This window comes from Anomaloglossus baeobatrachus, chromosome 5 (genome assembly GCF_048569485.1).
Source record: "Anomaloglossus baeobatrachus isolate aAnoBae1 chromosome 5, aAnoBae1.hap1, whole genome shotgun sequence".
NCBI lineage: Eukaryota > Metazoa > Chordata > Amphibia > Anura > Aromobatidae > Anomaloglossus > Anomaloglossus baeobatrachus.
In genome coordinates, this window is record NC_134357.1 from 413,156,917 (window position 1) to 413,301,095 (window position 144,179).

A 144,179-nucleotide genomic window follows, 5' to 3' on the forward strand; every position below is an offset into this window, starting at 1 on the left:
CCAGGAGAGGGATATATATCAGGAAGGGTACAGAAACCAGGATGGGGATATATATATAAGAGGGGGCCCACAAAGAGGACATATATACCAGGAGGAGGACCGATGTACCAAGAAATGGACAAATAAACAAGGATGAGGACATATATACTAAGATGGGTTCAGGAGGAGGACATACCTACCAGGAAGGGCCCAGGATGAGGACATATATGCCAGAAAGGGAGGAAGGGGACATATATACCAGGAAGGGGGATATATACCTGGATGGGGACATATATACCAGAAGGACATATATACTAGTAGAGGCCCTAGATGGGGACATGTATATATTTGTATATAAACTTGGCTTTTATTGATACAAAACATATAAGGTTGACAAAAATAAAGGTTGAAAACCTACCCTCTATTGATTTACTGCCACATTATTTTTAAGGTGAGCCTCTACAGCCAGGTATTATGTGTTTTGGGATTATATTATAATATAATATAAATAATTATTTACTGCACACACTGCCTTGTTTATATACAGTACTTACTGTGCATTCTATTATCAGTGCCCTGATACTTCATTTGGGATAAGAACAGGATTGTTATGTCCATCACTATCTCATCCATTCTTTTTTCTTATCAATCATGTTTTTAACAATTTTTTGTCAGCCTCATATGTTTTCTATCAATAAAAGCCATGTTTATACATTAATAGCTCGGTTTGCACATTTTTACTTTGCAGCTTTTTTCCTCTCATGTTACATTTCATTTTTTTTGCATAGTTTTTGTTTGTACCCCTCCCTTTATTTATATTTATTACATTGTGTTGCTCACTACTTCTTTCTTAACAAAGTGTTGCGAGGAGCAGTGTGTGTGTGTATGGGGAGATATTATACAGAAGGGCAGTGTGTGAGAGATATTATTGGGAGAGGCAGTGTAGAGAGTGTATTATGGAGAGGGGCGGTGTAGAGGGTGTATTATGGAGCGGGGCAGTGTAGGAGGTATATTATTAATTTTTTGAGGGAAATAGGGTACTTCATTTTCTGGAACAACTTCAACGGTGCTAACACTTTTGGCCATGACTGTGTGTGTATATATGTTTTTCCAAAAGTGGTGGCGAGACTGTGGAAGGTGTGAGGGGTGGAGGCGGAGTAGAGCCTGGACGGAGTCTCAAGGGGTCCCGAAAATTTTGCCAGTATGGGGCCCTCAAATTCCTAGTGGCAGCCCTGTAACCAGGGACCATGAAAAGGCAGTCCAATATTCATGCACCATGTCATACAGCTGGGAGAGCTGAGCAGATCGATATATAGATTTTTGGGAAATATTTAGAATAATCTTTGTTTTTATAATTTAATCATATGCTCTTCCTAGGATTTTCAGGCCAGGGGGCAGTCCTATCAGTGACTCACACCTTTCTTTCTACAAGTGTACATATAGAGATAGCTGTCACTGACAGGACCGCCCACTGGACAAAAAATCCCAGAAAGAGCAGAGGACTAAATGATAATAAAACACACATTATACTGAATCATTTTTCACAAATCTATATATCAATCTGCTCAGATCTCCTTGCTACAATATAGTGTGTTCAGATTGGACTGCATTTTCATGATAACAGGTTCTCTTTAAGTATTTGCTTGTATTTTCAGGACCCAAAGATTTAGCGTTAAGATTTTTGCTCTTTAATCTTGAAATCTGAAAAAATTGAAAACTCTTCCTGTGTTTTTTTTGGGGTTCAAAAAAGATACATGCTTACATGGAGGTGGTTCTTATGTACATAACTGGTCTATACGAGTTCCAAGTTGTATGCAACCATAATAAAGCACCATACCAATCTATAAGCTTTGATTTCAGACAGGGATGCTTGGAGTGTTGTTATTTTTTCTCTCTCTGAGATTCATAAAGAATCAGTTAGAAAGCGGATATAAGCTTTATTATGGAGGTATTATTATTATATGGCATTTCACAATGCACAAATGGTTACATATTACAAAACTGTAGAGACACTGCATTTCTCCATACAGGCCCTGTTGTGTCTGTGCTTTCTTTATAGCAAGTAAAACATTACTGTAATTACCTGTGCTCAATAAATAAACTACCATAAAAAAATGCTTCAGAATATTTCTTATGCAAAAAAACGTTTGGTACCATATTGCCAGCTGAAAAATAAGTTTTACTGCTCTCAGTAAAAAGAAAGATAACAAAATATGTTAAACAGCAATCTATAAAGAAAACTCAGGTCAAGCCTGATGAAGGGCATAAATTGTCTCTAGACCTTGCTGTTTAACATTTATTATGTTAGACATTAAAAGGTGTCATTTTTAAGACAAGAGAAATAAAACTTGCTTCTTACACATTAACAGTTTAGAACATTCAAATAATAATAATAATAAAATTAAGATATTAAGAAACTTCAAATAATAATAAAATTAAGATATTAAGAAACAAGACAATTTAAAGAAGGGAGGCACTTGTTCACATAAAAGGATAAAAAAAACACTGAGACAAAGACATGCCGTTTCTCTGTATGTAGCAGTCAAGTCTTAGGCTGTAAACTGGAATTATTTCATCCCATAACAAACAGCTGATAAATTTGTAGGAAGGGGAAGTCTGGGATCTGGTTTCTATCTATACATGCCTTTCCCCTTTCTCACAGAGTTGATAAACTAAACACTATAAGTTAATGAATAAATTGTCCATTGCAGTATGTTTCATGAACAATCTATCCTGTGAGGTCAGCTATGTTGATATAAAATAAGAACAATACATTATATTTAAGGGAACCTGTCAGGTGCTTTTTGCCCCCCACATTGCCACCACTATCAGTATTCCCTTCTACTCTTGTAGTAAAGGTGTGCTTGGTAGCTGACGTCATCCTAACCCTGTTCGCAAGAACGTAAATCATGCCACGCTTGGTGGGATTAGAGTGCGGCCAGCTTGGCTTGTTTCCGGATTATCTACACTTCCGGAAATGCTAACAGGTAATTTGCACGTGTCACGAGCGGGAATTAAAAATTAAGCACCAGCTCAGACAGGTAATTTACATAATGAGTGAAAAGATATTAAAAGTCCTTTTCTAACCAAAGTAAGGCAACTGCTTGAGTTTCCAAGCATAACTTTATAAAGTACAGGAGTAGAACTGTATGGTAGTTATGGTGGCCATTTAGGAGGCCAAAAAGTATGTGACACGTTCCCACACATATAGCACTCTGCAGAACAATACAAGGCACTTTTAGGGCCACGGCTGAGACCTGAGATGCAGTCTGACAGCAGAGGGGTAAAGGCAGTAATTTATCCAGTAATTAGCAGCTACATAACTAATAAAAGCTGCTTGATCGTATTATAATTATTGTTAACCAGTTTACCAACATATCAACTTTGATAAATTACCCTCCCGTTAATACTGACTGAAAAGAAAAAAAAGAGCCAGAAACGAAAAATTAATCCTGTAAAAAAGAATATAGCATAAAATAAATGTATAAAAACCTTTCAGCATTCAATATACAAGAATACAATAAAGACGAGGAATGTACTGTGTGATAGATTACAGGGCAAAGTCAAAGTTTCATGAGCCAAGAGAACAGACTGCATAATCCATGGGGTATTCTCCCAATTCTTTCATCATATAAAAGGAATGGACATCTTGCATTTCTCCAAAAGAGCAAAAATATTTACAGGAATGGAAGCTATCACTCTGCTGTCTGTTCCTCCTGGAGACAGTAAGTCACAACTTTTTTCTGCTGCATTGTTAAATCCACACAGACGTTTTTCCATCTCCAGACCGGCTGCTGACACTGCTCTTACTTGAGCCTTTCTTTGACCTCTTCTCTTTGGTGGAAGGTGGGTTATTATGGCTACTGTAAGCTTGGATAGCAGATTCCAGGCGTTCCTGAGCCACACGGACCTCCCTGTGAAGGTGTTCTAGTTCAGTGGGAATACTGTCCTCACTGTTCCCATACTGCTGTTCCTGAGCAATATTGGCCCTGTTCTGTTTATAAGCTATTTTGGCATTTGTAAGTTCTGTGTAATGGATCTGATCTGGTTTCACAGCTATGTTGTATCCAGGGGGAGCTGAAGGCGTATTCCATGAGAAAGGATAATTATATGATGAAGAATCATCCACTTGTTTCCCTCGGTTATTAAGTGCATCCCGTATGGTCCCAAACCCAAGATGAAGCATCTCCCAAACATTCAGGAGCAGGCACAAACAGCTTACTCCATACATGATTAACAAGAAGATGGTCTTCTCAGTAGGCCGGGATATAAAGCAGTCGACTGTATGTGGACAGGGTTTCCTGTGGCATTCATATCTTGTAATCACTTCAAATCCATACAAGAAATATTGGCCAGCCAAAAATCCAATCTCAAAAATGGTCCTAACCAACAACTGAAGGACATAAATTCTTAACAATCCATCAGCTCTTATCCGCCTTCGTCCATCGTGTTTTATTTTGTTGTGGCTTACTTTGCCTCTGTCACTGTCCAGTTCAGTCTCTGGATACATCATTGGGTCCTCTTCATTGTCATCTTCCACTTCTTCAAGAGCGCGATTTTGCTTCCAGCGCAAAGACAGAGCTCTAACCCTCGCCTTCCTGTCATACTCGTTACGCTCCTCTATTTTTGCAATCTTGTGAATAGCATAGCCCAAGTACAACAGAGGTGGCGTGGCCACCAAGATAATCTGAAATACCCAAAACCGAACATGAGAAAGGGGGGCAAAGGCATCATAGCAAACGTTCTCACAACCAGGCTGATCAGTGTTGCACTCAAACTTAGACTGTTCATCATAGTAAATGGATTCTCCTCCCACAACCGTCAGAACAATGCGGAAAACTATCAGTACAGTCAGCCAAATCTTTCCAACAAATGTCGAATGATTATGGATTTCTTCTAACAGACGTGTCAGAAAACTCCAGCTCATGTTGCTTGTTCCTCCTTGAACATAAAAGGGAAAATCTAGTGAATTTACAAACTCAAAACGCTTCCTGTTTACCAAAGCCATATGTAACCAAGTACATCAACAAACACATGCAATATACAAGACAAGTAATTCCTATCAAAAAATCTTTGAATACAGCAAGAGATCATCAAGGTCGGATTATTCAGTCACCACAATAGTGCAAAAGATATGATTAGTGATTGGCTGAATAAAACCAGATAAGCATATTAAACTGCAAGACAAATCACTTAGGCTATGTGCGCACAGTGCATTTTTCGCAGCATTTTTGGGCTCAAAACTGCATGACTTTGCTTCCCCAGGAAAGTCTATGAGTTTTCATTTTTGCTGTCCGCACATAACCTTTTTTTTAAGCTGCGTTTTTTAGCTTAAAAAAAATAATTGACAGTTCAATTCTTCGTTTTTCTGCATTTTCCCCCCATGCAATGCATTTGAAAAACGCAGAAAAATGCAGAGATCAAAAACGCAGCAAAACGCAGCCAAAAATGCACCAACGAGGTAAAAACGCATGCGTTTTTACCGATGCATTTTTTGCACGTTTTTGCCGTGGGTGCGTTTTTATGCGTTTTTGGAGCACAAAAATGCATAAAAACGCAGCGTGCGCACATAGCCTAAAGGCCGCTTTACACACAACGACATCGCTAACGAGATGTCGTTGGGGTCACGGAATTCGTAACACACATCCGGCCTCGTTAGCGATGTCGTTGTGTGTGAAACGCAGGAACGACCATTAACAATCAAAATCACTTACCTTATCGTTGATGCGTCGTTCTATTCCCAATTATCGTTGCTGTTGCAGGACGCAGGTTGTTCGTAGTTCCTGCGGCAGCATACATCGCTACGTGTGACACCACAGGAACGAGGAACATCACCGTACCAGTGACCGCCGGCAATGAGGAAGGAAGGAGGTGGGCGGGATGTTCCGCCTGCTCATCTCCGCCCCTCCGCTTCTATTGGGCGGCCGCTTAGTGACATCGCTGTGACACCGAACGAACCTCCCCCTTAGAAAGGAGGCGGTTCGCTGCCCACAGCAACGTCGCTAGGCAGGTAAGTACGTGTGACCGTTGCTAACGATGTTGTGCGCCACGGGCAATCTGCCCGTGACGCACAACCGACGGGGGTGGGTGCTTTTACCAGCGACATCGCTAGCGATGTCGCTGTGTGTAAAGCCTGCTTTAAGGTGCACAAGCGACAATATTGGGAAAGGCCTTTACTTTTATCACTGCTAACAATTATAGCCCAAGGCTCCAATTCATCATTTGCATTTTTTAGGCTAGGGCCCCACTTTGCGTTTTCCTACTTGCAGTTCTAAACGCACATTTTGGGCTTAATTGATTTGACCAAAGTTGCCTTTTTCAGAAATTTAGCGCTGAAAACGAATGCGTATTTGCCGCGTTTTAGATGCATTTTCAGCGCTTTTTACCTGCTTTTCCACCTGCATTTTGATGCGTTTTGAACATCATGACACTGCTAAATAAAGTTTAAATAGTCAAAATCAATGAAAAAATTGGAAAAAAAGAATCAAATCTATATTTTTGTAAAAATTAATGAAAAATACATTAATTTAATGAAATTATAGCGGTAATATGATATTTAATGGAAAAATAGCAATAATTTAGTGAAAATCTTATTTTTAATTGTCAGACTATGTGTGTGTGTGTAAAGTGACATATGAAATCATTATTTTGAAGTCCAAAAACGCATGTTTTCAGCACTGGAAAAGCAGGTAAAACGCTGGAAATTGCTGGAATCTTGGTTTTTGCCATTTCTCATAGACTACAATGTTAGCAAAACGCAACCAAACGGCAAAAACAATTGACATGTTGCTTCTTTGAACGCATGGTTTTTGCCACAAAATATGCAAATTAAACGCAGCGTTTAGAAATGCAAAGTGGGGTCAGAAATTTCACAATTTCCATGGGATAACATGGAAACACAAAACGCAAGCCATTTGGCCATAAAACGCTGCAGCTCAAAATGCTTTAAAGTCTCTTTCTTTTTTTATCTTGTGGTATTAGTTACTGCTTTTGCTGCCAAATTCATCAAAATGGCGATTGTGGTTCATGAATTTGACAGAGTCAAAAATGGTCTTTTTTTTTTGTCTTGAACTGTTTTTATGACTTTGATACCAAAAGTCACACGATTCACAAAATGCCACAAAAATTGAACTAAAATACTGGCATACTCAAAAAAAGACCCCAGGGAAACTGAAGTTGTGCCAAATTTTGCAATTTAATTAACGCGTCACAATTGATGAATGAGGCGAAAACATCTGGCATTGCTAAAATCTGCCCATAAAGCGAAAATAGGTGAGAACATATAAAATAGACATCAAAAAAGGCACAAATATAATAATGAATGGGCACAAACAAAAAAAGGCACACAACTAGACAAAAAATACCACAGAGGTAATAATAAATTGGGGTCTAAGTGTATTAAAGCTGAACTGGTTCTGAACTGTGATCATGATGACTAACAAAGGTCATTCATGCTAGAAGCAAAACGGTTTTGATTCTTTGGGATTGCACATGAAATCACCAAAAAAGTGCAAAGAACTGGAAGTAATTTAGTACATTCCAGAAGTTTTTTTATGATTTTATCTGCCAAGCTAAAATGAAAAATTATGCCACAGAATGTAGGATATCCTTTTCAATTGGTGCCATTCTCTTAAGTACTTATAAATAAATGGACAGCCCTATTGTAGAAACAGCATCTTGGTTCATATGACTCATTTTTATAGCATACAAACAATAAGCAAACATAGTTCTAAATATACAGATATTATTTTTATAAACAATGATAATGCACTGTAATATTTTATGTGGTATTATTAATTAAATATTCAATAATTGTTCCGATCAACCAAACGGAACAAGATTTTTTTGTGTTGTTTTGGCTAGTAGAAGTACATACCTACAGCTGAGACATGCCACCCTTACATAGGACAGCACATTACATTAACATATCTACTTTAAAGGTTTATTTCCACAGTTGTAACTTATGGATCGACAGAGGGGACTGCCAAAGTAAGTATACGTTCACATGTCCTGTAATCACCCGTTAGAAGGGATCCTGCAGAGATCCACTGGCATAAAGTTCTGCAAACACAACTTTCTTGTCCATTTTGAAAAAAACTGATTTTTGCAGGATCCATTTTTTTGTACATGGGAGTCTATGGAAAACAGATCCATTAAGCCTGCTTTCACACTGCTTTTTTTTAACATGTGTCATTAACGTTTTTTTAACGCAAAAACGGATCATGTGCAAATGGATTTTCCTTTCAATGCATTTGCAATGGACTCGCGTCAACATGCGTTCACCTGCATTTGCGTGTGTTATAGTGAGGATCCAGCGACTTGCAGTTTTTTTTTTTTTTCAAAAACGCTACTTGTAGCGTTTTTGAGCTGTGTCCAAATACTGCAAATTGCTGGATCCTGACTATACTGCATGTAAACGCATGTGAACGCTGGCATGCTGATAGACAGGATACTGCTTGCTCTACTGAGCATGCACAGAAACCAGCCTGGCGTCATCAGTCCCTCTCTCCACCTCTCTCCCTCCCTCCCCCTCTCTCCCTCTCTCTCCTCCTCCCTGTCTCTCTCCTCTCTCCTCCGCCTGAGAGCGGAGGACGCTCGTAACCAAGGTAAATATCGGGTAACCGCGGGCTTAGTTACCCGATGTTTATCTTGGTTACGTGTGCAGGGAGCAGGCAGCCCTGCTCCCAGCAGCTGCAGACTCTCGTAACCAATGTAAATATCGGGTATCCAACCAAGTTACCAGATGTTTACGTTGGTTACGAGCCTCCGCAGCTGTCAGATGTCGGCTTCCAGTCTTTCACGTTCAGTTCCCCTCACTCCCGATCACATGACTCCAATGCCCGCCCATAAACTTAAAGTGACAAGATCCTGCAAAATAACACATGCGTTTGCATGCGTTTTTCTTTGCAAAAGCAGGATCCGTTTTGCAGCAAAAAAACGTTCATGACGCATGCTAAAAAAAAGGAATGTGTGAAAGCACCCTAACTTATTTAAGTTATTTACGGGGGAATACTATTCTCCTTAAGGAGACTTTGCAAGCCAGTCTGGCTGCCAGTAAGGGGACTTATAGCTGCCACGCCCCTCTAGGAAATATTCAAATTGTCTCTCCAGTAAAGGAGACAAACTCTAGCGCAGCGCCACCTATTGTGACTTTTAGGATCGCTACTTCCAATAGGTGCTGCTGCGCTAGAGTTTGTCTCCTTTACTGGAGAGACAATTTGAATATTTCCTAGAGGCGCGTGGCAGCTATAAGTCCCCTTACTGGCAGCCAGACTGGCTTGCAAAGTCTCCTTAAGGCCCCTTTCACACGTCAGAGATTCTGGTACGTTTGTGCTTTTTTTTAAACGTACCAGAATCACTGACATACGCAGACCCATTATAATGAATGGGTCTGCTCACACGTCAGTGATTTTTCACTGCACGTGTCTCCGTGCGGCGTACCCGCGTGTCCGTGATTGCCGCACGGAGACATGTCCATTTTTTTTTCTGGCATCACTGATGTCCCACGGACCACGCAGTGGTGTGGTCCGTGAAACACGTGCCAGAAAAAAACGTGCTTTTAAAATAATAAACATTTTAACTCACCCGGCGTCCAGCGATGTCCTCTGCAGCCCGTGCAGCTTGCTGCTTCTCAGCCGGCTCATTATTGTCGCGCATATTCATGATGCGCGACACAGCCGACCCGGAGGCAGCTGCTGCGGGGGTCAGCGCCGGCCGGATGCTGCACCGCGGGAGCGATCAGCACCATGGAGAGCGGGAGCGCGCACAGGTGAGTTGATTACTAAATGCAATCACGGGCCACGGAGAACGGAGCCCGGATTGCACTTAGACAACCCCCGTGTGCCGTGATTCACGGCACACGCAGGGACATGTGCGTGTTTTACACGCCAGTGAAAAACATCAGTGTTTTTCACCGACGTGTGAAACGGGCCTAAGGAGAATAGTGTTCCCCCGTGGTCCCCACATAGCTTTCTCATGAGCCAGATCAGACACCCCATACTTTGCACTGACGAGGACAAGCACCCCGAAACACAGTGTCTGCAAATTGGGATTCTGATCTGGCATATATCCTGAGTCATATTGCAAAGGATTGTTAAAAATCCACTTGTGACTTTAAGGATCTCTACTTCCAATAGGTGGCGCTGCGCTAGAGTTTGTCTCCTTTACTGGAGAGACAATTTTAAGTTATTTAGTCATCCGTTTTCTTGAATTGTAAAGGATTCTTTTTTTTCTTACTGGACTAGTTTCAAATGGAAGACAAATAGCAATCTGTTAACTGATCCATTTTCCATAGACTCCCATGATAAAAAAAGAAAACAGAGCCTGCAAAAATATATTCAAAACGGACAAGAAAGTTGTGTTTGCACAAAAAAGAGAATTTTGTTACTTACCGTAAATTCTTTTTCTTATAGTTCCGTATTGGGAGACCCAGACCATGACCATGGGTGTTTAGCTTCTGCCTCCGGAGGAGACACAAAGTACTACACTTAAAAGTGTAGCTCCTCCCTCTAAGCTTATACACCCCCTGGTAGCCAGTCCTAGCCAGTTTAGTGCAAAAGCTGAAGGAGAATAGCCACCCACAAGTAGAACAAAGTAAGAACCGGAACAACCGGAGACTCTGTCCACGACAACAGCCGGTGAAGACACGCGGAACAAGGAAATTGCCAACAGGCAACAGGGAGGGAGCTGGGTCTCCCAATACGGAACTAGAAGAAAAAGAATTTACGGTAAGTAACAAAATTCTCTTTTTCTTTATCGTTCCTTTGGGAGACCCAGACCATGGGACGTTCCAAAGCTGTCCCTGGGTGGGAATAAACAGAAAAAACTAAGAAGTAGGGGGAGCCTAACTTCACAAGGATGCGTCTGCCCAAGCTCGCATCTGCCGAAGCATGAGCATGCACTTGGTAGTGCTTCGAAAAGGTATGCAGGCTAGTCCAAGTGGCAGCCTGACAGACTTGTTGAGCCGTAGCCTGGTGCCTAAAAGCCCAAGAGGCAACGACAGCTCTGGTCGAGTGTGCTTTGATCCCCGGCGGGGGAGGCACCTGAGTACTCTGGTAGGCGTCCGAAATGGTCGATCTAATCCAACGGGCCAAGGTCGGCTTAGAAGCAGAGAGACCCTTGCGTCGCCCTGTGGTTAGCACAAAAAGAGAGGCGCACCGCCTAAGCGCAGCGGTGCGAGACACATAAATCCGGAGAGCACGCAACGGATCTAGAGTATGCAGCGCTTTCTCAAAGCGATGAACAGGGGCCGGACAGAAGGAAGGCAAGGAAATATCCTGGTTAAGGTGGAAGGAAGAGACCACCTTAGGAAGAAAGTCCGGGGTCGGACGGAGAACTACCTTGTCTTGGTGAAAAACCAAAAAAGGTGACTCCGAGGAGAGCGCAGCCAAATCAGAGACTCTCCTGAGAGAAGTTATGGAAACTAGAAAGGCCACCTTTTGAGAAAGACGATACAAAGAAACCTCCCTAAGGGGCTCGAAAGGGGGTTTCTGCAATACCGTGAGGACCAAGTTAAGGTCCCAGGGATCCAAGGGCCGCCGATAAGGCGGAATGATGTGAGACGCACCTTGCATGAAGGTGCGGACCTGAGCCAGCCGGGCGAGACGCCGCTGGAACAGCACTGATAGAGCTGAGACTTGTCCCTTGAGAGAGTTGAGGGACAGTCCTAGCTGCAGACCGGACTGTAAAAAAAAACCAGAAAGGTCGGCAACGAGTATGGCCAAGGAGAATGGCCGGAAGAGCGACACCAGGACAGGAAAATTTTCCAAGTCCTGTGATAGATCTTGACGGAGGAAGACTTACGGGCCCGAGTCATAGTGGAGATGACTTCAGGAGGAATACCAGAAGCCGTCAAAATCCAGGACTCAAGAGCCACGCCATCAATTTGAGTGCCGCAGAATTCGGGCGGAAAAACGGACCTTGCGAGAGCAGGTCTGGACGGTCCGGAAGATGCCACGGCATCTCCACGGACAGTTGGAGCAGGTCCGGATACCAAGCTCGCCTGGGCCAGTCCGGTGCAATGAGGATGACTCGACGACCCTCCATTCTGATCTTGCGCAGGACTCTGGGCAAGAGAGCTAGAGGGGGAAACACGTAGGACAGACGAAACTGGGACCAGTCTTGAACCAGAGCGTCCGCGGCGAAGGCCTGAGGATCGTGGGAGCGAGCCACGTAAACCGGAACCTTGTTGTTGTGACGGGATGCCATTAGGTCCACGTCCGGAGTGCCCCACTTGCGGCAGATTGACTGAAACACTGCCGGGTGCAGGGACCACTCGCCACCGTCCACGGATTGACGGCTGAGATAATCTGCCTCCCAGTTTTCTACGCCAGGGATGTGGACTGCGGATATGGTGGACTTGGAGTCCTCCGCCCATTGAAGAATGCGTTGGACCTCCAACATTGCCAGGCGGCTGCGTGTCCCGCTTTGGTGATTGATGTAGGCAACCGCTGTCGCGTTGTCTGACTAGACTCGAATGTGCCTGCCCGCCAACAGGTGGTGAAAGGCTAGGAGAGCTAGAAGCACAGCTCTGGTTTCCAGCACATTGATTGAAAGGGCTGACTCGGACGGAGTCCAAGTGCCCTGTGCTCTGTGGTGGAGATGTACCGCTCCCCAGCCGGATAGGCTGGCATCCGTGGTGAGAATCACCCAGGACAGAGTCAGGAAGGAGCGCCCTTGGGACAGGGAGAGGGGTCAAAGCCACCACTGAAGAGAGCTCCTGGTCCGTGGCGACAGAGCCACTAACCTCTGTAAGGAGGAAGGCCGCTTGTCCCAACAGCGGAGAATGTCCAACTGCAGAGGACGCAGATGGAACTGGGCAAAGGGAACCGCCTCCATGGAGGCCACCATTTGACCCAGCACCTGCATCAGGCGCCTGAGGGAATAACGGCGGGGCCTCAGGAGAGAGCGCACCGCTAGCCGGAGAGACTGCTGTTTGATTAAGGGCAACTTCACAAGTGCCGGCAAAGTCTCGAACTGCATCCCTAGGTACGTGAGACTCTGGGTCGGAGTCAGAGTGGATTTGGGAAGATTGACAATCCACCCGAATTTGGCTAGGGGGGAGAGAGTGAGCGAAACACTCCGCTGACAGTCTGCGCTGGATGGACCCTTGACCAGAAGGTCATCCAGATAAGGAAGCACTGCTAACCCCTGGAGGTGCAGGACCGCAATCACTGCCGCCATGACCTTGGTGAATACCCGAGGGGCCGTGGCTAACCCGAAGGGGAGAGCCACGAATTGGAAATGATCCTCTCCTATCGCAAAACGTAACCAACGCTGATGTGACACTGCGATTGGCACATGTAGATAGGCATCTCTGATGTCGATGGACGCCAGGAAATCCCCTTGGGTCATAGAGGCAATGACTGATCGCAGAGACTCCATGCGAAAATGCCGCACCCGGACATGCTTGTTGAGAAGCTTGAGATCCAGGATGGGCCGGAAGGTACCGTCCTTTTTTGGAACTAGGAAGAGATTTGAGTAAAAACCTCTGAACCGTTCCTGAGCGGGAACTGGGACAATCACTCCGTTTGCCTGCAAGGACGCCACGGCCTGCGAGAAGGCGGCGGCCTTGGAGCAGGGGGGAGTTGAGAGAAAAAATCTGTTTGGCGGGCTGGAAGAGAATTCTATCCTGTAGCCGTGAGATATGATGCCTCTCACCCACTGATCGGAGACTTGCTTTAACCAAGCGTCGCCAAAGTGGGAGAGCCTGCCACCAACTAAGGACGTGGCTGGAGCGGGCCGAGAGTCATGAGGAAGCTGCCTTAGTGGCAGAACCTCCTGCGGTCTTCTGCGGACGCGCTTTTGGGCGCCAGTTGGATTTCTGATCCTTGGCTGAGTTAGCGGACGAGGCGGAAGGCTTAGAGGATGACCAGTTGGAGGAACGAAAGGAACGAAACCTCGATTGATTCCTACCCTGGACGGGTTTCCTGGTCTTGGTTTGTGGCACTCTTCCCGTCAGTAGCTTCTTTAATTATTTCATCCAGCTGTTCACCAAACAGCCGTGAACCAGCAAAAGGGAGCCCAGCAAGAAACTTCTTGGAAGAAGCATCTGCCTTCCACTCTCGAAGCCACAAAATCCTGCGGATAACAAGAGAATTAGCTGAAGCCACCGCAGTGCGGTGAGCAGCCTCTAGCATGGCAGACATGGCATAAGATGAAAAAGCTGAAGCCTGAGAAGTTAAGGTAACCATCTCAGGCATAGATTCCTTGGTGAGGGAATGCATCTCCTCTAGAGAAGCAGAGATGGCTTTGAGAGCCCACACTGCTGCAAAAGTCGGGGAAAACGCGGCCCCCGCAGCTTCATACACAGATTTGGCCAGAAGGTCAATCTGACGGTCAGTGGAATCCTTAAGTGAGGTGCCGTCAGCCACCGACACAACGGTCCGGGCTGAGAGCCTAGACACCGGAGGGTCTACCTTTGGGGAGTGAGACCACTCCTTGACCATCTCAGGTGGAAATGGAAACCGGTCATCAGAACCACGCTTTGGAAAGCGTTTGTCAGGGCAGGCCCTGGGTTTGGTCACAGTGGTCTGAAAACTGGAGTGGTTAAAGAACACACTCTTTACTCTCTTAGGCGAGGTAAACTGATGTTTTTCTGCCAGAGAGGGTTGCTCCTCTGACACTGGCGGATTGAGATCCAGCAGAGAATTAATAGAAGCAATCAAATCACTAAGATTTGAGTCACCCTCAGAGAAATCGAAGGGATACATAGCCTCCGAGCCCCCAGTGAGGGCATCCTCCTCATCTTGAGAGTCAGCTCTTGAGACAGAGCCGTGGGATGGGGAGGGGGAGGAAACCCTGTGCCTTCTCTTAGAAGGACGGGGTCTGGGATCAGATGATGAATCCTCCGTGAGCTCCGATGGACGGAGGTCAGAGGATAGGAATCCTCTGTCAAGAGTATTAGAGGCACCCTGTGAGGGGGGCTGATGCATATTCATCAAAGTCCTGGACAAAAGTCCCATGGACTCAGCAAATGACTGGGATATGGACCTAGAAAAGGACTCTACCCAGGCCGGGGGTTCAGTCACAGGTGCAGCAGCAGCCTGAGAGACCACTGGGGGTGAGACTCCAGGCTGTGGCACCGCCAAGTTAGAGCAACCACAGTGTGGATAAATGCTCGGCTCAGGCAGCAGGAGCTTACATGCAGTGCATGCAGAATAAAGCTTTGGAGCCTTGCTCCTTGTGTGAGACATGCTGCTGGAGTGGGGGCTTTGCAGAGAATGAACCCCAGGGAGAATATACAGAGGTCCACAACCGGAGACTGGCTGTGGCTTACCAGACCGCTGAGCGCGGTGTTGTGTGCCCTCCAGATCCCAAAGCCCGGTCCCCCAGTCGCAGCACCTCAGCAGAGATGCAGAATGCAGGATGTCCCAGAGCAGAGTGAACTCTGCCTGAGAAACTAGGGGGCGTTCCTATAAAAGAGCGGGAACTGGAGGGCCATAGAGACCTGCAGGGAAGGAGGGACGCCCCAGCAGTGGGGAGTGTCCCTCCCCTGTGTAGAACGGCCGCCGGGAGGAGCCGAACCTGTCCCTCTGCATGAGTGACATGCGAGGGCAGGAAAATGAAACTAGGCCTCCGGCGAAGCCGGGGCCTAAATTTAAGCGGCGAGGCCGACAAGCAGGCACCATCGGCGCGGTTCTCAGGCAAAAGCTAGAGAACCCGCCGGAAAAGTTAAAACAATCACATACAGCATACTCTCCCCTTACAATAAAGAACCGGGACCCCCAACATAAACGTCTCAGGTACTTAGCTGCTGAGACGCAGGGCCATGTCCCTGGGGATGAGTGCTCCGGTCCAACAGATTCCTCAAGGGGCTGTGGATGGAGACCGGACTCCTGCCAGGCATGGAGACCGTGCTGGCTCCCACTTCAAGCCAGAGCCCAGAAGGGATGGTGAAGGAGCGCGGCATGTAAGGCTGCAGCCTTGTAAATCAACCTTAACAACACCGCCGACACAGTGGGGTGAGAAGTGACATGCCGGGAGTCCAGACATGGACCCGCTTTTCTTCAAACTCTTTCCAAAAGTCAAACAAATCAGATGAGAATGCATGTGTGGATGTATGCCTCCTGACACAAAGCGATAAACTGGCTAGGACTGGCTACCAGGGGGTGTATAAGCTCAGAGGGAGGAGCTACACTTTTAAGTGTAGTACTTTGTGTGTCCTCCGGAGGCAGAAGCTAAACACCCATGGTCATGGTCTGGGTCTCCCAAAGGAACGATAAAGAAAATATTTTTGCCAATGGATTGCTGCTGGATCCATTCTAACGAATAATTACTGGATATGTGAACTCAGCCTAAGCCAAAAACAGGCCTTGGCAGTTTCTAGCAATCCCAAAGTTAATACATGGAGTGGAGATTGAGTATGGTCAAGCAGGGGACATGGTCTGCACATACCACAGTTCTTGGCCACAAGAGAAAACAAAACAGTATACAAACAGGACAGCACAGGATAGCAGCTGAATCTTTCTGTGAGGTAAAGCATTTCCTTGCCTGTTTAACAGGCAGGGAAATGTTTTATCTCACTGAAAGAACCAGCTGCAGTCCCGTGCAGTCCTGTTTGTTTAATCCAGTTTCCTCCCCTGCCAGGAGATGTGGTATGATTAGACCATGTTCCTGCACGGCCAGACACGGTCATTACACAGTACATAGCAGAGGTACATTTATAAGATTATCTCAGCACAGGAACATTTTTTTAAACACATCAAACTGTGGAAATTATTATTATTATTATACCAAGGTCTATAGGTTAAAATTTACTATGTTTGTGGGACAACCCCTCTTTAATGCTTCTTTTGGTTCCCTGCCCTGGATTACGATTCCCAGCAGCCTTTGCTCCTCTTAATATTTAGAAAGAGGAGGAATAGACTGAGCAAGCTGGAGAAGGAAGGAGCTAGCTGGGCATGAGCATATGTGTGTGCTTCTCCAGACTGTTGAGAGCCTGAATTTTGAGAACAGTGCTGAAAGTCCAAAAGCTCAGTGTGTGAGGGAAGGAGGTAAAAGTGGAGCTGAACCACATCAGCAGGCCGGTCAGGTTCCCAGGAGATGTCCACCGCCCCCTTGTCTACCCCAGAGAAGGATCCTGCCCCCAACTACGTGTTCTAGGTATCCAAATGCTGCAGCTTCAAGCTGGATCCCAGTGTAACCTGAGATTTGCTGCATCAAGGAGTGATTAGATCCTGCTGGGACTCTGGTTCCACTACTAAGGAATCTATAAGAGAACTGTTCTTGAGGGGGATATTACTTAAACTTGAGGTTCTACTGCTAAAACGTTGACAACAGAACAGTTGCTGAAGAGATTGTTCTTTGATTGTCACAATAAAGTGTACCAACACTACTACAGTTCCTGTGACATCATTTGTGGCATCTAGGGCCAAACATTTTAGAGTATTACCGTATTTTTCGGACCATAAGACGCACTTTTTTTCCCCCAAATGTTGGGGGAAAGTGGGGGGTGCGTCTAATGGTCTGAATGTAGGGCATGGCTGCGGGGAATGAGGGTGCTGCGGTGGAGCGGGTCATCGGGGGCACGAGCAGGCAGCAGCAGCGCCTGCCGTGACCACGTGGGCCCACTCATTACATATGCACGCCCATCCTCCCGCCCATCTCTCAGCGCTGACAGGTGGGCGGGGTGATGAGCGGGGATGCGCGCATAGTAAACAGCCAGCCGTGATCACCCCTGGCAACTACAGCCTGGAGTGATCATGTGCGGCTGTATTCACTGCTCCCCGCGTATCATCATCAGCGCGGGATGCAGTGAATCAGTGTACTCACCGTTCCCCGCAGCACCGCGATGTCCTCCTGATTGCCGGCTGCGCTGTAGAGACTAGCGGGGCTCACAGCGATGACGTCATCGCTGTGCGCACGTGTCCACACAGCGTCGCCGGCACAGACAGAAGGAGATCGCGGTGCAGCAGGTAGCTCCACACAGCGCTGCCGGCACAGACAGAGGAGGAGCGATGCTGCGTGGAGCGAGGAAAGGTGAATATAAATGTTTATTTTATTTTTTTTATGTGTGTTCCGCAGGATGATGGGACACATGTGAGCAGGATGATGGGGCAAATATGAGCAGGATGATGGGGCACATGTGAGCAGGATGATGGGGAACATATGAGCAGGATGATGGGGAACATGTGAGCAGGATGATGGGGCACATGTGAGCAGGATGATGGGGCACATGTGAGCAGGATGATGGGGAACATGTGAGCAGGATGATGGGGAACATGTGAGCAGGATGATGGGGAACATGTGAGCAGGATGATGGGGCACATGTGAGCAGGATGATGGGGCACATGTGAGCAGGATGATGGGGCACATGTGAGCAGGATGATGGGGCACATGTGAGCAGGATGATGGGGCACATGTGAGCAGGATGATGGGGCACATGTGAGCAGGATGATGGGGCACATGTGAGCAGGATGATGGGGCACATGTGAGCAGGATGATGGGGCACATGTGAGCAGGATGATGGGGCACATGTGAGCAGGATGATGGGGCACATGTGAGCAGGATGATGGGGCACATATGAGCAGGATGATGGGGCACATATGAGCAGGATGATGGGGGACCTATAGCAGGATGAGAGACCTATAGCAGGATGAGGCACATATAGCAGGATGAGGGGGACACACACACACATATATTATATATATATATATATATATATATATATATATATATATATATATATATATATATATATATATATATAAATAAATATAAGGATGGGGATTATATACAAGGCAGGAGAATCATTACCAGGATGGGGTACCTTACTAGAGAATTTGGGGACATTACCCCCATAATAGTGTGTCAGCAGCAGATCCTCGCCCCATAAGTGTGTCATGACCCCATTTTTTTGCTTAAAATTTTATTTTCCTATTTTCCTTCTCTAAAACCAGGGTGCGTCTTATGGTCCGGTGCGTCTTATAGTCCGAAAAATACGGTACTTCCATTGCTGCAGCCCTTTATGGGTTATGTGTTATTATACAGAAGGAGTTTTTCTATTGTCACTTACAGGTAAATTGCATCCTTAACTGTGGGTCAGCAGCATAATGGGAAAATTCCTATTCAATAAGCTGTACTGTTTTACCCACTCAGGCTTGCCCTGTGCTATTACAGAATCCATGACTGCTGTAAACAAATCCTGTACCTTTAAGAGTATTACATATCTGTTGTGTTTGTGTGATTCAATTTGTTTTTCCGTCACTTGTTATTCCCCCTGCATGTTTCAACATATAACCCCGAATAAATAAACCCATTCAATTGTGTCAATCGCATCTCTTGTGAGCGTCTTCAGAGCACTGATATGGTTTTACCGACTTAACCCAGGGCAGATGAGGAAGACCCTTCTGATTTCCCTAGCGCTTTCTGCAAGGTTCGGGTTGGAGACACTGTGCCATATTGAGTTGAGAACTACCAGACACTCTGCTCTTGGAGGCAGCTTAAAGTGGTGTTACATCTGGATTGCTGGAGTTCTCAGCAGCAGGACCCTCAGCTATCAGTAATTTATCCCTATCATTTCGGTAGTAATTTGGCAACATCAGAAAACTTATGTAAGCCATGCTAACAAACAATGTTGTATGTTATGAAACAATTAATGTTTCAGTTAGGTGTTACATTGTGGCTGGCCACGTAAAGTTCTGCCTAAGGAAGGGCTAATTTCTAACCAAATGTGAATCAAAATTGTGGCGATAAAGGCCATCACACTGGGAAGAATTTTGGCAGCATGTGTGGTCTCACTCTTGCTGTAATTCATTGAGCTTCTGTGTTAACCATTTAAAAATGTATACATAAAAAGATCACTGAAAAGAAAGAAAACAAAATTCAAAATACATTTTCTTCCAGGTTCTACAAATTAATTATACACAAATCTTGTAATAGGCATAGAGATACATACCCACAGCCTCGTTTTTTTGTCAGCTGGTGTTTCCAGACATGAAAGTCTCTCTGGTAGCTTTCAGGAATCCCACTACAAAAACAAGCAATATCTGGTCATTTTCATCTATGCTTTATAAAATACTGTGTTTAACAGAAAACAAATATAAAAAGATACACTGGGTTAAAGGGAACATTTCACTTGATTCATACTGCCCTGCCCAAACCATGGGCAGCCTGAATCAGAGCCTAGCTGCATGATTGCATCCAGGTATAATGTTCAGAGAAAAAATATTTTGGAAAGCTGTCCTCTCCCTACACCATTACAGGTGAGTGACAGGTCTCTCTATGTATACACATAGCAGAAACCTGTCAATCACCTGCAGCAGAGCGGGGAGAAGCTGTTTGGGGACGGTAATGGACTAGTAACGTCTCTCCCTATATTGCCCATCCGGTCTGCAAATCATTATTTTCTGAAATGCTGATTCTCTTTAAATCTTAAATTACTTATTTTCCAAATAAACAGTTACATGAGAAAAACATCTGGATTTCATATCTCACTACAAAAAAAATACTGTAATATTGCTATACATAGAAATGCCTTGCGTGTATCTCGCGCGAGTCTCGTGGTGCATCACCTGGCACGGACTCACACTCTCCTCACAGGAGCGGGTCGATTGCATGCATCTCTATGCAGCTGAGATGCTCCTGTCCGGAGAGTGTGAGTCCGTGACGGGTGATGCACCTCGAGACTCGAGCGAGATACACGCGAGGCAATCGCAAGTGTGTCACCGGCCTAAAAATGATCTGCCAGACATTTATTTCAGATTTTTGTGCATTTCTATAAGTGGTTGCTTTTTCTATACATCCTCGGAGAATGTAATTAAAATCATTCAAGAATATAATAGCAGTTTCAAAGCAATCAATCAAGTAAAGCCTGTGTGTATACTGAGTAAAGAGCGAACCATCCCGTGTAAGCTCAGGTTTGCTGGGTTCAGTCGGACTAAAGTTAAATTTGGGACTCGGACTTGACCTGAACTTGGTCTGGCAGCTCGAAACCCATTGCAAGTCAAAGATTGGGCAGTTCGGATTTCCGTCCACCCACATACAGCCAACCATAAACAGATCACTTCCAGAGGAAGGAGGGCTGGGTTTTGTTTTTGTTTGTACACAGCAACCGAAAATGTTGCTTTTACCTCCCATCAGAGCCATTCAGAAACTGCAAGCTGCTCGCACTTGGCTGAGTAGTGAGCGTACCCGAGCACAGTGATTCTCGATCAAGTGGTTAGTATACGTAAAACACCCAAACTCCGAATCCGGGTTCGCTTATCTCTATCGCCCAGGTTCACTCATCCCGGTTTCCTTCATCTCTAGTACCGAGTCCTAATGTTTGGAAATCCGGGGGAATAAAATAACTAACTCCGGGGTTACAAATATTATAGTCCAACCATTTTGCTCAAAAATTGGAGAATCACTCACCAGAAATAATTTCTCACACCTGTTATGATGTATAGCAAAGCAAGCTGCCATCAGAAAGCAACATATTTAGGATTCTGCGCTCTGAATCAGGTGTATCCAATGCAAGCGCTGCCAGTGTGTTCTAACATTAAGGCTATGTGCGCACTAGAAAAGTGATTTTTCTCAAGCAAATTTCTTGAGAAACTTCTGGGAATTGAAGATTACCACACCTGCGTTAAAAAAACCGCACCAAAACCGCGGGAAAAACGCATGTGCTTTTGCCGCAGGTTGGTCCCTGCGTTTTTTTATGCTGAACTGCAATAAATAATATAGATAATAGATAGATAATCGATAGATAGACAGATAATGGATAGATGAATAGATAGATAGATGAGAAAGACCTATATAATGTCCCACCCCTCTGCATATTCTAAGCTGGCACCCTTTAGTGACTTTCATGTGGCACTGAAGGGTGCCTAGCCTTGTATTTAGCCAAAAAATAAATTAATTAATTAAAAAAAAAAAATGACGTGAGGTCCCCTCATCTTTTGTAGCCAGCTAGGGTAAAGCAGATGGCTGCAGCCTGCAGACCACAGCTGGCAGCTTCACCTTGGCTGGTAATCCAAAACAGAGGGCACCCCACGCTGTTATTTTACATTAAATAAATAATTTAAAACAAAAAACGTGGGGTTCCCCCCAAATTGGATCACCAGCCAAGGTAAAGCGGACAGCTGGGGTCTGATATTCTCAGACTAGGGAGCTCCACTGTTATTGGACACTTGTCAGCCTAAAAATAGCAGGCTGCAGCTGCCCCAGAAGTGGCGCATCCATTAGACGTGCCAATCCTGGCGCTTCGCCCCAACTCATCCCGTTGCCCTGGTGCGGTGGCAAACGGAGTAATATATGGGGTTGATGGCAGATGTGTAATGTCACCTGGCATCAAGCCCTGGGGTTAGTGATGTCACGGCGTCTATCAGATACCTGACATCACCAACCCAGTCAGTAAGAAATAAAAAATAGACAACAAAAAAGTTTTATTTTAAAAAACACTCCCCACATTCCCTCTTTCACCAATTTATTGACAAGAACAATCAAAACCGGGTCCGGCGTAATCCAATAAGGGGTCCCACGGCAATCCATACCATAGTCACTGTCCCAGTCAATGAAGAACAGAATGTTCCCCATTGGCTGGGAGAGCACTGCAGTGACTTGAGCTAACATCAATAGGTCAGCCCAGGTCACTGCAGGGGATGCCAAGCGCTGCCATCAGGAGGTTAGCAGATATCATTACCTGCTGTGATGATCTCCTGCAGTCCTGCCATCAGCGCTGTCACTGCCTTCTATGCCCGCCGCGTTCTCAGCAGTATCGCGAGAGCCCGTGACGTCACCGCTAGTGACAGTCTCGGGCCGCGGGCATAGACGGCAGTGACAGCGGTGACGTCAGGAGGCAGGAGATCGTCACAGCAGGTAATGATCTCATCTCACCTCCTGACAGCAGCGCTAGTCATCCCCGCGGCTGCACGCACTGCAGGGTGACAAGCTGCTAACATTGCGGACAGACACTGACACTGGAGTGCAGGCAGCCGCGGTGCCGGAGCGGGACACAGACTGCACGGGCACCTGGAGGTCACACGGAAGTGCTTCTGTGCGGCGTCCAGGGAGTGTTACGTGTGTGTGTTTACTCTGCTCCGCTTCCTCTTCTGTCATAATGACGTCACTTCCTGCAAAACCGCAGGCAGCGATGAACATTACCGCAGGTAAATCGCGGCTATACCGGGGGTATACCGCACATCATTTGCTACCTGCGGTATACCCCTGGTATTTCGAGATTACATTACAGTGAATGGAGTGAAATACCGGGGGTATACCGCAGGTACCTGCGGAAAAGAAGTGACATGCACATTTTCTCAAGAAATTTTCTCAAGAAAATCTTCAGAAAGAATTTTCTTGAGAAAATAAACGCAGTGTGCGCACAGCTATTTTTTTTCCCATAGGTTTTTCTGGGAAATGTGTGCAGAAAGATTACAAGCATATCTCAAGAAATTTCCGCCGCAAAATCGCGGGTAAAACCGCAGGTAAAAATGCCTAGTGCGCACAGGGCCTAAGGGTATGTGCGCACGTTGCTTTTTACCTGCTTTTTACCTGCTTTTTTGCTGCTTTTTCTTCTGCGCTGTTTAATGCCAAAATGGATGTGTTCTTCTATTCAAGCAAAGTCTATGGGAATTTGGGTTTCTTGTTCACACTATGTTGTTCAAAATGCTGCCTTTTTGTGGCAGAACTTTGGTCAAAAACTCAGCTTTGCAGTGCAAAACCCAAATGGCAAAAAAAATTGACATGTTGCTTCTTTGAAAAGCTGAGTTTTTGACCAAAGTTCTGCCACAAAAAGGCAGCATTTTGAACAACATAGTGTGAACAAGAAACCCAAATTCCCATAGACTTTGCTTGAATAGAAGAACACATCCATTCTGGCATTAAACAGCGCAGAAGAAAAAGCAGCAAAAAAGCAGGTAAAAAGCAACGTGCGCACATACCCTAAGTCATGGATGACAGACAGTCCTGTGGTGTCTGGCTACAGGTCACAAAAATAAGAAAATAGTGTGCACACACTTAGAATTAGAAGTATGAGGGAGGTGCTAGTGTAAGAGGATCAAAAATCCCTGATAAATCATATATAAATATAACTCTGCACTCTCAATGGGCAAGAATGAATAAAGATATAACTCTTTTTCTCAATGCTAATAGATTTTTAATACAGAAGGCAAGATAGCAACAATTGAAAAACATGTGACACTTGCGATAATTTTGCGACAATAACGTTTTGGTCCTCCAGGACCTTGATCACATTAGTCGCTAAATTACTGTGAAGAAAAGTGTTTTTTGGGGGTTCCTTTAATGATTAACAGATAGTAGTCTCCTTACTCATAGGCAAATGTATAAAGACGTTCGTCCAGAAATCCAAAAAAAAGTGGCAATACGGTGAGGTCTTTCCTGTTCCCTCCACAGTGGAGTTCAGGGTAGGAATATCCTGTCCTCCCTGTGCAGTTAGGGAAAATTAATCGCCTGTATAGAAGTGCAGGAAGATCCTTAAAGTGAATAATGCATGTGTCTTATGAGTGGCCTCATAGAATGAGTTTGTGCTCCTAGACCCTCCGGGGTTAATGCTGTATTTGTCTTTGTATACACGTTAAAGCTGAATTGCAGTCTGCGTCCCCAGGAGTTGTAGCCATGTGGAGGGAACAGGAAAGACCTCACCGGATTGCCACTTTTTTTTGGGATTTCTGGACGAACGTCTTTATACATTTGCCTATGAGTAAGGAGGCTACTGTCTGTTAATCATTAAAGGAACCCCCAAAAACCACTTTTCTTCACAGTAATTTAGCAACTAATGTGATCAAGGTCCTGGAGGACCGAAACGTTATTGTCGCAAAATTATCGCAAGTGTCACATGTTTTTCAATTGTTGCTATCTTGCCTTCTGTATTAAAAATCTATTAGCATTGAGAAAAAGAGTTACCGTATATCTTTATTCATTCTTGCCCATTGAGAGTGCAGTGTTATATTTATATATGGCTACAGGTCACAGCGTTTGGCTGCACAAACTGCTCCTTGACCTTCTATTATTTCTGCTTGGTTTTCATCCCTTTCCTTTTAAGACCCTTTGGATATCCTCAGCCTGTCAGCTGCTGTCCATCAGTAATTCCCTTGTCTTTATATACCTTCACTTCCTATTACACTGTGCTCATGATATTTCATATATCTTTATCAAGTCTTCCGTGCTTTAATCAACATAGTCTTCCTGGTGACCGTGCGGGAAAAACCCCCCGATTCTTCTTGCTTCAAGTCTATATCACTGGAATCAGGGTCTCTGTCTCTACATTATGCTACTCTCAGATGGGGGAGCAAAAACCTGGTGACAGATTCCCTTTAATGTTGTCACGCTCCCCTGTCACGCTCCCCGGCTCCCCTGCCATGCTCCCCGGCTCCCCTGTCATGCTTCCCCGCTCCCGGACCACGCTTCCCCGCTCCCGTGCCACGCTCCCCGGTCCCCCGCTCCTCAGCCTCCATGCTCCCTCACCTGCGTCCTCCAGGCAACCCGGTCCCCGGTCCCGGCGCCCGTCTGCTAGCCTGAGCCAGCCCGGCACTCCTGCCTCCTGTACACCGCATCCTGCTCTGGCTTCTGGCACCCGGGCCTCGCGCACGCGCATTAGGGCGCGCGCGCGGTCATTGACCTTTTCTTAAAGGGCCAGCGTCCTCCAACAGGATATTGAAGATGCAGGTACAGGGTATATAGGGGGTTCCTTTCCAAGTGGGCGGGGCCTGTTCTTCGTGTTTGCTAAGCTAGGAGTCAGGTCTCCCTGTGCCTTGTCCCGTACTTACCTATCTCTCTTGTAGAGTCGCTCCTGTCTCGCCAACCGGTCCTGACGATTCCAGAATCCCGAACGGTGACTGTCCGCCATCTCGTCAGTCCCTACCATCTCCGATCCCTGGATCCGTGTGGTGATTGACCTCCTCGCTCCGCTGGTTCCGGATTCTGCCTGACATCATCTCGGCCTTCGAACCTGAGCTCCGTCACCCGGACTACCTTCAGAGACTCTGTGGTCCCAGGGACTTCTTCACTCCACTCCTCTGAACGGACTGTCCTGCTACCTGTAGTGCTCCGGCTACCGGGCACCTTGCCCTCGGTGAGGTGTTCAGCCCAGTGGATCCACCTCCTGGGTCTACCCGTCCCCCAACAGCGTGCATACACACACACACACACACACACAGAACCCCCTATGTTTGTCCATTACGGAGCGTGGATTCTGACCTAGGCCACGGCAGCTCCACACGCGTCAGCATTGGCATCCAGCATATGCTCAGAAGAGCAGTGACTAGCCCGCCTCTGAAACACGTCACTGATGACGCTTCTTTAATGGTGGTGACCACAGCGATAACCCCACCCCCCAAATGATGTCCCGCTTGAGAATCCAAAGTGCATGCTAAGATACTCAAAACAAAAAAAAAAAACCCCACAAAGTTCAGAGTAGCAAAGGAACGGTAGGGGATTTTTAATTTACTCATATTAGAAAAGTGGTTAATAAATTACATGGATAGACTTTGTATGAAATTCACCTTTGGTTTTTGTTTGTTACACATAATAAAAGTATTGCCTGGTGCACCAAAAAATGTGAGAAACATATCCTGGATACATCCGAGACTTTAAAGGATCTACTGAACTATGTCAGGAATTTAATGCCTAAGCTGCATTTTATTAAAACATTGAGAAGGAAAAATAAGCAGTATTTCACTTGTCATACCACAATTGTAATTTGTGCATGTCGTGTGAACATCAGAGAAACACAACTTAGAAGCAAACACTCCAATTAACAAGACATCTTCCTAAAGACAAATGTATAAACCTAAAAGTAATCCAAGCACAATGTTACAAACACTGGTCATCTATCCTGGAACGAGTATAAGGGCTTATGCGCACGTAACTGCTTAATATTCTGCAGCGATTTGACAGCACATGTGTGCGTCAAATCGCTGCAGAAACACTGCATAATAAATGCAGCATTTTTGTAAAAAAAAAGCCAATTTCATGCGCTATGGCTGCTGCCCCCACCATTGACAGAGTGGGAGCTGCATCCAGAACGCACAAATAATTGACATGTTCATTTTATGAACGCACGGATTTGGTTCAACATTTTAGCACCCAAATCGCTGCGTTCATAAAAGCATCGTGCACATTTACCATGCACAATCTTCATAGATTGTGTTGGGGATGCAGGACGCATGCATTTATGCTGCAGTGCTTGACGCAGTGTAAATGCATGCAATTACGCAACGTGCGCACGAGCCCTAAGGAGTCTCTCAAGCAGGCGTCTGTGAGGTAAATCCGGAGATATGACGATAAATCATGATATTCAAGTATGTCAGGAAGCCCTCTCCTGGTGTCACCCCCCCTTTCCTTCACACAACTGGTTTAGCAACAAACTCCATGGCCATGTCCTGTGATATGGAAATTAGGTGGCTTTAGGACAAAGGACACAGGATGACTCCCTGCCGTCACCCTGTAACAAGAGTTGTATCTCATTAGCAAGGCTATGGAACTAGCAGACAGAACGACTCCAGTAAAAAATGGTTCATATCTCGCAAGCCATATTTCCGATAAATATGGCAACCATAAAAATGGTGTCTCCGCATGTGGACGATGCCGGCACCCCCTTTTTATGGGAGCAGGACATTGGGAAATGCCCCAGGCGTGATATCAGCCAATGGGGAACTGGCAGACAGGTCATGAGTCCCCTCGTTCTGTAGCTAAATTCATAACTGTCACAATGAGAGCATTGGCGTCCGCCTACGACGCTCCCAGGCAAAGTTATGGCCAATATCCCCTTTGCTGGATAATTCTGATCCATGCAGGGGGAGTGGCAGTGCTTCCCTGTGAGGTCACTAAGGTAGGAGGGGACCTGGATCTGCCCAGGTTGATAACCCTACTTCGGCCATTTTCCAGTGTTCTTCTGCTCGGGGGCCTGGTTGGGAAAGACCTGTGAGGGAGTTCCTGGAAACCTGGTCTACAGCGCCCCCCTGTGGCCAGACGCAACAAGGTAACTGCTGGAACTGTGTATGCCTGTTTGTAACCCATGCTTTGATTTTAACTGTACTCTGACATATGTATATTCTGTAGATTCCCTATTGTATATATTGTAGTTTCTAGTGTGCTTTAGGCTGATTAAATTATATAATTAATCTTGGGCTGTTCTGTTATCTCGATCTTGAATCCCACGTCTGTGTGTTCGGCTAATAGTTACCGTAAATCGGTTGGTGGCAGCGAATTGTGCCAAGGATTATTGTGGGGAGGCCAGTGAGATTCGGGGAGATTTTATATATTCCGCCCGCGGAGGTCGGGGGAATATATACCTTACTCTCACCGGGGACCCTTCAATAATCGGCATAAGTAGTATAGCGGCCTCCTTGCTTATTGTCGGGCAATTCCATAATTGGCCTGACTATAAGAGGGGCGCTAGAGAGCGCGTCACGTGCTCTGTCTGTCGGTCGGGAGGTATAAAGGAGGGGTGACCCCCACTTGTTACCCCCCGATTGTGACGTACTGGTAGCCAGCGCGGGGGATTTCTGAGTGACCCCCCCGGTGGTTTGTGACAGCGTCTAAAATAAAATTGGTTCTATTCTCATTCGGTAAAGTGAGATGAGTGAAATCCTTTTGCGTATGTCATGTGTGTGATTTTTTTTCTCAACTAGTATCTGTATGATATCCGTATACAATGCGTTTATTTTATTCTACAGTAATTTACAAGACCATTTACAGTGTTCTATGCTAAAGAATGGTAATATATCCGTAAAAAACAAAGGTCACACTGACGCCACACGAGAGCGCTTGTGGCGACTGATTTTTCTTCTTGCACCCATTGACAAATTGTGTCCAATAGACAAGTGCAATTACAACATGGTGCGATTTTTTCTTCAGTCCGATTTGAGCTGAGGAAAAACTCGCAGATCTGCTCTGCCTCATTAACTAACATTGGCCCAAGTGTAATGCGATTTTTTTCTCACATTGCACTCGTCCGTTTTATACACCAGTGTGAGAGCACCCTAAGGTTCACAACTGTATTTGACACTTTTGTTCCTGGTGAGTACAAACCTGTATTCACTTTTAAGGCTGGGGCCACACGGGGATTACTGCGATCCCCTTGCATGAGACTCGGCTCGTGCTGGCAGTACAGCAGAGCCGAGTGTCATGCGTGTGTCCTTGCAACTGAGGTCCGTTCGTGCGAGCAGACCTCAGCTGCGGGGGGCGGGCCGGCACTCAGGAGGGGAGGGGAGGGATTTCTCTCCCTCTCTCCTGTGTAGTCAGCTATAGCCATTCTCGCATTGCACTGGCAGTACACCGGTGTACTGCGAGTGCAGTGCGATTTTTCTCTCGCCCCATTCACTTGAATGGGTGCGAGAGAAAGAGTCTCGGATTACAATCGCAGCATGCTGCGATTGTTTTCTCGGTCCGATTAGGGCTGAGAAAATAATCGCCCATGTGTGCTGTCACACAGGCTAGAATTGGTCCGAGTGGAATGCGATGTTTTATCGCACTCCACTCGCACCGATTTTCTCGCCGTGTGGCTTAGCCCTTATACTGCTCCTCCTATACAGGCCAACAGGACTATAACAGAAAATAAATATGCGCTGTAAGACCTGGTATAAGCCCAAAAGCTCCGTTCTGAAACTTTACCGACTGCAGAATACGTGTGCTATGGATGCTGCCTCTCCCTATAGACAGAATGAAGTGACATGTTGCTTTATAGAACGCAGCGATTTGGCAGCATGCAAATCGGAGTTCTAAAACACAACGTGAGCATGGATTATGCACAATCTTCATAGATTGTGCTGGGGACACAGGACGCATGTAGTTACGCTGCAGTGCAGATCGCAGCGTAACTGCATGCAATAGGCACACGTGGGCACAGAGCCTAATAGTCAAGAAATATAATTGGAGCTAATTATTTTGGAAACTGTGCAAAATTCTAGAAGAACTTGTAATGTCACTTTTTCAGTACGTTTTGGTTGCATTTTCCACCCATCGAAATCAATGAGGTGTCGCAGGTCTCTCTGATCTCTCTCACACCAATCTCTCTCCCACACAGATCTCTCACTGATCTCTCCCATACTGATCTCTCTCCCCCCCACACCGATCTATCTCTCACGATCTCTCCCACACCGATATGTCACCGATCTCTCCAACACCGATCTCTCTCTCTCTCTCCCACATTAATCTCTCTCTCCCACACAGATCTCTCTCTCTCCCACACCGATCTCAATCCCACACTGATCTCTCTCTCCCACACCGATCTCAATCCCACACTGATCTCTCTCTCTCCCACACCGATCTCAATCCCACACTGATCTCTCTCCCACATCGATCTCTCTCCCACATCGATCTCTCTCCCACATCGATCTCTCTCCCACATCGATCTCTCTCTCCCACACTGATCTCCCGCTCTCCTTCATACTCACCAATGCCACTGTCACACTGCTCCCATGGGCTCTCCTGCTTCTAAAAATGCCGGCCGCTTATCTCATATTCACTGCTTCCTCCGCCCACCGGGGCCTATGATTGGTTGCAGTCAGACAGCTGTCACTCAGCATGGGGCTTGTCTGACTGCAACCAATCACAGCCGCTGGTGGGTGGGTCTATATTGTGCAGTACAATAAATAAATAGTTAAAAAATACAGCGTGCGATCCCCCCAATTTTGATACCAGCCAAGCTAAAGCCACACGGCTGAGGTCTGGTATTCTCAGGATGGGGAGCCCCACGTTATGTGGAGCCCCCCAGCCTAAAAATATCAGCCAGCAGCCGCTCGTAAATGCGGCATCCATTAGATACGACAGTCCCGGGACTCTACCCGGCTCATCCCGATTGCCCTGGTGCGGTGGCAATTGGGGTAATAAGCAGTTAATGGCAGCCCATAGCTACCACTAAGTCCTAGCTTAGTGATGGCAGGCGTCAATGTGACACCCCCATCACTAAACTGTAAATAAAAGTAAATAAAACACATACACCCAAAAAATCCTTTATTTGAAATAAATGACAAAAAAAATCACCCACTTTCACCACTTTATTAGCCCTTCAAAAACACCTCCAGGTCTGACATAATCCACATGAGGTCCCACGACGCTTCCAGCATTGCTGCATCTGACACTCACAGGGAGCGCCGTAGAACACGACCGCTCCCTGTGAGCTCCACGCAGCAACTGAAGTGAATCACGTGCTATCAGCGGTACGTCACTCAGGTGATTTGCGGCCACAGCGGGAGTCCTCCCCCTGTGACAACAAATCACCTGAATGACTGAAGTGAGCCGCGCGATCAGTGGTGTCCTCACTCACGTGATTTGCAGTCACAGCAAGAGTGCTCCACCTCTGACCACAAATCAGGCTGCGACACGGACAGAGCCACGCTCAGAGAATCAAATCGGGTGAACCACCGCTGACAGCTGTGGGCCCCGCACTTCTGCCTGTGTCCCGGCACTTACGTGAGAGGTTCACCAGAGTTCATTCTCATCGGGCGGCTCTGTCTCTGTCTGCTGTCAGCAGCCAGCCATGCCAGAACAGGGATAAGCAGAGCTGAGTGGGACCGCACTGTCAAAAATGCATCCAAAATGCATTCAAAATGCATGCGTTTTGGATGCAAATTTTTTTGTCAAATGCAGTGTTTACAGTTGTCAAAACGCTGCAGTTTAGTTGTCAACCCGAACGCAGACGTGCAGACATAGCCTAAAACTCATCCTCCACCAGTAAAGTGCTGCCTCTCTGCCCATGCTTCTATCTTTGCTGACAGGCGTGTGGCAACACCACAACCACAGCCAATCACTGTGTTCATCAGCTTTATGCTGGCAACAAAGTCAAAGCAGCTGAGCTGAGTGATTGCCTGCAGTGGTCACATGTGCTGAAGTTGTGACGGCTCCACTGCAGTCAGTCAACAAAGACAATGGGCAACATCTGCCACCGTATGCCTCATGATGTACAGATCTGACAGATTCCTGAGACGTGACAGGAGCATAGCCAAAGTTTTTTAAATGCAACAATTAAAAATTTGAAGTAAATCTGCATTAGGCTGGACTCGCAAGAACGTATGGCATCTCATGCGAGAGCATCGGATGAGATATGCTAATGACCCCCGGCACAGGCTCTGTTGCGAGCATGAGGGCAGGCACTGTGGATGAGAGGGAGGGGTTAATCCCCCCATCTCCTCCATTGTCTGCCTGTGCGTATAGCGCACTGCACTAGGATAACATCCGTGAGCAGTCCGATGTTTCTCTCTTCACTTGAATGGGTGCGAGTGAAACGGCTCTCATAGAAAATCGCAGCATATTGTGACTTTGCTCTCATTCAGATTCTGTATGCGAGAAAAGCTGACCAACTGCTGTCCCTCATTTACTAACATTTGTCTGAGTGCAATGCGAGATTTTCTCACATTGCACTCGTCCGTTTTTCACGCTCGTGTGAGCGTGCCCTTAGTGCAGGTTCTTGAGGAAAATACAGGAGTACATAAAGTCTTCCATTAAGGCCGGGGCCACATTTTGCGTATAGCATTAGATGCGAGAAAGGCGGATACTATATGTAAATGACACTCGGCTCAAACTCTGCTGCGAGCATGAGGTAGAATCATTTAACTGTGATTCGATTCTCTCCTAAGCGGTAAGGCTATGTGCGCACGTTGCGTTTTTTTCCGTGAAACGCTGCGTTTTGAACTGCAGCGTAACTGCATGCGTTCAGCTTCCCCAGCAAATACTATGAGAAAACCTAAAAATCAATGCAAACGCTGCGTTTGTAAACGCAGCGTTTTGGAGGCCCAAAATCGCTGCAGAAAAAAAAGCAGCATGTCGCTTCTTTTGTGCGTTGTAGCTGCGTTCTCCACCCATTGAAATCAATGATGTGGGTCAGAATGCAACCAAAATGCACTTGGACTGCATTTTTGTTGCGTTCTGCATGCTTTTTTGACAAGCAAAACGCAGATCTTTTCAGTCTCTGTCAATGTCAGTCAATTTCTGTCTGTGGATGTCGGTGACTCTCCCTCTGTCTGTCGGTCGGTCTCTCTCTCTGTCGGTCGTTCTCTCTGTCTGTCTGTCCCTCTTTCTGTCCATCGGTCAGTCTCTCCCCCTCTCTCATACTCACTGATCCCCGATCACCGGCACGGCGCTGCACGACGTTCACACTGCTCCGGCGGCTTTTCCTCTTTTGAAAATGCCGGCCGCTCATTATTCAATCTCGTATTCCCTGCTTTCCCCGCCCACCGCCGCTTATGATTGGTTGCAGTCAGACACGCCCCCACGCTGAGTGACAGCTGTCTCACTGCAACCAATCACAGCCGCAGGTGGGCAGGTCTATATCGTGCAGTAAAATAAATAATTTAAAAAAAAAAAAAACGACGTGCGGCCCCCCCCCCAATTTTGATACCAGCCAAGATTAAGCCACACGGTTGAAGGCTGGTATTCTCAGGATGGGGAGCGCCACGTTATGGGGAGCCCCCCAGCCTAAGAATATCAGCCAGGAGCCGCCCGGAATTGCCGCATCCATTAGATGCGACAGTCCCGGGACTTTACCCGGCTCATCCCGAATTGTCCTGGTGCGGTGGCAATCGGGGTAATAAGGGGTTAATGGCAGCAGCCCATAGCTGCCACTAAGTCCTAGGTTAATCATGACAGGTGTCTCCCCAAGATACCTTCCATAATTAACCTGTAAGTGAAAGTAAAAAAAAAACAGACACCTGAAAAAATCCTTTATTTGGAATAAAAGACAAAAAAAAACACACTCTTTCACCACTTTATTAAAATCCCCAAATACCCCTCCAGGTCCAGCGTAATCCAGAGGTCCCGCGACGCTCTCAGCTCTGCTACATGAAGCTGACAGGAGCAGCCGTAGAACACCGCCGCTCCTGTGAGCTCCACGCAGCAACTGAAGTGAATTGCGCTGTCAGCGGGGACGTCACTGAGGTAATGCCGGTGTGTGTGCGGTGATGATGAGGGCTGTAGTGTCGGGATGTATGCGGGGATGTAGGCGGTAATGTCGGGATGTGTGCGGGGATGTAGACAGTAATGTCGGGATGTGTGTGGGGATGTCGGTGGTAATGTCAGGATGTAGGTCAGTAATGTCGGGATGTGTGCGGGGATGTCGGCGGTAATGTCGGGATGTGTGCGAGTATGTCGGCGGTAATGTCGGGATGTGTGCGGGGATGTCAGCGGTAATGTCGGGATGTAGGCGGTAATGTCGGGATGTGTGCGGGGATGTAGGCGGTAATGTCAGGGTATGTGAGGGGATGTCAGCGGTAATGTCGGGATGTGTGCGGGGATATCGGCGGTAATCTCGGGATGTGTGCGGGGATGTAGGCGGTAATGTCGGGATGTGTGCGGGGATGTAGGCGGTAATGTCGGGATATGTGCGGGGATGTAGGCGGCAATGTCGGGATATGTGCGGGGATGTCGGCGGTAATGTCGGGGTGTGTGTGGTGATGTCGGCGGTAATGTCGGGATGTGTGCAGTGAAGATGATAATCAGGCTGCCACACAGACAGAGCTGCGATATGACAATGAAGTCGGGTGCAGTTCACCTGAGTTCATTCTCATCGCGCGACTGTCTGTGTCGGCCGGCCTGTAGCAGAGCTGAATTGCCGGGGGAACGCACTGTCAAAAATGCATCCAAAACGCATGGAAAAAGCATCCAAAATGCATGCGTTGTGGATGCATTTTATTTTATAAACGCAGTGTCCAGTCTGCCAGAGGGTGCGTTCTTTTCCGCACTGCAGAGAACGCAATGTGCGCACATAGCCTAAAGAAGGACAGATACATTTCTCAATCTTATCCCGTGTCTGTGTTCGCATATATCAGACTGTACTCAAATGACATTTGAGTGCAGTCCAATGTTTCACACACACTCAGACTTATGGATGCATGTGATCTGATTGATTTGGAGAGGCAATTGCAGCATTATGTGATCGTGTTCTCATGCCGAATCGACATAAGAGAAAAAAATGATCCACAAAGCCAAATGGAATAAAACTCAGATAGCAGGCGGCCATGTTATATGCTCATGTAACCGAGCCCTTATCCTGTGAATCCAGCCTAAGGGCTGCTAAAATTTTTACCCAAATCCGTGCGTTCATAAAATGAGCATGTCAATTATTCCGTGCGCTATGGATACAGCTCTCACTCTGTCTATGATGGGGGCAGCAGCCATAGCACATGAAAGCGGCTTTTTTTTTGTACAAAAAAACTGCATCCATTATGCAGTGTTTCTGCAACGATTTGACGTGCACATGTGCTGACAAATTGCTGCATAATATTCAGCAGTTACGTGCGCATGAGCCCTAACACTGGTTGTATGAGGACATTGGCTGTTTATACAGATCTGCATGCTTTGTTAGTGTCCAATATAACTGAAATAGTACAGCCCCAGCAAAAGCTTAATCTTACTAGTATCATGTATAGGCCAATTTTCTCTAGTAGCGCTAGAAGCGATTTATTAGACTTTTGGCACAACTCACAGATTCGCTTTGAACAGTCTTCCAGTCCAGTACGTAAGGCAATGACGAGTGGAAAATATGTAGTAAATATCAAGAGAAATATTACAGAAGCCACATGGAAACAAAAACATTTTATAAATAGAACAAGTCCCATTGTCAGTTAAGATTAAAGTGGAAAGAAAAGTCCAATAAAGCATTGCTATGGGTTACTTCTAGTCACATGATGCAGAATGATCTGCAACTGTACAATGCATCTGAAACAACCCCCTTCACAGGAGCAAAGCCAATTTTCAGTTGCCGCATTTTCTGCAACAAAATTTGCACTTTAGGAATTCACCCAAAAAGCTGATTTTTAAAAATTATTCTAGACTATATACAGAGTGCTTTTTTATATTTGCAATCCGTAACTGCTATACTGGTACAAAAAAAAAAAATAGAATAATCATAGTTATAGTAATAAATTAGCATATTTGACAAGCTTTCAAGACAAGAATTTCTGCCCCTTGGCTAAAACAATGGAATGTATAAACAGGACAAAGTCAGTGACAATGTTGTATAAAAAAAAAAAAAAAAAACAAAATATGAATAAAATAACATAGAGGTCAAATGCAAGCAAGCTAACAAAAAAAAAAAAAAGAAAAGAAAGACAATCTCCAGATGATGTAGTATGGCATAACTGTATTTTATGTTATTATTTCAACATATTTGATATGAGCATTAACTCAATATTTGTGTAGAGGAGACATGAAAACACTGGAGGTGACACCTGTCAAAAACCAAACACTAAGCAGAAACCAGAATCATCTTCTTTAATTAGTGTAAAAGTAAAAAAATAGTGATGTACAATTGTCGCAGCTGAATATCTTTTCATGGCTGACAAGCTGTGAAGGGTTTGCTGACTTGGCATAAAGTACGGCGGCATCTAAACTGCTGAACTTTATCTTGAACAAGTATATTATCCACTTCTTATGTTCCCGATAAGGGAGCCTAACACATAAGACAGTGACATATTCTGACGATGGACTGCACTATGTAAAATCAGACATGTCAGAGGGATAAAATAGTAGGTCCTGGTACATTATGACGATTACTTCCGGGTGTAACAAAAGAAAGTAATTGTAACAATTAAGGCTTTTGCAACAATTAGGCTGGAAACACACTTATGCGTGTAAAATCGGTCCGAGTTGCATGCTGGAAAGTCGGACGATTTTAGTTCACGTTATGATCAGTGTGCAATGCAACTGCAATGCAATCCTGAGATTTTTATCATGATTGCATTCCGTGTGCAATGCGTGTTTGATGCGTATAGGATCCGTTTTTACTATGTCATCTGCAATTCAGCTCTGCTACATGGCTGCTGACAGCAGACACAGACAGAGCCGCACGATCAGAATGAACTCGGATGAACTTCACCCGACTTCATTGTCATCCCGCGGCTCTGTCTGTGTGGCATGGCCTGATTTTCGGTCACCAGTGAAGGTCTCACCGGTGACCGCGAATCCCCTGAGTGACTGAAGTGATCTCCGCTATCAGCGGTGCCGTTACTGAGGTTACCCGCGGCCACAGTAGAAGTCCTCCAGCTGAGATCTGTGGCCGCGGGTAACCTGAGTGATGTCATCGCTGATAGCGCGACTCACTTCAGTCGCTGCGGGGAGCTCACATAGAGCGGTTGTGGTCTGTGACTGCTCTTTGTCAGCTTCCGATGTAGCAGAGTTGAAAGCGTTCAGGGAGCGCTGTGGATTATGTCGGACATTGAGGGGTATTTGGGGACTTTATTAAAATGGTGAAAGAGGTTGCTGTTTTTTGTCATTTATTACAAATAAAGGATTTTTTGTATGTGTGTGTTTATTTTCTTTAACTAACAGGTTAATCATGGAAGGTATCTTGGGGAGACATCTGCCATGATTAACCTAGGACTTAGTGGCAGCTATGGGCTGCCATTAACTCCTTATTACCTCGATTGCCACCACACCAGGGCAATTCGGGATGAGCCGGGGACATAGATGCGGCTATTCCGGGCGGCTGCTGGCTGATATATTTAGGGTGGGGGGCTCCCCATAGCGTTTTAATTATTTATTTTACTTCATGATATAGACACGCCCACCGGCAGCTGTGATTGGTTGCAGTGAGACAGCTGTCACTCATCGTGGGGGGCGTGTCTGACTGCAACCAATCATAGGCGCCGGTGGGCGGGGAAAGCAGGGAATACGAGAGATTGAATAATGAGCGGCCGGCTTTTTCATAAGAGGAGAAGCTGCCGGAGCAGTGTGAACGCCGTGCAGCGCCGCGCCGGTGATCGGTGAGTATGAGAGAGGGGGGGTGAGAGGGATAGACCGACATGGACAGAGAGAGAGATAGAAACAGAGAGAGAGACCGATCGACCGACCGACAGAGAGAGATAAGAGACCGAGAGGGAGAGACCGACTGACAGAGATAGAGATTGACCGACATTGTGAGACCTCACTCATTTCCTGTGTTTTCTGAAACATGCGATAAATGTATTTAGAAAAACGAATGTCACTAGGATGGTGTGAGTGCCGTCCGTGTGACATCCGTTTATTTACCCGCTCGCATAGACTTGCATTGGAGAGACTCGCGCGAGAAACTCACCAAAACGCAGCATGCTGCGATTATTTTTCTCAGTCCGATTTGGACTGAGAAAAAAATAGCAGATGGGAGCTGCCTCATTGATTAACATGGGTCCAAGTGCAATGCGAGAATTTCTCGCATTGCACTCGTGCAAGTTAATTGTAAGTGAGAAGCCGGCCTTAATGATTTCTTTTCTATGAAAAGGTAGTCTACACCTCATTAAAATCAATGTTGGAATGTTTTTGTTCAGGACATGTGATTCTTGTTACATATGAGCAGTGTGGTCATAATTTAATACTGTATATTTTTGGTACACAAGTAGCTAATCCAAGTCTGGGCAAAGTGTGGCCAACGGACCACATCTGGCCCTCTGGCTGTTCCAGTGCGGCCCGCGCACATTTTTCAGGGCAAAAAAAAAATTAAGACAGTGTCTCATTTTTTGAGGAAACTTGGTACTGTACATAAGGTGCTATGTGAGGGCTGATCCTGTATGTAGGCAGCTATGTGAGGATTCATGCTGTATATAGAAGGGATCTGTGTTGGCTCATATTATACACAGGGGGATGTCAGCATACCTAAATCTGCTCCATATTAAGTGATGCAATTAATATTACAGGGGTTTTCCCACAAACAAAGTGAATTTTAAAGTTGATTTTAATCAATAGATCTTGGAATAATAATAATAATTTCCACAATTGGATGTTTTTTGAAAAAAAATGTTCCTGTGCTTAACCTTGTAAACGTGTCCATACTGTGTAATGGCCGTGTCTGACCGTACAGGGACATGGTCTGATCATACCACATCTCCTGGGCAGGGGAGGACTCAAAAGAGAGTATACAGACAGGACTGCATGGGATCACAGCTGATTCTTTTTGTGAGGTAAACTATTTCCCTGCCTGTTTTTAAAAAAATGTTTTACGTCCAATAAAGTATTATTTGTGATTCCATGCTGTAATGTTTGTATATTTTTTTTTTTTAATTTTTTTTCTTTTAAAACTTCCTCCCCTGCCCAGGAGATGTGGTATGATATTGATCAGACAATATCCCTGTATGGTCAGACACTGCCATTACACAGTACATAGCAGGGACACATTTACAAGATTATCTAAGCACAGGAACATTTTTTTTTAATAAAACACATCATATTGTGGAAATTATTCTAATTCCAAGATCTGTTGATTAAAATGAACTTTGTTCTTGGGACAACCCCTCTATTATAAACTAATAATTATAATTAATATGTTAGTATTAATATTGAGTAAAATTAATTTCAGCCTATTTATCTCGCCCCCCCCCCACACCAGTCACGGTCTCTCGTGTAACAGGCCCCTCGGAAGTACTAATTGGGCACCCATGAGCTAATCAATGCACCTAACATGCCTAAACAAGCTCTTCACCTGATAGTGGTTTTCTGGTTTCAGAAAACCCCTGTTCCCAGGAACAGTTTGTTTAAAAACATATAAACTGCCTATTAGGCTACATTCACATGACCATTCCGTTTTTGCGGTCCGCAAAAAACGGTCCGTTTTTTTCACGGATGCATCCGTGTGGCATCCGTGTGCCTTCCGTTTTTTTGACGGACCGCAAAAAACGGAAGCAGCAATAAAGATAAATAGATGAGTAGATAAAGAGATGGATAGATAGATATAGAGACAGAGATAGAGGGATGAATGAATGAATGCACAGAGGGATAGATAGATAGATAGATAGATAGATGAGAAAGACATAGATAATGTCCCACCCACCTGCATATGCTAAGCTGGCACCCTTTAGTGACTTTCGTATGGCACTAAAGGGTGTTTAGCCTTGTATTTAGCCAAAAAATAATAAATAATTTTAAAAAAAAATGACGTAGGGTCCCCCCTATCTTTTGTAGTCAGCTAGGGTAAGCAGACGGCTGCAGCCTGCAGACCACAGCTGGCAACCTCACCTTGGCTGGTAATCCATAACAAAGGGCACCTCACGCTGTTATTTTAAATTAAATAATTTAAAACAAAAAAAACACGGGGTTCCCCCCCAAAATTGGATCACCAGCCAAGGTAAAGTAGACAGCTGTGGTCTGGTATTCTCAGACTAGGGAGGTCCACTGTTATTGGACACTTGTCAGCCTAAAAATAGCAGGCTACTGCCGCCCCAGAAGTGGCACATCCATTAGATGTGCCAATCCTGGCGCTTTGCCCCACCTCATCCATTACCCTGGTGCGGTGCTAAACGGGCTAATATATGGGGTTGATGGCAGATGTGTAATGTCACCTGACATCAAGCCCTGGGGTTAGTGATGTCAAGCGTCTATCAGATACCTGACATCACAACCCAGTCAGTTATAATAAAAAACTAGACGACAAACACATTTTTATTTGAAAAAACACTCCAACACATTCCTTCTTTCACCAATTTATTAGAACGAAAACCAAATCCAGGTCTGGTGTAATCCAAGGGGGTCCAACGACGATCCATACCATAGTCAAAGTCCCAGTCAATGAAGAACAGAATGTTCCCCATTGACTTGGAGAGTAGTGCAGTCACCTGAGCTAACATTAATAGGTCAGCCCAGGTCACTTCAGGCCATGACGAGTGCTGCTGTCAGGAGGTTAGCGAAGTACATTACCTGCGGTGATCGCTGCACTCCTGACATCAGTGCTGTTACTGAGTTCAATGACCGCCGCCTTCACAAACCAAGTATCGCGAGCGGCCCGTGACGTCACCGCTAGTCACAGTCTCGGGTCGGCAGCGAGAGGTGATGTGACAAGCAGCGGGCATGGAAGACAGTGACAGCGCTGACTTCAGGAGGGCAGGACTTCATCACCGCAGGTAATGAACTTTACTAACCTCCTGACGGCAGCGCTTGTCATCCCCGCGGCTGCTGACACTGCTGTGCTGGCATATGCTAACACACTACAGGGCGGGCAGCCACGGGGCTGGGGCCGGAGCGGGACACGGACTGCACAGGCACTCGATGGAAGTAATAATAATAATAATAAAGTTTTATTTCTATAGCGCCAACATATTCCGCAGCGCTTTACAATTCAGAGGGGAGATGTACAGACAATTTGAGACAATACAAAATTAAGATAACAGGAGGAGTGAGGGCCCTGCTCGTAAGCTTACAGTCTATGAGGAAATAGGGGAGACACAAAAGGTGAATGGGGGGGGAGAAAAACTTGGTATATATGGTCCAGCCATCGATTTAATAGGGTTTTCAAAACCAGCTGCATGAACCAGTCATTGGCCAGAATTTATACAGGTACAGGGGCCAAGAATTGGAAGTACATTTTTTGTTATGAAGGGCAGAAAGGGTCTAGATTAGATCAGGGCAGTGAGGTGATAGGCTAGTCAAAAGAAATGCGTTTTTAGGGCCCGCTTAAAGGTGTGGATGTTGGGAATTAATCGGATTGCTCTTGGCAGTGTGTTCCAGAGCATAGGCGCAGCTCGTGAGAAATCTTGAAGACGGGAGTGGGAGGTTCGAATTGTTGAGGATGTCAGACTTAGGTCATTAGCAGAGCAGAGGGCACGGGTGGGGTGATAGACAGAGATGAAGGAGGAGATGTAGGGTGGTGCAGAACCATGGAGTGCTTTGTGGGTGAGAGTGATAAGTTTAAGTTAGATTCTGTAGCGGATAGGCAACCAGTTTAATGACTGGCACAGAGCAGAGGCATCAGTGAAGCGGTTGCAGATAAAAATTATCCTGGCTGCGGCATTCAGGATGGATTGGATAGGGGAGAGTTTAGTAACAGGGAGACCAATTAGTAAAGAATTACAATAATCCAGGAGAGAATGAATGAAAGCGACAGTAAGTCAAGAGTCAAGGGTAAAAAAAGGTCGAATTCTAGAGATGTTTTTGAGGTGGAATTGACAAGAACAAGCAAGTGAACAAATGTGGGGAGTGAAGGGGAGATCGTAGTCACATATAACCCCAAGACAGCGGGTGTGCTGCTGGGGCATAATGGTAGGGTCACACACAGAAATGGTAATAATGACATTTTTGTGTACTCACCGTAAAATGTCTTCCTTGGAGCCTTTCATTGGGGGACACAGACAGTGGGTATTATGGTGTCTCCAGGGGAGGCGTGACACTAGATTGAAAAAGTGTTAGCTCCTCCTCCCACAGCATATACCCTAGCTAGGCAGGAAACTAGCTCAGTTTGGTGTAAAAGCAGTAGGAGAAGAACAACGAAAACACAAGGGCGGGAGCTGTGTCCCCCAATGAAAGGCTCCAAGGAAGGCATTTTACGGTGAGTACACAAAAATGTCATTTCCTTTCTCGCCTTTTCATTGGGGGACACAGACAGTGGGACGTCCCAAAGCAGTCCCTGAGTGGGAACTGAACTATTAACAGTGTATAACATCAGACTAAGAGTTGACTAACAACTGCAACTGCAGTGAACACATATCAACACTGTCAAGAAACCGAGCAGTGGCCACTTATAAATGGGCCACTGCCGCCTGAAGGACTTGTCTTCCAAGAGCAGCATCCGCGGAAGCATGCATATGCACTCTGTAGAATTTTGTAAACGTGTGCACACTGGACCAGGTAGCGGCCTTGCAAAGTTGGGCCGCGGAAGCCTGATGGCGGATAGCCAAGGAAGCACCCACTGCTCGCGTAGAGTGGGTCCGCACAGATTGAGGGGGAACAGAACCTCGTGCTTTGTATGCCTCACAGATGGCAGTCCTGATCCATCGAGAAATCGTGGATTTAGAAGCCTGGTTACCCTTTTTGTGTCCTTCTGAGAGGACGAAGAGGGCATCGGACTTGCGCAACGGCGCTGTTCTGGAGATGTAGATCCGTAGAGCCCTAACAAGATCTAGAGTGTGAAGGGCTTTTTCAAAGGAGTGGACCGGGGCCGGACAGAAAGACGGCAACACAATGTCTTCGTTCAAGTGGAAAGAAGATACGACCTTCGGAAGAAAGGCAGGGGTAGGCCGAAGGACCACCTTATCGTGATGGAATATCAGGTAAGGTGAGCGACAGGAAAGGGCCGCCAGTTCGGACACTCGTCTGATAGAGGTAATGGCGACTAAAAAGGCAACCTTCCAAGAGAGACGTTGAAGAGAGATTTCTCTTAAAGGTTCGAAAGGAGGAAGCTGAAGAGCTCCGAGAACCATATTCAGATCCCAGGGATCTAAGGGGGCGATAAGGAGGGACCAAATGTGCTACCCCTTGAAGAAAGGTATGGACCTGAGGGCGAGAAGCCAGCTGCTTCCAAAAAAAAAATTGACAAGGCAGAAACTTGACCTTTAAGGGTACTGAGGGCTAGTCCCGAGTCCAGACCGTCTTGCAGAAAGGCAAGCACATCAGGGATTGAAAAACCAAGGGGCGACCGGTGATGACGGTCACACCAGGAAAGATAGGTCTTCCAGGTCCTGTGATAGATACTGGCGGAGGAGGGCTTCCGAGCATTAAGCATGGTATGAACTACCTTAGAAGAAAGACCTGACTTGGCTAGAATCAAGGATTCAAGCACCACGCCGTCAAATGCAGCTGTGCTGTATTCTGGTGGAATATTGGACCTTGCGACAGAAGATCCGGGCGGTCGGGGAGACGCCAGGGAGTGTCGCTGAGAAGTTGGAGAAGCTCTGGGTACCAGGCTCTCCTGGACCAGAGCGTCAGAGCCGAGCGCTAGCGGGTCTCTCGACCGGGATATGAAGGGATTTACCTTGTCGTTCATCCGAGACGCCATGAGGTCCACATCTGTCACGCTCCCGATGCCTCAGCACCGCTCCTTACCCGCTGATCCGGTCGCACCATCCCGGCACCGCTCCGTACCCACTGATCCGGCCTCACCGTCATTGCACTGCTCCTTAACCACTGATCCAGTCCACGTGTCCACCGGTCATGGCTGCCGCTCCCGCTCGTGCTCTCCTGTGTCCTGCTCCTGGTCTTATGAGTCTGACTCTGAGTCTCTTAGCCACATGGTTCTGTATAGGACCAGGCCGCGCCCACTCTCCTGGTCTTATAGGCCCAGCACACCTGCAGCAGGAAATGACATGAGGCTGTGCTGGGTATATAAGACTGGCATTTCCATGTGGGCGGCGCCTGATCACCGTGTCTTGAAGCCTTGTCTTTTGAGCTAGGTGCTCAGGTCCCCTTGTACCGTGTCCTGTTACCTGTACCAACATTCTGTACCGTCTTAAAGTACTCTGTGACCCTGGTGACCTGGTTATACCTGTCCCTGCCTCGCCAGTGCTCCGGCTGCCGTGTACCCTGCCCTCCGGTGGGGTGCATGGTCCAGTGGATCCACCTCCTGGGCCTACCAGTCCTCCCTGCCCTGACAGATTGATCAGGCCATGGATTCCGCCGGAGCACAAGCTTCTGAGCTGGCTGAACTACGCCAGGAACTGGTGCAACAGCGTGACACTTTACACCGCATATTGAAGTTCCTGAAGTCTGTGGACCACCTGTTGTACACGTTACAGACCGCCGTCTCGTCTCCGTCGACGCAGCAGACAGCGTCTAAGTCCGAACCTGTTGTCCCCTCGGCTTCGCAACTCCGCCTCGCTGCTCCGCCTCACTATACGGGGGATCCCAAGACCTGCAGAGGCTTCTTGAACCAGTGCTCCCTGCATTTCAAGTTGCTTCCCCATTTGTTTGTTTCAGACCAAGCTAAGGTGGCCTTTCTAATGTCCCATCTGGAAGGCGAAGCATTGGCCTGGATGAATCCTTTGTGGGAGAATGAGGACCCAGTGACCACCGACCTCCTGGAATTCCTGCAGGCCTTCAGTGATACCTTTGATGAACCGGGCCGCACCACCGTGGTTACCTCCTCGCTCCTCCGGCTACGCCAAGGAACCCTGACGGTGGGCCAGTACGCCATCCAGTTCCGCACGCTTGCCTCCGAGCTAGGCTGGAACAACGAGGCATTGACGGCAGCCTTTTGGGAGGGCCTGTCGGGCCGCATTAAGGACGAATTAGCCGGTCGTGATGTTCCCCGTACGTTGGACGCTTTGATATCCCTAGCCACCCGGATTGATCTCCGTTTTCAGGAACGGACCAAGGAGGTATCCCGGAAGAAGCGACCAGTCCGTCACGCCTTTGTCCTGCAGAGGTCTACCGTTCCCCCGCCATTGCCTTCCTGTGATTCAACTCCCGAACCAATGCAAATTGACTGACTGAGCCAAGCTGAGCAACGCCGTGCAGAGCGACTCGCCCAGGGCCTGTGTTTCTATTGTGGAAGCGGTTCACATCTGCTCCGCTCATGCCCTGAGAGACCAGGTAGACCCCGGGTCCAAGGGATGGTGGGAACCGCCACCTTTAGCACCGGAATCCCCTCCGTTCCAGTTACGCAGACTGTCCAGGTGACGACGGAGAAGATCAGGTTCACAGAAGAGGCCCACATTGATTCTGGGGCAGCGGGTAATTTCATACACCAGTCTGCAGTGAACCGATACCAAGTACCTGTGATCCCGCTTGCCAAGCCCCTCTGGTTCGCCTCAGTGGATGGTAAACCACTATACGAACCTGTCCGGTATACCACTGAACCCGTGAGACTTCAGGTTGGCACTTTGCATACTGAGACCATTGCCTTCTATGTCATCCCAAGAATGGCCCCTGAGCTCCTGCTGGGTCTGCCCTGGCTTCAACTCCATGACCCTGCCATTAGTTGGCGCTCTGGCGCTATTACTCGCTGGGGGCCCTTGTGTCATGACCACTGCCTACAGCCCGTTCCTCGGCCCCTGTCACCTGAACCTGTTATGCCGCAGGAAGAGGTGACGACGCAGTCCAGCGTCGTACCAAAACTCCTGTCGCCTGAGTCCTTGGTGCCACCGGGCCCTGATGAAGAAACGACGCAGTCTAGCGTCGCTCCACCGTCCCTGGCTATTGAGACTTCGATGTCCCCGGCTACTGAGGATGAGACAATGTCCTGTACCCGGTCCGAAACGCCCGATCCGGTCGTCCACGACCTCGGTCCTACTTCTGTCTGTCCTCCGCTTCCCGTTGCCCCCGTTGCCACTACTGGTAGATCGTCGGCTAAGCGTCGTGCGGCCAAGAAGGCGGCACGGGGTCAGCGGTCCTTCCCCGCCTTTGCCTTGGTTCCTGGTCCGGTGACTCGATCCGGGGTGCCCCTGGGGTACTGTGCACGGAGGGGGGGGCATAGAGGGGGGGGTACTGTCATGCTCCCGATGCCTCAGCACCGCTCCTTACCCGCTGATCCGGTCGCACCATCCCGGCACCGCTCCGTACCCACTGATCCGGCCTCACCGTCATTGCACTGCTCCTTAACCACTGATCCAGTCCACGTGTCCACCGGTCATGGCTGCCGCTCCCGCTCGTGCTCTCCTGTGTCCTGCTCCTGGTCTTATGAGTCTGACTCTGAGTCTTAGCCACATGGTTCTGTATAGGACCAGGCCGCGCCCACTCTCCTGGTCTTATAGGCCCAGCACACCTGCAGCAGGAAATGACATGAGGCTGTGCTGGGTATATAAGACTGGCCTTTCCATGTGGGCGGCGCCTGATCAACGTGTCTTGAAGCCTTGTCTTTTGAGCTAGGTGCTCAGGTCCCCTTGTACCGTGTCCTGTTACCTGTACCAACATTCTGTACCGTCTTAAAGTACTCTGTGACCCTGGTGACCTGGTTATACCTGTCCCTGCCTCGCCAGTGCTCCGGCTGCCGTGTACCCTGCCCTCCGGTGGGGTGCATGGTCCAGTGGATCCACCTCCTGGGCCTACCAGTCCTCCCTGCCCTGACAACATCTGGGAGTCCCCAATGAAGAGTGATCTGATGGAACACTTCGTCGTGGAGGGACCATTCCCCTGCCGCTAGACCCTGTCTGCTGAGAAAGTCTGCGGCCCAGTTGTCTACTCCCGGAATATGGACAGCTGAAATAATGGGAATGTGCATCTCTGCCCAAAGAAGAATCCTGGATACTTCTTTCATCGCTGCCCTCCTGCGAGTTCCTCCCTGACGGTTGATGTAAGCCACAGCCGTGGCATTGTCTGACTGGATCCGAACAGGGAGACCCAATAGCAAGGGCTGAAAGTTCTGAAGGGCCAAAAATATGGCTCTGATCTCTAGAACGTTGATGTGAAGGGAGCGTTCGGAGGGAGACCAGCGTCCGTGAACAGTGTGGTGGAGAAACACCGCTCCCCAGCCTGTGAGGCTGGCATCTATCGTGACTACTTTTTTTTAAATCACATACTTTTTTATTAAAACAGAATACATATAACAGAATAACAAATCGGCATCCAAATTAAGTTTATCACATCTATTATCTCTTTAACTCCCCCTCCCGCCCCCTCCCCCACCCCGGCAGCAACACTTCTCCCCGATACTACATCCCATTTAGTACACACTTAGAATACCCTCCAACTGTAGTATAGCAACCATCCCGTTGTGCAGGAGGAACAACTAGTAACACAAATAAAACAAAACACACACATCAGAGGTCTCCGACGGCTATCCAGATCCCAGACCAGTTTACTGGTCCATCACTCGTCCTATTCGCATTGCAGCCAAGGAGACCATAGCTTCTCAAACATTTTAACATTCCCCCTTCTTTCATACACTCCCTGTTCCAGCTGAAGAATACATTTCACCCTTTTAATGTACTCTCCCCTGGTCGGGGGGTCTATTTTAATCCAGGACCTGGCGATCAGCTTTCTTGCCGTATACAGCAGCCTAGCAATGGCAATTTTCATAGTATTTTCCACCCCAAGCTCCTCAACATATCCCAATATGCATAGCAATGGTTCCCTGGGAAGGACACACCCATATGTTCTTGCTATCTTGTGGATAACCTTAGTCCAAAAGGAGACCAGTCTCGGACAAGACCACATCATATGAAAAATACCTGCGTCAGATCCCTGACACCTTGGACACTCCGAATTCCTTTTCAACCCCCTTTTAAACATCAGTAAAGGAGACCTATATACCCGGTGAATCATGTATAGGTGAGATAGTCTGGCCGGTTCGCTCATGGAAAGTTTAGGGACATACTCTAAGATACTCTCCCACACATCTTCCGTTATCGGCCCAACTTCCTCCTCCCATTTAGATTTAGTTTTAATTGGGTAGTCTAAAAGAAAGGTATGTAGTATATCTTTATATGTGCCAGAAATGATCCCTTTAGTGCTTCCTCCCCCCTTACACATATACTCCAGTACCAGGTCAGTCTGTATGTCCACACTTTTTTTAGCCGCTTGGGCTGCAATCGCATGTTTTAATTGACTGTAGTGAAGCCAGCCGGACGCCGGTAACTGAAACTCACTCTGTAACTGTGGGAACGATTTCAGAATTCCTCCGTCCAATACTTGATGCATGTATACTACACCCTTGCGTCTCCATTCCTCAATATTCCCCATTTTTTTGAATCTCCGGGAGATTACTGTTATCCCAGATAGCAAGATGGCCTGCAGTGTTTACATCGCCCTGGCCAAAAACTAGTACTCTAGCAGGATACAGCTAAACCCCCACTAAAGTGGAAGCGTCACAGGTGCAGGAGGAGCAAATCACACACACCTCCATGGAATGGAGGAGGGCGATTGCTAGATGATAAAACTGCACACTAGTGGCTTGCATAGAGCGCTGTTCACATATGCAGATAACACAGTCACAAACCCGCAGCCTATTAGGTGACGCCCATACTATTAGATCAGGCGGGCTGCCAAGCCGTACCCCACTGTGTATCATACACGGACAGACACTCTACAGTGCAAGGCCCAACAGAAAGGGGCCTGGCTGTATCCTGTCCAAAAAAATAAATATGAGGTTTTTGTTGGTATTTATGGCCATAAAAACGTAAGCCTACAACCCGCGTCACGGAACCTCATGCTTGTAGGTCCCTACACTAAATATAAACATAGCAACAAAAAGACGTTGTTATCTGCATATGTGAACAGCGCTCTATGCAAGCCACTAGTGTGCAGTTTTATCATCTAGCAATCCAGACGTTCCACCCAAGATCCCCACCACACCATCCTCTAGTCCCATTACCAATGGACTTCTACCCACTATGTATTCCAGCACTTCTTTAATGCCCCCATCTTTCTCTCGATCAGACCAGCCCCTGAGGTGTTGACATTGCGCCACCATATAATACAATTCCGGATTTGGGATTGCTAGACCCCCCTCATCTTTCGGCCTTTGTAAAGTCTCTAATCACACCCTAAGCTGCTTTTTACCCCACACCAGGTCCCTAAACAGCGAGTTTATCGCTTTAAATCTTTTCTTTGAAATACAAACAGGGGCATTGTGCAGTATGTATAGGAGTTTAGGCATTACTACCATCTTTAGTAAATTAACCCTTCCAACAACTGACAAATGTAGCTTGTTCCAGGCATCCACTTTGGCTCTCAATTTTTTAAGAAGCGGCCATAAGTTCACCTGTATGTATTTTTCTACTGGCATAGATATCTGGATACATAGATATTTAAATTTGTCCACACTCTTCAATTTGTTAGCCCCAGTATCATCATTTGTCCAGGTTACTTCCCCATCCACTTTAAAGAGGCTCGATTTAGACCAATTAATGGTCAGTCCCGAAACTTCTCCAAATTTCTCTATAAATCGTCAGCCTAAAGAGCTATTTTCTCCTCTAAGTTTCCATACCTAAATCCATGGATCCCCTTCGATTTCCTAATGGCCGCCGCCAGAGGCTCTATTGCAATAGCAAATAGGAGCGGCGATAGTGGGCAGCCCTGTCTCGTTCCCCGGTGCAACTCAAACGCTGAGGAGGTCATACCGTTAACTCTAACTTTAGCAGTAGGCCTATTATACAACAGTACTAAGCAAAGAAACCTGCGGCACATTAAGCAGCAAGACAGGGTCAACCACAATGCAATGAAAGGTGTTGAACCCATACCACTCCAAGAATCATAGAAACAAAGGAGGACAAAGGAGTTTTAAAGGTGAAAAAGTTAAAAGGTAATTTTTATTGAGGCAAATGTTAAAAAGATAGAATTTTACATTTCCATGTGACACAACAATAATATAATTATAAATAGGAAATAGATCCAGTAAAAAGAGGTAGTACAGTGGGTGAACAAGCAAAAGTGACCTAAATGTACGCCCTATATCAGGTGACCTAGAAGTAATTGCCGGATAAACGGCTGATAATGAAGGTCAGGAGTAAAGGTCCAGTCACACTTAGCAACTTACCAGCGATCCCAACAACGATAGGGATCGCTGGTAAGTTGCTAGGAGGTTGCTGGTGAGCTGTCACACTGCGACGCTCCAGCGATCCCACCAGCAACCTGACCTGGCAGGGATCGCTGGAGCGTGGCTACACGAGTTGCTGGTGAGCTCACCAGCAACCAGTGTCCAGCCACACGTGCAGAGAGCAGGGAGCAGCGCACACTGAGCGCTGGCTCCTTGCTCTCCTAGCTACAGCACACATGGGGTTAATTACCCGATGTGTGCTGCAGCTAATGTGCACAGAGCAGGGAGCAGCGCACACTGCTTAACGCTAGCTCCTTGCTCTCCTAGCTACAGCACACATCGGGTTAATTACCCGATGTATGCTGCAGCTAATGTGCACAGAGCAGGGAGCAGCGCACACTGCTTAGCGCTGGCTCCTTGCTCTCCTAGCTACAGCACACATGGGGTTAATTACCCGATGTGTGCTGCAGCTAATGTGCACAGAGCAGGGAGCAGCGCACACTGCTTAGCGCTGGCTCCTTGCTCTCCTAGCTACAGCACACATCGGGTTAATTAACCCGATGTGTCCTGCAGCTACATGTTTACAGAGCAGGAGCCGGCACTGACAGTGAGAGCGGCGGAGGCTGGTATCAAAGGTAAATATCGGGTAACCAAGGACAGGGCTTCTTGGTTACCCGATGTTTACATTGGTTACCAGCCTCCGCAGAAGCCGACTCCTGCTGCCTGCACATTTAGTTGTTGCTGTCTCGCTGTCACACACAGCGATCTGTGCTTCACAGCAGGACAGCAACAACTAAAAAATGGCCCAGGACATTCAGCAACAACCAACGACCTCACAGCAGGGGCCAGGTTGTTGCTGGATGTCACACACAGCAACATCGCTAGCAACGTCACAAAAGTTGTTCGTTAGCAGCGATGTTGCTAGCGATGTTGCTTAGTGTGACGGGGCCTTAATACCTTGGGTGCCTGGTGCACAAAGCCTGCGGGTGGAAGCGATGGGTAGGCAAGCGGTGATGACCGGATATGCGCCCTGTACCTGGAGGCCTGGAAGTAATCGCCGGGTAAGCGGCTAACAGAAGGTCAGCAGTAATACCTGGGGCGCCGGTGCACAAAGCCTACAGATGGAAGCGCTCCGCGTGGAGCCTCAATAAAAATTACCTTTTAACCTTTAAAACTCCTTTGTCCTCCTTTGTTTATATTATACAACAGCTGCACCCACTTTACAAACAGTGGGCCAAAACCTATATGTTGCAACACTTTCCACAGATACCCCCACTCAATAGTATCGAATGCTTTCTGGGCATCTAGCGAAGCGATCACCCTCCGGCCATGGTTGTCAGGCGGCAACTGTAGATTACGATATAATCTCCTGATATTAGCAGCTGTCGACCTATTGGCCATGAACCCTGATTGGTCCATATGTATTAGATTAGATATAACTCCAGTCAGCCGGTTTGACAACACCTTAGCCAGAAGCTTCACGTCCGCTGTTAATAACGAGATTGGTCTATATGAGTCTGGAAGCTTCGGATTTTTATCCTGCTTAGGAATTACTACTATTATTGCTTCTCTCATAGATTCAGGCAATACACCTTCCCCCTCCGCCACCTCAAAGACTTTCAATAGTTTGGGTAATAGGATTTCTTCTAACTGTTTATAAATTTCAACTGGTAGCCCGTCTGCTCCCGGTGCCTTGTCATTGCTCATGCCATTGCTCATGCCATGCAGAGCGCCCTCCAGTTCATCAATAGTAATAGGTGACTCCAGTTTCTCTCTATCCGCCACAGACAACACCGGAAGCTCACCTCGCTCAAGAAATGAGTCCACCTCTTCCACCCTCATCTCTCCGCTAGAAGAATATAGCGTGCGATAGAAATCTTTAAAGACCCCAAGGATCTCCTCAACCTCAGTGACCTGTGTCCCCTCCACCGTGTCCATACCATGCACAAATGAACTACTCCTTTGAGCTGCAGCTATGACCGATAATAGGTGACCAACTTTTTCTCCCTCCTCATAAAAATGTAATTTTTGGAATGCCTGCTTCCTTACTGCCTTCTCCAAAAGCATCTTATTAACCTGTTCATGCGCCTGCCTAAGATTTTTCTTCGCGTCCGTAGTATTACTCCGAATTGCTTCCAGCTCTGCCTTATCTAAGGCCTCCAGGCTATCTTTCTCATCCTGCCTCGTCTGTGTTTTACGTTTACAGATATTCCTGAACAGGAGCCCCCTGAGGTATGCCTTCATCGCATCCTATACCACCAGGGGACCAGTGCTACCCTCGTTGTGGATAAAGAATTCCCCGAGATCCCGTTCTATATTCCCCATATTAATATGATGGGTCCATGCTGGATGAAGCTTCCACTCTCCCCTCCTTCCCCCTGTCAGGAACCCCCTTCGTATGGACACTAGAATCATGCTATGATCTGAAATCACTCTTGTCAGATATTGCACTTCGCCTATCACTGCATTCATCAGATCATTAGCTAGAGCCATGTCAATGCGGGACAGAGTGTTATGTGAAGCCGAATACCAAGAGAAGCAGGATACCCTCCCATCCCTCACTCGCCAGGCATCCACCATTCCAAGTTCCCCAATAAGAGTGCCAAACAAAGTCATCCAACTATCCTGGATACCTGGAGTCTACTACTCCTATCCCAGTACAGATCTATCACATTATTGAAGTCCCCCACCAGTAAAAAAGGGATTACGCCCCCCCTTCTCAGAGAACTCCCTTATCTCCCTTAGTTTGGTGCACATATATGGAGGTGGTATATATATTGCAGCTATACACATGAGTCTGCCAAATATTTTACACTTGACGGCCACACACGGTCCCTCTTTATCCACATACACTTCTATCTCTTCATATTAAACAGAGTTATGGATCAGCAGTGATACACCCCTTGCATAGTTGGAAAAGGTGGAATGATAGGCCTTCTGCACCCATCTCCTATTTAAAACATGTGTTGTCTCCTTTGTTAGATGCGTTTCTAGTAGACATATTACTGACGGGTTCTGGTCTTGAACATATTTAATTATTGCCGCTCTCCTAGACCTATCTGATAACCCTCTAATATTCCAACCCAACACCTTAATTCTATCCCCCATTATCCCACCCAGTAAAACCATCAAACCGTGTAGTATCTCCCCATGCTGCCTCTACCCTACCCCTTTCCCCCCTCCCCCCCTGCTCCCCTCCCCTCCTGCTCCCCACCACTTCCTGTTTTTGAGTACTCCCGTGAAGCATCGGGTTTACCAAACCTGGTCCATAATCCCTACTAAATTCCCCCCACCTCCCTCGCCTTCCCCTCTTAGACATATTTTGAAACTCGTCCCTTTTCCAACAATTCTCCACTCCCACCCTTTCTATGTATAATCACATTCCACTCAACCAATATAACAGTAAAATGGCGAACAATAATTAAACTGGAATCTCAAATTGTAAACACCACCACCGCGCCTAATTAGGCAGTCCCCATGTCCTGCGAAGCTCACATCAAACCCTTCGCATTCCCCCTGCATACTACCTTAATCCCAAAGGGAAGGAGGAAAAAAACAAACAAAAAAAAAAAAACAAGAAGGGTCCCCTGTAAGCTCCTAAGGATGTCGTAGAGCCTCAGCCGGCCTTCTCCAACACACTGCAGATTCAGTCAGCTCATTCCTTCAAACGGATCCGCTTTTCGTTTGTGTCCAACCACTACATGGCTTCCTCCGGAGTTGTAAAAAAGTGCACCCACTCCAACGCCGTCACTCTTAGCTTTGCTGGGAACATCATTGAGTATTGCACCCCAATCTCTCGCAGGCGCCTCTTTACTCCAGTAAAAGTCATACGTAGCTTTTGGACAGAAATGGAGTAGTCCGGGTATATGGAAATTCTCTGGCCGTCAATCATAACATCCTCCATGTCTCTTGCCTTTCGCAGTATAGTGTCCCTGTCCCTGTAGTTGAGGAGCTTGGCTAGCATAGTGAGAGGGCCCTTGCCTGCTGGTTGTGGCTGCATCGGGACTCTGTGTGCACGTTCCACGGCATAGAGCTTGGACATTAGCCCCAATTTTTTCCCTAAGACAGTCTTCTACATATTCAGTGGGGTTTCGTGCTACCGCTTTCTCAGGGATGCCGACAATCCTGATGTTATTCCATCTAGATCGATTCTCTAAATCATCGTTTTTTGCCATGATTTCAGCTATCTGCTGTGCAAATGTTTTTTCAGACTTTTGTAGTTTTGTAATATGATCCTCTCTTATCCCCACTCTCTCCTCCACAGCTCCTGTTCTCAGGTCTGCTTTTTTTAGGCCTTTCTTAATGCCAGCAACCTCTGCCTGTAATCCCTTAATTTGCTTTGTCAGGGTAGTCAGAGCTTCTTTACAAAAAGACTGCAAAAACGTCCTTTAAAGTGGGGTTTTCTGTAGCCTCCTCTGCACTATGTGCTTTCTCCATCTCTCCTGTATTATCTTGCTGCTCTTCACCATCCCCCATCTCAGCAGAGCTGGCATTATCTTACCCCTCCTCTCCTTTCTCACCTCTGTTATCTATATGCTGAAGTGATTTCTCTGGAGTCCAGGCAAACGTCTCCAGCCTTGCTACGACCTGCATTCTTTGTTGACAGGCTGCATTAGCTTTCTCAGCGTCCTCCCTTATCATGGCACCATCTTGAAAGCTGGGGACTTTCCCGCCTCCATTATCTTTTTGCCTGCGACGGACCATGGCACCGCTCTGCATCCACCAGACTCACCCCAGACAAGTCCTCACCACCTTATCTTCCTGACAGCCGGCTGAGGCAGTTATAACAGCGGTGATCAGGTATTTATCATGGGTGTTTGCAGGAGAGCGCCACAAACACGTCTCCTCACATTGCCGTCCAGGCCACGCCCTCTGTCGTGACTACTTGCCAGTGGACAGGACGGAAGGACTTCCCTTGAGATAGGGATGAGACTTGAGTCCACCAGACGAGGGAGTGGAGCGCAGTCCGAGATAAGCGGACTGACTGGTCTAGAGAAGCTGGATTCTTGTCCTAGAAGGATAAAAGATCCAGTTGTAGAGGGCGCAGATGGAATTGGGCAAAGGACATGGCTTCCATGACTGCCACCATCTTGCCTAACCCTCTCATCCCATTCCGAAGGGATGTGTTACGGCGGGAGCGGAGGGATTGGGCAGCCCGGATGAGGGAAGACCTCTTGTCTTCTGGAAGAAAAACCCGGGACTGAGCCGTGTCTATCAGCATACCTAAAAAGGTGATGCGCTGACGAAGAATGAGCATGACTTGTTGAAGTTGATAAGCCACCCTAGCCTTGACAGCGTGTCTAAGCATATCTGCACGCTTTCTGAGCAAACTTGAGGAGAGCTCCCCTTGACAAGTAGGTCGTCCAAATAGGGAACGACCAGAACGCCTCTGGGGTGCAAAATGGACATGACGGCCGCCATGACCTTTGTGAAGACCCGAGGCGCAGTGGCCAGTCCAAAGGGGAGGGCCCTGAATTGGTAATGACAGTGTCCTACGGCAAAACGAAGGAACCGTTGATGGGATACACATATGGGAATGTGTAAATAAGCATCTTGAACATCTATGGAGGCTAGGAATTCTTCCGGTTCCATGGCGGCTAGTACTGCTCTCAATGACTCCATTCGGAAGGTCCGAATGCGTACGGATCTGTTCAGTCTTTTGAGATCCAGGATAGGGCGGAGAGAGCCATCTTTTTTGGGAACGACAAAAAGGTTTGAATAGAAACCTTTGCCGCGCTGTTCCAGAGGCACTGGAATGATAACGTTTGCTTTTTGTAACGAGGCTATGGCCTGAAATAAGGCCTGGCTTTGCGTTGAGAACTTTGGGAGACAAGAACGCAGAAACCTGCTGGCCGGCAGGGAATGGAAATCGATCTTGTAACCTGAGGTGACGATTTCTCAAACCCAAGTATCGTGAGTGTGGTCTAGCCAGATATCCCGAAAAAGCAGAAGCCGCCCTCCAACAGGAGTCGGATCTGAGAGATACCTGGCGTCATGCTGAGGGGGCCTGTGCAGGGCGAGGTCTCTTAGGTTTAGGTTGTTTGGAGTGGGAACGCCAAAAAGAGCCCCTTGAGGGGCCGGATCCTCGATCTGAGGGTTGGGACGATCCTTGTACTGAAGGTTTTTGGGAGACGGGCCGAAAGGACTGCCTGCGCCAAGAAGAATTTTTAAAATTCCTGTATACAGGCCGCTTTTGTGGTAGAATGGTACTTTTTCCACCCGTCGTCTCAGATATGAGTTTGTCCAGGGATTCTCCAAACAGGCGAAGACCATGGGAGGGGAGTGTAGACAGGGATTTCTTGGAGGCACTGTCCGCGTTCCATATCTTTAGCCACAGGACTCTGCGGGCAAAAACAGCATTGACCGTTAGGGCTGACAAACTAGCTGCATCTAGGGAGCTGTGAAGAAAATAATTAGAGGCTAGGGAGATCAAATCAAGGATCTCAAAAGCCTCCGGAGGAATATTACAAGAGCAAAGCATCCTGCGTAGGTTCTTACTCCATACACCCATAGCTCTCGCGAACCATGTCAAGGCAAACAAGGGACGAAGAGAGAGTCTGAAGCCTGGAAAATAGACTTGACCGTCGCATCAACTGTGCGGTCGGACGAGTCCTTGAGAGACGCGCTGTTTGAAACGGACATAACCGTGTGTTTAGCCAGCCTGAATTCTGGCGGGTCCACAACGGGGGGTACTGACCAGGTCTTAACCATTTCAGATGGAAAAGGATAAGCGAATGAAGTGAAAGGTTTTTTATTAAACCTTCTATCAGGGTGATCCCACAGTTTATACACGATTTGACGAAAAACCAGATCCTGGGCAAAGGACTTAGGAGGCTTCTTGGCCCACTTGATTGCCGACTGAGAAGTCGGGTCCGGAGGCTGATCAGAAATCGACAAAGAGTGATTAACAGCCAAAATTAGTGTGTCTTCTATATGCCTAGACTCGGAAGGGACATCTGAATCAGAGTCAGATCAGAATCTTGGGAATCGTGACTACTAAAAGTCACAGAGCCCGGGTCAGACTGACCATAGTCTGAGTCGGAAGAGGCGTAGAGGTGGCAATGGCGCCTCTTGGAAGCAGCCTTTTTACGTTCTGGGGAAGAAGGACCAAACGAAGCAGGAGGGCTCCTCTGAAGGAGCTGAGCCGGGGGAAGGCTGCCTGAGGTTTGGGATATCTGAGTGACAAGGTCATCTATCCTTTTAGACATTAGAAGAGCCCATGCAGGAAGAACGTCATCAGATGGGGGTGCTGCCTGGCCGGTGGCCGGGGCAGAATCCAAAACCTGAGCGGCCTCCTGGTCCGGCAACTGGGTCTGTTGTGACACGGTAGTAGGGGCATCGCAGCCCCGGCATAGTGGATAGCTTCGGCCATTAGAAAACGAGCATCCACAGGTGGTACAAGCATAGTACAGGTCCGTAGAGGACGCCTGGGAAGCTTTATCACCCTTGCAGTTACGCATGTCAGCAACAGAGTCCTACAGCCATATATAGGGATATGCCGTTGTTAGTATGAGTGAGGAGCCACTAGCAGTATTATAAAGTGACTGCTATGCAGATATATACCGATAGCAAAATGGCATATACTGTCAAACAGTCAGCATATACCTGCAGGTAGAGCCAGTATATACCGCCAGTAGTTGATATACACCGCTAGCCAGAGACAGCGATATACCACTGAGCAGAGCGGTATATAGTGCTGCAGAAGTGCAGAACCAAGGAGGCGATCTCCCCCGTGTCTGCTCCCCACGTGGAAAATGGCGTCCAGTGTTCCTGGCAGCATGGAGGAGAGAGATGGCCCCCGTAGACTGATTGGTCTCAGGGCTGGGACTAAGCGTGACGGTCAATCGGAAAAGGAGCTGCTGCTGAGTGAGGGAGCGGCTTCCAGAGCAGTGAGAGGGGGCGTTGCTAGAATGCAGGCCGAAGCCGGGGGCTAAATTAATGATACTCCCCGGGATCACGGCCTGCATCGCCCCACCGGCGCCTTTCCAGTCGGCGGTTTGGATGTAGGGAACAGATGACTCGTCGTCTCCCTACCTGCTCCTGGTTGAAGACTTGTCGGTGATGGATGCGGGGATCTCAGGGACGCATCTTCGGCTCAAGGCTGAAGCAGGTCCTCGGCTCTGCTTAGCCCTCAGGAGCTACCTTGGTGTGAGGTGCTTCCAGGGAGCCTGGAGGGGTACGCAAACCCGACCACTTGGGTGCGAGGGAAGACTGACGGCTTGTGCACGCCAGGTTTCCTCTGCCCGTACGCGGGGGGGAACGAGGGTGGCAGGGCACCCCGGTATTGCCCCATAATCAAAAATAGAATGAATAAGAAAAAACAAAATAAAAAATAAAAAAAAAAAGCTGGCCTGAGGCACCTGGTAGGGCAAGGCCAGACATGTCAGCCTCCCTGCTGACACTAGAAAAAAAACTGAGCTAGTTTCCTGCCTAGCTAGGGTATATGCTGTGGGAGGAGGAGCTAACACTTTTTCAATCTAGTGTCACGCCTCCCCTGGAGACACCATAATACCCACTGTCTGTGTCCCCCAATGAAAAGGCGAGAAAGGAATTGGGTTTTGGAAGGTTGGGGGAGGGAGGAAACAGAAGAAGTTCAGTTTTAGATAGAGGGAGGACATGATGTTGGAGACAGCGGACAGACAATCGGTAGTATTTTGTAATAGTGCAGGGGTGATGTCAGGAGAAGATGTGTACAGTTGGGTGTCATCAGCATAGAGATGGTACTGGAAACCAAATCTGCTGATAGTTTATCCAATAGGGGCTGTGTATAGAGAGAACAGGAGGGGGCCTAGGACTGAACCCTGAAAAACCCCGACCGTAAGGGGAAGAGGAGAGGAAGAGGAGCCGGCAAAGGATACAGTGAATGAGCGGTCAGAGAGGTAAGAGGAGAACCAAGAAAGAAACGGTGTCCTTGAACCCGATAGAGCGGAGCATAGTGAGGAGGAGATGGTGATCCACAGTATCAAATGCAGTATAGAGATCCAGGAGGATCAGTAGGGCGTAGTGACCATTAGATTTAACTGTAAGTAGATCATTAGAGACTTTAGTAACGGCAGTTTCAGTAGAATGTAAGGAGCGGAAACCAGATTGTAGAGGGTCAAGGAGAGTTATCTGACAGATAGCGAATTAGATGGGAGTGAACCAGGCGTTCCAGGAGTTTTGAGATGAATGGGAGATTAGAGACAGGTCTGTAGTTAGCGGCACAATTTTGGTCCAGGGAAGGTTTTTTAAGTAATGGGTGTATGCTGGCATGTTTGAAGGAGGAGGGAAAGAAACCAGAGGAGAGAGACAGAGAGATTGAATATTGTAGTTAGGTGAGTGGTGACAGCTGGGGTGACAGATTTAAGGAGATGTGAGGGAATAGGGTCACTGGTGCAGGTAGTACGGCGAGAAGATGCAAGGAGCCTGGTAACTTCTTCTTCTGTGACTGGATCAAAGAGTGAAAGTGACCTAGATGAAGTATAGGAGGGCAGACAATGTGTGGTGTTTGTTATGAGGCTGGGAGGAAATTTCCTGGAGTATATGTGCTTCCGTGTGGCTTCAGGGGATTTTGCCGACTCATTCACTTGTATTGAGTCATGGTCCGTTATTACGGAACAGAATAGGACATGTTCCATAATAACGGAGCAGACATACGGCATCCGATGTGTTTTTTTGTAGGATCGGATGCACACAGAAGTTCTTCGTGTGCCATCCGATCCTACAGGAAAGACATTGAAAAGATGGTCCTGTCCGTGGGTCTGCAAAAAAACAGGAGCTGACCAGGACAAATGGAACGGCCGTCTGAATGAGGCCTTAAATCATAATAATAATAATAATAATTATTAGTTGTATAGTGCCACATTTAACTCGCCTTCCCAGAGTATATTGCTGAATCTCTGCTGCTGCAACCAGTGTCTATTATCTCCAGTGCTCACGTCATGTCGGCAGTACTGCAAAGAAAAACTGAGCTGAGCGGTGCATGCCGTCAACTCAGGGCTGCTTCTCACTTGCGGGTTTCTCGCAGTAGAGCAATGCGAGAAAAACTCTCATTGGAATCGGACACATGTTAGTGAATGATTCAGCTCGCATTTGCGATTTTTCTCTCAGTCCAGTTCGGACTGAGAAAAAAAATTGCAGCATGCTGCTTTTTTGCGAGTTTCTACTGCGAGTCTCTCCAATGCAAGTCTATGGGAGCGTGTAAAAAAATCGGATGTCACGGGACGGCACTCACACCATCCTAGTGACATGCGAGTTTCTAAATACATTTCTCGCATGTTTCCTAAAACACTGGAAACGAGTGATGTCTCACAATGTCTGTCAATCACTATTCTCTGTCAGTCGGTCTCTCCCTCTCGGTCTCTATTCTCTCTCTGTCGGTCCGTCACTATCTCTGTCCCTCTCTCACAGTCTGTCGGTCATTTTCCCCTCCTCTCTCATACTCACCGTTCCCCGATCCCCGGCGCGGCGCTGCACGGCATTCACACTGCTGCGGCGGCTTTTACTATTTTGAAAAAGCCGGCCGCTCATTAAACAATCCCGTATTCCCTGCTTTACCCGCCCACAGGCACCTATGATTCGTTGCAGTGAGACACGCCCCCACGCTGAGTGACAGGTGTCTCACTGCACCCAATCACAGCAGCTGGTGGGCGGGTCTATACTGTGCAGTGAAATAAATAATTAAATAATTAAAAAAACCGGCGTGCGGTCCCCCCCAATTTTAATACCAGCCAGATAAAGCCATACGGCTGAAGGCTGGTATGCTCAGGATGGGGAACTCCACGTTATGGGGAGCCCCCCAGCCTAACAATATCAGTCAGCAGCCGCCCAGAATTGCCGCATACATTTATATGCGACAGTTCTGGGACTGTACCCGGCTCCTCCCGATTTGCCCTGGTGCGTTGGCAAATCGGGGTAATAAGGAGTTATTGGCAGCCCATAGCTGCCAATAACTCCTAGATTAATCATGTCAGGCGTCTATGAGATACCTTCCATGATTAATCTTTAAGTTACAGTAAATAAACACACACACCCGAAAAAAATCCTTTATTAGAAATGAAAAACACTAACAAATACCCTGGTTCAACAATTTTATAAACCCCAAAAAGCCCTCCATATCCGGCGTAATCCAGGATGGTCCAGCGTCACTTCCAGCTCTGCTGCATGAAGGTGGCAGGAGCTGCAGCAGACACCGCCGCTCCTGTCAGCTCCATGCAGCAACTGAGGTGAGTATCGCGATCAGCTGAGCTGTCACTGAGGTTACCCGTGGCCACCGCTGGATCCTGCAACAGTGACAGCGGGTAACCTCAGTGACAGCTCAGCTGATCGCGATACTCACCTCAGTTGCTGCGTGGAGCTGACAGGAGCGGCTGTGTTTTCTGCAGCTCCGGTCACCTCCATGCAGCAGAGCTGGAAGCGACGCTGGACCATCCTGGATTACGTCGGACATGGAGGGCTTTTTAGGGCTTATTAAAGTGGTGAACCAGGGAATTTGTTAGTGTTTTTTATTTCTAATAAAGGATTTTTCAGGTGTGTGTGTGTTTATTTACTGTAACTTACAGATTACTCATGGAAGGTATCTCGGGGAGACGCCTGACATGATTAATCTAGGATTTAGTGGCAGCTATAGGCTGCCATTAACTCCTTATTACCCCGATTTGCCAACACACCAGGGCAAATCGGGAAGAGCCGGGTACAGTCCCAGAACTGTCGCATCTAATGTATGCGGCAATTCTGGGCGGCTGCTGGCTGATATTGTTAGGTTGGGGGGCTCCCCATAACGTGGAGCTCCCCATCCAGAGAATACCAGCCTTCAGCCGTATGGCTTTATCTGGCTGGTATTAAAATTGGGGGGGACCGCACGCCGTTTTTTTTAATTATTTAATTATTTATTTCACTACACAGTATAGACCCGCCCACCGGCTGCTGTGATTGGGTGCAGTGAGACACCTGTCACTCAGCGTGGGGGCGTGTCTCACTGAAACCAATCATAGGCGCCTATGGGCGGGGAAAGCAGGGAATACGAGATTGTTTAATGAGTGGCTGGCTTTTTCAAAATAGTAAAAGCCGCCGGAGCAGTGTGAACGCCGTGCAGCGCCGCGCCGGGGATCGGTGAGTATGAGAGAGGGCTGCTAACTTCAGTCACTCAGGGGATTAGCGGTCACCGGTGAGCCCTTCACAGGTGACCGCTAATCAGGACGCGACACAGACAGAGCCGCAGCATGACAATGAAGTCGGGTGAAGTTAACCCGAGTTCATTCTGATCGTGCGGCTCTTTCTGTGTCTGCTGTCATCTGCCATTCAGCTCTGCTACATGTCTGTCTGTGTCTGCTGTCAGCGGCTATGTAGCAGAGCTGAATGGCAGATGACATAGTAAAAAAATACGCTTTACACACGCATTACACACGCATTACACACGCATTACACACGCTAGTAAAATCATTAATTTATTCAGAAAAAGCATCGCACTTGCCTTGCACTCGGACCTAACGTGAACTAAAATCAGCCGAGTTTTTTTCAGCCTAGTCGGACCGATTTTACTCGCATAGATGTGTTTCCAGCCTCAGTCTGAGTCTCTGAGTTCAGTTATGGGGTGTAGTTTTGTCGACGTAATGTCAGTGCTACAGTCAATAGCAACCACTGGGAGCAGCAGCAGTGACTCGACTATGGACATGATGATTCTGAGTAAAGCACAGCTTGATTATTTTTTTTAGGGTACACTCACACTAGCGATGATTTTCTCATGCAAGAGAATCATATGCTACGGTATAAGCAAATGATACTTGGCTCAAGCTCTGCTGTGAGCGTGAGCCGAGTGTCATTCACATGAGAGAATCGGAGCACAGGTGCGGAGAAAATGGAGAGATTAATATCACCATCTTCTGCATTGGTTGTGTCCGTGGTAATCAGACTGCACTTGGATGTCATCCAAGTGCAGTCTGATGTTTCCCACATATCCATAGTTGTGTATGGGTGCTTGTGATCCAAATATTGGAGCCACTAACAGCATGCAATGATTGTTTTCTCAAGACAAATCAGAGAGCAATCGGCCGTGTTATACGCCAGTGTGAATGAGCCCTTACACTACCTGCAGCCAGGGTTTTCTTTTTTTCAAATGAGTAAACCCCTTTAGGGTATGTGCACACAACTTTTTTTTTTTTTTTAAATCAGGCTCATTTTTTATAACTAATATACCGTGTTTTTCCAAAAAATAAGATAGTGGCTTAGGCCATGTGCACACTAGAAAATGAATTTTTCTTAAGGAAAAAACAGACCCTGTGAAAGAATCCCGCACCTGCGGTAAAAAAAACGCATCAAAACTGCAAGAAAATCCGCATGTGGTTTTGCCGCATTTTGGTGCAGAATTTCTGCGGTTTTGCCACAGGTTGGTCCATGCTGTTTTTTACCAATAATAAATGGAAAAACCGCAGGGACCTGCAGAAAAGAAGTAACATGCACATTAATTCCGCAGCGGAAATTCCGCGGGTAAATCTGCAGGGACAAAAAAATGCTATGTGCGCACAGCTTTTTTTTAACCCCTTCACGACCGGCCGATTTTTCGCTTTCCGGTTTTTTTTTTCGCCATTCTTTTTCTGAGAGACGTAACTTTTTTATTTTTCAGTCAATATGGTCATGTGAGGGCTCATTTTTGCGGAACGAGCTGTACTTTTAAATGAAACCATCAGTTTTACCATATAGTGAACTGGAAAACGGCAAAAAAATTCCAAATCCAGAAAAATTGCAAAACAAGTGCGATAGCAGTATTGGTTTTGAGATATTTTATTCACTGTGTTCACTATATGGTAAAACTGATGTGTGGGTGTGATGCCTCAGGTCAGTGCGAGTTCGTAGACACCAAACATGTATAGGTTTACTTTTATATAAGGGGTTAAAAAAAAAAAATCGGAAGTTTGTCCGAAAAAAGTGGCGCACGTTTTCCGCCATATTCCGTGACCCGTAGCGTTCGCATTTTTCGGGATCTATGGCTCAGTGACAGCTTATTTTTTGTGTCTCGAGCTGACGTTTTTAACGGTACCATTTTTGAGGAGATGCTACGTTTTGATCGCCTCTTATTGCATTTTGCGCAAAAGTTGTGGCGACAAAAAAACGTCATTTTGGCGTTTGGAATTTTTTTGCCGCTACACCGTTTACTGATCAGATTAATTGATTTTATATTTTGATAGATCGGGCGTTTCTGAATGCGGCGATACCAAATGTGTGTATATTTTTTATATTTTTAACCCTTTAATTTTCAATGGGGCGAATGGGGGGTGATTTGAACTTTTAGGTTTTTTTGTTTTTTTTTAATTTTTTAAAACTTTTTTTAACTTTTTTTTTTTTTAATTTTACTAGTCCCCCTAGGGGGCTATTGCGATCAGCAGTCTGATCGCTCTGCACTATCTGCTGATCACAGCTATACAGCTGTAAACAGCAGATACGCTCACTTTCTTTTTCACTGTGCCGCGGGCTCAGCGAAAGTGAAAGCAATTCATGTGTAGTACAGGAATCATTACATGACCCTGTGCTACCATGACAACTATCGGAAGTCACGTGATCGCGTCATGTGACTTCCGGTATCGGGCGGTAAGTAAAACGTTTACCGCGATCGCGCTTCTAATGGCGCTGTCACATATTGACAGCGCCATTTAAGAGGTTAAACGGCACGAGCAGATAACGATTCTGCTCGTGCCTAGCAGGCACACATCTCAAATGTGAAAATCAGCTGAGATGTGCGCCGATCGCAGCATGCTGCCGGCGGCAGACCGCGGGCAGTAACGTTATGACCGCTAGGACGTAATTTTACGGCCCGCGGTCGTTAAGGGGTTAATCCTCATAGATGTTGCTGGAGAAGGACTGCAGAAATGTTATAAACATTTTCTGCAGCATTTCTGCAGCGGAATCCGTGGCAATTCCGCAGGTAAATCCGCAGCGTGTGCACATGGCCTTATACTTTTCTTTGCCCTCAAAAAAGCGCTAGGGCTTATTTTTGGAGTAGGACTTATTCTTGGAGAAATATGGCTGGGGTAAGTTTACCCCCCCAAAAAAAAGCAGACCCCCCTTCCCAGGAGACTCATACTTACCAGACCCCAGACGTCTGCTTGGCTCCCAGGTCCTGCCTGTGATCTCAGGCAGGTGCTCCCAGCAGGAATGTTGCATGCTTCTGGCCACCACACACACCACACACACACACATCCGGGGGAACAGAATGCCTCCGGCTGCAGGGAACGATGGGAGGATGTTACGCATTGCAGGTCCTGTAAGCATTACATCCACAGCCGCAGATCTTTACGCTCCACCGCACTGCGTCTCAGGAAATTAGTATCACTGGATATGGTAAGTGTGTGTGTGTGATGGGTGATTGTGTGTGAGATCTGATGTGTGCTGGTGTGCGATCCACTGCAGGGTCTCCCGCTCGGCGTCTAATGAGTATGATTGCGGGGTGTCTGCTGTCTATAAGGCTGGACTCACACGAGCGTATGGCATCCGATGCGAGAGCATCGGATGCGATATGCTAATGTCCCCCGGCTCAGGCTCTGCTGCGAGCGTGAGCCGGGTGTCATGCGACTGTAACCCGATCTTGCGATCGGGTCACAGCTGTGAAGCTGAGTGCAGGCGCTGCGGAGGAGAGGGAGGGGTTAATCCTCCCATCTCCTCCACTGTCAGCCTGTGCGTAGATCGCACTGCACTGGGATAACATCCGAGTGCAGTCCGATGTATCTCTCGCATACATTCACTTGAATGGGTGCGAGAGATACGGCGGTAGCAGCAAAACGCAGCATGCTGCCGCTTTTCTCGCATCCAGAATCTGGATGCGAGAAAAGCTGACCAACAGCTCAACCTCATTGCCTAACATTGGTCAGAGTGCAATGCGAGAATTTCTCGCATTGCACTCGTCCGATTTTCACGCTCGTGTGAGCGTACCCTTATAAAATGTCCTGCAGTAATCTTTAACTTTTTAATCTGCATGGACACTTCATTATTGAACTGCGACTAGGGTTTACTTTAGGGGTAGGGCTTATATTTATGCCTTGCTCCGAAAATGCTGAAAATCCCTGCTAGAGCTTATTTTTGGGGGAGGTATTATTTTTGGAAAAACACGGTAGTTACACAATACAAATAATAGTCTATTTCCAGGCAAGAACAGTACAGGGAAAGGAAAAAGAAAACATTCAGCCACAAAAACCTAAATTATACAATAAACAGCGAACCTGCATTCCATACCAAACATCAGTGTAGGTCCTGAAATAAGTGTTCCATTGCAATATGCTACCCATGACACAAGATACCCCACATCATTTTCAGCAACCATATACATTCTAAATATGCGTAGTTCCTCCCCGTTTAGGTAAGCCATTAACCAGTTATGACAAGAAGAACCTGGTCTCCAATACTGTCCTGCAGCAGCCCCGAAGAAGGAAGGTCCGGAGTAGCACACAACATTTTCAGATGGATTCACTTTGGAATGTGCCTAAAAATATGTCACAGAAAAATTAACATAGTACACAGCAATATAAAGAACACACCGCTGTGCCCATGTTCAGTCTTTTGCTACTTCTTTTAACTGCTTAATTCTTTGGAAACTGTGAAGTGGTTAAAAGAAGTAGAATGTTTATTCTCCATTATAAAAGATGGCGTACAAAGCAACGGTTAGGGCTTGTGCGCACGCTGCGTTTTTTCTAGCGTTTCTGCAGCGTTTTAAGCTGCGGCGTCTCATTGTCAAAATGCATGTTTTGGTTTCCAAGCAAAGTCTATGTGAATTATGCAAAATTTGTGCGCACGTAGCGTTTTCAGTATCAAAAATTTGACAAAATCTCTGCGTTTAAAATTGCAGCATGTCACTTCTTCAGTGCGTTTTGGCAGCGTTTATCAACCATTGACCTCAATGAGATGTTTGAAAATGCAGCCAAAATCCATTGTGTTTTCCTTGCATTTATGTTGCAATCTGCATGCTTTTTTGACACAAAAAAAGCATGCATGCATTTGGTCCTGGAAGTGAGGTCAAGAGATTTACTGTTGACCTCACATCCAGTCCTAAATAAAATGAGAGTTGTACTATATTTAATGTTAATTTAAATAAATATTATTATTTAATATACTTTTTCTGAATATTCACATTATAGTGAATGAGTAGAATTATGAAATGTCATCAGTAGGATTTTTTTTTTCCCCATGGTGTTCAATTGAAGAAACTTTATTTTCAATTGACAAAGTTTTGTAAACGTATCAAAATGTAAGCATTGAAAATGCATTGGAAAAGCGCTTAAAACGCACAAAAAACGCGCTCAAAATGCATGCATATATTTTTTGTGGGTTTTTTTGACAAAAGCAAAAATGTCAAAATCAGAAACTGCCAGAGGATGCATTTATTTCTGCAATGGACAGGACGCTGTGTGCACAGAAGCCCTAAGGCTAGGAACGCACTTTGCGTTTTCACCTGCGTTTTAGGTGCTTTTTAGGTCCGTTTTGGGAAGCACCTTTTTCTTGCCATGAGGCATGCGTTTTGATTTACCAGCAAAGTCTATGGAAAAATTGAATTTTCCAACCCCACTTTGCGTTTCTAAACGCTGCGTTTAATTTGCATATTTTGTGGCAAAAACCATGCGTTCAAAGAAGGAGCATGTAGTTGTTTTTGCCATTTTCGGTGCGTTTTGCTAACATTGTAGTCAATGAGAAATGGCAAATACCAAGATTCCTTCAAATTCCTGCATTTTGCCTGCTTTTTCAGTGCTTAAAACATGCGTTTACCAAAACGCATGCTTTTTGGACAACAAAATAATGATTTGATATGTTCCTTTACACACACACATAATAAAAGGCAGCTTTGGTCAAATCAATTAAGCCAAAACGTGCGTTCTAAACTGCAAGTAGGTGAACGCAAAGTGCGTTTTGTAGCCTAAAGCAGCCAGCGAAGCCACTTCAGGAAAAACACTGCCGGCGTTTTCCTGACTTGGCTACGAAACTCGGAAGCTCTACTGCCTGAAAAAGTCATTGTGTGCACATACCCTAAAGTTAATAAATTTTCAGTATTTGGAAGACCCTTAAGCACAGTTATTTGCAGAAGTCATATGTCCATATGACTGGAGTAGTTTTATATTCTGGTCACGCAGACATGTGATCCTGCAGAAAAACACTAGCGAGAAGCCAGTAGACTGGAGGGGGACATAGCCACTACTAAGAGACATGCATGGGATTGATATTTGAATGTTGAATATGGTGTATTTTTATTTATTTAACTCATGCTTGGTCATGTGGCCAACCCCTTTAGCTAAAAATTTTGCATGGATGGGTTGGGTCTGACAGAGCAGCTCTTTATATATGCCCATAGAGGGAGCTTCTATGATGTTAATAAGCCCATCATGAAACAACCTCTTTAACTGTCCAAAAATCACATGTAACGCCAAATTGCTGGCATGTGACCAAACATTTAGTGTGGGAAACAGTGTTCAACAACTACTTGAAGAGGTGAAAGGCTAACATATGATAGCCCAATAGAAATAATTCCATATACAAAATTTCCATGCTTATGCAATGCTTGTAAATCAGAGAGGACAGTACGGGAAATGCCTAAATTATCGTTCATCTGACTCACATTTTCCATTTGCTTTTATAATAGCAACAATGAATCTGACATCAAACAGTAAAAACTACAGAAAATAACAAATCATCATATTTAAATAAGGAAAAATATATAAAAAGTAGCCAAAAAATATCAAATCACAACTGTGCAAATATGTTAAGTTAGTTGGAAGATGCGCTTTGTATTCAATTTTTTCAACTTATTGTAGTTTGGCATAAGGTGACAATTAGCATAGTAAGGCTATGTGCGCACTAGAAATGTGAAGTTTCTCAAGAAAATTTCTTGAGAAACTTCTGGGAGTGAAAGATTTCCGGACCTCTGGAAAAAATCCGCACCAAATCCGCATGCGGATTTGCCGCGGAATAGCCGCGATATTGCCACGATTTTCCCGCGGGTAAGGTTCCCTGCGGATTTTTGCAGGCTGTACTGCCGAAATCCGCAGGGTACCTGCGGAAATAATGGACATGTTCATTTTCTCAAGAAATTTTCTCGAGAAATTCTTCTCAAGGAAATTTCTTGAGAAAAATCCGCACAAGTGCGCACAGCTATTTTTATTTCATAGAAATTGCTGGGAAATGTCTGCACAAAGATTGCAGACATTTCTCAAGAAATTTCTGCGGCAAATCAGCGGGTAAAAAGGTCTAGTGCGCACAGAGCCTAACAGTTCTGGTTTTTAATCTAATATATAAAGCTGAGTGTGTGTGTGTGTGTGTGTGTGTGTGTGTGTGTGTGTGTGTGTGTGTGTGTGCGTGTGTGTCCGCTAAAGAAATCCGCACGGTCGCATTTACAATCACGACATTTTGCACAGACGCCTCATGTGACCCAGGGAGCGTCGTAGACTATGTTTTGACAGAAAAATGTAACCCCGTGCTTTGCAGTTAGTCTCTAAAATCCTGCCGCCATTAAACTGAATGGAGGTGGGAGCTATAGGTTATTAGTAGCAACTGTCAGTGGTTGGTATAGGAACAAAATAAACTTAGTTGAAGCTTATGCGAGAGGTTATATGATGTCGGTGGAAAGATGGATAGAGAGACCGAAAAAGACAGACAGAGACCGAGACACAGACAGAGACAGATGGAGAAAGACACAGACGGGGAAAGAGACAGCCCTGGAAAGAGAAAGCCGGGGAAAGAGACAGACTGGGAAAGAGACAGATGGGAAAAGAGACAGATGGGAAAAGAGACAGATGGGCAAAGAGACAGATGGGCAAAGAGACAGATGGGCAAAGAGACAGATGGGCAAAGAGACAGATGGGCAAAGAGACAGATGGGCAAAGAGACAGATGGGCAAAGAGACAGATGGGCAAAGAAACAGCCCTGGAAAGAGATAGACCAAGACAGATGGAAAAGAGACAGACGGGGAAAGAGACAGACAGACAGACACACACATAGAGACAGACACAAAGATAGAGAGAGACAGACAGACACAGAGATGGAGACCGATAGACTGATACAAATACAGACAGAGATAGAAATAGTCAGACAGAGACATAGACACACACAGACAAGGAAAGAGACAGACAGACCGCGACACAAAGACAGAGACTGGGAGAGAAACAGAGAGACAGTTACTACCTCGGGAAACGCCCGGGTACTACAGCTAGTGTTATATATTAAGGATGTAGCATGCTTCTAAGAAGAAACTTAACAAGGTTGATAGCAATAATGGGGTACTTGCTTGTAGGAAGATGTGTCCTATCCGATTTTAAAGAAAACTGATATGGTTTTAATGTTGTCTATGCAAAATGAAGTAGGGTCGCCCATACTTTGATACCCAGCACAGATAAATTTTATGGCTAAAGTCAGCAGCCCCCATTCCGAATAAGGCTAGTTTCACACTTGCGTTGAACGGTATCCGTTGCATTGCGTTGTGTGACGGATGCAACGGATGTGTTGCATATAGTGGCACAACGGATGCAACGGATGCTGCAAAACAACGGAATCCGGTTTTTTTTTTTTACAGTTTACCGGCGGCAGACTATTGTGAATGATCAGCTGATCGCTCCCAGTAGCCGGCCGCCGGGTGATCAGCTGATCGCTCCCAGTAGCCGGCCGCCGGGTGATCAGCTGATCGCTCCCAGTAGCCGGCCGCCGGGTGATCAGCTGATCGCTCCCAGTAGCCGGCCGCCGGGTGATCAGTTGATCGCTCCCAGTAGCCGGCCGCCGGGTGATCAGCTGATCGCTCCCAGTAGCCGGCCGCCAGGTGATCAGCTGATCGCTCCCAGTAGCTGGCCGCCGGGTGATCAGCTTATCGCTCGGCCGCCGAGAATGTGTGCGGGGGCGGAGTGCGGGGTGGGTGGAGCAGGGTGGGGCCATGGCGCTGAGGACAGGTGAGTGTGTGTGTGTGCGTGTGTACATGCGGAGCGGAGTGGAGTGCGGGAGAGGGCGAAGCCAAGCGGGGAAGTGTCGGGCTCCCTGCACACGTACCCAGGGTAAATATCGGGTATAACTAGGCAAAGCACTTTCCTTGGTTACCCGATATTTACCTTGGTTACGGGTGCAGGGAGCCAGAGAGCATGCGCAGTGAAATCCTGAGGATTCCGCTGCTCAAAAAAACGTTACATGCTGCGTTTCTCCCGCTGGGCGGAAGCAACGGAGCGTCGTCCAGCGGAAGCAACGCAGGTTCTTTTGGCACAATCCGTCATCCATACAAGTCTATGGGAAACAGCGGAATCCGATAACGGATTCCGCTGTTTTTCAAAAGGGCGGATTGTGACGGAAGTAAAAAAACGTAAGTGTGAAAGTACCCTAACAGGTTTTTCCAATACATTCAACTTGGGCATGCTTGTGAGGTACAGTCAGGGTCTATGAGTTTGTCACCAGTGGACCGGACGCCGCTACTGGATATTTCGGTGGCGGCTGGGGACACTAAGGGGGCAATCTCCTGGTACTTCATGAATTTCCAAGATGCCAAATTCAAGGCGGAGACCTGCGGTCTTAGGGTGCGACCGCACTTTGCTTTTTACCTGCTTTTTTTGCTGCTTTTTCAACTGCAGCGTTTAATGCCAAAATGGATGTGTTCTGCTATTCAAGCAAAGTCTATGGGAATTTGGGTTTCTAGACCGCACTATGCAGTTCAAACTGCAGCCTTTTTGTGGCAGAAATTTGGGAAAAACTCAGCTTTGCAGTGCAAAACCCAAATGGCAAAAACAATTGACATGTCAATTGTTTTTGCCATTTGGGTTTTGCACTGCAAAGCTGAGTTTTTGCCCAAATTTCTGCCACAAAAAGGCTGCAGATTGAACTGCATAGTGCGGTCTAGAAACCCAAATTCCCATAGACTATGCTTGAAAAGCAGAACACATCCATTTTGGCATTAAACGCTGCAGTTGAAAAAGCAGCAAAAAAGCAGGTAAAAAGCAGGTAAAAAGCAAAGTGCGGTCGCACTCTTAGAGATAGATGGCAGAGAGATGTGTGGAATATCTCTGAGGAGGTATGGGAAGAGGCAGTGCAAAATATTCTGCTACTGTAGGTAAGTGAGTCACAGAGGCTGTTGCAATTATTTTTAGTACACAGAGTATATATCACTGACTTTACTGAGATCATCTGAGGTTAGGTTAGCTGTGGTCAGAATCCTTGGTATCTGGCCTGATGCTAGTCCCCATATAATCTTTGGGAACCAGAATACGGCGCAAAAGGGTAGGAAGGAGCAAGTGTTTCATACTTACTGATTCACTAGCGCGGCTGAATGCTCCCGCAGCCTCTTCATTCAATTCAATGAACTCAGGTGATGTCATTGAAGTCAGCTGAGGTCAAGTTAACTTTGGTCACAGGTGGAGGACCGTGGGAACCTCCTGCTGTGGCGCCACGGCTAACTTAAGTGATGTCACTGTTGATCGCTGCTCAATCTCTGCCTGAATTTATAGCGTGCGTTCATGTACCATGATCGCGTGCTGTGATTCAGATGTAGCAGAGCTGGAATCGTCAAGAGACCTCGTGTGGATTACATCGGAACTGCAGAAGTGTTTTGGGGGTTAATAAAGTGGTGAAAGAGGGTGTTTTTTGTATTTTATTTCAAACAAAGGATTTTTTCGGTGTTTGTATTTATTTCTTTTCACTTACAGATTCGTAATGGGGGGGGTCTCATAGACGCCTGACATTACTAATTTAGGGCTTAGTGTCAGCTGTAAGCATGGGTCTCCCCAGTCTGAGAATATCAGACCCCAGCTGTCTGGCTTTATCTTGGCTTGGCATCAAAATTGGAGGAGACTGCATGCCGTTTTTTTTTTAAATTATTTATTTAAATAATTAAAGCCACATGCGGTTCCTCTTATTTTGATACACAGCCAAGATAAGCGCATGGCTGGGGGCTGCAGCCAGTAGTCATGGCTTTATCTGTGCTGGGTATCATAATATAGGGGGACCCTACGCTAATTTTTTAATATATTTATTTTTACTGTACGCTATAGACCTGCAAACCGGGTCTGTGATTGGGAGTGTCAGACTCCTGTCCCACAGGCTGGGGTGCTGTCTGACTGCAACCAATCATAGACGCTGGTGGGCGGGGGAATCAGTGAATATGCATGAGCCTAATGAGCGGCCATGGGAGTAATTACAGCCGGGCCAGAGACTTGGTAGATAGCGTGCTCTCTTTGTTTTAGTTTTTTTTTTTATTTCCCCAGTGCCGATCCGGATCCCCAATACCCGGAATTCTTGAGAATTCTGACCCTGGCCCGACACTTGGGAGGCTTTGAACCCGCGGACAGACTTTAGAGTCAGGTCCGTCCATCATTATTTTTAACAAAAAAATGCATCAAATCAGAAGTGCCAAAAACGCACCAAAAATGCACCAGCATTACAAGCTTTTTTTTTTTTTTTTTTTTAACATTACCAGGATCTCTGGGACAAGGGTCAGTTTTTGGTGCAGTTTTCATGTCTCAAAGGTGCAGGTTTTTTGTGAGAACAAAACTGCAGCGTGTGCGCATGAAGGCTAAGGGTCCCCAATAGCACTCTGACCAATGTTATTCAATGAGGCAGTGCTGATGACCACTTTTTTTTTTTTTTTTTACTGACAGGCTTGTCTGTCAAAAAATTTCATTCTGAGATCAGATGCATGAAAGAAAAAAAAAATGAAAAATTGGATGCAAAACAGCCACAGAATAGCGTAAATGGTCCTTTAAATGATTAATAGCTGTTGATGAAAGAAAAACAAAAGAAACCCCGAAAAACAGATTGTGTATGGATGATGAGAAAAACAAACCATTCCACTTCTCTAAATGAAAATTGGCCGATTTTTTTATACCGTCGTGTGACTTTAGCCTTAACGGGAGTTTGTCAGCTCAGAAATTAATTTAAAAGTTAGCACAGACCTTTTGTAGGGGATCTTGCACGAAAGTCAGTTCTGTCAAGAAAATGCTCCAGACTACAGCCTAGCCCAAGGTGCACAGAGCACCTCATTTTCACATGAAATTAAAGGATTACTACAAATGTTGTCCACGAAATGCAAACTAAATGTAATGTCCTTCAATTCAACCCAACTAAATAAATGAAATAACCTTTTTGCTTTTCATTGCTCAATGTGGAATAAAACATAGCTTATATACCCAGACATACTGATGGCATTCTAACAGCCAGGAATTATCAGCTAATTAAATAAATGCTCTTTCTAATGCTATATGCACATTAGCAAAAGAGACAATTGTACAAATAAAAAAACAAATAAATAAAAAATGATGGTAGACAAAGTGGCTGTAAAGGTCCCTACTGAATTCCTTTACTGGAATGGCAAAACCCCTCCCAAATATTTTCATTCTCAATTGTCAGTAAAGCAATGAATCCCAATGGTCATCAAAGAAACAAAATCAGACAAATAAGAAGCCCGTATTTTATGCATCTGCCTATAATGAATAGTATAGAACGACTATAAAATATCTGATGCTGATGGTGAAGGCACTGGCATGAGGATTTTAGGACACCAAGTTTTACTTTAATTTAAACAACATAGAGAAGCTTTTTTTCTCTCCCACACCACTACAGCCAAATTAAAGTGAACCAATCAACATGATTTTCCTATATAAACCTAACCCAGTGCTATATTGGCAATATAAGGGCACGCTCACACGAGCATAAAAAACGGACGAGTGCAATGCGAGAAAATCTTGCGTTGCACGCTGACCAATGCTAGTCAATGAGGCAGAGCAGTTTGTCAGCTTTTCTCGCATCCAGAATCTGGATGCGAGAAAAGTCGCAACATGCTGCGATTTTCTGCGAGAGCCGTATCTCTCACATCCATTCAAGTGAATGGGTGAGAGAGATACATCGGACTGCACTCGGAGGTTATCCCAGTGCAGTGCGATATACGCACAGGCTGACAATGGAGGAGATGAGGGGATTAACCCCTCCCTCTCCTCCGCAGTGCCCGCCCTCAGCTTCACAGCTGATTGCAAGATCGACTCAGTCGCATGACACTCGGCTCCCACTCGTAGCAGAGCCTGAGCCGGGGGTCATTAGCATATCACATCCGATGCTCTCGCATCGGATGCCATACATTCGTGTGAGTCCAGCCTAAGGCTGATTCTATACATACCTTTAGTTGTCACATTGGGTGTATAGTTTTTGAAAAATACAGGCAAGTAAAATTACAGAAATGTACAGCTTTTTGATTGTCAGAAGCTGCTGAATAGCTAATATGTGGGGGGTTTTGCTATCTATTTCTGCCCCTGCCTCTGTAGATGTTAGACTGAATGGGCTGCATTCCTAACATGCCCCTATCACATGACTGAAATGACATACCTGGAAGGAGCTCATACAGCCTAGCATCTCCAGAGGCCAGGCAGCAGACAGGGGAGGGAATAGACTAGCCTTAAGCGGCCTTTACATGCTGCGATCTCGCTAGCGAGATTGCAAGCGATCGTACCCGCCCCCGTCAGTTGTGCGACACGGGCAAATTGCTGCCCATGTCGTACAACCTCGCTTATCCCCGTCACACGCACTTCCTGCCCTGCGACGTCGCTCTGGATGGCGAACTGTCTCCTTTCTAAGGGGGCGGTTCGTGCGGCGTCACAGTGACGTCACATGGCAGGCGTCCAACCTCCCGCCCACCTCCTTCCTTCCGCATTGCCGGTGGAAGCAGGTAAGGAGATGTTCGTCGCTCCTGCGGTGTCACACGTAGCAATGTGTGGTGCTGCAGGAACGACGAACAACATCGCCAATAAGCAGAAACCGATTTTTTGATTCAGGACGACCTCTCCGCGGGAAACTATTTTGACCGCTTTTGCGATCGTTTAAGGCCGCTCATAAGTGTCACATGCTGCGATATCGTTAATGACGCCAGATGTGCGTCACTAACGACGTGACCCTGACGATAATTCATTAACGATATCGTAGTGTGTAAAGCCCGCTTTAGACTCTTTCAAACTCTGTGATCTGTTATTATTTTGTTGCATGTTTCAACAATTTAGTATAATGATAAAACATATATGTTTGTTCTAAAAATGTAGTATTCTCTTCTATGGGAACAAATTTATATTTATGAAGAGGTCCCTGTTCCGAAGAAATGTATGCATTTATAGATAGACTAGTACTGTTGGTTCGAATGAGTTGGGGATTACATATAACGAAAAATAAATTTAAGTTTAAAATACATATAAAGTACGTACATTGTATGGACAAAAGTAATGGGACACGTACACAACTCCTACGGGAGCTTATATAACCTCATATTCTAAATCCATTGGCATTAATACTGGGTTGATCCTCCTTTGGCAGCTATAAGCGTCTACTTTTCTGATAAGGCTTTCTACAACATGGAGGTATCTAAGCATTTTTGCTTATTCATTAAAAAAAACATTTGTGCACCATCCTGCTCCTCAATCTGTAGTAATGTGCCCATCCTTGTCCCCTTGTAGTACTGTGCTCATCCTTATTTCCATCCTGTAGTAATGTGCTCATCCTTATTTCCATCCTGTAATAATGTGCCCATCCTTGTCCCATTGTAGTAATGTGCTCATCCTTATTTCCATCCTGTAATAATGTGCCCATCCTTGTCCCCTTGTAGTAATGTGCTCATCCTTATTTCCATTCTGTAGTAATGTGACCATCCTTGTCCTCATCCTGCATTAATGTGTCCCATCTCTTGTCCTCATCCTGTAGTAACGTGTTCCATCATTGTCCTCATCCTGTTGTAATGTGCCCATCCTTGTCCCCATCCTGTAGTAATGTCCCTATCCTTGTCCCCATCTTGTAGTGCCTCATCCTTGACCCATGTTGTAGTAATGTGCCCATCATGGTCCTCATCCTGTAGTAATGTGCCCATCCTGGTCTTCATCCTGTAGTAATGTGCCCACCCTGGTCCTCAACCTGTAGTAATATACCCATCCTCGTCCTCATCATGTAGTAATGTGATCATCCTGGTCCACATGCTGTAATAATGTGTCAATGCTGGTCCTGATCCTGTAGTGATGTGCTCCAACCTTGTCCTGATCTTGTAGTAATGTGCCCCAACCTTGTCCCCATCCTGTAGTAATATGCCCATCCTGGTCCTCATTATGTAGTAATGTGCCCATCCTGGTCCTCATGTATTAATGTGCCCATCCTGGTCCTCATGCTGTAATAATGTGTCCATCCTGGTCCTGATCCTGTAGTAATATGCCCATCCTGATGCCTATCCTGTAGTAATGTGACCATTCTTGTCCCCATCCTGAAGTAATATGCCCATCCTTGTGCCCATCCTGTAGTAATGTGCCCATTCTATGGTAATGTGTCCACCTTTGTGCTCGTCCAGTAGTAATGTGCCCATGCAGGTTTTCTTCTTGTAGTAATGTCTTATCCTGATCCCCTGTTGTGCCATTCTTCACACACACACAAACACACACACACACACACACACACTTCCTGACCTGTGCAGCCTCTGTGGGAAAAGCACACAAACACCAAAACTTTCTTTTCACCTGTCCTCCGTCCCCTCGGTATCCTTTTTGCTTCATTTGGCTCGCGTGGACCCGGTAACGATCACAGCCACTGTCAGCGCTTCATCTGAGATTCAGATGAACGTTTGCCGCTGCGCAGAGTCAAGTTCTCTATAGCAGCTGCCGGCCAATTAGAGGCAAGCGACTAATGTCATATGCGTCAGTTACTTGCATTTCATTGGCCGGCGACAGAATTGAGTTATGCAGAGAGCTTGATTCTGCAACGCCGGCAAAACATTCATACAAAATAAAGCTCTAACGGCTACGGCCCCTGCACCGCCCGCGATCGTTACCAGGTCCAGGGGCCTGCGGGCCGCAAGAAGCAGCCTGAGGAACCGCATGCGGCCCGCGTGTTTGAGACTTCTGGTCTAGACCAACCCCTGAAAACAAGCCCATTGCATTATCCATCCACCACCAAACTTTACAGATGGCAAAATACAATCAGGCAGGCAGGTAAAGTTCTCCAAGAATTAGCCAACACAGACTTGTCCATCAAACTGCCAGATAGTAGTGATGGGCGGACCCAGACTGTAAAAGTCCAGATCCACGCTGGTTCAAAGAACTCGAGCACCGACCCAGGAGTTCTTGTGGAACTGTAGGTAACAATCAGGGTCCGGCCACCTGGTTAGTAAACAAAAAAAAATCAAAGTAAAAAGTAAGAAAATAAGAATAAAGCAAGCACTTCATACTTACCGCTTACGTGGATGTACAATGCTTCCGGGCCCAATCACTCTACTTCCGGGGCCACTCATTATCTTCATGCAAATCCACTGCTTCTCCCGTTCACTGGCAGTCACTGCGTCTCTGATTGTTTATAGTCAGACGTGCCCCCACCCTGTGTGGCTGCGTGTCTGACTGCTTTCAATCAGGTGCTGTGTCTGTGTAGCACCCCTGAAGCCATCAGGGTGCTACAAGGTTCTGCATCCCCACAAGGATGCAGGGCCTACCCCCTAGGGCCCCAGGAGACCAGTGCCGGTGACACACCAGAACCCAGGTAATCCCACTTTTCCCCAACAATCCCCCATACAATGGTGCAAAGCTAGGTTCGGACCAATGGATGGCTGCCTAGAGGTGGAGCCAGTCCAGTCCACTAGTTGACCAGGTGGGAGGGGCAGACTGTGGAGAGTAGTCAGTTGGAGTTGTAGGAGAGGGAAGGTGGACGGGAAGAGACGTTCTGACTCGGGTTAACAGTAACCTGGTACCCAGGAGAGCAGTTGCCGGTGGAGTATGGTGGAGTACTCCCGAAGCTACGCACCGACGGGGTACAGAACCCTAGGACAGGAAAGAGCTCCAAGCCGACCTGTTAACACCTGCACAGCGAGGGGACCATCAAGGACCTCACTGACCCTAAAAATCCGAAGACTCAGTAGCAAAGGGAGAACCGGGGACAGGACCTGAGACTCCAACCCCACAGGGTTCACGCTACTGTCTGGCGGACAGAAGTGGACAAACCACCCGACGGGGACCCCCAGTTACTCTACGCCACGGTGACCCATTTACCAGAGACAGGTGCAGGGGAAGAAGGTACCAGAGTAGTAAACTGGCACTGAGATGAAGGGGACCTGGAGGTGAAACCAGCCGGCCTCAGGTAACCAGTTAGCACCAACCAGCAGTGAGTAAAAACCAGTTGCACTAAACCTCTGTGTGGACTACCTTCTTCCGACGCCTGTCACATCACCCATCCTCTGTGGCCTGGCCCTCTACCATCCAGGCTGCAATTAACACCAGCCCCAGTAGTGACATTCTGCAGCGGTGGCTCCATCTATATAGCAGCATCACCGTAAGTGGTGTCACGTATGAACATTAATCTAATCCCCTGTAAATACACCCCCGTAACAAAAAGGGCCCAGGGCACGGAATCGGGCAACAGTCACTCCTGTGACATTCCCAAGACACGCACTGCCCGAAACAGAGTACCCCATATCCCTATATATATACACATCTGCGTCTAGAATAGTGTAAGAATAAATAAATAAAAAAAAAATGGTGTAGGGTCCCGCCCATATTATGATACCTAGCACAGATAAAGCCCACAGTTACAGGCTGCAGCCCCCAGCCATGCGCATTATCAAAATAAAAAAGGCATGCGGCTTTTTTCTTTTTTTAAAAAATTATTTAAATAAATAATTTAAAAAAAAAAAAAAAAAGGGTGTGTGGTCCCCACCAATTTTGATACCCATCATGATAAAGCCCAACAGCTGGGAGCTGATATTCTCAGGCTGGGGAGGCCCATAGTTATTAGGCCCTCCAGCCTAAAATAGCAGCCCGCCGACACCTAGGATTGTTGCATCCATTAAATGCGACAATTCCAGAACTTTACCTGGTTCATCCCGATCACCTTGGTGTGGTAGCAAATGGGGTAATAAGGGGTTAATAACAGCTCCCAAATGCCACTAAGCCCTAGATTAGTAATGGGAGGCGTCGTCAATGAGACCCTATCACCCCCAATACTAATCTGTAAGTGAAAAGAAATAAACCCAAATACCGAAAAAATCCTTTATTTGAAAGAAAATACAAAGAAAAAAACCTCTTTCACCCCCAAAACATCCAGGCCGACGTAATCCACACGAGGTCCCACGGTGATTCCAGCTCTACTACATCTGAAGTGTACTATAGGCTAAATAAACATCTGCAAATTCATGAAGGGTCCTTCACATGACTGACATAATCTGCATAGGACAGATACCTTAATATAGTGAATGGTATAACAAGCTTTCATAGTAATTTTTTGCCATTTTACTGGGATATAAGGGGTAAGTTTTCTCCTTGTGGAAAGTGGCATGCCTGGTGTGGCATACCAGTGTGAGGAGACTTTAACACTAGTGATGAGCGAGTACTAAAAAGTTCGGGTGCTCGAAGCTCGGGCCGAGCCTCCCAAGATACTCGTGTACTCGGCCCGAGCACCGAGCCCAATGTTATCTTATGGGAGACCCGAGTATTTTTGTGAAATGACCACCGGCAGCATGTAGAAACCCTAAAAATGGCACAAAAGTCTCCGAAGAGTGCTCAAATGACATGGCAACAGCATGGGGAAGACCCCTTGAAGCATTTATCACTCAAAAGTCACAGCTGTGAACAATTTTGTCCGCGTTTTACGCCATTTTTACGGACTCACCAGAAAACCTTCCAAAATGACACCAAAATGATTTTTCATGGCAGAAATGTTAAGGGCACATACCCAATAGTGAGATAGAGCTAATGTATGTTACTTTTTGAGATCAATACATGAAAGATTTTACGTAAAACATTGTGTGGCACTCCGATGTCCCTGAGAAGAGACGTACATAAAGGCCTCTGAGTCTAATGTGCCCATTTTGAGGAACTGAGTCTTTGTAGTATTTTCCTTTGCCAGGGCAGTCCAAAATTGTGAGGTTCACCAATGACCCTGCATACAGACGTGCATGAGGGCCTGTAAACCTGAAGTGCCCATTGGAAGGAAGTGGGTCTATTGTAGTATAGCCCTTTGGCAGGGCAGCCAAAAATTGGGAGGCTCCACGTTGTCCCTGGATAGAGACGTGCATGAGGGCCTGTAAACCTGAAGTGCCCATTGGAAGGAAGTGGGTCTATTGTAGTATAGCCCTTTGGCAGGGCAGCCAAAAATTGGGAGGCTCCACGTTGTCCCTGGATAGAGACGTGCATGAGGGCCTGTAAACCTGAAGTGCCCATTGGAAGGAAGTGGGTCTATTGTAGTATAGCCCTTTGGCAGGGCAGCCAAAAATTGGGAGGCTCCACGTTGTCCCTGGATAGAGACGTGCATGAGGGCCTGTAAACCTGAAGTGCCCATTGGAAGGAAGTGGGTCTATTGTAGTATAGCCCTTTGGCAGGGCAGCCATAAATTGGGAGGCTCCACGTTGTCCCTGGATAGAGACGTGCATGAGGGCCTGTAAACCTGAAGTGCCCATTGGAAGGAAGTGGGTCTATTGTAGTATAGCCCTTAGGCAGGGCAGCCAAAAATTGGGAGGCTCCACGTTGTCCCTGGATAGAGACGTGCATGAGGGCCTGTAAACCTGAAGTGCCAATTGGAAGGAAGTGGGTCTATTGTAGTATAGCCCTTAGGCAGGGCAGCCAAAAATTGGGAGGCTCCACGTTGTCCCTGGATAGAGACGTGCATGAGGGCCTGTAAACCTGAAGTGCCCATTGGAAGAAAGTGGGTCTATTGTAGTATAGCCCTTAGGCAGGGCAGCCAAAAATTGGGAGGCTCCACGTTGTCCCTGGATATAGACCTGTTAGGTTCTTAGTGGCTCCGTGCTTGCATTTAAAAACCGCACGTGTGTGCCTGTTGGTGGCAGCTTTCCGCTGCATTTGTGTGAGTTTTGCAAAAACTTGGATATAACGCACAAGTCTAGTGAATACACATCAGCACAGCATTGCAAAATGCGCAAGGGCGTTGTCAACGAACAAGGAAGTGGACGTGATGGTGGTGCAGGCAGAGACCGAGGTTGTGTGCAAGCTCTAATTTCGCCACAACAAAGGGCCACATCTACTTGCTCGCACGTCCTGTCCCAAATTCTTGGGGACCGCAGCAGTACACCGCTCTTGAACCAAGACCAGTGTCAACAGGTTGTTAGTTGGATAGCGGATAATGCTTCCAGTCAGATTGGCACCACCACAAACACTCTGTCTTCCACACGGTCAAGTGTCAGTAGCCGTGATACTGCACCGCACATTTCAGAACCTGATCCTCCTTCCTACCACCAGGCCGAGTACACGTCCACGGACATTACTGATCCCACACTTGGACACTCGGAAGAGCTGTTCGTTCACGTTTCCATTCACACATTCTGGCCTCTCGCCAGCTCCTGTTGAAGTGGGCCATGACGAGATTGTATGTACAGATGCCCAAATATTTGAGCAGCCACATTCTCACGAAGTTGGCAACGTGTCTCAACAAGGGGTGGACGATGATGAGACACAATTGTCAGGAAGTCAGGAGGAGGAGCAGGGTGCGGAAGAGGAAGACGACGTGGTGGATGATCCAGTAACTGACCCAACCTGGCAGGAGGATATGCAGAGCGAGGACAGCAGTGCACAGGGGGAGGGAGGCGTAGCATCCCAACAGGCAGTAAGAAGCAGAGTGGTGGCCCCAGGCAGACGTCAGGCAACTGTTCCCCGGAACAACACGACACAAGGTGCCTGTACAAATGTTAGGTCTTCCCGAGTCTGGCTGTAATACTATTGTATGTATTGAGGATTTCGATTGCGTTAGGGCAATGACAACCAGAGACGAGTTCTTGGTGCAAGACGTTTATAATATGCAACCAGCAAATATGTACATAAAACGGAACAAAAACACAGTAGAACATAAATACAGGAAATACCTTCCAGGGACGGAGCGAAAGGGAATTCACGGGACCGCGCACCGGACTCCCCCAGGGAGACCACCAAGAGCGAACCCCTATACAGGGACTGTCTGGCAATCACCCCAGAAGGCCTAAATGCGCAGCAGCTGGGACACAAAAGGGCAATAGGTAAGTCCAAAAATGTCCGTACGTGATGTGAGTCCAGAGTGGTATTAAACGGAAGGAACCGGGCAGAAGTGCCGACCAAAGACGGCAAACGGAGTCCGGGCACAGCTAGATGATACCAGATGAAGTCCAGAGTCGGTGTCGGTTGTTTTCCAAGAGGATCCGAATAACAATCAGGAACCAAAAGCAGCAGGGCAGGAGCACACAGGAAGAAGTATACTCAGGCACTGGACTAAGCTTTAGGGGCGGCTTTTAAACAGATGGACAGGAAGTAGGGCAACAGAACAGAAAACTCCATGTTAACAAAGGGCAAGCTCTTTCAAAAGAAAACTGGAAAACCAGGAACTCTGACACTGACAGTTTTTTAAGTTGGCTCCAGATGATTCTAAAATGGCCATTTGCAACACCTGCCATGCCAGCATCAGCAGGGGTACCAAAACTAGCAGCCTGACCACCACCAGCATGATCAGGCACATGTCAGCCAAGCACCCGACTTTGTGGGAAGTACAACAGAGTCGAGGAGCAGTGCTTGCTGATGTCACTGCTACGTCTTCGCTGGTTGTGCATGCGAGCCAATACCCTGTCCATGCTGCCTGCGAACAAGCCTCCTCCGGCCCTGCACCTGCAGTTACCCACGCAGAAATAACACCATCATCAAGCACGTCCTTGTCCCAGCGCAGCGTTCAGTTATCCATTCAGCAAACCTTTGAACGCAGGTGCAAATACACTGCCAACGCCCCACATGCCACACTTCTAAATGCTAACTTTTCGCGACTGCTTGCGCTGGAAATGTTGCCTTTTAGGCTGGTTGAGACAGAAGCAGTCCGCGACCTGATGGTGGCAGCTGTCCCACGTTACTCGGTCCCCAGCCGCCACTATTTCTCCCGGTGTGCCGTCCCCGCATTGCATAACTATTAACCACGTGTCACAAAACATCACACGTGCCCTGAACAACGCTGTTTCAGCCAAAGTCCACCTAACCACAGACACGTGGACAAGTGCATGTGGGCAAGGCCGCTACATCTCGTTGACGTCACACTGGGTTAATATTGTGGAAGCTGGGACCCAGTCTGAGTGAGGGACGGAACACGTCCTTCACACACCAAGTTTTGCAGGCCCTACCTCAGTCAGTGTTTCACCCACACTCTACAGCTCCGGAATGTCATGCTCCTCAGCCACCTCCTCCTCCTGCGCATCCTGATCCACTTTACCCTCCACACCAGTCCCAAGATGGAAGTGTCGCGGGCGGAGGAGGGGACGGTGCGCTCTCCCACTGCTCGGGTCCGGCTGCCGCTGCTCTACGGCTGCTGCTGCTCGTTGGCTCGAGCGATGGCCGGATCCCGGGGACTCGAGCGGCGCTACTCGCCCGTGAGTGAAAAGGGGTGGTTTGGGTTTTGGGGATATTGTCCGTGACGCCACCCACGGTTGTGGTGATTGTGTGGACACCACCGCTGCTCTGGACGGGGATCCCGGGAGCCTGTGACAGGGAGCAGCTTTGTTGTTATTTCTCCCCTCCGTGGGTAGGGGGGTTGGTTGTCCCGGGGCCCGGTGATGGGGTAGAGATGGATGACAGGCGGGTTGCGGGGCCTGATGAGGTGCAGGGTCAGCGCTGTGCCGCACGGCACGGAGGTACTCACTCAGCCCAATGATGATGACACAGTTCACGGTAAAACAAGTGGCTGGATGGACGGGTCCCTCGGACGGCTGCGGTTGTTCCTCCCTGCAGGTTAGTGATGACTGTCTCTCCCTGCACCTAAGTTCAGTGTTGGTAGTGATGGTTTCCCACCGGTAACCCGCTCCCCGACCTGGATATGGGCCGGAGGAGCCCCTTTTGCCCACAGGCGCTCGCCCTGGCAGACGGTTGCCCTTGGCGGTGGCGGTGTCTCCCCTTCACGGTTGGACGGTTGCCTTCTATCGGGACTTGGCTGTTTGGAAACCCTGAGGTCCCCTTCACTAACGGATTTGGCAAATTCACGGCGACACCAAGCCTTGACGAGATCCGAAAGTCCTCTGCCAATGGTGCTGGCTTCTCTTTGTATACCGGTCCGGTACGGCCGGGTCACCACCCGTCCACGGTCCTTACGGCAGACTCCAATCGGCCTCCACTGCAGACGGTCACCACATCCTGCCAACCTTGCTGTCCTGTCCGGGCCACACACCCGGACCAACTTCAGGCTCTTTGCTGTCACTTTTCTCCTCTCTACTACTTTCCTCCTTCCACTTCCTTAGCTTAACTCTCACTGCCTGTGTTTTCCCTCCTCCTTGGTGGGTGGAGACCAACCGCCTGGCTCCACACCCTGGTGTGGACAACAGCCCCTGGGGAAGGCAACAAGGATTTTGTGTTTTGACTATGATATGCCTGCAGGGAGTGTGGGGTTTTTAAGTGTTGTGCTCTGTGGCCCCTGGCTTGTCCAGGGCGACACAGAAGCACTGCAGCACTGCCTCGGCGAAGCGGCAACAGGCAGTGCTGAAGCTAATCTGCATAGGTGACCAACCCCACAATGCAGAAGAGGTGTGGACAGCTCTGAAACAGCAGGCAGATCACTGGCTCACAACTCTGAACCTAAAGCCAGGAAAGGTCGTGTGTGACAATGGCCGGAACCTGGTGGCGGCTTTGAGGCGAGGCCAGCTGACACATGTTCCATACGTGGCCCATGTGCTCAACCTCGTGGTTCAGCGGTTTCTAAAGTCATACCCAGAGCTGTCTGATCTGCTGGTAAAAGTTCGCCGCCTGTCTGCACATTTTCGAAAGTCACTTACTGCTTCAGCCGGCCTTGCCAGCTTTCAGCGCCGTTTGCATCTTCCGGCTCACAGACTGCTGTGTGATGTCCCCACGCGTTGGAATTCAACTCTGCACAAGTTGGTCAGGATATGTGAGCAGAAGAGGGCAGTTGTTGAGTACCTGCATCACCTAAGCCGTCGGGAAATGGGTCAAACTCCACACATAACACCTGAGGAGTGGAGATGGATGTCCGACCTATGTACCATCCGCCAAAACTTTGAGGACTCCACCAAGATGGTGAGCGGCGATGACGACATTATTAGCGTCACCATACCGCTTCTCTGCCTTCTAAAATGGTCTCTGCTCAAAAAACAACCATGATGCATTGCAGGCGGAGCGCGATGAGTTTGAGCAAGAAACAGTAGTGGGTGTGGGTGATAACACACAGCCCAGCCTCGTCTCATCACAACGTGCAGTGGAGGACTATGACGAGGAGGAGGATGAAGACATGGAGCAACTCTCTGGCCAAATTGAGGATATGACATGCAGTCATATCCTCGGTTCAGCGTGGCTGGCCAGAGGACAGGGTAGATGATGAGGAGGAGGAGGAGGAGGAGGACAGCATGTTCAGTCATCGTGTTGGTCAGGATACTGAAGTGATGGCTGTTAAGAGTCTGGCACACATGGCTGACTTTATGGTAAGCTGCCTGTCTCGTGACCCTCGCGTTAAGAACATCTTGGCCGACAATCATTACTGGTTGGTAACACTGTTAGACCCACGCTAAAAGGAGAAATTTATGTCTCTTATTCCCGAGGCGGAGAGGTCAGGCAAAATGCAGCAGTTCCAGAAGGCCATAGTCACGGAAGTAGGCAAAGCATTCCCCTCACAAAACGCTAGCGGCATAGGTCAGGAATCAGTGGACAACCAAGGCGTACAGCCGAGAGGGGCACAAGTCCAATCCGCCAGAGGTAGGGGAACAGTCTTTAAGATGTGGGACAGTTTTCTCAGCCCCTCACATACCACAGCCCCTGAGGTGAGGGGTAGTGCCACAAGAAATCCTAAGTTTGCCCAGATGCTCAAGGAGTACCTTGCAGATCAAACAACTGTACTCCGACATTCCTCTGTGCCTTACAATTAATGGGTATCCAAGCTGGACACGTGGCATGAATTGGCTCTCTACGCCTTGGAAGTCCTGGCCTGCCCTGCCGCTAGCGTTTTGTCAGAGCGTGTTTTTAGTGCCGCAGGTGGAATCATTACAGATAAACGCACCCGCCTGTCAACTGTAAATGCTGACAGGCTGACTCTGATCAAGATGAACAAGGGTTGGATTGGGCCAGACTTCACCACACCACCAGCAAATGACAGCGGAATTTAAAGTTTGTAACGGGAATTTGCCATGTACCTCCACTCACCCATGGTAACACACTTCTGGACTTTGGCTAATCGCTGGACTGCTCCTCCTTCTCCTCATGCGCCATCATGATGACCGTTACAATAGTTAAGCCGGTGTTTCAGGTATACCCCCAGTGGTAAATTTTTTCGCCCATTCTTTCAGAATGGGCATTACAACGACAGGAGACCCGCTCCTTTGCAATGGGAACAATGTTTTGAGGCCCTCATGCACATCTCTATCCAGGGACAATGTGGAGCCTCCAAATTTTTGGCTGCCCTGCCTAAGGGCTATACTACAATAGACCCACTTCCTTACAATGGGCACCTCATGTTTACAGGCCATCATGCACGTCTCTATCCAGGGACAATATGGAGCCTGACGCTGCCACCGACTGCCACACACGTGCGGTTTTTAAATGCAAGCACGGACGCAATAATAACCTAACAGGTTTTTAGGAGCGACAATTACTGAGAAGTCTGACACTATCAGCCACTGCTGACTGACGTGTATTATACACTAGACTTGTGCGTTATATAATAGTTTGTGAAAAACGCACACAAGTGCACCTGTACGCTGCCACCGACAGGCACACACGTGCGGTTTTTAAATGCAAGCACGGACGCAATAAGAACCTAACAGGTTTTTAGGAGCGACAATTACTGAGAAGTCTGACACTATCAGCCACTGCTGACTGACGTGTATTATACACTAGACTTGTGCGTTATATAATAGTTTGTGAAAAACGCACACAAGTGCACCTGTACGCTGCCACCGACAGGCACACACGTGCGGTTTTTAAATGCAAGCACGGACGCAATAAGAACCTAACAGGTTTTTAGGAGCGACAATTACTGAGAAGTCTGACACTATCAGGACTGTTTTAGACTGTGTACACCAGCCCCAGATATGATGAAGGCTGGTATACGGTCACCACTAGGAATGGCTATACACCCTGCCTGCCTGCCTATATACTGCTACAATAATCCTGACAAGGACTCTTTTGGTCACTAGCCTGTATTCCGACCTGGCTATACCCTGCCTGTATACAGCAACAATAGTCCTGAGAAGGACTCTGCTACTGTACTCCGACCTGGCTATACCCTGCCTGCCTGTATACAACTAGAATAGTCCTGAGAAGGACTTTTGGTCACACTGTTTGCAGCCCTGCTACGGAAATAGCTATAAAGGGCCGCAAACCTTTCCCTGAAGCAGCGACCCTCTCCCTGCACTGACTGTCTGGATAGCTGTGAGCAGAGCACAGCGCGCCCGCCGGTATAAAGGCTCGGTCACGCTGTGCAGGCCGGCCAATCACTGCAATTCCACAACTAACAGGGCTGTGGCATTGCAGTGGTCTGCCAGCCAATCCCTGCATGAGGGCTGGCTCTCAAAAGAGCGCCAACATGCAGAAATGAAGACCACGAGTACAGCACGAGTATCGCGAGATTACTCGGTCCCCGCCGAGTAGACCGAGTACAGTGATACTCGTGCGAGTACCGAGTAGTAACAAGCATGCTCGCTCATCACTATTTAACACCTTGCATGCTCCTCTGAGAAATTAAATATGTTGATATTGACTTTTAGTATTATTACTTCCAATAGGGGGCACTAGAATTCATGTGCTCTTCCTCTCTGAAAAGGCAATTTGGAAATGGCATTTTACTGGAAAGAATAGTGCTATATGATGCACTATATTCTGATAAATATGGAATTAATGATGGTGCCTGTATTGCATATGTGAACCGAGCCTCAGTTTGTTTATATGCAATGCAAAGAGTGAAATGTGTAGCTGAAATGCACAATATTACCTACCACTGTTGAAAAGACCCCATACTGCATTTCAGCTGTGAAACTCTCACAAAGGAAAAGCAGTGGCAGAATCCCAAGTTGTTAAATATGTTGGAAAAACGGTGCAGGTAAAAACTGCACAGATAAAAACTGCACTGACACAGGATAAAATTGACATACTGCAGATCTGTAGCACTGGTAAATTTATGCTTCAGATAATTTTAAGGCCCTGTGCGCACTGGAAAACGGAATTTTCTCAAGAAAATTCCGCAGGCACTGAAAGATTGCCGCACCCGAGATAAAAATAAACGCGGCAAACCGCACCTGAAAACCGCATGCGGTTTGCCACGGTTTTACCGCAGTATTGTTCGCGGTATTGCCACGGTTTTGCCGCGTGCGGGTTGGTACATGTGTTTTATTGCATTCAATGCAATAAAGCACATTGAAAAAAAAATAAATAAATAAATCATTTCCTTCTGAGATAGATAGTAGATAGATAAATAAACAAATAGATAGAAGAATAGATAGAGGGATAGATAGAGGGTTAGACAGATGGGGGACAGATCGCTGCATTTCTCCCGAGCGGTAATGTGAGTTCACATTACCGGCCGTGGGAAATGCCCTGTGGTTACCTCTGCTGTCTCGCTGCGAGGCTGCATTCAGCAGTGTGTCAGTGTCAGTCGCGGGTGGATGCAAGCATCGCAGGACGTAGATTACGCCGGAGCTGTGTGTTTTGGGGGGTTAATGAAAGGGTGAACGAGGAGGCTTATTTGTGTTTTATTTAAAATAAAGGATTTTTCGGTGTTTTATTTAAAATAAAGGATTTTTTGGGGTGTGTTTTTTCACTTTACTTACGGGTTGATCATGTCAGCTGTCACATAGACGCTGCCATGATCAAGCCTGGACTTAGTGGCGGTGATCCACCGCCATTAACTCCTTATTACCCTGTCTGCCACCGCATCACGGCAACAGGAAGAGCTGGGGACACTCCGGTACTGCCGCATAATGGATGCGACATTCCCGGGGCAGCTGCGGGCTGATATTCTCGGCTGCGGGAGGGGGGTGCATTAACCCTGGCCCTCCCCAGCCTGAGAATACCGGGCCGCCGCTGTGTGCTTACTTCGGCTGGACGGTAAAAATACAGCCCACGTGTTTTTTTTTCTATATTTCCGTTTGCTTTCTATGTGTATTCTATATGTCTGTGTGTGAGTGATATGTGTGTATTGTATGTCTGTGAGTGTGATCTGTGTGTTTACTCTGCTCCGCTTCCTCTTCCTGTCATAATGACATCACTTCCCTGCAAACCGCAGGCAGCGATGTACATTACCGCAAGTAAACCGCGAAATACCGGAGGGAATAACGCAGGAAAACACAATGAACCACACAGAATTTGCTGCCTGCGTTATTCCCTGCGGGATTTCACGATTACATTGCAGTCAATGGAGTGAAATCCCGCAGCGGCGTGCGGAAAAGAAGCGACATGCAATTGTTTTTGCTGCGGGAATCCCGCAGCAAAACATGCAGCTGTCACAATCCGCATAGTGGGCACAGCATTTTTTTTCCCATAGGTTTTGCTGGTGATTCACTGCAGAGATGTTATGAACATTTTCTGCAGCGAAACATGCAGCAAAACCGCAGGAAATCCGCGGCAAAAAACGGCAAGTGCGCACAGGGCCTAACACTGTGCATGAGATTTCTTAAAATCTGCTTTTTTTGCAGTGTGGGAACATAAATTACAACTGTATACAATATTATTGCAAAAAAAATAAATAACTGAAAATTGGTTACATGCATCTGAATGGGGTTGTTTCAGGTCAATAGAACTTAGCGGAAACACAAGTCTGCAGCAAAAATACTGTCATTTCCACAAGCTTTCAATAATCATCAGTACAAGTGAATAGAAGAAACTTTTGCAGTTAATCTTACCATAGAAAACTGTTTCTTTCAACACTTATGAGCCACTTCTTCCCCTGCCTTCTAAACTCATCATTCACTCTAAAAACTACTAATATTTGTCTTTGACAAAACAAGACGGACTGAGAGTTCACTTACGCCTTGAGCACATGCTGCGTTTTTTGACACATTTTATTTTATTTTCCAAAATCTGCATGCCAGGAAAGTCTATGAGATTTCTGAAGTGCTGTGCCAACATTGCGTTTTTTTTTCCTTGCAGATTGGTGCAGATTTTGATGCAGAAGAAATCTGCAGCATGTCAATTTTGGGGTGTTTTTTCCTGTCTTTTGTAGCCCTTCCAGCCATTGACTTCACTAAAAAAAAAACCGCACGAAAACCGGATGTATTTTTTTGGTGCGTTTTTCTGCCAGAAGGTATAGATTTGATGCAGAAAATTTCTGCACCAAATGTGTAGTGTGCACATAACTTTAAAGGAAATCTGTCACCAGGTTTTTTTATACCCCATCTGAGAGCAGCATAATGTAGAGATCCTGATTCCAGCGACGTGTCATTTACCAAGCTGTTTGATGCCTTTTTGATAAAATCACCGTTTTCTCTGCTGAAGATCTAGCAGTTATACAGATCTCATGAATATGCTGGACTACCTGGCAGAACGCCAAGTAGTCCTCTAATGATTATCTATGGCTGATTAAACAGTGATTTTATCAAAACTACACTAAGCAGCCCAGTAAGTGACATATCGCGGGAATCAGGATCTCTGTTTCAACATTATGCTGCTCTTGGATTAGGTAGCAAAAATCTGGTGACAGATTCGCTTTAAGTAGTAGGTAACAAACCCTAATAAACTCTATGCAAGGAGGAGGGCAGAGGAGTGAAGAGCGCTCAGGACACTCAAAGACGAGGCAGAATGTGCTGCAACGTCTAGGAAATGTATTTTACTTTATTACTGGAATCACAGCCACACGGCACAATACTGCTGTATAACACCCTCCATGCTGCTGTGGTTCCTGTGTGTTTCACAGTGAAAAAAGAGCAGTAATCACTCATTTCTCTGTGTGATATGTATAGGAGACATCATAGCAGCTTGTCTAGTTACACTAGCTCAGAGAGTGTGATGATGACTATGGGATAGCGGAGAACCGAGCTCCTGGACTGTCCCTCAAGCTAAGGGGCCTATGCTATCCGTAATCTCAGGGATACTCTCCTGATGGTGAAAAGGCCCGAGTTTTCTTCCTTGCCCCGCTCCTGACCAGTCCTGATCTGATTGCCACTCCTCTCCCCACGGAAGGACACGACAGGAGTGTGATGAAACCCCCAGATAAAGACAGGCAGGGGAAAACCAAAACTCTGTCAAACTCAAAAGGAAAAATGAGAGTAGGAAAGAAGCTACAAAACAACAGGGGTAAACTCCACAACCGCACCAAGCAAGGAACACAACTTTCACCAGTAAACTGGAACGCCACACCTCACAGACCAACATAGAATAAACTGGCATGGCTGGAAGGTTTCAACCAGCATACATAACAGGGCAGCAGATTTGATAGCCCTCCCCACAACAAGTGACCAAAGCTGCAAGCAGATCCAGCAGAGATTAAGGCTGATAACGCACTTTGCGTTTTTACCTGCGTTTCTGCAGCGTTTTGAGCTGCAGCGTTTTCATGCCAAAATGCATGCGTTTTGTTTTTCCATGATAGTCAATGGAAAATGATGATTTCCTGACCGCACTTTGCGTTTTGAAACGCTGCGTTTAATTTGCATATTTTGTGGCAAAAAACATGCGTTCAAAGAAGCAGCATGTCAATTGTATTTGCCATTTTGGGTGCGTTTTGCTAACATTGAAGTCAATGAGAAATGGCAAAATAAGAATTATTCTTACCGTTAATTCGGTTTCTAGGACCTTCCACGACAGCATAGGAGGTTGTCTCTCCACGCCCTAATTGGGACAGGAAGCACAAGAGAGGTTAAAAGGACCCTCCCACCTCCCATAGCCAGTGTCTTACAAAGAACCCATAGCATATGAGAAGTATAAACACATCCAGGAATATCGAGGATAAGGGAGGGAATTACCTGCTGTCGTGGAAGGTCCTAGAAACCGAATTAACGGTAAGAATAATTCTTATTTCTCTAGTCCCTTCCACGACAGCATAGGAGGAATACCAACGAATTGATACCTAGGGGGGGACCACAGCCTGCAGGACCTTCCTGCCAAAAGCCAAATCCCTGTTGGAATCCAGATCCAAACGATAATGCTTCGTGAAAGAATGGAGGGAAGACCACCTAGCTGCCTTGCAGATCTCCTCAGGAGAAGCCCCAGCCCGGTCAGCCCAGGAGACAGAGGTAGCCCTGGTGGAGTGCGCCGTAAATCCGGTAGGCGGAGACAGATGCTGAGCGAGGTAGGCGTCTCAAATCGCCCGCACAATCCAGTTGGCGACGGTACTCTTAGCCACCTTCCAGCCCTTATTGCGACCAAAGGGCTGTATAAATAGGTTATGATCAAAACGCCAAGGTGCAGTAATATCCAGGTAGCGCAACACCGTCCGACGAACGTCCAAAGAATGGAACACTTCCTCCCCCGGAGTCCTAGGAAGCTGACAGAAGGAAGGCAAGACGATGGGCTGAGAACGGTGAAAATCCGAAACCACTTTGGGAAGGAAGGAAGGGTCCAGCTGAAAGACAATGCTGTCATCTCTGACGGTCAGGTAAGGCTCCCGAATAGACAAAGCTTGAAGTTCCCCGACTCTCCGAGCGGACGTAACAGCCACGAGAAAGGCAGTCTCGTGAGAGAGAGAACGGATGCTACAGGAGGACAGAGGCTCAAAGGGCGACTGAGATAGTCCGGTAAGGACCACATTGAGATCCCAGCAAGGCGTCAGGGCCCTCTGCCGTGGACAGAGCCTACTAGCGGACACCATGAAACGGCGGATCCAGCGACGATCTGCCAGAGCCGTGTCAAAGACTGCACTGAGTGCCGAGATCTGCACCTTCAGGGTGCTGGGCCGAAGGCCTAAATCCAATCCCCTCCGGAGGAAGTCGAGAATCCGCGCAATGTTAGGCCGGAGCGGGTCAGGAGGCCGAGAACCCCACCAGGAGGAAAATCTCATCCAGATTTTATTGTAAATACTATTAGTCACTGGTTTACGGTTCTTCCGTAGAGTAGCCACGACCTTGTCAGAAAGTCCTTGGGCCTTCAGTGCCCGGGTCTAAGAAGCCAGGCAGCCAACTTGAGTTTCTGGGGTCAGGATGGAATATCGGATCCTGAGACAGTAAACTGGGGTCCGAACCCAGGAGGACCGGTCGGTCGATGCTGAGAGTCAGGATCAGGCTGTACCAACTCCGCCGCGGCCACAGAGGAGCTACCAGGATAGTCGTGGCTCCGTCGTCCCTGATCTTCCTCAGGGTTCGTGCGAGAAGAGGAATAGGCGGGAAGGCGTAGGCGAGGCAAAAGGACCAATTGTGGCAGAAGGCGTGCACCCCCAACGCGTTGTCCCGAGGGTACAGGGAGAAAAATGTTGCGACCTTGCGATTTCCTGCGGAAGCAAAGGGGTCTACCTCTGGAGTACCCCACCTTGCCACCAGAGAGCAGAACACCGCTCGGTCCAGACTCCACTCCCCTGGGTGAACATCCTGATGACTCAGGAAGTCTGCTGGAAGGTTTAGGGATCCCTTTAGATGGACTGCAAAAAGGGATAGCAGGGACTGTTCAGCCCAGCGGAAGATCCGGGAGGCGGAGATGTGCCACTGTGGTGACAGAGTCCGAGGAGACCAGGACGTGAGTGTCCCGGACGAGATCCCGAGCAGCGAGGAGGGCCCTCTGACCGCCCTGAATCCCCGGTAGTTGGAGGACTGGGTGCTGACATAAGGGCTCCAGACCCCCTGAAACGGGGAGTTTGCCACCATAGCCTCCCAGCCCCTCTGGCTGGCATCGGATGTCAGTGTAACCAGGGGAGACCGGGTCCAGGCCACCCCTACCATCAGGTTGTTGGGACACAGCCACCAGAGAAGGAACGAGGAGACGGTTGCCGAGAGGCGAAACCGGGTGTTCAGGGAGGAAGAGAGACTGACCCAATGAACCAGGATACGATCCTGTAGACAACGAGAGTGGGCCGGAGCCCACAAGACTGAGGGAATGCAGGACGTCATAGAACCCAGGGCCAACATAGCGCCTAGAAGGGTCGGGCGCGCTTGTCTGTGAAGCGACGAGATTCTGGCCAGTAGCGTCAACCTGTGATCCTATGGGGGAAGGATGCTTGTTTGTCGAGTCCAACCTTGCAATCGTAGGAAGGCGACCACCTCAGCCATGAGTTTTGAAAAGATCCTTGGAGCCGAGGAGAACCCGAAGGGAAGTACGTGTAATTGGAAATGAAGCATGTTCCCTCCGTGCAGAACCGCAAATTTGAGGTACTGCCTGTGACAAGGATGGAAGGGCACATGGAACTAGGCGCCCCTCAGGTCTATTGAGGCCATCTGGCGGTGCAGACCGATTAGTGGAACAACAGATTTCACAGACTCCATTCTCGAAACGTCGGTATCTGACCCGCTGGTTTTAGACGTTGCAGATTGATGATAAACCGGACGTCTCCAGATGGTGATTTGACAAGGAAGAGACGGAGTAGTGACCTACCCCTACTTCCTGACTCGGGACTGAGGAAACGAACCCCGAATGTATTAACTCCCGAATCATCGAGCACAGGAGATCCTGAGAACCCTGTGACGACAGGGCTGTGACTCGGAGGCCTGGCGGAGGGGGGGGAGGGGGATGAATTCCACCAATAGACCCTCTGAGACGAGCTTGTAGGACCCATGGGCAGGTGAAGGTCCGCCACTGGGGAAGAAAGGCAGAGAGCCGTCCCCCCACCCGAGCCGACTCACTGTTTGTCATGCTGAGGACGTTGTGGAGGGGAAGGGATGAGGACATTACTCCCCCTACCTTAAAGGGTAGCTCCAACGGCCAGACTCCCCTTTCCCCTTGGGCTGGGAGGCCTGAGGCATCGAGGGACGAAAGGACCGTTGCCTGGAGGGTGTTGGATCCGGCAGGCCTGACGATCAGTCGCCTTGTCAAGAATGCCATTCAGGGCAGGCCCAACACTAAGTCCCCCTTAACGGAAGGGAGCAAGCCTCAGTGTGGAAGTAGAGTCCCCACTCCAAGCCTTAAGCCTAGGGCTCGTCTGTCTGAGGTAGACAAGACCGAGGTCCTGGCAGCCATGCGGACCGACTTCACAGAGGTATCCGCCAAACTAGTAGCCTTCCTAAGGAAGGGAAGGGATTCCAGTAACTCATCCCTAGGAGTACCCCAGGAATATGAGCCTCAACTGGTCGAGTCTCCGAAGGAGGGACAGGGAGACATAAGCGGAGGCAATATGGGCCCGAATGGGAGAAGACGAAGCCTCCCACCTATCAGATCCCGAAGCTGGGAATCGGCCGCAAAGGGGAGCGCTGTTTGCTTAGCGACTTTGGCCACCTGCACATCCACCTTGGGAATCTCCCAATGCAACCCAGAACTCTCCAGGGGAATCTGTGGCAGGGGACACTCCGGAATTGCCTCTCAGGAAATCCCATTCCTGAGAGAAGATCCAGAACATTAGCATGGACAGGAAACCCCATTGCCTAGTGGTTTTCAGGCCCGCGAACATTTCACCCTGAACGGAGGGGAGGACCTACTCATCCCCATAGTGCTCCCAACTGCTCCATTAAGATCCCCCAATCGTCTGAGGGAAAAAGAAAGACCGGTCAGGCCTCCCGGAGGAAAAAACGTTAACGGGACCACCCGCATGATCAGATGACTGGAGTTCTCTATTTTGTGGCAGAAGGGTCAGCAGCAGGGAGGGAGGCCAGTGAGGCCTGAATCTCCTGTATCATCATGGACCGCAGCTTGCTACAAGGGACGGTTGTTCAGCCCTAACAATCTATACATACGATGCCGCCCTCACCATTCAATGGAAACAGAGAGGCGTTATCAGAGACCAGGCAGCTAGCCCATGCCATGACACAGCAAATATCCAGGAGCGTCCACTGGGATTCAAACTCCCAAGCTCACACACCCAAGGCCATCAGCTTACCACTAGACCATGGAAGGGACATACGTACACTGCTGGCAAAGCGTCTCTCAGTCTTGTCAGCACACCTGTCAGACTTGACACATAGTCCAGCAGGCTCATCCTCCTGGAAACCACAGACCAGACGGAGCCGACAATCTCAACCTGAAAACAGGCATAAGGGACCGCCCCTCAGCCACTTACTGTGGCAGGGGGAACGCTGGGCTCTGCAGAAGCAGAGGAAGACATGGCAGTGCACACAGAAGAAACCTTACCGTGGTTCTGATGCCTTCAGGCAGCCTTCCTGTGGAAAAGGCCTGCCCCCCCAGTGACTGGTGATGTTCCCCGCCTCCCGCATCAGGTCCCCGACAGGCCGTGGAAGCGACGGCGTGTCCGTCACGCTGCCTCCGCGACCGGAAGTGCTCATACCGGAAGGTCGCGAGACCGGAAGTCCCGCCCGCGGCAGCACTTCCGGGTCCCACTGCAGCGTGCATACAGGAGGCGGCCGGCGGCTCAGAGAGGACGCCGGCCGGGGAGCTACACAGCCCGCATCACCCCAGAGGTGCTCCGGAGGGCTGGAGCAGAGGTCCCTCACAGCGTGAGGGAACAGTAAGGGAGGAGCGGCGAAGGCCCGACCGATACTGTCCGGCTATAGGTAGGGGGAAAAAAAAAAAAAATACATACACTGCAGTTCGCCGACCACCACAGCATAGGAGAAAAAATAAAACCTCTCCATGCCCCATGGGGACAGGAAAGACACTGGCTATGGGAGGTGGGAGGGTCCTTTTAACCTCTCTTGTGCTTTCTGTCCCAATTAGGGTGTGGAGAGACAACCTCCTATGCTGTCGTGGAAGGGACTAGAGAAAACGAAGATTCCTTCCAATTCCTGCGTTTTGCCTGCTTTTTCAGTGCAGAAAACATGCGTTTTGGACATAAAAATAATGATTTGCTATGTCCCTTTACACACACACAAAATCCGACAATTAAATTGATGAAAAATATGCCTTTATTGCTATATTTCCGATAAAATGTATATTACCGCTATACTTTTATGAATTATCTATTTTCATTATTTTTCCCATTAATATAGATTTTTTATTTTTTTTATCTTTCTTCATTCTTTTTGACTGTTTAAACTTTATTAGGCAGTGTATTGATGTTCAAAACGCATCTGTCAAAACGCAGGAGAAAACACATGTAACAAGCGCTGAAAACGCATCCAAAACGCGGTAAATACGCATGCGTTTTCAGCTCTAAAGTTCAGAAAAAGGCAACTTTAGTCAAATCAATTAAGCCCAAAAGGTGCGTTTTGAACTGCAAGTAGGTGAACTCAAAGTGCGTTCACAGCCTTACTCTTGCTACTAGGTTGCCTATGAATCTGCACACAGTAGGCCGACACCCGAGTCTGTCTGTGTTGATCCCACATACAAGAGAAACCATTGGGCGGAGTGTCAGAATCTGCAATATAAACAGTGCCCAATGCCGCCATGACAGTAGGCATAGTTTGTGCAAAACTCTGCATGACAGAGAATACTGAAAAATATAGATGATCCCTATTAAGAAGAAAACTAATGAAAATGTAGGATACAAGTTATGTAATGTCCAGAATTATTATTTGTCACACATGCAAATATACAACAGCTAATTCTGAAAAGAGACTAGAAACGACAATTATGCTTTAAAGTTTCAAGCCAGTAAAAGCTATTCAGGCGCAGGCAAATGCTAATTATTTCAAATACAAAAATAACTTTGAAATCAGAATTCAAAACCGAGTAACAAAGGACCGACCTCTTTACAAAAATTGGCGAAAAAATGTATTTACTAATGGGCTGTGGAGTCGGTAAGCCAAACCTTCGACTCCGACTCCGACTCCTCAAATTCTCTTGCACCGGCTCCGACTCCGGCTCCGACTCCGGCTCCGACTCCGGCTCCGACTCCGGCTCCGACTCCGGCTCCGACTCCTACATATATTGCTTATAGTTAGGTGAAAAATTTATTGTAGTACATGAATATGTGTATGTGAACATCAGACATTTAATAATTTTTATGATACAATAATCAAGATATTTGGATAGAACATAAAATATATTTATTGGAATACAACTTTAGAACACAAAAAACTGTAATAAATTGTAAATATGTAATACACTATGTAATATACAGTAGATTACATATATATCTTGTGTGTGTGTATATACACTGTATATATATATATATTATATATATTACATATTTACAATTTATTAGTTTTTTTGTGTTCTAAAGTTGTATTCCAATAAATATTTTATGTTCTATCCAAATATCTTGATTATTGTATCATAAAAACAATTAAATGTCTGATGTTCACATTGTACTACAATAAATTTTTCACTTAAATATAAGCATTATACTAAATGTTGTTATTTAGTAAAATATTCAGCACATTCTGCATTGCACTCCTGTCCCCAATTTATTATATATTTTAGGAGTCGGAGCATTTTATACCGACTCCGACTCCGACTCCACCAAAATGAGCTCCGACTCCGACTCCGACTCCACGACTCCGACTCCGACTCCACAGCCCTGAGACAACTAAGTGCATTTGACACATAAGCCTCCATCTAGTGAATGGGTCAAATGGATATGGCACTTTCTTGTCACATCCTGTGAAAGTGCACTCCGATTTGAGAAAAACTGAATCCTGCAAAATATTTTGCAGGAATCAGTTTTTTCCCATAGACTTGTATTAATGACGGATTGCGACTACTGGGCTTTCGTTGCATCAGTTTTGCGACGGATGAGTCGTGGATTGACTGACTGTCGGGCGGAAGCAATGCAGAATGTAACTTTTTTTCTGTGCGGCAAAAAAACTGACAGCGACGTATGCGTCGCCGTCCGTCGTGTGTTATAATCGAAAACTTTGGGCGACGGATCCGTCTTTAGCAACCAAGCATTAATTCTCATTCTCTCTCTCCCCCCCCCCCCGGGGTGCCAATCGTTGCCATGGTACCATGGCCTCAGCTGATGTCCCCACGGTACGGTGGCCTGTAAGATCCAGATATAAGCTGTGACTTACAGGTTGTTAATGAGTCAATGACACTGATCTAATGTACTGTACACAAGTAAAGCAGTACATGGGATCAGTAATCAATGTGAAAAAAAAATCATGTCCCACAGTGGATGTGTAAAAAAAAAAAAAAAAAACGTGCACGCAAATAACAAAAACTGATTTCACCACTGCAGTTTTTGTGTTGAAGCAAATATAAAGAAGAAAATGTATACATATTTGGTATTGCCGTGTCCGTAATGACCAATTCTATGAAAATGTAACATTACTTATTCCATATTGAATACCATAAAAAAAAAAAAATAAAACACGCCAAAAATGGCATTTCTTCATTATAGACACAAAAGGCAATAAAAAGCGATCAAAAACGCATATGTAACAAAGAAATTATAGAAATGAAAACAGCAATCTGTGCCGCAAAAAAACAAACCCTAATATTTATCAATCGAAAAAAAAAAAATGACAGCTCTCGTCCTATTGCAATGCAAAAACAAATTATTTTTTATAAAAATATAGATTTTAGTGTGTAAAAATAGCAAAGCATAAAAACGTGATATAAGTCAGGTACCGTTGTAATCGTTCTGACCCAAAGAAAACAATTGGTCTGATTACTATTACCGCACTGTGGACTAATATATATATATATATATATATATATATATATATATATATATATATATATATATATATATATATATATATATATATATATATATATACACACATACATACATACATACATATATATATATATACACACATACATACATACATACATACATACACTAGAAGGTGGCCCGATTCTACGCATCGGGTATTCTAGAATTTACGTATTGTGTAGTTAATGTATGATTTTTGTTATATATATATAGATGTTGTTGTGTGTAGTTACCAAGTGTTTGTGTAGGGGCTGTACATGTTCTGGGTGTTGTCTGGGTGTGGTGGGGGGTGAGAGCGGTGTTGTTCGTGTGTTGCGTTGTTTGTGGAGCGCTGTGTGTCTGTAGCGGTTTGTGTGTGTTGCGCGGTTTGTGTGGGTGGGTGTGTGTGTGTGTGTGTTTTGGTGGGAGGTATGTTTTGTGCAATGTGTGTGTTGTGCGGTATGTGCGTATATTTGTATGTGCTGCGGTGTTTGTGTGTTGGGTGTTGTGTGTGTGCGGCGTTGTCTGTGTGTGTGGGTGTCTGTGTAGGGCAGTGTTTGTGGTTCCCAGTGTGTGTGTGGTGTGTTGTGCAGTGCGTGTGTGGCGGTGTGTGTGTGTGTGTTTTGGGGGGAGGTGTGCACCCCCCATCGTGCTCCATTCCCCCATGCTGCGCACCCCCCATCGTGCTCCATCCCCCATGCTTCGCACCCCCCATCGTGCTCCATCCCCCATGCTGCGCACCGCCCAGCGTGCTCCATCCCCCATGCTGCGCACCGCCCAGCGTGCTCCATCCCCCATGCTGCGCACTCCCAATCGTGCTCCATCCCCCATGCTGCGCACTCCCCATCGTGCTCCATCCCCCATGCTGCGCACTCCCCATTGTGCTCCATCCCCCATGCTGCGCACTCCCCATCGTGCTCCATCCCCCATGCTGCGCACTCCCAAACATGCTCCATCCCCCATGCTGCGCACCCCCCATCGTGTTCCATCCCCCATGCTGCGCACCTCCCATCGTGCTCCATCCCCCATGCTGCGCACTCCCCATTGTGCTCCATCCCCCATGCTGCACACTCCCCATCGTGCTCTATCCCCCATGCTGCGCACTCCCAAACATGCTCCATCCCCCATGTTGCGCACCCCCCATCGTGTTCCATCCCCCATGCTGCGCACCCCCCATCGTGCTCCATCCCCCATGCTGCGCACTCCCCATTGTGCTCCATCCCCCATGCTGCACACTCCCCATCGTGCTCCATCCCCCATGCTGCGCATTCCCGATCGTGCTCCATCCCCCATGCTGCGCACTCCCCATCGTGCTCCATCCCCCATGCTGCGCACTCCCCATCGTGCTCCATCCCCCATGCTGCGCACTCCCCATCGTGCTCCATCCCCCATGCTGCGCACTCCCCATCGTGCTCCATCCCCCATGCTGCGCACTCCCCATCGTGCTCCATCCCCCATGCTGCGCACTCCCCTTCGTGCTCAATCCCCCATGCTGCGCACTCCCCATCGTGCTCTATCCCCCATGCTGCGCACTCCCAAACATGCTCCATCCCCCATGCTGCGCACCCCCCATCGTGTTCCATCCCCCATGCTGCGCACCCCCCATCGTGCTCCATCCCCCATGCTGCGCACTCCCCATTGTGCTCCATCCCCCATGCTGCACACTCCCCATCGTGCTCCATCCCCCATGCTGCGCATTCCCGATCGTGCTCCATCCCCCATGCTGCGCACTCCCCATCGTGCTCCATCCCCCATGCTGCGCACTCCCCTTCGTGCTCAATCCCCCATGCTGCGCACTCCCCATCGTGCTCTATCCCCCATGCTGCGCACTCCCAAACATGCTCCATCCCCCATGTTGCGCACCCCCCATCGTGTTCCATCCCCCATGCTGCGCACCCCCCATCGTGCTCCATCCCCCATGCTGCGCACTCCCCATTGTGCTCCATCCCCCATGCTGCACACTCCCCATCGTGCTCCATCCCCCATGCTGCGCATTCCCGATCGTGCTCCATCCCCCATGCTGCGCACTCCCCATCGTGCTCCATCCCCCATGCTGCGCACTCCCCATCGTGCTCCATCCCCCATGCTGCGCACTCCCCATCGTGCTCCATCCCCCATGCTGCGCACTCCCCATCGTGCTCCATCCCCCATGCTGCGCACTCCCCATCGTGCTCCATCCCCCATGCTGCGCACTCCCCATCGTGCTCCATCCCCCATGCTGCGCACTCCCCATCGTGCTCCATCCCCCATGCTGCGCACTCCCCATCGTGCTCCATCCCCCATGCTGCGCACTCCCAAACATGCTCCATCCCCCATGCTGCGCAACCCCCATCGTGTTCCATCCCCCATGCTGCGCACCCCCCATCGTGCTCCATCCCCCATGCTGCGCACTCCCCATTGTGCTCCATCCCCCATGCTGCACACTCCCCATCGTGCTCCATCCCCCATGCTGCGCATTCCCGATCGTGCTCCATCCCCCATGCTGCGCACTCCCCATCGTGCTCCATCCCCCATGCTGCGCACTCCCCATCGTGCTCCATCCCCCATGCTGCGCACTCCCCATCGTGCTCCATCCCCCATGCTGCGCACTCCCCATCGTGCTCCATCCCCCATGCTGCGCACTCCCCATCGTGCTCCATCCCCCATGCTGCGCACTCCCCATCGTGCTCCATCCCCCATGCTGCGCACCCCCCATCGTGCTCCATCCCCCATGCTGCGCACTCCACATCGTGCTCCATCCCCCATGCTGCGCACCCCCCATCGTGCTCCATCCCCCATGCTGCGCACCCCCCATCGTGCTCCATCCCCCATGCTGCGCACTCCCCATCGTGCTCCATCCCCCATGCTGCGCACCCCCCATCGTGCTCCATCCCCCATGCTGCGCACCCCCCATCGTGCTCCATCCCCCATGCTGCGCACTCCACATTGTGCTCCATCCCCCATGCTGCGCACGCCCCATCGTGCTCCATCCCCCATGCTGCGCACGCCCCATCGTGCTCCATCCCCCATGCTGCGCACGCCCCATCGTGCTCCATCCCCCATGCTGCGCACCCCCCCATCGTGCTCCATCCCCCATGCTGCGCACTCCCCATCGTGCTCCATCCCCCATGCTGTGCACCCCCCATCGTGCTCCACAGTCACACATCAGACAGTATACATGCACACATCTGATCGCATACACTCACACATACACCCCACTTCTCCCTGTGCCCACCGGTGGGCGGTCCCAGCAGCTGTGCTGCACGCCGTGCTCCTCTGCCGACACTCACAGATCCGATCGCATACACTCACACACACACACTCACACATCAGAACACACTCACACACATCCGATCGCATACACGCACACACACACTGACGATATCGCACATACGCGCTCACACAATCACAACATCCGGAGATACTACATGCTTCCGGCCATGTGATCCTCCGGCAGGTCCTGGAAGGTCACTGCACGCACAGTATCGCCGCCGAGAAGCAAGCGATATCACGGGATGTTGTGAGTGTGTGGATGCGATCTGATGTGTGTGTGAGGTGTGTGTGAGAGTGAGTGTGATCTGATGTGTGTGTCTGTTCTTATGTGTGTGCGTGTGTGTTCCGCCGCTGCAGGGAGTCGGTTCGGGGAATGCGTGCGGGGGGCGGGGCCAGAGCGAGCGTGCAGTGCGTGAGGGGGGCAGGGCGTGGCCGAGTTGCCAATGCGTGCAGGGGGCCGGGGCGAGAGGCCAATCCGTGCGAGGGGGCGGAACTGAGGCGAGCGGGCAATCCGTGCGGGGGGGGCGGGGCCATGGCGAGCCCAGCAGCCAATCCGCTGTTTGTCACCGTAAGGACACAATTTTGGAGCAAGACAGACAGACAGACAGAATAAGGCAATTATATATATTATATATATATATATATATATAAACCACGCAAAAATAAAAATAATAACTATTTCTGATTCCTGTACTACTGTTTACTTCTTAATTCTACCTCTCAAAAATCGGAATTCGGCTTGGCTTTATCCTGCGCTCTCCGCTGAATGTCGGAGTTTACGTGTAAGGCTGGAATCACATTTATGCGTGTAAAATCGGTCCGAGTAGCAGGAAAAAAAGTCGGCCGATTTTAGTTCACTAGTCATCAGTGTGCTCTCAGTATGCTGTCAGTGTGCAATCAGTTTTTACCCTCAGCAGCTGCTACTCATGTAATGTTATCTACAGAAGCATTTACATTGTTCTCTGCTACATGCGTGAAATCTATTGTGAAAAACGCATGTCACTAGGATGGTCCGTATGCACCCATATACTTGCATTGGAGAGACTCGTGCGAGAAACTCACCAAAACGCAGCATGCTGCGATTTTTTTCTCACTCAGATTTGGACTGAGAAAAAAATAGCAGATGGGAGCTGCCTCATTGATTAACATGTGTCCTAGTGCAATGCGAGAATTTCTCACATTGCACTACTGCGAGAAAATCGCAAGTGAGAAGCCGGCCTAAATCCCAAAAAAAACCCAGTTGGAGCCACTTACTATACTGAGGAAGATGGAGACACTTTGGACTCAATCTGGTCTCTGTTCCGGCCTGACAATGTCCCATCACTTTAGGCACCTTTTTAGAGCATAAATGTGGATGACCACAGCTCTGTGCACGCCTAAAACGATGGACACCAGCGAAAGAGACGCCAAATGGAATCCAAGGTGTTTCCATCTGCCTCATCAGAGTGAGTGGTTCCGTCAGGGGTTTCGTCTGAATCACATTCTTGGGGGACTTACACGGAAACCCTGACGTAAGTGCTCAGTGCACAATGCAGAAATATGATCCCAGCCTTATACTCAAAGCGATCAAAAAATGTTCTCTACCCCAAAATCTTACTAATAAAACCCTAAGGCTATGTGCGCACTAGAAATGTCCTTTTTCTCAAGAAACTTTCTTGAGAGACATTCTGGGAGTTGAAGATTCCCGCACCTGCGGGAAAAAAAAACGCACCAAATCCGCGGTAAAAACGCATGTGTTTTTACCGCGGATTAGCCGCGATTTTACCGCGATTTCACCGCGGATTTTCCGCAAGTTGTTCCTGACACATGCAAGTATAGAAATTCCGGGGGTATTCCGCAGGTAATCATGGACATGCTCATTTTCTCAAGAAAGTTTCTTGAGAAAAATCCGCAGCGTGCGCACAGCTATTTTTTTTTTTACACATAGGTTTTGCTGGGAAATGTCTGCAGAAAGATTTCTAATCTTTCTCAAGAAATTTCCGCGGCAAATCCGCGGGTAAAACGGTCTAGTGCGCACATAGCCTAACCCACACAAACCCAGTTCCCACTCAGGTTTGTCATCTGTCACTGGAAATATTGGAGGGTCCCACATTACACAGAACAAAGACTTTGGAAAAGCGATATGGCTCCCACACCCGAATAAAATCCATTGATGTCTGCGCTCCCAAATCTAAATACCCCCTTCTTCTGAGCCTCCTGTGCTTAAACTGCAGTAAGCGGCCATGCGTGTGCCATTATGATAGTGGGAAGACAACAGTTTACAATTTACGGGGTGCGTGTGTCCAGAAACACAAGTTGGGCATAATGTATGTGGGCGCTACAATATATGGGGGCACAATGTATAGGCAGTAAACTGGCATATTTGTAATTCTCCTCCAGAAAAAGAGCATGGTGTGGATGCTACAAAATAGTCACTGCAGCAACAGAGGTGACATTTTTTACAATGGGGTCACTTTGGGGGTGTTTCTGCTGTTCTGGAACCTTAGGGGCTCTGAATATATCGACCGAAAACTATGTTAGCAAATACTCACTACACCCCTATATGAATTCCTTATGTAGTGCTGTTTCCAATATGGGATCATTGGTAGGATTTCTGTTGATCTTACACCTCAGGGGCTCGGCTAATGGAGGCCACAGTCTATTCAAACTGAATTAGCGTTCTAAATACCAAGTCATGCTCCTTCCCATCCAATTCACAGCTGACATACACCCCATTTATTACCCCGTTTGCCATAGCACCTTGGCAATGGGAAGAGCCGAGGCGAAGTGCCAGTAGTGGAGCATCTAATGGATGCACCACTTCTGGGGCGGCTGCGGTCTGCTATTTTTAGGCTGGGGAGGGCCCAATAACTAAGAGCCTACCCAGCCTGAGAGTATCCTAAGCATCTACTTGAGTTCCGGTAGAATAAAAAAACAAATTAAAAAAAAACACTTTGGTGTCTTTCTTTTCTCCTGTTATGTTTGAGAATTGCTAATACAATAGATAAATGTTGGAGCAACAATTGGTACGTCTTTGTTAAAAATTTGGGGGTGATTTATGAAAATCTATTTCCCCGGACAGATAATTTGGATGTTCTTAAAACTGATCTGCAAATGTTAATCATGACTGCTGTCCTCACATAGCCTTGACATGTGGAACAGTATGGCCGGACTAGCACTACATCAGTAAAGAACAAAAAAAAAAAAGTATGCCTGACGTATACTGGACGCTATTTTAGCTCTCATCAGGTGTATAAAAGTATAGTAGATGTATTTTTTGCAAGCTTTCTAGGCATATGCGGGGAATGATCAATGAAACACGTGCGAAAAGAGCCTAAGACCGTCTTCACAGTCATATGTCACAGTCTTTATACGGACTGCATTCCCAGAGAGGCTGCGAGTCTCTCGACCCAAATGTATGTGTGTCTATGAGGATATAATTTTGGCTCGGGAGATCCATGGTCAGATATTGCAGTCCATATACAGACTGTATTATATGCCTGTCTGACCCCAGCCTAAGGCCCCCTTCACACGTCCGTGAAAAACACGTGCGTGTCTTACGTGCCGTTTTTCGGGTCAGTGTTCCATTTTTTTTGTCCGTTTTTCTGGTACGTGTGACATCCGTGTAATTGTGTATGCTAGCCATGTGTGCGTGTGGAATGTCCGTGTCTGCGTGAGATACGTAAGTGTAATGTCCGTGTGAAATGTTCCGTGTGTGATGCACAATGACGTTGCTATATGCCCGCTGACAGCAGACAGACAGCGTTGTGCGATGAGAATGAACTCGGGTAAGGTTCACCCGACTTCATTGTCATCCCGCGGCTCTGTCTGTGTCGCGTCCTGATTAGCGGTCACCCGTGAAGGACTCACCGGTGACCGCTAATCCCCTGAGTGACTGAAGTGAGCAGCGCGATTAGCGCTGCTGTCACTCAGGTTACCCGCGGCTAGCTGGATCCTCCACCCGTGACCGCAACTCACCTGTGACTTCATCAATGTCACTCGGGCGACTTGCTGTCACAGTTGGAGGATCCAGTGGTGGCCGCGAGTAACCTGAGTGACATCATCGCTGATCGCGCTACTCACCTCAGTTGCTGCGTGGAGCTGACAGGAGCGGCGGTGTTTTACTGCAGCTCCTGTCACCTTCATGTAGCAGAGCTGAGAGCGTCGCAGGACCTCCGTGGATTACGCCGGAGCTAGAGGGGTTTTCGAGCTTAATAAAGTGGTAAAAGAGGGGGTTTTTTTGTTTATTATTTCAAATAAAGGATTTTTCGTTGTGTGTGCTTATTTTCTTTAACTTACAGGTTAATCATGGAAGGTATCTCGGGGAGACACCTGTCATGATTAATCTTGGACTTAGTGGCAGCTATGGGCTGCTGCCATTAACTCCTTATTACACCGATTGCTAACGCACCAGGGCAAATCGGGATGAGCCGGGTACAGTCCCGGGACTGTCGCATCTAATGGATGCGGCAATTCCGGGCGGCTGCTGGCTGATATTGTTAGGCTGGGGGGCTCCCCATAAAGTGGAGCTCCCCATCCTGAGAATACCAGCCTTCAGCCGTTTGGCTTTACTCTGGATGGTATCAAAATTGGGGGGAATCGCACGTCGGTTTTTTTAATTATTTATTTTTTTTACTGCTCGATATTGACACGCCCACCGGCAGCTGTGATTGGTTGCAGTGAGACAGCTTTCACTCAGCGTGGGGCGTGTCTCACTGCAACCAATCATAGGTGCAAGTGGGCGGGGAAAGCAGGGAATACGAGATTGAATAATGAGCGGCCGGCGTTTTCAAAATAGTAAGAGCCGCCGGAGTTTTTTTAACAGCTGTACAGCGCCGCGGCAGTGATCGGGGAACGATGAGTATGAGAGAGGGGGGAGACTGACCGACAGACAGAGAGGGACAGACAAGACAGACAGAGAGAGAGAGAGAGAGACCGACCGACGGACTGAGGGAGATTGACTGACATACACAGAAAAAAAGGATTGACCGACATCGCTTCAAAAAAGCACAAAATGTACACGGACCATACGGAGATGCATCCGTGTCACGTACGTGTGCTCACGGACCCATAGACTTTCATTGGGTGCGTGTTCCGTGCAGAAAACGGACATGCATCCGTGTTCTACGGACAAACGTATCACACACACGGACACACGCACCTTATGCAAAAACGCACGTGTAACTCCATACATTGAATAAAATTGGAGTTCGTGTGTCCGTGTCTCCGGTACATACGGAAACGTACCTAACACGTACCGGAGACACGGACGTGTGAAGGGGGCCTAAGGGAGCATAAGGGCTTGTGGTTCTAGTATCAGCAAAAGCTCTTACTCGCACGCGCAGTACATCGGTTGTATTATTAAACATTACACATATATGCGTCAAACTTTTTAAAGTTCTTCATGCTAAATCTGACATTTTATAGGGCTATTTAGTCTAAGTTAACTCCACTCTTTAGATGTCTTCCTTTGTCCAAGAAACGTGCACCACAACACTGGTGCATTTTTGGGCACAAGGTATAGCACCTTTTAGGCAAAGGTGCAGAAAGTCTTTAAAATGCATTTAACAAGTTAATAAATCCTTCCCATTTTTTTCAATGGTGTTACTTACAGCGAGTGTCGGCACAGAATGACTGTTCAAAGCAAGTATAGATGCTCAGTGCATCATGGCGGGGCCAAACATTTAAGTGCACCTCCCCACCTACTTGTTTTACATCTATCGCCAATATTTTCTGGCTCTATGAAATCAGAGCTGTAAGGCCTAAGCCACACGGCATGAAAATCGGACAGAGTGGAATGCGATAAAACATCGCATTCCACTCGGACCAATATTAACCTATGTCCCAGCACCCGTGAGCGATTATTTTCTCGGCCCCAATCGGACCGAGAAAACAATTGCAGCATGCTGCGATTGTAATCCAAGATTCTTTCTCTCGCACCCATTCAAGTCTATGGGGCGAGAGAAAGATCGCACTGCACTCGCAGTACACCGGTGTACCGCGAGTGCAGTGCGACAATGGCAATAGCCGGCTACGGAGGAGAGAGGGAGATAAATCCCTCCCTCCCCTCCGCAGCACCTCCTGCCCCTCCTCAGTACTTGCCCGCCCCTCCTCAGTGCCGGCCCATCCCCCGCAGCTGAGGCCTCAGTCGCAGTGACACTCGGCTCCTGCTATGCTGCCAGCGTGAGCCGAATGTCATGCGAGGACCGCATTAGATCCCATGTGGCCCCGGCCTTAATGAAATAATAGGGGGCTGGAGATAGACGGAATAAGTTCGCCCACCTAGGGGTCAGACAGGGAGATGGGAGGTGTCAGTTCAGTTGAGTGGTAGCCCTCGAGCTGTGAGGAGCTTTGAGGAAGCTGGGAGTTGTAGCTCCCAGGGGAGAAACAGACTAGTTCGCAGACGGTGGTCTGGACCTAGAGGAGTCGGACCCCGGTCGCAGGGGATTGAGGCTAGGTGCCTGGGACCTGTCTTGGAGGACAGTCAGCAGCCTGGGCCTAATCACCGGTCCGGGACCGAAGGCACATCGGGGTACATGGACCCTAGGTCAGCGAGAAGCTTCAGGCGACCCGGCAATTAACCTGCGGAGGACAGGGCCTTTATGGACTGTCCCCACGAAGCTCAGAGATCGGGGGCACTAGCGCAACGAGGGGGATAGGGCTTTCCCAAACAAGCGGCCCACTGAAATCCCAAGCGTGAGCCCCTGAGAGCAGGCTCCTTCACTTAGCCATAGTGGGGAGCAGGGCCCGGAAAGCTCCAAGCTGACGGGCCACAAAGGACACTCTAAATTTGTGCCAGGAGGCAGGTCACAGACCACCAGGCAGTGCTGCAGGGGACGGGACCCAGGCGAGCTCCCCTCAGGAGACAGCGGCAGTCAGAGACTTGGTTTACCCTGTTGTCAGCGTCTGCTTTATTGCTGAGTACCTGATTGACCCCTGCGACCAGCGAACCTACGCTCCCAATGTACTACACCCCGTATCACCATCCAGAGTCCCGGGGCCTTCCCCTACCCGTGGAGGGTAACGTCATCTTGCTGCCCCACTCCATCTCCCCGGGTACTCCCCACGGCAGCGGCGGTACTCCCAATTACCGTACACCATGGGTGGCATCAAGAACTATACCAATCCCCTGTAAATAATCCCCTTCTTCATTTGAGTGTGGCCCCTAGCCCCCCAGGTCCGGAGACCCTCGAGCCACGAGTAATCATCACCCCAGATCCTAGCCTTTCGATCCGCTGCAGGGGCGGCACATGAGCACCGAGCGTACCCGAGCACAGCGATGCTTGATCAAGAGGTCAACATACGTAAAGCATCTGAACTCCAAGCTTGAACACTGATTTTTTTGTAAAGTCTGTGTTCAGAACGAACACCGAACTTTAAAGTTTGAGTCTGCTCATCTCTAATAATTGGTACTCGTGGCATCTGTAAAGAAAAAAAAAATGGATACAACACGTACGTGCAACACTTACATTTGAATGAGGCCATATCAGAAAAATCTAACTTTCTTATTTTCCCGTGAACTATTGGTTTACAGAAAAAAAATAGTTACTTTTTTTTCCATTGACTTTAAAGTGAACCTGTCAGGTGCAATAAGCACCCAGAACAACAAGCAGTTCTGGGTGCATATTGCTAATCCCTACCTAACCGTCCCTGTATACACTAGCATACATAAAGAGATCTTTAGAAAAAGTATTTCTAAAGATCGTTTATTATATTCTAATGAGTGAGGGGACTAGCCCCCTGGGCGTTAGTTCCCTTACCAGTCGCCCCCATTAGCATGTTAGTACGCCCCTGTGGACATGCTATCATGCTAATGAAAATGCAGCGTCACAGGATGATCTCACTCACCTCTCAGCCGCCATCGCATCCGATGGGGAATTTCAGCTTAGTGCGCATGATCCCGTAGTGTCGGTCATGTGCACTATGAAGCCGGGTGAACGTGTCCTGGCTTCAAACTGAAGTTGTGAGCATGACCCATACTCCGGGGTCATGCGCATTGAGACAAAATCCCCCTTCAACGCAATGGCGGCGGAGAGGTGAGTGAGACCATCCTGTGACACTGCGTATTCATTAGCATGGTAGCACCCCAACAGATGCGTACTAACATGATATTGGGTGCGACTGGCAATGGGACTAGTGCCCTCGCTCATTAGCATAAGATAATAGATCTTTAGAAATACTTTTTCTAAAGATCTCTTTATCTATGCTAGTATATACAGGGACAGTTAGGCAGGGATTAGCAATATGCACCCAGTACCTGACAGGTTTCCTTGAAATGCTTTTGAAAATTGCCATGATATTTTCATTCTGCATTTTATAAGCAAGTCTATTGAAAAATCTATTGAAAAACACACAGTAAAATTAACACTATACCAAAAGTATTCTGAAAATAATATCACAAACCCAAAAAGCTACACATCAAAATGATATATAGAGGGACAAATGATCACTGATATGTGACCTAATAATTAACTATACTTTAAAAACTAATATCTGGACACAGCATTATTATCCTAAAAAAAATGAGAAAGCCAATGAAGATGCAATTTGTGAATATAGAATATCATGATGTGAGACTGTAATACCAAAGTATAACAGATACTCATCGAAATACTGTAGTATCAAATCTTAAATATTTAAATATTGCAGCATAGGATAGTATAGAAAAAACAACTGTTATATATATATATATTAGAAAAAAACAATACTACTCTGTACAATACGGTGTTTCCTGTGTTATTGATAATGTTAATAAAAGTTAAATTTATAAAAAAAAACAATACAAAAATTAATCATAAATGAGACACCATGTATAGGTGCTCTATGTGATTCATCATACTGTCGTATATACAATATGTGAAATATCACAATATACACTATATAAATGTACAATATTGCACTATATGAAATACTATACCCACTGTATATATGATATAGAATAATGATATATAATAGAACAAATGGTGCTATGTTAATTAATAATAAAAATAATATAAAAATCTGAACATATATATACATACATATATTGAAAAAAAGAATACAAAGCAGACTGACTGTATGGGATAACTAAATAGTGAATAAAAGATGACAATATACAGGATACATTGGAAAAATACAATAGAAGTAATTCCAATATATGACACTATAGAAAATATCCATAGGAGATTATATAAAATGTATGTAAGATGTCATAATAAAAAAATAATAAAAACATAAAATAATACAGTAATGTCATTATATGTGTAATACTATGTAAAATAGTACAATATATAAAATGCTACTAGACTATCGCAATAGAGAACAGACTTGTTAGGATAGTATATGTAGGATGCAGGGTCCCTCTGTCACCCAAGAGCCCTGTATATGATTATATATATATATATATATATATTATATATTTATATATATATAAATAAAAAACAGAGTATTGTGTCTGCAGTCTGGAGTTATGGGGGTCCTCAGTGCAGTGCAGGGCACGACCACCCCGCACTACACGGTGTGAGTCCCTAAACTTAGTCCCTGCACTGCACGGTGTGAGTCCCTGTACTGAGTCCCTGGGCTGCACAGTGTGGTGCTGGTCCCTGTGCTCTCCGGTGTGAGTCTCTATACTGCACGGTGCTGGTCCCTGTACTGTCCGGTGTGAGTCCCTGGGCTGCACAGTGTGTGGTGCGAGTCTCTGTACTCTCCGGTGTGAGTCTCTATACTGCACGGTGCGGGTCCCTGTACTCTCCGGTGTGAGTCTCTATACTGCACGGTGCTGGTCCCTGTACTGTCCGGTGTGAGTCCCTGGGCTGCACAGTGTGTGGTGCGAGTCTCTGTGCTCTCCGGTGTGAGTCTCTATACTGCACGGTGCTGGTCCCTGTACTGTCCGGTGTGAGTCCCTGGGCTGCACAGTGTGTGGTGCGGGTCCCTGTACTCTCCGGTGTGAGTCTCTATACTGCACGGTGCTGGTCCCTGTACTGTCCGGTGTGAGTCCCTGGGCTGCACAGTGTGTGGTGCGAGTCTCTGTACTCTCCGGTGTGAGTCTCTATACTGCACGGTGCTGGTCCCTGTACTGTCCGGTGTGAGTCCCTGGGCTGCACAGTGTGTGGTGCGAGTCTCTGTACTCTCCGGTGTGAGTCTCTATACTGCACGGTGCGGGTCCCTGTACTGTCCGGTGTGAGTCCCTGGGCTGCAGAGTGTGTGGTGCGAGTCTCTGTACTCTCCGGTGTGAGTCTCTATACTGCACGGCGCTGGTCTCTGCGCTGCGGGAGACATTGCTCGTTGCTCAGAGACTGGTGTGTAACAACTCGGGAAAGTAACAATGCGGGGTCCCGCTACTCACTCAGGTTGGTTCCAGTCACCGGCGACGTCCATGGGACCGTTTGTCCCAGAGAATGTCGGAACCCCAGCGCCGAGGCTCTCCCGGGCTCATTTCTTCAGCTCCGGCCGCGGAGACAGAAGTGACACCTCTCGTCAGCCCGCTCCTCCCCGGACACGCCCGGTCCCCGCCTCACCACCCTCACTGCCTCCTGCTGAGATTTCCCGCCCTTTGTTCTGTCCTCCAATCAGAATGCGTCTTGTAGTTGTGTGCCGCCCCTGTGGTGTTCTCTCACTCGACGTCATTGTAAGAAACAGTAAAGTCATGACTCAATACCTCACTTACAGTGCAGTGGCTGTAGCTTTAAGTCTGACAGGAAATATTGTCTCAGTTTGCCTTTTTTAAATGGACATCTCTACCTCACCAAGAGTCGCCATCCATATCAAATGAGAGCTGTTGCCATATTACTTGTAAAGTGTTGAGAAGAAAAATCATGGAGAGTACTGAAAGAGAAACAGAAATATTTTCTACCTTTATACGGGCCATACCTCAAAATACCGCATTTCAGTCACAAATAGTATATATGGCCCCCTTCATGATACCCAAAAGTAAATATAGACCCCCTAAAACGCATAAAGAACCCAACTATTAACCCAACCAACTACAGAACCCAGCCATGACCCCTAATCTACCCTAATGCAGAACCCCAACCATGAGCCAGGGCCGCCAATTGCCCAGAAATTCCAGGACAAGCCGTAAAAATATGGAACTTTTTTTTCCCTCGTTCATAAAAAATATTTGATATGGCCATGATTTTTTTGAAGCTGGAGAGACTTGTTCACATTTTTATTACTATATTTATCCACAAAAAATGGCCCTGTTTGTCCACATAAGCATCCGTGTGCCATCAATGTGCCTTTCGTTTTTTTGAGGAACGCAAAAAAAATGGAAGGAGGGTTACATATAGTCAAAAGCTAGAAAGATAGATAGCTGGATAAATAGAAAGATAGATAGATAGATTATTAATAATATTAATGCCAATGTATGTAAAGTGCTATGGAATTAATAGCGCTATATAAATGAATAAATATTATTATTAATAGATAGAGGAATCGATAGAGGAATCAATTCATATATAGTAAATAGATGATAGATAGATGAGAAAGACATATATAATGTCCTACTCCTTAGCATTTTGTAATCTTGCACCTTTTAGTGCCTTTCATGTGGCACTAAAGGGGTGTTTAGCCTTGTTTTTAGCCACAAATTCATTATTTTCCCCCAAAAAACGACATGGGGTCCCCCCTGTTAAGGTGAAGCAGACAGCTGTGGTCTCGTATTCTCAGACTAGGGAGGTCCACGGTTAATGGACCCTCCCCAGCCTAAAAATAGCTGGTGCTTCGCACCATTTCATCCCCGTGCCAAACGGGGTAATATATGGGGTTGATACCAGTTGTGTAATGTCACCTGGCAATAAGCTCTGGCATTAGTAATGTCACGGCATCTATCAGATACCCAACATCACTATCCCAGTCAGTAATAAAAAAAAAAGACAAAAAAAAATATTTGAAAAAACAATCCCCAACACTTTCCCTCTTTCACCAATTTAATTTAAAAGAAAAAACAAATCTGGGTCCAGTGTAATCCATTTTGGGGGTCCCATGATGATCCATACTCATTGTCCCAGTCAATGAAGAACAGAATGTTCCCCATTGGCTGGGAGAGTAGTGCCGTGACCTGAGCTAACATTATTAGGTCAGGTCACGTCACCACAGGGAATGACGAGCTCTAACATCATGAGGTTAGCTAGGTACATTACCTGTGGTGATGAACTCCGCTGAACTCGTGACGTCAGCGCTCGTCACTAAGTTCCATGACCGCTGCGTTCACATGCGAAGTATCGCAGGATCCGGCGACATCTCACACGTTACTTGATGTGCGCACGCGGCGGACCATGGAACTCGGTGACAAACGCTGACGTCACGAGTTCAGCAGAGCTTATGAACGCAGGTAATGAAATTAGCTAACCTGATGACGTTTGCACTTGTCATCCCCACAGCTACTCACACACTGCTGTGTGACCGCTGCGGCGCTGGTAGGGGCACACATAAACGGAAGCCACACAAAAGTGCTTCTGTGGCGCCCCTGCGGCTTCAGGCGCCACAGGGTACTGCACCCCCATTAGGGTGTAGTTCTCATCCTAGGTCCGAGGAAGGATGAGACCGGTTTACACATACACAAAAATACAGTCAGCGGGTTGCCCTCCCCAATGGGGACCGGGCCAGTGTCGAATCACAGTAGGGGGTCACTACAGCGGTGGGTTTACAGGACGCCACCGCACCAGGGGCTCCCCAGATCCACTGGACTGGGGACTCAGGGTCAGGGAGAAGCAACCTCCAGGGGAAGTCAGGAGCACACAGTGAGAAGAGCAGGTTGACCTAGTGAGAGTAATTAACCAGCCGGTGGTAGCAGCTGGGGGCAACAGCTCAGAACACACAACACAACTACAACAAGAGTTCAGCTTCAGACACAGAGCAGAGCGGACGTGCCGCAAGCAGTTCTCTGGGCCAAGGTGTTCAACACACAGTCGCTGGGGAGAAGCAGGGCAGCTGCTTCCGCAGGACTGGCGCTTTCGGGATACAGAATCCGAGGGCAAGCATACTTCACGTTGTCTACCAACTCTGCAAAGGTCGTGGGGAACGGCTACAGAAAGTCACTGGACCTGTCCCACGAGTCTGCAGCAAATAGCAGATAGGATCCGGGGTTGAGGACCGGCCCCATAACAAAACCGTGCTATCAGCATACAGAACGGGACACACTTTACTGACACCGGGACCCTCAATTGCTTCATGCCACAGGGGTCTGGTACTTAGCACATAAAAGGAGGAGAGAGAGCTCACAGGCTGACACACACACCGGACTTGATCTATCACGGATCCGGGATCGGCTGGAGCCCATTGTGGCAGTGAATGGTAACTCGGGCAGCGTCTGAAAGACTTGTGAGTAAAAACACCTAGAACCACAGCCCGTATCTGCCTCTCCTATACCGGCGCTGGCGCCAACGGGGACTACCACTACCGACCCCGCCATCCTCCCTGGGGTAATCCCGCTACGCCTGTGGGGAGCGACACCATCCTGGCTGCACTTAACATCTGCCCCGGTGAGAAACCCTGCAGCGGCGGCCCCCATCCCTGGCCGCGTACCACAGGTGGCATCACAATCACCTTAAAAGGCTTTCCTAACTTCCGACTACTACCTCCATCCTCCCTGCCACCCTCTAACACTCCTTCCTGTATGCCTCGGGGTAATAGAACAGGGCCAGGCCACCCCGTGACAACGCAGATGATCTGCACCCCTGACCCGGCAACGAGTAGGTTAAAACAACTGCCCCGTGGGGCGCTACACTTCCGTGTGGCTTCCATGTATTTTGCAAACCCAATGACTTGTATTGGGTCACAGTCCGCATCTTGTGGAACAGAATAGGACATGTTCCATAATAACGGAACGGACATATGGACACGGATGGCACATGGAAGCACTTATGTGTGACATCTGTTCCTACACAAAACACATTAAAAACATGGTCTTGTCAGTAGGTCCGCAAAAAAAAAAAGGAACTGACCAGGACAAACAGAGTGGACGTCTGAATGAGCCCTTATACAGTTCACAGTGAATACAGCTAACGTCTTCATATAGAATTTATGGTCTGTAAACCATGTATCTCTTATAATCTTAATAATTTATTTTAGTCATCTAATGTGTCCATTATAAAGGTGGCTGTCTGTGAGATTTTGAGAAACTGTCCAGAAAAAAAGAAAGTTGGTAACCCTGCTATTACTCCCTAACCAAATACAGAATCTAAATCATAATACCCGCAAATACTCAACCAAAAAACATGACCCCCTAAACTAATACAGAACTCAATCAGACCCTATGAGTAATACTGGTTCTTCACCAGTCTTTAAACGAAGGCTAGTTTCACATTTCCACTGAGACATTCCATTGTACTATAAAATGGAAGTAAAGGGATTTTTCAAGAATGTAATATAATGGCCCCATCACATGATTCAAACGGCAGCCCTCATCCTAGTCATGTATCAGGATGGGCTGCTCTCAAGAAGAAAAGGAGGTTGCCACATAAAAACAAAAAAATCTTCTCCTTGGCCGATACTGAGCACAAAGTATTTATTTTTCCAGTCTCAGCTGAGGAGATTTATTTCTTCTGATTTTGCAGTCCTTTTCCACAGCTCATGGAAGTATGCATGTGAGCTTATGATACTGAGTCGCCCACCACAGTGCTGCAGCGGTCGCCTACGGGACACTGCGGGGGCTTCTCTTTAGGGACCCCTCTGGCAACAGGTAGGTCAGGTTGTTTACTTCTGAGTCGTGACGCCACTCTCGGTTTTGCGGTCAGAGTGATGGGTGACCACCACTGCAGTTTAACGAGCGTCTGGGGCTGATGGTGTCTGCAGTCTGGTGGTATGGCCTCCCGAGAGTGAGGCTGGCCCCAGGTGCTCGGGTGTATGTGTGTAGAACAACAGGTTGCAGAAGAAATCAGTCTCAGTCCAAAGTGTCTTGCAACTGGTTTTTACTCACTTTCAAGTGCTTCAAGTGGTGCCCGGGCGATGCTGAGATACACCAAATGAGAACCAGGTATCCTGCAGGCTGATATAGGGGTGGGGGTGACTGCTGGCTTGCCTTCCTAGCACTTCTTGTTTCGGGCAAACCCTAACTTAAAGTACCGTGGGATTTATCCAGGGAAGTCGCAGCTGCCTTTTCTCCCCTTTCTGGCCCGTTTGCTGGCAGCGTGGACCAAGGTGGATATCTCAGGCTCGATCCTCCTTATGGGCCCCCTCGTTGCTGCTGATGCTCGAACTCTGTGTTGGTTGGTGTGGGACTTGTTGTCCACCCCACCAGCAGGTTTAGCAGAGCACTAAATGGATGTCTGGCTCTAGGGACCTGTTCCCCATGCGTGCCTAGCCCTCCAGAAGTCTCCGTACACGACCAGCTGACTTCCTCAGCGTCTTTCTGTCCAATTTCTAGTGACCGTTCTCCCCCGCCAACAGCCACTACACTTGGAGGGTCTGACTAGCGTGTCCGCTCTGCTGCGTCTCCTCCTCAGACTCGGCTTGCTCCTCTCCTACTCCTTCTCTGACTGACTGCCACTGCAGAACTAGTTTCCAGCTTCACTACCTCACCACTAGCTGAGATGTTGAGGCCACGCCCCCTCCTGGGTCGGCCAAGGGGTCCCCTCTAAGGTGTGTGTGAGACCTGGTCACTATGTGTCTGTGCATAGACACCCTATTCAACCTTTGGGATTACCTGTTTGCACTCACCCAGCATGGGTGCAGTACTAAGTGGTGCCTAACCAGGTCAGGGGCGCCAGGATTCACCTGATTAAGATTTTAATGTAATTAATCACACAGTGACCGATTTATTCACAGGAAATATGGGTAATCCTGAGTATCTTTGGTGGTTTTCCTGAGACCATCCCTGACTGTGTAACAATCTGTATATTCCCCCAGATGATTCATTTTGGTGATGTTTTATCATGTTTTTAATTGTCTATTGTGGTTTTTACATATCTAATAAAATTGTCCATTTTTTGCACATATACTCCTTGTCCTCTTGTATATACATGTATCTCTGCGTAGTGCAGTCTGAGGTGGTGGTCCTTTGTGACCGTCTTTCAGCACTATTGCCTCTGGTTCTAAATGTTGAGGTTTCTGTATGCGCCACAATACAAGTAGAGTGCCTTGCGAAAGTATTCTGCCCCATTGAATTTTTCAACCTTTTCCCACATTTCAGGCTTCAAACATAAAGATAAAAATTTTAATGTTATGGTGAAGAAATAACAACAAGTGCGACACAATTGTGAAGGTGAACGATATTTATTGCTTATTTTAAATTTTTGTAAAAAATATAAAACTAAAAATTGGGGCATGCAACATTATTCGGCTCCTTTAAGTTAATACTTTGTAGCGCCTCCTTTTGCTGCGATTATAGCTGCAAGTCACTTGGGGTATGTGTCTATCAGTTTTCCACATCAAGAGACTGAAATTCTTGCCCATTCTTCCTTTGCAAATAGCTCGAGCTGAGTGAGGTTGGATGGAGAGTGTTTGTGAACAGCAGTTTTCAGCTCTTTCCACAGATTCTCGATTGGATTCAGGTCTGGACTTTGACTTGGCCATTCTAACACCTGGATACATTTATTTGTGAACCACTCCATTGTAGATTTTGCTTTATGTTTTGGATCATTGTCTTGTTGAAAGACAAATCTCCGTCCCAGTCTCAGGTCTTTTGCAGACTCCAACAGGTTTTCTTCAAGAATGGTCCTGTATTTGGCTCCATCCATCTTCCCATCAATTTTAACTATCTTCCCTGTCCCTGCTGAGGCAAAGCAGGCCCAAACCATGATGCTGCCACCACGTTTGACAGTGGGGATGGTGTGTTCAGGGTGATGAGCTGTGTTGCTTTTACGCCAAACATATCGTTTGGCATTGTGCCCAAAATGTTCGATGGTTTCATCTGACCAGAGCACCTTCTTCCACATGTTTGGTGTGTCTCCCAGGTGGCTTGTGGCAAACTTTAAACAACACTGTTTATGGATATCTTTGAGAAATGGCTTTCTTCTTGCCACTCTTCCATAAAGGCCAGATTTGTGCAGTGTATGACTGATTGTTGTCCTATGGACAGACTCTCCCACCTCAGCTGTCGATCTCTGCAGTTCATCAAGAGTGATCATGGGCCTCTTGGCTCCATCTCTGATCAGTCTTCTCCTTGTTTGAGATCAAAGTTTTGAGGGACAGCCGGGTCTTGGTAGATTTGCAGTGGTATGCCTTCAATTACAATATGATCGCTTGCACAGTGCTTCTTGGGATGCTTAAAGTTTTGGAAGTCTTTTTGCAACCAAATCCGGCTTTAAACTTCTCCACAACAGTATCACAGACCTGCCTGTTGTGTTCCTTGATCTTCATGATGCTCTCTGGGCTTTAAACAGAACACTGAGACTATCACAGAGCAGGTGCACTTATACGGATTCTATTTATCATCATCAGTCATTTAGGACAACATCATTCAGAGATCCTCAATGAACTTCTGGAGTGAGTTTGCTGCACTGAAGGTAAAAGGGACAAATAATATTGCAAGCCACAATTTTCAGTTTTTTATTTTGTACAAAAATTTAAAATAAGCAATAAATATTGTTCACCTTCACAATTGTGTCCCACTTGTTGTTCATTCTTCACCATACATTTTAAAATATTTATCTTTATGTTTGAAGCCTGAAATGTGGGAAAAGGTTGAAAAATTCAAGGGGGCTGAATACTTTCGCAATGCTCTGTATGTTTCTTAAGCTTGCATCCCGTCCAGACACATGACTAGAACGGGCTAACATTTAAATTACATGATGGGTCCATTTTATTAAATTCTTGAGAAGCCCTTTAAAGGGAATCTTTCACCCTTTTGAGATTTTTAGTTATTAATATGGGCATACAAGTCGCATAAATGGGAAATTAGCCATACCAGTATGCCTCCTTGTTGAGGGGTCGTTTGGCAAAAATCCTCCTTCTTCCGGGCTAAGGGGCGTGTGCTGCCCGGAAGATCAGCCTGCCTCCAGTCTTCATTATACAGGATTCCTCCTACTCTTGTCTTCCCTAGTGTCCCTGTACCGCCCCGCGCTCGGCTGCAGCCGAGCCGCTCGGATCCGGGCTCGGTGGGTGGCTCGAGCACCTCCAGACCCGGCGTCACTTCGCTCTGAAAGGATGCTGGCGCTACGTAGTGGGGTGGTAGGTAGGTGTACGGCCGAAGCCGTGTTTGAGTTCGTGACGCCACCCGCAGGATGTGGTGAAGGTGTAGACACCACCGCTGCGGTTACGGGGCACCCAGGGTAGATGGCTATGCAGCAAGATGTTAACCCCTCCGTGGGCACGGATGATGGCCCCGGGACCCGTTGGGAAGAGCTAGCTGGGCGGTGCTCGGCCGGATGGCACTGTTGTACTGACTGTTATTGACACACACAAGTCTCTGGTAAACAAAGTTGATGGTGGTCGGTGCCCGTAGCCGGCTGCATCTGGTCCCCCAGCCGGTTCGGTGGTCTTTGCCTTTCTCTTGCACCGTGTAGTGTATGTGTAGGCTGCCTGCGCTTCAGCGACGGGAGTCCGCTCCCCGGCTGTGTATATGTCGGAAGAGTCCGTTTGCCCGCAGACGCTGGCCCGTGGGATCTCTCTGCCTGTGCGGTGGCTTTCTATCCTCCTCGGTGGGCTGTTGTCTTCAGTCGGGACTTGCGTGGGAAAGGACCTATAGTCCAGACCTCAATCAGTGAATTAACTCAGTCCAGTGGATTCTGGACCTCGTTTCAGGGTCTGAGTACCCCCCTGTGTGCTCCGGTTTCCAGTCGGTTCCCCGGGTCGGTACCGGCGGGCCACTACCCTGTCCAGGTCCACACGGTTCCACCGAGCCGTCTTCCCGACTCCTGCAGGCTAGGCCACCGTCTGCCTCCTAGCCAAGGTGTGCGGGCTATGACCCTCACACCTGTCAGTCAGTTGCAGACCTGTCACACAGGCCTGCTTACACTCTCCTTCACTCCTGTCATGATCTGACTCTACTCGACTGACAACTAACTAACAACTCAACTGTGTTTCCTGCCTCAGGCCCTCTAAACTCCTCAGTGGGCCTGGCTCCGCCCCCCTGGTGTGTCCATTAAGCTCTGAGGGAGGTGACTAGGGTTTATGTGGTTTGGCTGGTGTTACCTAGTGAGGGACTGGTGTTGTGTGGGGCACTATCTGTGACTACCTGGCTAGTCCAGGGCGGCACACTCCCCCTTGGTTAATTACAGACCGTCCGCGGGCTGTCTGACCACCACCGTTTATTTTTCTAAACTGAAAAAGATAAAAACAGTGAACATTTATATTAACATATTTACAATTATGAAGGTTTTTGGTTTCTTCCCTTGCGGGAGGCATTCGGCTTAAACGTTGCAAACTGTAAAAACAACATTTTTATTAACCGGGAACGGGACGGGACCGGGTCCTTTCAGTTGCCCACCCAAACAAACCTGAACCTTGATGCTGCCTCTAAAAACAGGTCAGCACCCCTTTTCCCCAGTCCAGGAATCGGGTTCGGGTCCGGGTGTTGCCCAAATGGGCCGGATACAAAGTTCCATACCCGACAGTCTCTCAGAGGCCCCACGTCCAGGGGACCCCTGACCCGGAGGTTAGTCACCGGTTGCAGTGGTGACAGGACCTCGGCCTCCTCTGCCGCAGGCCCTTCCTCCAACCAGCCTCCCCAGGGGCTGCAGGACCTGAAAGGGTGGTCCGGGATTATTTACAAGCCCAAAAGTTATTGGGTGTTAAGTTCTCAGCCTTGTTCATATAACGGGGTAAATAACGGGAACATCAACAAAGTCCCAACGGGGGACGGGCAGTATGGTAGCTGGGAACCGCTACCCTCTTTAACAGGCTTTGAATCAGGTGAGAGTCTCGGGTGATTGGGACTCATTCACACACATCTATACATAATCAACATGTTGCACCCCTAGATGGCAGTTTCCCTGTACCTAAGTGGGGGCTGACCTAGGTTAGGGCGCGTGGACCTCCTGGGTCCAAGACTTTCAGATGGAGGCAATGGGGGAAGGGGGACAACCGGTCCCTCTTGCCGAGTGTCAGGTATGGGGGGTAGAGACCTACGGGGGCGTGGTTTAGGTGCATCCCTGGGCGCTTGCTCGGGTGGTTCGCTGGCGGGCATCTCCGGCTCCATTTCTTCCACGGGTTGTGGGAACATTATTACAGGAACAATCACCGCGCCGTTCTGCGTAGGCCAATCAGCTGGAAAGTCACCCATCACTGTATGGATCACCCCTCTTTTCTCCTCCACGCTCGGCGTGGGCACGGGGACCTCTTCTACCAGTCTCAGGGGACCCGGGCATCTCTTCAGGTGATCCCTGGAAATAGTGTCCATAGTTTTCCCCTGGTCGTGACTAATCAAGTAGGTCTTCTTGTTCTCCCATCCAGTTGGCTGGATGACGTAGGGGGTCCTTTCCCACTGATCGTCGAGCTTATGTGTTCTCCTTTTGCGCTTCCGTACCACGTCCCCAGGTCCAAAAGGGGCAGCCTGAGTCTGCTTATTGAAGTGCTGCTCTTGCTTTTCTCGATTTTGATGCAGATTCCGTTCAACATACTCTTGGATCCGTCGGTATTGCGTCTGTCGCTTGTCATCCTAGTTGGCAGTCGGAGGAAGAGTTTCGGGCACCTCTATGTCAATCTCTATGTCCACAGCCAGCCGCCCCGGCCGGGCTCTCATCAGGTATGCAGGTGTGCACTCGGTGGAGCTGCAGGGGATGTTGTTGTACATGTCCACCAAATCGGGCAGCTTCTCCGGCCACAGATTCCGTTCTTCCAGGGGTAGTGTCTTTAGGAGGTTAAGGACCAGATGGTTAATTTTCTCGCACATCCCATTAGTTTGGGCATGGTAGGGCGTGGTCCGGATCTTCTTGCATCCGTACAAGTGGCAGAAATCCTGGAAAACCTCCGCTTCAAAGGCCGCGCCCTGATCTGTGAGCACCTTCTCCGGGTAGCCACGCGGTCGACAAAAGTAGGCCTGGAAGGCCCTGGCTGAAGTGCGGCCTGTCAAATCTTTAACGGGGGACAACCACCATGAATCTTGAGTAGTGGTCCACAATGGTCAGGGCGTAGGTATACCCGCTCCGGCTGGGTGTAAGCTTGACATGGTCCAAGGCGACCAAATCCAGTGGCTGGTGGGTGACAATTGGCTGTAGCGGGGCCTTCTGACTGGTTTCATCCCATCTTCTCAACATACAGGGACCACACTCTCGGCACCAGGCTTCCACGGACTCTCGCATCCCACTCCAGTAAAACCGCACCTCAGCAGCATTTCCAGCTTTTTCCAGCCGAAGTGTCCTGCGCCATCATGGTAGGCCTGCAGGATCTTGGGTACACATGCCTGGTGCACCACCAGCTGGCGAACTTTCTCATGGGTCTTCGGGTTGATCAACCCCCGATACAGCTTCCCCTGATGCAGTTACAGACGGTCTCTCTCTTTCCACAACCGCTGAGCTTTGGAGGGGGCTGTGGGGCTCATCCTGGAAGAACCCTGGGCAATCATTGTTTTGACCAGCTGAACTGCAGGTTCCTGATCCTGGGCTTTTTGCCACACCTGGCTAGGCAGCGGGTCAAGGTTCGACTGCTGTTGGCTAACGCAGTGCTTCTCACCTCGTGGCCGATCGAATGCAGGTAGCTCGATCTCTTCCAGGCTGTCTTCCTCCATCCCTTCATCAGGCAGATGTGACATTCGAGACAGCGCATCCGCGTTGGTGTTCTTGCGGCCAGCCCTGTACATGATGGTGAAGTCGTAATTGGACAGTCGAGCCATCCACCGCTGCTCTAGGGCGCCCAGCTTAGCCGTATCCATATGGGTTAATGGGTTGTTGTCCATATAGGCAGTGAACTTCGCCGCCGCGAGGTAATGTTTAAACCTTTCCGTTATTGCCCACACGAGGGCCAAGAACTCAAGCTTGAAGGAGCTGTAATTCTCAGGGTTCCTTTCTGTAGGCCGGAGCTTCCTGCTGGCATAGGCGATCACCTTCTCCTTACCATCTTGTACCTGGAGAGGACTGCACCCAGGCCCACATTGCTGGCGTCGGTTTAGAGGATGAACGGGAGGCCGTAATCAGGATAAGCCAAGATTTCTTCCCCCGTCAGGGCCGACTTCAGTTGTTGGAAGGACTCCTCGTGCTTCTCACCCCAGGCAAACGGGGGTCCAGGAGATCTACCATTCTTGGTCTGTCCCATGAGGAGGTCTTGCATGGGCGCGGCCATCTTCGTGTACCCCTTAATAAAACGGCGGTAGTAGCCCACTAGGTCCAGGAACTGCCTCACCTCCTTCACCGTGTTCGGTTGCGGCCAGCTCTGGATAGCGGTAATCTTCCCAGGATCCGGGGCTACGCTTTCCACACTCACCACGTGCCCGAGGTACTGCACTCTGGGTTTCAACAGATGGCACTTAAGAGGGTTTTAACTTCATCCCGTACTTGGCGAGGGCCGCAACCACTTCTGCTAGGTGCTCCAGGTGGGCTTCATACATCTTGGAATACACAATCAAGTCATCCAAGTACAGCAGAACAGTCTCGAAGTTGAGATGTCCCAAACAGCATTCCATGAGCCTCTGGAAGGTCCCCGGGGCATTGCACAGTCCGAACGGCATACTGTGGAACTCGCAGAGTCCCATGGGAGTAGCGAACGCAGTCTTCTTGCGGTCTTCCCGTGCTACCGCCACCTGCCAGTAGCCACTAGTAAGGTCAAGGGTAGAGAAATAATTAGCAGTCTTCAGCGCAGCCAGCGACTCTTCAATGCGGGGAAGAGGGTAGGCATCTTTATGTGCTATCTGGTTGATCTTCCGGTAATCCACACACATTCTCATGGTACCATCCTTTTTCCTTACCAGCACCAATGGAGTTGCCCAGGGACTAAAACTATCCCGGATGACCCCTGCCTCCTTCATGTTCCTCAACATGTCCTTGGCGCACTGGTAGTGTACAGGTGGGATTGGCCTGTACCTCTCTTTAATGGGTGGATGCCTACCCGTGGAGATATGGTGTTGCACCCCTTTAACTCTCCCAAAATCTAGCGGGTGCTTGCTGAAAACCTGCCCGTACTCCTGTACTACCCTGTATACCCCTTCTTTGTGGTGCATGGGTGTAGCCTTGGTGCCGACATGCAACTCACGACACCACTCCTCTAATTGTTCGGGTGGAAGGTCACTGCCTGAGTGTGGTGTAGTGGTTGTGGGGGTTGTTTCGTGGATAGCATGTGCGTCTACGGTGAACAACTTGGCTATGGTGGCGTAGCGGGGAAGCCTGACCTCTTCCTCTCCACAATTCAGCACTCTCACGGGCACTCTCCCTTTTTTGACATCAATCACCCCCCTGGCTGCCATTACTGTGGGCCAGTGCTCTGAAGGCAAGGGCTCTACCATTGCCAGGTAATCCTGTCCCTGGGGTCCTACTGCTGCCCTGCACCAAATCATCATGTCAGTCCGCGGCGGCACCACCAAATGCGCGGCATCCATCACCTGCTGTCGCTGCAGGAGGGCTTGGATTTCACGCTGCAGTGCCCTCTGCCGGCCCCCTCCCGCCCCCTCCCGAAGTGGCAGACAATTGTTGCAACAGGCTCAACACCTCCCCCATGCAGTGCTCAATCACGTTGGTCCCGAGGACCACCTTTGGGTTACGGTCACTGGAATCATTCAGCACCACAATCATCCCTTGATGTCTCAACTCTGTTCGTCCCACAGTCAGGGTCACCTCCTTGAACCCCACCTGGATCATAGGGAGCCCATTGGCAGCAATGATAGTTAGGCTATTGTCTGGATGGGCAAGTTCACTATCAGCCCAATATCGCTGGTACAACGAGTAAGGCATAGTTGTTACCTGTGATCCGGTGTCAAGCAGGGCCATGGTCGGGACACCATCCACCACCAGGGAGATGATGGGGCGGCCACCAACGTACCGGTCCCGCCAATCAGCTGGGCCTTGAGGATCTACTCCTGAGGATTGACCCTTGGCCTCAGGGGTTGCTCATTTAACGGACACCGTCTGGAGTAATGGCCGGTCTTGTTCCACTTGTAGCAGACTGGCGGTCCACACCAGGGATCGTTGTTCCTTTTCCGCTGCATCCAGGGGACGTCCTCCGGGCTGTCGGCAAGCTGGATCTTCTCCGTGGGCTTGACTCTCGTCGGTAGCTGGAGAGCGGCGAGGATCCGGTGGACGTCCTTATTCAGGCGCCGGACTTGCGATGTCAGATCTTCCAGGGCTCCGGTGGCTGCAGCAGGGGCCGGCAGGGCCAGCAAGGGGGGTACTACCGAGACGGGAGCAGTGTCGACCAGCCAAGATGGCGGATCGGGGGTGCCTGCCTTTGGGGCCTGTAGGGCATTGATGGCCCGCTCTTTCAATACTGCAAAGTCCAAGTCAGCGTGTTCCAAGGACCACAGCCGCAGCTGCTTGCGATCTTCGGCGGACCCCAGCCCCTGCAGGAACTGCTCCACTAGCATTTTGTTGCTATCAGTCTCATTGATGGAGTCCACCCGCTTTAGTGTGCGCAAGGCTGTTTGTAGCCGCAAGGCATAGTCTCTTATACTGTCCTTTGGTCGCTGCTGGCAATTGCAAAACTGCATCCGTAACTCCGCTTCCGTGCGGGTTTCAAAGGCGACCTGGAGTTTATCAAAAATGGCGGTTACCGAGGCACGGTCCGCGTCTACCCAAGTCTCCACCTCCTGCTCGGCCACGCTGGTCAGCTGCCCTAGCACCACCGCTGCACATTGCTTTCCCGTCATGGCATACAAATCGAGAATTGTGCATATCTTTTTCCGGAACACCTGCAAGGCGTCAGGCTTCCCATCGTACTGGGGTAGCCAGGCAGCACCGGGCATGTAGGGAAAGGAGATTGGCATTACCTGGGCGACCGCCGGAGCCGGGGCCTCCCCCGCTCCTGCGACTGGAGCGAGCGCCGCCACGTTCCCATCGTCGGGCACACCTGCGGGCGCCGCCGCTCCAGCGGCCAGCGTCATTCCGCCGTCGGGGTTAGGCGCGGACATCTTTCCGCTTCTCCCCCTTGTTTTTTTCGTGGCACTCCCTTTTTCTGCGGCGCAGTTTCGCTTTACGACCGCGCGCTTTGCTGCATGGCCGTGTTCCCAGGGGGCGGGGCTTTGGCTTTTCGCGCCCTTTCTGCGGGGAAGAAGTCTCTGGCGGGAATCTTCACGCCAAAAGATGGCGGATTCTGCAAATTTTCCACGGGTCACCGCTGACTTCAACTTCAAAGCGCACTTCACTAAGTAAGTGATTAGGTAAGCAGGGGCGTAACGATCGCGGTCGCAGAGGTCGCCACTGCGACCGGGCCCGCAGGGTTATAGGGGCCCGGCAGCCGCTCTGCAGAGCCGGCTGCCGGGCCCCTATGTGTAATGCCACTATGTAGTGGGCCGGCCTGTGAGTCAGGGGGGCCAGTGTCTGCAGGGGGGCAGAGGGGCCCCTGACCTGGAGAGGCCACCAGGCGTTCCTGACCTGCTGCAGAGGAGATGTGCTCCTGCACGGCAGACGGAAACCATCCCTACCAGGACCTGCGATGACGTCACGCCCATGTGACTGTGTGGGAGGAGACACAGGATGCCGGGGAGAAAGCAGGAGAAGATACTTCGAACACATGAGTGGTAATGAGAAAAGAGGGGACATGAGGGGAGGGGCTGCAGGGTGAGCGGGATATGAGGGCTGCAGACTGTGACAGAAGCATGTGAAGGGTGCAGAGTGTTTGAGATGGGTAAGTTGGGGTACAGGCAGGGTGAGATATGTGGGGCAGGGTGTGTGTGTGATATGGGGGTGCAGGCTGTATAGGGAGCAGGGTGTGTGACATATGGGGGCAGGGGCATAACTACCGCAGTCGCTGAGAGGTACTTGTTTTTTTATTTTGCTGTCTACATGACACATATAGGCCCGGGGAAGCTGCCTGCATGATACATGGAGGCCCTGGTGGGGCTGGCTGGCAGGCTGCATTACACATAGAAGCCCTGGGGGCTGGCTGCATGACACATGGAGGCCCTGGGGGCTGGCTGCATGACACATGGAGGCCCTGGGGGGGCTGGCTGCATGACACATGGAGGCCCTGGGGGCTGGCTGCATGACACATGGAGGCCCTGGGGGCTGGCTGCATGACACATGGAGGCCCTGGGGGGGCTGGCTGCATGACACATGGAGGCCCTGGGGGGGCTGGCTGCATGACACATGGAGGCCCTGGGGAAGCTGGCTGCATGACACATGGAGGCCCTGGGGGGGCTGGCTGCATGACACATGGAGGCCCTGGGGAAGCTGGCTGCATGACACATGGAGGCCCTGGGGGGGCTGGCTGCATGACACATGGAGACCCTGGGGGAGCTGGCTGCATGACACATAGAGGCCCTGGAGGGGCTGGCTGCATGACGCATAGAGGCTCTGGGGGGGCTGGCTGCATGACACATATAGGCCCGGGGGAAGCTGGCTGCATTTCACATGGAGGCCCTGGTGGGGCTGGCTGCTTGATACCTGGTGGGGCTGGCTGCATGACACATGGAGGCCCTGGTGGGACTGGCTGCATAATACATGGAGGCCTGGGGGTGCTGGCTGCATGATACATGGAGGTCTATGGGACTGCATAATAAACATGAAGGACACCTTATACATAGACTATAGCAGCGCATTATACATGGAGGTCTATGGGGCTGCATTATAATACATATAGGACTATGGGGGCTACATTATAATATATGGAGGACTATGGAGGCTACCTTACACATGGTCTGTGGGGGTGCATTATAAAGCATGGGGGACTGTGGTGCAGTATAAAATATGGAGAACTGTGGGAAATGCATTATAATACATGGAGGACTATGGGGGTGCATTCTAATATATAAAGGGTTATGTGGGACCCTTTATACTATATGGAAGGCTATGTGGGGGCCATTATAGTATTTGGAGAACTATATATGAGGGAGGAAAAAGATACAAGTATGGGATGGGAATGTTTTGTGCTGAGGGAAAAGGGCTCTTTCCCATGCTCTGCTATACATCTCTCAGCACCCAGCTTTCCCATGCTCTGCTATACATCTCTCAGCACCCAGCTTCCCCATGCTCTGCTATACATCTCTCAGCACCCAGCTTTCCCATGCTCTGCTATACATCTCTCAGCACCCAGCTTTCCCATGCTCTGCTATACATCTCTCAGCACCCAGCTTTCCCATGCTCTGCTATACATCTCTCAGCACCCAGCTTTCCCATGCTCTGCTATACATCTCTCAGCACCCAGCAGCTTTCCCATGCTCTGCTGTACATCTCTCAGCCCCCAGCTTTCCCATGCTCTGCTATACATCTCTCAGCACCCAGCTTTCCCATGCTCTGCTATACATCTCTCAGCACCCAGCTTTCCCATGATCTGCTATACATCTCTCAGCACCCAGCTTTCCCATGCTCTGCTATACATCTCTCAGCACCCAGCTTTCCCATGATCTGCTATACATCTCTCAGCACCCAGCTTTCCCATGCTCTGCTATACATCTCTCAGCACCCAGCTTTCCCATGCTCTGCTATACATCTCTCAGCACCCAGCTTTCCCATGATCTGCTATACATCTCTCAGCACCCAGCTTTCCCATGCTCTGCTATACATCTCTCAGCACCCAGCTTTCCCATGCTCTGCTATACATCTCTCAGCACCCAGCTTTCCCATGCTCTGCTATACATCTCTCAGCACCCAGCTTTCCCATGCTCTGCTATACATCTCTCAGCACCCAGCTTTCCCATGATCTGCTATACATCTCTCAGCACCCAGCTTTCCCATGCTCTGCTATACATCTCTCAGCACCCAGCTTTCCCATGATCTGCTATACATCTCTCAGCACCCAGCTTTCCCATGCTCTGCTATACATCTCTCAGCACCCAGCTTTCCCATGATCTGCTATACATCTCTCAGCGCCCAGCTTTCCCATGCTCTGATATGGGAAAGCTGGGTGCTGAGGGAAAGATGTATGACAGAGCATGGGAAAGCAGGGTGCTGATAGAGGGATTTTAGATCATGGGAAACCTGGGTGCTGTGGGTAAAAGCCAAGTGTCAGCATCATTATCCCGTACCCTAAGTGTTGTGTACATGGAGGGGGGCCCCGGTCCAAAGTTTGCACCAGGGCCCATCAAACTCTAGTTACGCCACTGTAGGTAAGTATCCTGTTCGTGACGCCAGAAGAGTCGATGTGTACCGCCCCGTGCTCGGCTGCAGCCGAGCCGCTCAGATCTGGGCTCGTTGGTGGGTGGCTCGAGCACCTCCGGACTCTGGGTCACTTCGCTCTGAAAGGATGCTGGCGCTACGTAGGGGGGTGGTAGGTAGGTGTACGGCCGGGGCCGTGTTTGAGTTTGTGACGCCACCCACGGGATGTGGTAAAGGTGTAGACACCACCGCTGCGGTTACGGGGCACCCGGGGGAGATGGTTATGCAGCAAGATGTTAACCCCTCCGTGGGCAGGGATGATGGCCCCGGGACCCATTGGGGAGAGCTAGCTGGGCGGTGCAGGGCGGTGGCACTGTTGTACTTACTGTTATTGACACACACAAGTCTCTGGTAAACAAAGTTGATGGTGGTCGGTGCCCACAGCCGGCTGCGTCTGGTCCCCCACCCGGTTCGGTGGTCTTTGCCTTTCTCCTGCACCGTGTAGTGTATGTGTAGACTGCCTGCGCTTCAGTGATGGGAGTCCACTCCCCGCCTGTGTATATGTCGGTAGAGTCCGTTTGCCTGCAGACGCTGGCCTGTGGGATCTCTCTGCCTGTGCGGTGGCTTTCTATCCTCCTCGGTGGGCTGTTGTCTTCAGTCGGGACTTGGGTGGGAAAGGACCTATAGTCCAGACCTCAATCAGTGAATTAACTCAGTCCAGTGGATTCTGGACCTCGTTTCAGGGTCTGAGTACCCCCCTGTTTTTTCCGGTTTCCAGTCGGTTCCCCGGGTCGGTACCGGTGAGCCACTACCCTGTCCCGGTCCACACGGTTCCACTGAGCTGTCTTCCCGGCTCCTGCAGGCTAGACCACCGTCTGCCTCCTAGCCAAGATGTGCAGGCTACGACCCTCACACCTGTCAGTCAGTTGCAGACCTGTCACACAGGCCTGCTTCCACTCTCCTTCACTCCTGTCATGATCTGACTCAACTGACAAACAACTCAACTGTGTTTCCTGCCTCAGGCCCTCTGAACTCCTCTGTGGGCGTGCCAACTGCCTGGCTCCGCCCCCCTGGTGTGTCCATTAAGCTCTGAGGGAGGTGACTAGGGTTTATGTGGTTTGGCTGGTGTTATCTGTCGCGGGTGGAGGGGTGGGGAACGCCGCTCATCTGGAATCGCTGCGCTTGGGTCTGGTGCTTCTGCTCCTCGGTGGCTCGAGAATGGGGCCGGACCTGGGGCTCGAGCAGCGCCTCCTCGCCCACGAGTGAAAAGGGGAGGTTTTTGGTGGGCATTTGGAGATGTCAGTCGTGATGCCACCCACAGGTTGTGGTGATGGTGGGCACCACCGCTGCTGTGACGGGGGATCCCGGGAGCGATGGCGGAGAGCAGCTGAGGTGTTGACCCCTCCGTGGGTAGGGGCTGTTGGTCCCGGGGCCCCGATTGGTGAGCAGGGAGGAGGTATAGGTGCAGGTGCCGAGGCAGGGAGGCAGCGTGGGCGCGGGTGCAACGTTGCGGTGCAGCGCGGTGCCGGATGGCACTGTTGTACTCACTCAGACACAGAAGGACAGAGTCTCTGGTAAACCAAACGGCTGGATGGACGGGGCCCACAGCCAGCTGCGATGTTCTCACTCTCCCCGGACGGGTTGATGGCGGCTGTCGCTTTCCTGCACCTGTGTAAGTGTATTTGACTCCTATGGCTTCCCACGGGTAGTCCGCTCCCCGGCGTGTACGTGTCGGGAGAGCCCGTTTGCCCGCAGGCGCTGGCCCTTGGATCTCTAGCCCTTGGCGGTGGCACTTATCCGGACGGGTTCGGCTGTTGCCTTCTGACGGGACTTAGGTGGGAATGAACCCCTGAGGTCCAGACTGCAATCAGATAATTTGACCTTTTCGGCGGTTCCTAGCCTAGCCTAGTCTGAGTACCCTGCCTTGGTGCTTGGCTTCAATCTGCTCCCCGGTTCGGTACCGGTGGGCCACCACCTGACCCTGGTCCTACGGTTTCGCTGACCTACACCAACTCCTGCAGACGGCCACCACCGTCTGCCGACCTTGCTGCACGTGCCTGGGCTCCAACCCAGACACCAACAGTTTTCACTCCTCTCACTTCCACTACCACAATCTCACTGTCTTTTCCCGCCTCCAGGCCTGGGAACTCCTCGGTGAGTGGGGTCAACCACCTGGCTCCGCCCCACCTGGTGTGGACATCAAGCCTGGAGGGTGGCAACAAGGATTTGATTGACTGATGTCACCTACCCAGGGGAAGGGGTGTGTGTGTGTGTGTGTGTGTTAGTGTACTGTGACCCCTGGGGGTCCAGGGCGTCACACTCCCTCTTGGTAAAATGCAGACCATCCGCGGGCTGCACGTCCATCACCGGTTTTATTTTCTGAAAAATATAAATAACAGGGAAAAACAAACAAACGATATAAATATTTTTTTCAAATCTTACCTTACGGGAGGCATATTACTTCAAACGTTGCAAACGGTAATAAAACATTTTTGGGGTGGCAACAAGGATTTGATTGACTGGTGTCACCTACACAGGGGAAGGGATGTGTGTGTGTGTGTTAGTGTACTGTGACCCCTGGGGGTCCAGGGTGTCACATTACCTAGTGAGGGACTGGTGTTGTGTGGGGCACTATCTGTGACTACCTGGCTAGTCCAGGGCGTCACATCCCTGTGACGTCAGGTGTACAGCCGGAAATCTCCCACCTGCCATCCCTCCCTGCACTGTTACACTTTTCTGTGGGCACAGACTTCAATTTTGCTGTGCATAGGTGCCGAGGAGTCACTGCTGCTTCACAGTGCAGGGGAGAGATGGCATGCAGAATGCGCAGACACAGGATTTCCGACCACACACCTGACATCACAGGGATTCTGAAGAGAAGGGGAGGAAGACTCCTGTATAACAGAGAATGGAGGCAGGCTTATCTTCCAGACAGCACATGAAGATGGAAGATATAAAAGAGGATCTTTGCCAAACGATCAATCATCCAGAAGGCATACAGGTATGGCTAATTTCACCTTTATGCCACCTGTATGGCCATATTATTAACTAAAAAATATGAAAAAGGGTGACAGATTGCCTTCAATGTCCCAAACAAATCTTTTGCATAACTGATCAAATAGAACTGGAGGGACCCCATTCATTGTCATGGAGTCCATCTGAATTTGGTCCGTTTTTAGAATGCAAAAAAAATTCAGGACGGGTTGCAGTCTGAAGAAATATCGCTCCCGTGAAGAGAAGGAGAATAAAAAAAATGTAAATGGGTCTGCCATACCTATTGATGGATATGTGCTATGCAGCTTCATGACTGATCACATCCGGCTGGTGGCAGCACTGATAACAGATGATCAGCAGAGGTTCTGTTTGTCGCACCAAAACCAATCGAGAGGTAGGAACTTCACATTTACACGTGACAGTACATTACATCTGTTAGATGTTGCAATGAACGTCCACCTTTCCTTCATGTGAGGACCTCTCCGGCTGAGGTACGTTCCTACAACTCCTCACAAATATTCTCAAAGTCCATTTAACCCCTTCACAACCTACGATGTAACCATATGTCTTTGTTGGGAAGGGGTTCCTGACCTATGACATATGGCTACGCCATGGCAATCGTGTGGCACACAGGAGCTGTGCCCATGTGATCGCCGTGGGTGCTTGGCTTACGTGACAGCTGAGACTCGGTTCTCACTGTCAGGAGTGCTGCCTGCACAGTCCCAGCTATTTAATCCCCAAAATTCTGCAATCGATATCATTCATTCATGTGTTGTGAATGTCGTCTGTGTGGGTGCTGTTTTTGAGCTCCCTCTGGTGGCCAGGAATGGTAGTGGAGCTGAGTCTGAGCTTGTGACTCAGACAGGTGTCAGTGTTAATTGGGAATTAAAGAAGTCCTATTGCAGACAAGCCTGGTGAATATAGGAGAGCACTTTTTGCCTTGCTGCTGCCAGTTATTGAATTTTCCTCAGTCTCTGGACCGGGCTTGGAGTTCTGTTCTGCCCTGTTGCTCTTTGCAAGACTTCTGCAGATAAGTTTGTTAGGTTTTTCCTTGCCTCCTGGTTTACACCTTAGGGTATTTGTTTTTCTTTGTTTTGTATCTATTTTCTTGCAGGTGAAGATTTGACTTTCTAGTTTGGTGAGCATGGGGGTTCCCCCTTTACTAGCTCTTCTGCAAGAAAAGGGAGTTTCTCCCTGTCTAATTTGATTATTTGAACTTTTGTATTTTTGTGTTCTTTGGGTATTTTGTCTCTCCCATTATTTACAAGAGTACCTGATATAGTGGGGGTGAGGTTGTTCGATCTCTAGGACCACTTTACTATCAGGAGATTGGTATTCTTTCTGCAGGATTTTTGTACTTAACACAATCAGTTTCCTTTCCTTTCCCTTGTATCTAGTTAGTTGGGCCTCGCCTTTGCTAAATTTATTTTTCCTATCTGTGTATCGTGTTTTTCTATATCACCGTAATCTTCTAATGTCGGGGGCTATCTACTCTTTTGGGGACTTCTCTGAGGCAAGGTAGATTTCCTCATTTCTATCTGTGTGGTGTAGCTAGTTTCTCCGGCTGTGACGTGGCATCTAGGTGTTTAGGAACGCTCCACGGCTACTTCTAGTGTAGTCTGATAGTTACGGGATTGCGGTCAGCTCAAGTTCCAACTACTTTTGTGGTTCTTGGTGTTTTTCCGCTAATGGGAGTTTTTTGTAATCTTCCATGGTTACTGGATCATAACAACTATGTGTCTATGTGTTATATCAATAAATAAGTATATATTGATGTAAAATAAACAGAAGAAAACAAACATATTTGGTGTCGCTACGTCCAGAACAATCCAAACTATAAAGCTGTGACATTATTTAACCTCTTCAGTGAACACAATAAAATAAAAAGAAAAAAGTGGCATAAAGCTATACTTTTTCATAAAATCACCAAACAAAAAGTGGAATAAAATGCAATCAAAAAGACGAATGTAAATAAAAATGGTATCCCTGGAAATAATTTTGTCCTGCAAAGAACAAACAGCCAAACAGCTCCATCAGTAGAGAAACAAATAAGTTATACCTCTCAAAATATAGCAATGCAAAATAATTCTTTTTTTCTATAAAATAGTTTTTATTGTGCAAACCCAGCAAAACATTAAAAAAAATCTATATAAATATTGTATCGCTGGAATCATACTGACCCGGAGAATAAAGCTGTTTTATTACTTTTACCACAAGTGGAACAGCATAAAAAAAATCCAGAATTGCTGAGTTATGTTCATTCTGCCTGCTAAAAATTGGAATACAAAACGATCAAAAATGGTATGCGCACGAAAACAATACCAATAAAAAAACTCATCCCACAAAAAACATACCCTCACATGACTTTTTCTGCAGAAATAAAGATAAATAAAGAAATTATAGCTCTCAAAATATGGCAATGCAACAACTTTTTTTGTTAAAAAAAAAAGGATTTCTTAATGTGTGATAACAGCCAAACATAAAAACGATATAAATCTGGTATTGCTGTAATCGCACCAACCCATAAAATAAAGCCACCTAATCATTTATACTGCACGTAAAAAATAAATTCAAACATTTCTTGACCTGCTGATTTGTTCATTCTTCCTCCCAAAGATCGCAGTAAGGCTCAGCTAAGGCCATAATCACACTTGCGAGTGCCTCGCGTGTAACTCGTGTGAGTCTCTCATTGAATCACCCGGCACGGACTCACATTCTCCGGACAGGAGCGTCTCAGCTGCATAGACATACATGCAACCAACCCGCTCCTATCAGGAGAGTGCGAGTCCGTGCCGGGTGATTCAATGAGAGACTCGCACGAGTCACATGCGAGGCATGCGCAAGTGTGACTCTGGCCTAACATTTTGACTCTGCCCAGGCTCCACCCCAGCTCCGCCTCCACCCCTCAAACCTTCCACAGAACGCCACCAATCTTGGGAAAAAAAAAAATATATATATATACTGTATATATACAGTGTCTATATATATACATACTGTATATATATATATATATATATATATATATATATATATATATATATATATATACACACACAGCACAGACCAAAAGTTTGGACACACCTTCTCATCTCTAGAACAACTGTTAAGAGGAGACTTTGCGCAGCAGGCCTTCATGGTAAAATAACTGCTAGGAAACCACTGCTTAGGACAGGCAACAAGCAGAAGAGACTTGTTTAGGCTAAAGGACACAAGGAATGGACATTAGACCAGTGGAAATCTGTGCTTTGGTCTGATGAGTCCAAATTTGAGATCTTTGGATCCAACCACCGTGTCATTGTAGAAAAGGTGAACGGATGGACTCTGCATGGCTGGTTCCCACCGTGAATCATGGAGGAGGAGGTGTGATGGCGTGGGGGTGCTTTGCTGGTGACAGTATTGGGGATTTATTCAAAATTGAAGGCATACAGAACCAGCATGCCTACCACAGCATCTTGCAGCAGCGTGCTATTCCATCCGGTTTGCGTTTAGTTGGACCATCATTTATTTTTCAACAGGACAATGACCCCAAACACACCTCCAGGCTGTGTAAGGGCTATTTGACTAAGAAGGAGAGTGATGGGGTGCTACGCTAGATGACCTTTGTGTTCACAATCACCAGACCTGAACCCAATCAAGATGGTTTGGGGTGAGCTGGACAGCAGAGTGAAAGCAAAAGGGCCAACAAGTGCTAAGCATCTCTGGGAACTCCTTCAAGACTGTTGGAAAACCATTTCCGGTGACTACCTCTTGAAGCTCATCAAGAAAATGCTAAGAGTGCGCAAAGTAGTAAACAAAGCAAAAGGTGGCTACTTTGAAGAACCTAGAATATTAACCATATTTTCAGTTGTCTCACACTTCTTTAAGTATTTCATTCCACATGTTTTAATTCATAGTTTTGATGCCTTCAATGTGAATCTACAATTTTCAGAGTCCTGAAAATAAGGAAAACTCTTGGAATGAGAAGGTGTGTCCAAACTTTTGGTCTGTACTGTATATATATGTATATATATATATATATATATATATATATATATATATATATATATATATATATAGTAAATATATATATATATATATATATATATAAATAAAATCAATTGTATTTATCTATTGATAATAGATAGATTTTGAGAAAATATGGATCAAATTGATGAAGGTCACCTGTGTTTCTTTAGTTGTTGGTGGGTGCTCAAGACTGCCCAATGGGACAATTCACAAAAAGTGGAGAATGAGGAAAAAGAAGAAGAAGGAGAAGAAAAGAAAGGAAAAAGAAACATTAGCATAAATAAAGTCATTAAAAAAAAAGTCATGAAACATTTCTGGAACAGGCCTCCTTGCGACGCTCCAGGGCCCTCCAGGTACCCAGGTTTGGGGAACTAGAATGACAGTCCGATCCCTGTACAGGCTGCGGTGCCGGTCTCACCCTCCGGCCACCACTCGCCAAGGCTCGTACTTGGGCAGTCCATGTCATCTCCCCATCTTCTCCTGCTCCTGGGGAGGCAGGGTTCCTGGCTCCTAGTGAATGTCCAACAAAGGGGGTGGGCACTGGTTTTCGCACCCCGCTGCAATCCCAACCATGAAGAGCAGGTCAGTCCAGTTTCTGTTGGTAAACATGGCACCCATCCCATTCTCAATGGACACCATTTTTGCAGTCCCAATCTGATAGTCACGGTGCCAACGGCCGCGGCACAAAATAAACAAACGACAGTCCAGTAAAGGCACGCAGTACCCATTGGATTGGGCACGCAATCCTGCCGACTACGCCAGTTGTGAAACCCCCCGGAGCTCAAGATAGGAGGAATGTTCGCCAGATTTTACAGAGACTCAGGAAGAACTGCCTGTATGCTAAGTTCAAAAAGTGACCCCCCCGTCCTATGTCATCTCTGACACGGGCTTGAAAATGGATTCTGAAAAGGTGTCTTCCATTCTCAAATGGCCTCGTCCTGTTGGAGGTAAAAATATGCAGCAGTTTACGGATTTTGCAAACTATTACCGACAGTCAAGGCCGGCTTTAGGTTTTTGTGGACACTGGGAAAAATAGTCTCAGTTGTGTCCATGCACACAGACATGCACAAACACAGATAAGTACACATACATGCATACGTACATATACATATTTAAAGACAAATTCACAAGTTACATATAAACAGACATAAATCTATACAGTCGTATACACTGACATACATAGACACACATATCATACATGCACAGACACATAAGAGATATTTTTAATATGGGGGTGACATACAGCTCTGGGGGGGTATACAGCACTGGGGTGGGGGGGACATACACCTTTGCGAGACGCTGGCAGCGATACTGCTCCTCTCTGTCTTCATCTGTGGAATGTGAGGACATCACGCACTAGCTGCACCCACAAATGTCCTTTAATGCCCCTATAGGAAAATGCACGCAGTAGTCTGTATTGGAGCGACCTGGAAAGGTTAGTGATGGGACACTGCCCTCTGCTGGCCGAAGGAAGAACAGACTGGGAATCAAAAATCACCTAGGGCATAGAAGCCTTGCAATTTGTTTCCGGCGGGAAGCATGACAGAGAGGGATAAGATCAGGAAGAGGGAGTGAGAGAGGAAGAGAGAAGAACAGCCCATGAGCCTTTTTGGGACGGCAGTTCTGGCGCGAAGGAGAAGGGGCGCACTGGCTGAGGTGGAAGAAGGAGGCCTCCCCTGCAGGAGATTGGAAGGGAAGAGAGATGGCTCCAAAGCAAACTGAAACAGATATGTGGCGCCCTCGACTAGCCAGGGGCCACAGGTAACGACACACACACACACACACACCCCCCCAGCAGTTCACAGCAGTCATCCCCAGTGAGACCTGATTTCTTCCCTCGGGTTCAGACAGACACACCAGGTGGGCGGAGTCAGGCAGATGGGCACGCCCACCGAGGAGTCTAGCTGCTCAGAGGCAGGAAACAAGGCAGTGAAGTCCAGGCAGAGGAAGAGAGAGGAGGTCTGCAGAAAGTCAGACGCAGACTGGGGCCTAGGTTGGAGCCAAGGGCCCTCATGTAGACAGTCAGGCAGACGGTAGTGGCCGTCTTCGGGAGCCGGGAAGACAGTCTTGGTGGAACCGTAGGTAGCCGGGGTTGGGCGGTGGCCCACCGGTACCTACGTTCACGAAGGTGCAGGAAAGGACTTACACTACCAACCTGGGGTCAGGGGAAAAACATCGCAGCCGCCTGTGGGACCCATCCATCCAGCCGTTTGTTTGACCAGAGACTCCGTGTAAATTACTGGCTGAGTGAGTACCACCGTGCCGTCTGGCACTGCGCTGCCCCGCGACCCTGCACCTGGCCCAGCCCCGCAACCTACCTTCCGACCTCCACCACCGGGCCCCGGGACCACCAAAACCCCCTACCCACGGAGGGGAGAAAACATCTCAGCTGCTCCCTATCAACGCTCCCGTGCTCCCCGAACAGAGCAGCGGTGGTGTCCCAACCTCACCACAAACCGTGGGTGGTGTCACAGACATTATCCCTAAACAAAACCATCCCCCTTTTCACTCTCGGGCGAGGAGCGCCGCTCGAGTCCCCGGATCCGGCCCACCGCTTGAGCCACCGAGCAGCAGGCAAAGCAGCAGCAGCGCCGGACCCGAGCGTGGTGACCGCAGCATCACCCTCCCCGCCCGCGACAACTTGGCGTCACGAACAGGATCGTACCGCTCTGCCGTCTGGTAGAGGTGCGCCTTGTGTCCCGCCGGAGGTGTCCGGCCGAAAAATTGCAGAATCCGCCATCTTGGGCGCGAAAAGTCCCCGCTCGAGCGTCTTCCCGAACAGTGGAGGCGCGAAAGCCGAAGCTCCGCCCCTGAAGAGGAGGTGCCAGAGAAACACCAAGGGGGCACGGATGGCGTCCGGCCGCATGTGAACCGCGGCTGTGGAAGCAGGGACGCCAGGGCTCTGCAAGTATTTGGTTCCTGGAGCACCGCTGCACGAGATGTCCCGTCCGTCCGGCACCGCTGAAACCTCAGTGCCCATGCCCGCGGCCAACGCCCCGACCGACCCCTTACCCCTGTCACCGGTAGCGGAGCCGCAGCGTCTGTGAGGGAGGGCCCAGACCTGGGGTCCCCAGGCCTTACCTTCGTCACCCCCCTGCCACCGGTCCCGGCTTCCATACCGGCCGCTCGGAGATGACGACGGCTCCGGCAGTCCGCCCAGCCGCAACGGCAGCGAAGTACCCATCCCGTTAACAAATCTGGGCCCGTTCTTGGACTGGGGTCAAGGGGTGCTGCCCATTTTCTTAGGGCAGCATCAGGGCCAGGTTGTTTGGGTGGGTGACTGAAGGACCTGTTCCGTTGTTATTATTAAAAAGTGTTTTATTGTTGTTGCAACGGTTGAGGTGATATGCCTCCCGTAGGGGAAGTTGTATGAAAAAAAAAAAATGTTTTATTCTTTTTCAGTTTGTGAAAATAAAACCGGTGATGGACGGGCAGCCCGCGGACGGTCTGCCTTTAAGCAAGGGGCAATGTGGCGCCCTGGACTAGCCAGGGGCCACAGGTAACAACACACACCCCTACCCCCAGCAGTTCACAGCAGTCATCCCCAGTGAGACCTGATTTCTTCCCTCGGGTTCAGACAGACACACCAGGTGGGGGGAGTCAGGCAGATGGGCACGCCCACCAAGGAGTCTAGCTGGTCAGAGGCAGGAAACAAGGCAGTGAAGTCCAGGCAGAGGAAGAGAGAGGAGGTCTGCAGAAAGGCAGACGCAGACTGGGGCCTAGGTTGGAGCCTAGGGCCCTCGTGCAGCCAGTCAGGCAGACGGTAGTAGCCGTCTTCGGGAGCCGGGAAGACAGTCTTGGTGGAACCGTAGGTAGCCGGGGTTGGGCGGTGGCCCACCGGTACCGAAGCGGGGAGCCAGCTGGAAACCGGAGCGCAGGAAGAGTGTCGCGGGCGGAGGAGGGGACGCCGCGCTCTCCCACTGCTGCTCGGGTCCGGCCGCCGCGGCTGCTGCGGCCTGCTGCTGCTCGGTGGCTCGAGCGGTGGGCCGGATCCCGGGGACTCTAGCAGCGCTCCTCGCCCGTGAGTGAAAGGGGGTTGTTGGGTGTGGGGATGATTTATTGTCCGTGACGCCACCCACGGTTGTGGTGATTTGTAGCACCACCGCTGCTCAATATGGGGATCCCGGGAGTGGTGATGCGGAGCAGCCAGGTGTTGTGTTGCCCCTCCGTGGGTAGGGGTTGGTGATCCCGGGGCCCAGGGATGGTGTGGAAGATGCAGGGCCTGGTGGGCGCAGGGACGCAGGGGCAGCGCTGTGCCTTGCGGCACTGTGGTACTCACTCAGCCTGAGACGTTGACACAGTTTAACGGTAAACCACACGGCTGGAAAGACGGTTCCCACGGACGGCTGCACTTGCTCTCCCAGCAGGTAACGGTGATGTCCCTCTGACCTGCACCTAATGTTTCTGTGTTGGTAGCGATGGGTTCCCACCGGTAACCCGCTCCCCGGCTTGGATATGGGCCGGAGGAGTCCTCTCTTGCCTGCAGGCGCTGGCCCTGAGGAACTGGTGCCCTGGCGGTGGCGGTGTTCCTCCTCAATGGTTGGACTGTTGCCTTCAATCGGGACTTGGTTGTTGGGGGATCGACGTCCCCTTCACTGACGGATTCGGCAAATTATGGCGACTCCTAGCCTTGCCGGGGTCCGAGAGGCCCCTGCCCTGGTGCTGACTGTTCTTCGTATACTGCTCCAGACCACCGGGCCACTACCCGTCCGCGGTCCTTCCAGCAACCTCCGAGCAGTCCCCCTCCAGACGATCACCGCTGTTGCTGACCTTGCTGACCCTGTCCTGCACTTAGCTGGACTAACTTCAGGTCTTTCTTCTTTGCTCTCTTTTACTCCTTTTCTTCTTTGCTCCACTACCACTTCACTTTCACTTAGCTCCTCTACCACTTCCTTCTACTTTCACTTCCCTAACTGAACTGCCTGGTTCTTCCCGCCTCCAGGGCTGTGTACTCCTCGGTGGGCGGAGCCAACCGCCTGGCCCACCCCCTGGTGTGAACATCAGCCCCTGGAGGAAGGCAACAAGGATTTTAGTAGCTTTGGTGTTCCTAACTGGGATGTAGGGTGTGGTGGTGTGATGACCTGTGACCCCTGGCTTGCCCAGGGCGTCACAAGAGCGTACACGAAGGTGCAGGAAAGGACTTACACTACCAACCTGGGGTCAGGGGAAAAACACCGCAGCCGCCTGTGGGACCCGTCCATCCAGCCGTTTGTTTGACCAGAGACTCCGTGTAAATTAAAGAAGTTGTCCAGTTACCAAAACCGATTTTTTTTTTTCTGATAAATCTTGCTAATATGTGCCCCTCAACACATCTATTATGTTTTTTCAGCAAAATTACCTTTTATTGTGCACTAGCAGCACACGGTCATTGCTGGCTCCAGCTCTGATGGGATTAATCTCTCCTCTGACTTCCTGTGTTCAGTTCCTACAAGTCCCAGAATTCTTTGTGGCTCTAGGGC

At 48.3% G+C, this 144,179-nt stretch overlaps 1 protein-coding gene across 1 annotated transcript; it reads right to left on the minus strand.

Moving 5' to 3' along the window:
• Positions 1-808: 808 nt before the first annotated feature.
• On the minus strand, positions 809-114,141 carry GJC1 (gap junction protein gamma 1). The gene is made up of 3 exons (XM_075350252.1): positions 114,015-114,141; positions 19,877-19,948; positions 809-4,920 (listed from the first exon to the last, which is right to left on the minus strand). Exon 3 carries the CDS (start codon positions 4,904-4,906, stop codon positions 3,734-3,736), a length of 1,173 nt encoding a protein of 390 aa, XP_075206367.1. The 5' UTR covers positions 4,907-4,920; positions 19,877-19,948; positions 114,015-114,141; the 3' UTR covers positions 809-3,733.
• Between the last annotated feature and the right edge of the window lie 30,038 nt (positions 114,142-144,179).

Coding starts and splice junctions, on each gene's coding strand:
- GJC1 (XM_075350252.1), bottom strand. CDS start 4,906: ATGAGCTGGAGTTTTCTGACACGTCTGTTAGAAGAAATCCATAATCAT.